Source organism: Ovis aries, chromosome X, assembly GCF_016772045.2.
Source record: "Ovis aries strain OAR_USU_Benz2616 breed Rambouillet chromosome X, ARS-UI_Ramb_v3.0, whole genome shotgun sequence".
Classification (NCBI taxonomy): Eukaryota; Metazoa; Chordata; class Mammalia; order Artiodactyla; family Bovidae; genus Ovis; species Ovis aries.
Window position 1 is genome coordinate 72210551 of NC_056080.1, and position 121896 is coordinate 72332446.

Below are 121896 nucleotides of genomic sequence, written 5' to 3' on the forward strand. Positions count from 1 at the left end.
TCATCAATATCTTATAGTTTTCTGAGTACAGGTCTTTTGTCTCCTTGAAAGTGAAAGTGAGTATAGGTCTCTTGTCTCCTTAGGTAGGTTTATTCCTAGCTATTTTATTGTTATTGTTGCGATGGTAAATGGGATTGTGTTTTTAATTACCCTCTCTGATTTTTTATTGTTAGTGTAGAGGAATGCAGGAGATTTCTGTGTACTAATATTGTATCCTAAAACTTTACCAAATTCATTGATAACCTTTAGTAGTTTTCTGGTGACTTCTACAATTTTCTATGTATACAGTGTCATCTGTGAACAGTGAGAGTTTTGCTTCTTATTTTCCAATTTAAGTTCCTTTCATTTCTTTTTCTTCTTGGTCATGCCTAGGATTTCCTAAAATCATGCTGAATAATAGTAGCAAGAGTTCATATCTTTATTTTGTTCCTTATTTTAAGGGAAATATTTTCAGTTTTGCACCACTGAGAATGATTGCTGTACACTTCTTGTATATGGCCTTTATTATGTTAAGGTAGGTTCCATCTATGCCTACCTTTTGGAGTTTTTGTCATAAATGTGTGCTGAATTTTGTCAAAAGATTTCTGTATCTATTGAGATGATCGTATGATTTTTTTTTTCAATTTTTTTTTTTAGTTTTTTATTTTTTAAATTTTAAAATCTTTAATTCTTACATGCATTCCCAAACATGAACCCCCCTCCCACCTCCCTCCCCATAACATCTTTCTGGGTCATCCCCATGCACCAGCCCCAAGCATGCTGCATCCTGCGTCAGACATAGACTGGCGATTCAATTCACATGATAGTATACATGTTAGAATGTCATTCTCCCAAATCATCCCACCCTCTCCCTCTCCCTCTGAGTCCAAAAGTCCGTTATACACATCTGTGTCTCTTTCCCTGTCGTATGATTTTTATTCTTCAATTTGTCAATGTGGTGTACCACATTGATTGATTTGTATATATTGAAGAATCCTTGCATCATTGGGATAAAACTCACTTGATCATGGTGTATGATGGTTTTAATGTGCTGTTGGATTCTGTTTGCCAGTATTTTGTTGAGGATTTTTGCATCTATGTTCATCAGTGATATTGTCCTGTATTTTTCTTTTTTTTTTTTTTTTATGATGTCACTGTCTGGTTTTGGTAACAAGGAGATGATGATAGAATGCATTAAGTTTTCCTTCATCTAAAATGTTTGCAATAGCTTCAGGGTGATAGGTGTTAGCTCTCTCTAAATGTTTTTCAGAATTCACATGTTTTTCTTCTTTCTCTAAATGCTTTTAGTTGTAATGTTAGGTTGTGTTTTTGAGAGTTTTCTTCTTTCTTGAAGTAGGATTGTATTACTACAAACTTCCCTCTTAGAACTGCTTATGCCATATCTCATGCATTTTGCATCGTCTTGTTTTTGTTGTCATTTTTTACTAGGTATTTTTTACTTCCTCTTTGATTTCTTCAGTCATCCATTGGTTATTTAGTAGGATATTTTTTAACCTCCATGTGTTTGTGATTTTTACAGCTTTTTTTTTTCCTGTGATTGATTTCTAATCTCATTGAAATTGTTGTCTTTGGAAAAGGTGCTTGATATAATTTCAATTTTCTAAATTTATTGAAGCTTGATTTGTGACTCAAATGTTATCTGTCTTGAAGAATGTTCCATGTGCACTTGAAAGAGCATATTCAGTTGCTTTCAAAAGGAATGCTTTATATCAATTGCCTATCTTATCTAATGTGTCATTTAAAGCTGATGCTTTCTTATTAATTTTCCATCTGGACGATGCATCCATTGATGAATGTGGGGTGTTAAAGTTCCCCATTGTCGTTGCATTACTATTGATTTCTACATTTATGGTTGTTAATATTTGCTTTACATATTGAGGTGCTCCTATGTTTTCTAAATTTTTATTAATTATTTTTATTGTGTAAAAATGATTTTGTATTTCTAAAAGTATGAATAAAAATGAAATATAAAAATTTTGTATTTGTAAAAATAGTTGTGTATTTTTTATTAGCAATTGTTAATATAACTTCTTGGATTGAAACTTTGATCATTATGTAATGTCCTTCCTAGTCTCTCATGAAAGTGTTTGTTTTAATGTCTATTTTGTTTAATATGAGTATTGCTATTCCAACTTTCTTTTTATTTCCATTTGTGTGGTCTCTTTTTCTTCCCCTTTCTTTTTGTCTGTATGTATCCCTAGGTCAGAAGTGGTTCTATTGTAGACAGCATATATATGGGTCTTGGTTTTGTATCCATTCAAGCAGTCTGTGTTTTTCCATTGGAGCATTTAGTCCATTCACATTTAAGGTAATTACTGATATGTACATTCCTATTGTCATTTTCTTAATTTGTTTTTATAGGTGTTTTTTCTTCCCTTCCTCTTATTTTTTCCTCTACTGTTTATCACCTAGAAAAGTTCCTCTAGCAATTGTCTTATGTGAGTTTGAGATGAAAGTTTATTCTGCTGTTGTTAGGTGTAACAGTCTATCAGTTCAGTTCAATCACCCAGTCATGTCCGACTCTTTGTGACCCCAAGAATCGCAGCACGCCAGGCCTCCCTGTCCATCACCATACTCCTGGAGTTCACTCAGACTCATGTCCATCGAGTCAGTGATGCCATCCAGCCATCTCATCCACGGTCGTCCCCTTCTCCTCCTGACCCCAATCCCTCCCAGCATCAGAGTCTTTTCCAATGAGTCAACTCTTCGCATGAGGTGGCCAAAGTACTGGAGTTTCAGCTTTAGCATCATTCCTTCCAAAGAAATCCCAGGACTGATCTCCTTCAGAATGGACTTGTTGGATCTCCTTGAAGTCCAAGGGACTCTCAAGAGTCTTCTCCAACACCACAGTTCAAAAGCATCAATTCTTCAGTGCTCAGCCTTCTTCACAGTCCAACTCTCACAGCCATACATGACCACAGGAAAAACAATGGCCTCGACTAGACAGACCTTAGTCAGCAAAGTAATGTCTCTGCTTTTGAATATACTATCTAGGTTGGTCATAACTTTTCTTCCAAGAAGTAAGCGTCTTTTAATTTCATGGCTGCAGTCTCCATCTGCAGTGATTTTAGAGGCTAAAAAAATAAAGTCTGGCACTGTTTCTACTGTTTTCCATCTATTTCCATTGAAGTGATGGGACCGGATGCCGTGATCTTCGTTTTCTGAATGTTGAGCTTTAAGCCAACTTTTTCACTCTCCTCTTTCACTTTCATCAAGAGACTTTTTAGTTCCTCTTCACTTTCTGCCATAAGGGTGGTGTTATCTGCATATCTGAGGTTATTGATATTTCTCCCAGCAATCTTGATTCCAGCTTGTGTTTCTTCCAGTCCAGCATTTCTCATGATGTACTCTGCATATAAGTTAAATAAGCAGGGTGACAATATACAGCCTTGACATACTCCTTTTCCTATTTGGAACCAGTCTGTAGTTCCATGTCCAGTTCTAACTGTTGCTTCCTGACCTGCATACAGATTTCTCAAGAGGCAGGTCATGTGGTCTGGTATTCCCATCTCTTTCAGAATTTTCCACAGTTTATTGTGATCCACACAGTCAAAGGCTTTGGTTGTACTTTTTGATAGTCAATAAAGCAGAAATAGATGTTTATCTGGAATTCTTTTGCTTTTTCCATGATACAGTGGATGTTGGCAATTTGATCTCTGGTTCCTCTGCCTTTTCTAAAACCAGTCTATAGATGATAATTATATTCAGTTGATTGATGCTACTGTGGAAATCAACTATGTTCCTACTGAGTTTCAGCTTTCTGGAGCAGTTCGTATCTGTTAGAGGACCGTTGAAATCTTTAACTACAACAGTGAATTTTTCTACTTCTCCTTGCAGTTTTATCAGCTTTTTTTTCTGCATATTTTGATGCTTTGTTTTTAGATGCATATATCTGTAGATGCATATATCTGGGTCTTCTTTGTAGCCCACTCTCACAGTCTGTTTTTTAATTAGTGTGTTAGACCCTTAACATTAAAATGATTATTGACATATCTTTATCAATATTTACCATGTTTAATATTATTTTCTGTTTGTTCCCTTTGTTCTTTATTTTTATTTTTCATGCTTTCTCTGCTTTGTGTGTTTTAATTGAAAATTTTGTGTAATTCTATTTACTTTCTTTTATAACATATCAGTTGTACTTTTTTTTTTCACTTAAAAAATTCCTTAATCTGTCCCCATTTTCTGCAACATTGTTATTATTCATTTATTTATATGTAAACGTATATAAATATATAAATACACATAAACATAGAAAACTGAATATGTTTTCATTGCTATTATTTTGCACAAGCTATTATCCATTAGACCGAGTAAGAATAAGAAAAAAGATTTTCCTCTATTCCTTCTCCAGTTTCCTTTCTTTCTTTATATAAATCCAAGTTTCTGACATATATCATTTTATTCTCTCTGAAGTATTTAGCCTCCAATTAAAATAAATGCATTTATATTATAAAAAAAGAAAAAGATTTCTTGCAAAAAATGTGTACAAACAATAGATTCTCTCAATTTTTACTTGTGCAAGAAATTATTTCTTCTTCACTTTTCAAGAATAATGTTGCAAAATACAGAATTTTTGGTTCACGTATGTGTTTCCTCTCAACACTTTAGATATTTTTCTCTACACTTTAAAGAAAAAAATTTGCTGCTATATAGGTAAGATGTTTTATTCCTCTGGTTTCTTTCTAGATTTTTCTTTATATTTGATTTTCTGAAGTTTTAATAGTCTATGCCTGGTTGTAGGTTTTTTAGCATGAATCCTCCTTAGTATTCTCTGGGCTTCATGGATTTTTGAATTAATGTGTGACATTGATGCTCATTCACTATTCTTGTTTATTCATTCTTCATTATTGTTTTAAAAACCTGTTATTTTCTATATTATTCTTCTTTTATTCCTGTTGTATATGTGGTATACTTTTTGTGTTTGTATTACATTTCCTGGACAATCTATTCCATTTTTTTTTTCAGTCTTTGTGCCTGTGCTTTTTAGTTTTGGAAGTTTCTGCTGCAAAAATGTCTGCCAAATTCAGAGATTTTTTTTTTCCCCTCAACTATGCCCATTATTAATTAGCCCACTAAAGGCATATTTCATTTCTATTTTTTGTCTCTATAGTTTTGACTGTTTCTTTGAATTTTGATCCTTCTGCTTACACTGTTTATCTGTATTTGCATTGTTGTCTACTGTTTTTCTTTAGTCTCCTTGTCAAAATAATGGTAATAGTTTTCAGTCTGATAATTCCAACATCCCTGCCACATCTGAGCTTGGTTCTGATGCCTGTTCTCTCTTTTCAAACTGTGTTTGTGGCCTTTTAGTATGTGTTTTAGTTTGTTGAAAGCCAGATATGATATACTAGGGTTAAGACATTGTGGCAAATGGGTTTTTGGTGGTAGAGTGGTAAGGTATAGGGCGGGGGAAGCAGTCTTTAAGTCTATTATTAGGTCTTTCAGTGAGCCTGTGTCTCAGGGCTATGCATCTCACAAATACTTCCCAGTTTCTCACCTTCTTAGGTGGGACAGGATAACTAGCATGGACAGAAGTTGAAGACTTTGTGTGTGTTTGTGTGTGTGTGAGTATGTGTGTAAGGCTAGGGAGAACCTGAGCTCCTCTGAGGTCAGCTGGGCTCCTAATAGCTTAGGCTTTGGTAGAATAGTTTATCCTGAGGGCAGGTTTTGTTTAAAAGAACAGAATGCTCTGGTGTATTTCAAAATGATTGTTGTTCCCTTCCCCACTGTAAAAAGCACAAAAGGAATTTCACTCTTCTTCTATATTCACTGTGAGAACCTGGTATACCTTCTAGAATTAAAGCATGGGAACCCTTTGTAACTTCCCTTCCAGAGTTTTAAAATTTTAGACATGTTCACACTGATCCTCTAGGAATTTGTCAATTGAAGTTTAAGTTTTCATACCCTGGAACTTGCCCCAGGAAAGTTTTCTGCTTGTGAATTTTTGCTCCAGAAGCTTGTGATAATCTATATTCCAAGTTTAGAAAAGAGAACATAATTAATGAAGAGTAGAATATAGTGTATATTGAAGGTGATAGTAGAGTGTAAATCTGGAGAAGGGAGTCATTTAACTATTTACTTCAATAAATATTGATAAAAATTGCTATTTTCCAGCCACAATGCTAAGGATAAAGGAATTCCCCTGAAGGGGGCTCACAATATAATGTGAAGACTGTAAAGACCAAAAATAATTTCAATATAGCAAATAAAATACAGTGATAGAGGCACGGTGCGATATGGGACATTGAGGCAGGCTTCTTAGTACAATTTAATATCCTGGAGAAAATAACATCTGAATTGCAACTTGAAGGATGAGTAAAAATTATCTAGAGAAGAAATGTAGGTATGACTTTCTGGAGACAACTAGAACTATAATCATAGCACAGAGATGAGGAATAGCATGTTTTATGAAAGCAATCACAAATATTTTGGTGCTATTAAAGCATGAAAGTAGAGGAAGAAAGTGGACAAGAGAGTAGATAGGTACATATGATTGAAGCAGAGATCAGCATTTTTCATGTTTGAATTTTATTCTCTTTGTAGTTGAGAGTCAATGTGTTTTATATAGGGATTGACATTATCTAGTTGATATTTCAGAAAGATAACTTTAGCAAGCACTATGTTGAATGGTTTGGATGATGATGAGAACAGATATAGGAAGAACTGTTAGGAGGCGATTACACTGGTTCCAGGGAGAGATGCTGAGGCCACAAACTGATACAGTGAAAACAGAAGAGAAACATATGAGAAAAGGATAGGAAATGAAATTATTTGAATTTGGTAATATGTTAGATATACAATGTAAGGGAGAAATGTCAGGAATAACTCCCAGGTTTCTAGCATGTGTGAAATGGTGGTACTGTTAGAAAATCAGGATTAGAGTAAGAAAATAAGAGTAATACATACAATTCTGTACAAGTTGAGTAGAAGAATGGAGTTTATAAACATTGTATATGTTTTCAGGAATGAATATATTTTTAATGATATAGCTCTCTGGCTATAAATGTTTCCATTTTAGTCTTGATACTTTTAAGGGGAACATTTGAGTGCATTTAGATCCTGGTGGCTCAGAAGGTAAATAATCCACCTGCAATGCAGGAGACCTGGGTTCGATATTTGGGTTGGGAAGACCCCTGGGGGTGGTATGGCAACCCACTCCAGTATTCTTGCCTGGAGAATCTCCATGGATAGAGGAGCCTGGCAGGCTATAGTCCATGGCGTTGCAAAGAGTTGGACACAATTGAGCGACTAAGCACAGCACAACACAGGCTTCTTTTTGGTCCACATGGAAGATTGGGACAGTGTGTGTGTGTGTGTACAAAAGTATGTTCACATGCTTGCAGAACCAGCATATATTAAAAAAGCCTAAGCCCTGCATTAATCTAGGAGTGGCATATAGTGAAATTGCAAATACAGTCTTGGACATGCCATAAATATCATATTACTTACTTTAAAAAATCAAATTAATGTTAATTTTGAGGCCCCATAGTAATCAACTGGCATTTCAATCTCAGTCACTGTATGCTGCATGAATACATCTGTGTGTGTGTGTGTGTGTGTGTGTGTGTGTGTGTGTGTTCCCCCTTTTTAAAATCTCATAGAAATCTGGAGGTTATACATGGTTTCTAGAAATCTTGTCTTTGCTGCAACATCAATGTTATTGACTTGTTCATTGTCTGAATCTACATGATACCTTAAAGACCAATTGCACTTGTGTCAAGGTTTGGAATGATATTTGGCAAGTTTGGAAGCTGTCCTGTCTCTGGTCCAGCTTCCCTGGATGGCTACATCACAATCACACTCTCAGAAGATCATGGCATGTTTCTAAGGCATCCAATTTAGGGCATAGGTCCTCTGCTGTTTGTGGAACTCCAAGCCATAATCCTTTTCTGGTCCCGGGAATTTTATTCTCTTTCATTGCTTATGCTTCTCTCTCCTGAAATTTATACATTTTATTCCTTGTTTCCAAGCCTATTGACCTCAGGTTACTTAGACTCCTGGAAAACAAAAAGTAGGAATATTACATTTTCTGAAAACAAATTCAGCATTAAACACCGAAGGCAGTTTCAATCCTCCCCTGAGATAATAAACACAAAGGAAGGGAAAAGTAGAGCAAGAGTGAAATACATATATCTTCTCCTGGATTATCTTCAAAGCTGAGACTGATTCAAAAGCTTTTTTATGCAGTTAGTTTATGTGGGAATTGATCTTAGACAATGGGGATGAGGAACCAGAGAGAGTAAAACAGGGAAGGAAAAAAATCCAATTATGTGTTGTTAAGTTGGCTACTGCTGTAGATAGTTGATATCACTCTAGATAGACCATTCTGAGGAAATATATAGTGTGTGCCTCAAAATGACCACTGATTTAACAGGTGTTGTCTTTCCATTGACTCCTGGCCCTAATTTAGTTGAGGATTATTTTATTGAGAGGAGGTACTGTCAGCCTGAAGTGGGATTAAAGCTTGCAGACCACTTTTTGTCATTGTATGGCTGAAATAAAATCTGAGGGTGAGATGCTGTAAGGTAGTATTCAAGATGTGTCTTATAAAGCCCACCCTTTGCATTCACTGTTCCTCATTTTCTCCATTAAGTATTTTCCCATTAAGCTGAGATCAACTGCTTTCTCTAAAAATGACAATACATGGGGGAGATCAATGGCACATGTTACTCACTGTTCCTACCATTTCAACTGGTCCCAAGTCTGAATTGATATTTACTGTCTCACACCTCCACCTGCAGTTTACTTTTCCCTCGTTGCTGCTGCTGCTGCTGCTAAGTTGCTTCAGTCGTGTCCGACTCTGTGCGACCCCATAGACAGCAGCCCACCAGGCTCCCCTGTCCCTGGGATTCTCCAGCCAAGAACACTGGAGTAGGTTGCCACTTTCTTCTCCTATGCATGAAAGGGAAAAGTGAAAGTGAAGTCACTCAGTCATGTCTGACTCTTAGCGACCCCATGGACTGCAGCCCACCAGGCTCCTCCATCCATGGGATTTTCCAGGCAAGAGTACTGGAGTGGGTTGCCGTTGCCTTCTCCATTTTCCTTGCTAATGACCAGTATATTAGTTGGTATAGATTGTTTTTCTGGTGGGATTATCTAAACTTTCAACCTTAAGAGGTCTGAGTCCTTAGTTGACTTGCCCTTGCCTGGGCACAGTAATTGTAATAACCTATCGATCATCATTATGAGGTGTGGAAACCCAAAGAGATATTCTAGTAAAATTCCATGAGTTCTAGAAATTTCTCCTTATTTCAATTATATAAGAGTAAACTTAAGCTTTCATAGTAATGAGAGAGTCATTTCTTAGGCAGGTTAATAAGAAGTCTAGGGGTCCCCAAGGAGAGAGGAGTCTGGAATTCTCAAGGAGGGAGAAAGGACAAACCTTTTTTCCCCCTCTACATTCCTTAGGATTATATAACAATAATGTATCCTGCTTGGGGACAGTCTCTGAGAAAAACCTTCTGGCTAATCCTGTTATCTTAAAATGTAAATTATGGGAGTAGGTCTAGTGAGGTCTTTACAACCTCCAGACATTCTTTTGATTCATTGTAATAACTAATTAGAGAGTATATAACTCCATTGCTAACACTAGCAAGGGGGTGCTCTTTCTGCCTCTTTCTGATGCCTATGTCAGAAGCTTTCTCTATCTCCTTTATACTTTAATAAAACTTTATTACATGAAGCTCTGAGCAATCAAGCCTCGTCTCTGGCCCCGGATTGAATTATTCTCTTCTGGAGGCCAAGAATTTTGGGTCTTTTCATGTGTCAGCAACAACCTTTCAGTAATAAGGTCAATTCATACCGTAAAATCAACTTTTTTCTTTGTTTGCTAGTCTACTTTTGTGAGAATTCAGTACTGACCAGATAAGAGTTGTTCCATGTTCAATGGCACCCTATACTCCCCTTTTTTTAGAAGCATTGTCCCCCAACAAAAACCAGGGCTTTGAACCTGGAAGAGCCTAAGAATTTAGGAATAGAAAGTCATAGCCCACAAGTGTTGGAGAGAGGAGCCAACCCTAATGTTCACTGGACCAATTCATTCTAAGTATTGAGGATAAGACCATATATTAGCTATATTTGAAGAAAGTAGGGAAAACCACTAGACCATTCATGTATGACCTAAATTAAATCCCTTATGATAATACAGTGGAAGTGACAAATAGATTCAAGTGATTAGAACTGATAGACAGAGTGCCTGAAGAACTATGAGTGGAGGTTCATGACATTGTACAGGAGGCAGTGATCAAGACCATCCCCAAGAAAAAGAAACACAAAAAAGGCAGAATGGTTCTCTGAGGAGGCCCTACAAAGAGCTGAGAAAAGAAAAGACACAAAGGGCAAAGGAGAGAAGGAAAGATATACCAATTTGAATGCAGAGTTCCAAAGAATAGCAAGGAGAGATAAGAAAGCCTTCCTCAGTGATCAATGCAAAGAAATAGAGGAAAATAACAGAATGGAAAAGACTAGAGATCTTTTGAAGAAAATTAGAGATATCAAGGGAATATTTCAAGCAAAGATGGGTACAATAAAGGACAGAAATGGTATGGATCTAACAGAAGCATAAGATATTAAGAACAGGTGACAAGAATACACAGAAGAACTATACAAAAAAAGATCTTCATGACCCAGATAATCACGACAGTATGATCACTGACCTAGAGCCAGACATCCCAGAATGGGAAGGCAAGTGGCCCTTAGTAAGCACCACTACGAACAAAGCTATTGGAGGTGATGGAACTTCAGTTGAGCTCTTACAAATCCTGAAAGATGATGCTGTCAAAGTGCTGCACTCAATATGCCAGCAAATTTGGAAAACTCAGCAGTGGCCACAGGACTGGAAAAGGTCAGTGTTCATTCCAACCCGAAACAAAGGCAATGCCAAAGGATGCTCAAACTACCACACAATTGCACTCGTCTCACCGGCTAGTAAAGTAATGCTCAAAATCTTCCAAGCCAGGCTTGAACAGTCTGTGAACTGTGAACTTCCAGATGTTCAAGTTGGTTTTAGAAAAGGCAGAGGAAAGAGAGATCAAATTGTCAACATTCATTGGATCATCGAAAAAGCAAGAGTGCTCCAGAAAAGCATCTATCTCTGCTTTATTGACTATGCTAAAGCCTTTGATTGTGTGGATCACAACAAACGTGGAAAATTTTTAAAGTGATGGGAATAGTAGACCACCTTACCTCCCTCCTGAGAAATCTGTATGCAGGTCAAGAAACAACAATTAGAACTGAACATGGAATGACAGACTGGTTTCAAATCAGGAAAGCAGTACATCAAGGCTGTATATTGTCACTCTGCTTATTTACTTACATGCAGAGTACGTCATGAAAAATACTGGGCTAGATGAAGCACAAGCTGGAATCAAGATTTCTGGGAGAACTATCAATAACCTCAGATATACAGATGACACCACACTTATGGCAAAAAGTGAAGAACAAAGTCTCTTGAGGAAAGTGAAAGAGGAAAGTTGGCTTAAAACTCAACATTCAGAAAACTAAGATCATGGCATCCAGTCCGATCACTTCATGGCAAATAGATGGGGAAACAATGGCAACAGTGATAGACTATCTTTTGGGCACCAATATCACTACAGATGGTGACTGCATCTATGATTTTAAAAGATCCTTGCTTCTCTGAAGAAAAGTTATGACCAACCTAGACAGCATGTTAAAAAGCAGAGACATTACTTTGGCAACAAACCTCCATCTAGTCAAGGCTATGGTTTTTCCAGTAGTCATGTATGGATGTGAGAGTTGGACTATAAAAAAAGCTGAGTGCTGAAGAATTGATGCTTTTGAACTGTGATGTTGGAGAAGACTCATGAGAGTCCCTTGGACTGCAAGGAGGTCCAACCAGACCATCCAAAAGAAATCAGTCCTGAATATTCATTGGAAGGACTGATGCGGAAGCTGAAACTCTAATATTTTGGCCACCTGATGCAAAGAACTGACTCATCTGAAAAGACCCTGATGCTGGTAAAGATTGAAGGCAGGAGAAGAAAGGAACAACAGAGGATGAGATGGTTGGATGGCATCACCGACTCTATGAACATGAGTTTGAGTAAGCTCCGGGAGTTGGTGATGGACAGGGAAGCCTGTCATGATGCAGTCCATGGAGTTGCAAAGAGTCGGACATGACTTTGCAACTAAACTGAACTGCTCAGCCATATGTGCAATGAACGTGCTTTATAGAAAGGTATAGAAAGATTATGCCTCAACCCTGTAGGGGGTAGTCGCAAATGGAACATTCATTCAACATCTACTAGGCTATTTAATTTGACTGAGCTCAGATGATGTGATATATAGTAGAACTAGTGGATCTCAGATGAAAGAGAATTGCCATTAACTAGCCACAATAGCTGATCGTTTTGTTTGAAGGATCATACTATATCGAGACCTCAATACCACTCTCTGCTGCTGGTAGATTGGGCATTTAGCAGTAAAGTAGTTATATCAGCCTAGGTTAGAGAAACCCTTTGTCTAGCTCTCAGTGCTGTCATCATAGCCACTTTATTCATAGTTCCATTAAAAAAGCACTGGGATAGCCTAGGAAAGATGTTGACTGAATCTATAGAGTGAATTGCCCTACTCACTTAAATGTTGAGAGCTTCCTGAATATTAATGTGTGTTACAAACTTTGTCGTGTTTTACCCATTCCTATGTGTCATTTATATGACTCTACCTTAGACTTCTTTGTATCCAGTATTTTAATATTTTTATTGCCAGGCCTCTTATCAGCCAGCCAAGCCATTTATCATTGCCCAAAAGTCCATGGATATACATACTTCCAGCCATTTCTCCTACATTTTATCAGTTAGCTATTGCTACATAATAAATCACTCCAAAATTCAGCTGTTTAAAACAGTAAATACATATTTTTACTCATGAGATTTTGATCAGCTAAATGACTCTGTTTTTCTAGACTATGCTTGGTTGATCTCAGTTGGTCTTATTCATGCATCTGTAGCCAACTAGTGCATCAGCTGAGAGACAGGTTGGTCTAGGGGGACTTTTCTCACATGTATGGTAATTTGTTGCCTATTGCCTAGGATAAATTAGAGCAAGGCTACATGCATCTCACCATCCAGCAAACTATCCTGGACTTATTCATATGATCATCTCATGGTTCTGAGAGAGAGGAAAAACATAGAAAACCTCTTGAGCACTGGGCCATAAACTGCTTAATGCTACATCCAATGGGCCAAACAAATCATAATGCCAGCTCAAGGATTAAAGGGGTGGAGAAATAGACTCTACCTCTTAATGGGAGGAGTTGAAAAATTAGAAAGAACAAGTTAAGGAATTGTGGTCATTTTTCTAATTAACTTATTATATACAGCAAATTGATAACCAGGTGCAATATGTAAAACTGCCAAGTGGGAAGATTTTCACTTATTTCTGTCCTTTAGGCACATCTATATATATGGCTGGTAGAAACATTTACAACAGCATATTGAACCTACTATATGTGAACAGGGACCTATCTCTTTTTACAGTTGATCATATGGTACACTAGGAGAAGGAGAGGCATCAATGCAACAGAGGTAAGTGACATGATATCTAGGCCTTCTGTTTGTGTAACTTACTTGAGACTTTAGGACCAGTCTATTGTATGATGGATTGCTATTGACATGGTGGACCTGATAATAACCAGCTCATGATGGTCAGCTCTCGCAGTAGTCACTGATGTCCCTTAATCATGTGTTTAGTCTCTACTGGGGTCTAGTGTTAGTTGCTCAGTCATGTACAACTCTTTGCAACAGCAGGGGCTGTAGCACACCAGGCTCCCCCGCCAATGGGATTCTTAAGGCAAAAATACTGGTGTGGGTATCCATTTCCTTCTCCAGGGGATCTTACTGGCTCAAGGATTGAACTCAGGTCTCCCACATCACAGGCAGATTATTTACCATTTGAGCCATGGGGAAGTCCCCTGCTAGGGTCTAGTAGCACATATAGGTCTTCTTTTCAAGTATCTGTGTTATAACTCTCTAATTGGGGTCATAAAATCCACACAACATTCCCATCCACTATACCTTTGACACCATCAAATCTGCCTTGTCATATGACCTAAAAACAGGCAGTTTTCACCTTCATCTTTTCCAGAACATCTGTGATAGGTCTAAAATTAAGGCCCAATATTATATGCTCTCTTGATATCTGAAACCAGAAATGCCCCAAGTGGCTTAAAGCAAAGTTCCCCTTTGTGGATAATGTCTCCTAGTCAGACCTCTGTATCAAGGGTGCCAGGCACAGTTCCTGCTTATCCCTGGATAGTGGGTTTCAGTTCTCTGTCAGCTATAATTAATTATTTATTTATTTAATATAAATTTATTTATTTTAATTGGAGGCTAATTACTTTACAATATTGTAGTGGTTTTGCCATACATTGACATGAATCTGCCAAGGGTGTATATGTGTTCCCCATCCTGAACCCCCCTCCCACACCCCTCCCCATCCTATCTCTCTGGGTCATCCCAGTGCACAAGCATCGAGCACCCTATCTCATGGATCGAACCTGGACTGTCTGCCAGCCATAATTATCCAAACAAGCCAATTTCATGTTCTGACAAAAACTAGGCACCACCCTACTCTCTTGACACTATAAAGCCTGCCTTCTGCAGCCTTTTCTTGTTAACTCTATTTCAGGTTGCAACACACAGGTAGTATTATGTGACATATGGTGTCCTCCTTCCTTAGGCTGTGAGTATATATGACTCTTAAACTGCTGTTAATTTTATCTGTCCAGTGTTGGTTGTTGTGTGTTTGACCAATGCCATAATTCTAGGGTGTTCCTCACCAATGGGGATGAATGGGAAGCAATTAAAATAACCTTTCTTACTGCTCATAGCCTTACTCAAAATTGAGCCTTTTAAATGTCTTGATAAATGGGTAAGAATAGTATTTCCAAGTGTAATATACTACTACATCCAAAATTCAGTGATGACTGCCTATCACTGTGTTGCTTTTACATTGGAAGGGGATCCAATATAAGATTTCTGCCAGATGTTGAATACTCCAACCCAGTTATTACCCATGGACTGCAGAAATAACGATGACATGGGTCCATAGAATCTTTGACTCCACTGTCAGATTGATTTAGGCCAGAATTCCATGTATCATTCTGGCTTCCTTAAGCTCCCATCTTATCGAATATGTCAGGTCCTTTAAGATCAATGTCATCTCTAACTTTATATCAAAGGGTTTTTTCCTTGAATTTCTTTTGTCAGATATTAATATTACTACATTCCTTTTCAGTTTTTAAATTTTTATTTTTTTCTTTGCATTTTCAGAACTTGCTTTTATATCTGTGCACACAGTGGTCTCGGTCAATGACTCACCCATATTTTCTGCATCTACATGAAGTACTTTCCCTAAAGTTCTTAAAAATGCCTTTGTGGTCCTATGTCACACAGAATGGTGATGATCAGGAAATCCATTCACTCAATTATCATTCTATACAATGCACTCCTTGGTGCAAACGATGGAGAGGGGAATTTAAAAAAGTGAAAGAAGTCTCTCACTTCTTAAACTGGACACAGGAGTTCTCAAATTAAAACCAGAAATCATAAAAAGAGGGAGCAGGTGCTTACTGGCACCATGAATACTAGACACCAGACTGGACAGTGAACTGTATTTCCTTGCAAAGTTTTCAAAACACCCAACCAAGCACTGCCTTAAGTCCAGCAAGTACAATGCTCTGGAAGTTTCCACCAAAATGCAGTGGCTGGCATTTATGGATGAAGATGCAGGCTGAGCATCCCTGCCACAAACACCCCAGTCCCCTGGTTTTAGCTGAAGGTGATGACCTCCAGCTGCTGCTTGGCCTCTATGGCTATGGCACACTGCATGGCACTGGGGGTGACCTTCTTCCGCTTACTGGGCACATTGTTCTCCTGCTGCTTCAGATCAAATGCCTTGGTGAAAGCCTTGGTGCAGGAGCCACACATGAAGGGTTTCTTGTCATTGTGCCTCTGCTCGTGGTCCTTGAGGTGGGACTTGTTCTTGAAGGCTTTATTGTATATGTAACAGAGGACGCACCTCTCCTTGCTGTGAGCCCTCACATGCTTCTTTAAGTCTGGAGCATGGATGAACAATTTGCTGCACACCTTGCAGCTATAGGGCTTGTAGGCTGCATGGGTCTTCAGGTGCTTCTTCCTTTTTTTTTTTTTTTTACAATACTGTATTGGTTTTGCCATATATCAACATGAATCTGCCACGGGTGTACACGTGTTCTCAATCCTGAACCCCCCTCCTACTTCCGTCCCCATACCATCTCTCTGGGTCATCCCAGGGCACCAGCCCCAAGCATCCTGTAACCTGCATTGAACCTAGACTGGCGATTCGTTTCTTATACGATACTATATCCTTCATGTGTGCCTGGGTGATGAGGCCTGTAGTGCACATCTTGTAGATGAAGGGCCGGTCTGCCATGTGCAAATTTTTGTACTTCCTCAGCCAGCCCTCATCTGAAAGCGTCTTCCCACAGGCCTGGCAGGTGATCTGTTCCTGGTGATGGTCATCCAATAGGTACCCGAACTTCATGTTGCTGGCAGCTGTGGTCCAGCCTGGAGTCTGTTCATCCTTCACTTTTCCCATCTCATTGCTCAATGTTAAGGCATTGAGGGGTCTGGTATCTCAGATCCTTGGACTTGGAGGTCTCCATGGATTTGAATTTCTGGTGGTAGCTGTTAACTTGCCCTATTCCTCGCTCCCCAGCTTTTTCAAGATTGCTTCCTGGACTCTGAACATTGTCTTGGGCGATTTACTGTCCTTCTGACTTGCAGGGGCAGGGGGAGAAATGCCTTCTACTGTGTCATTGGAGGGACTATTGTCCTGGTCTCCGAGTTCCTCCATGTCTTCATCCTGAGTGTCAGCAGCATCTCCAGTGTGGTAATTGATCTTGAGGTAGTACTTGCTTTTGGATTGGTCATTATTTTTGCCTGGACTGGACACGTCCAACTTCTGAGAACAGTTTATCCAAAAATCGGATACCAAGAATCTGACCCGATGACATCATTAAATTAACATTTTTTTTCCCCACAGAAGCCTTTAACCATTTACATATAATTGAATACCTCTTCAAATATATCAGAATGGCAAAAAAAAAATCTGCTTCTATTACTGAAGAGATATCAACATCAAGCTTATTGAAAAGCTTTCTAAATTAGGTACCATAGGGGGCAATGGTATATCTGTGTGTGCTCTGAACTTTACATCATCAGCCACAATTGCGACATTGAAAAATTCTCCTTCCAGGTTTTGCTCATTTAGTGTCTTCAGAGACAGAGTTTTATGATCTTTGTCATATTTAATGGATGGTTCCAAACATGATTGAAAACTCCATGAATGCCCAAGATGGTGGAGGGATAGTACAGGGAGACCACATTCTTCCCCACAAATTCATCAAAAGATAATTTGAATGCTGAGCAACTTTCACAAAACAACTTCTGAATGCTGGTAGAGGATACCAGACACCCAGCAAGGCAGCCCATTTTCTTCAAAATGAGATAGGACAAAATATAAAACATTTTTAAAAAAGAGAGAGAGACAAAAGAATTAGGGACAGAGATCCATCCTAGGGAGGGAGTCATGAAGAAGTTTCCAAACAGTAGGAAACCCTCTCACAGAAAGGTCTGGTGGTAGTTTTGTAATCTTAGAGGGCAACATAACTGGGAGGGAAAAGCACTACAAAATATATGACTAACTGCAACTCCCAGAGGAGAAGTAGCCCAGATGCTCGCCTCTGCCACCAGCTAGAGGGGGCTGGACAGGGAGGCACGGACTGCATCATTGGTGCTTAGGGTAAGGACCAGGTCTGAATGCCCTGAAGACGACCTGAGGGAGCTAATGTGAGATAGCAACCCAAATTGTGGCATTGCCAGAGGTGGGGGAGGGGAAGGAGAACTTTCCCTTGAAAGGTGCTAACAAGCAGCCAGGCTGCTCAAAGAAGAAAGGATTGAGTGAATACCAAAGGAGAGCTAGCTGGCTGCTAATAGGGCCCTTTCCCTTGCTGAAGGCAGAGAGTCAGGTGTAGGACAGCCAGAGCCAAAAGGCAAGGGGCAATCTCGGCCCGTCATCCTTCACCACATTCTGAGTAGGCTCCCAGTTGCTAACCACATCTTCCTGGGATCCTGGAAGTTTAGCATCTGTTAGCAGTGTCACGGCCTGAGGTCAGCGTCCCAGAGGAGACACACGGCATAACTGAGACAGTGCTCTCATGGCACACGGGGAAACCTAGCAGCTGGGACAGGGGAGGTGATTAAGATGCACGACCCACCCGGGACAGTGTGCTTACCAAGCACCTGAGCTGCTCGGACCTGGGAAGGGCACAAAACAAATGCCCAACTGAGTCTGTACCCTTGTGGAGTACCCAAAAACCTGAACCTGAGCAGCCTAGACCTGGGAAATGCACTAAATGCAAGGCCCACTTTGGAGAGTGGCCATGCAGAGTACCCTGGAGCTTGAGCAGGGTAGAGCTGGAAAGCACATGCCACGAACTGGGGCAAACCCAGTGTGGTCCATACACTGAGAACACTCCCCACACACATCAGCAATATTTTTTGCAATGTCCCTCCCTCCCTACAACACAGCAGAACAAGTGAGCCTAAATAAGTGACCACCTTTGGCCTCTTGTGTCAGGGAGGAAATTAGACACCGAAGAGACTTGCGAACAGAGGAAGTTAAACAAAGAAGAGGGAACTGCCCTGGAAATGACAGGTGCAACTGATTAAAACCCTGTAGTTAACATTGACTAAATATTGGAGGGGGACTATAGACTTCCTCTGAAAACAAGGACAAGCTGGAAAAAGGAACTATCTGAAACTGTATTGAGGCCACACTGCCCAAAACATCTCCAGAAAAATTCCAAGATATATTTTTACTGTAATCACTTTTTAATATTTTTTTAAATTCAAGTTCTTTATTAGTCTCTTAGTCTAAACCTACTATAACCTTGCAAAAAGAGACCTTTTTTACAGTAGACTATATATATATATATATATATATATATATATATATATATATAAATATATATATATATATAATTGGGGGGATGAATTCTGGTTTGTATTTTTAATATAGTATCTTTGAGAATCTACCTCTACTTGAGATTTTTAATCTTTGCTTTTTGGTATTTGTTATCAATTTTTTACCTTTAAGAATCTAATCTTCAGTATCCATTTTCACTTAGGGGTGTGATTAACGGCTTGATTGCTCTCTTCACTTTTGACTCTCCCTTTTCTCCCTCAGGTCACCTCTATCTTCTCCTTCCCTGTGCTTTCCTCTACTTAACTCTGTGAATCTCTATGGGTGTTCCAGACTGTGGAGAGCATATAGGGAAATGATTACTGACTAGATTAGTCTCTCCCCTTTTGACTCCCCCTCTTCTCCTCCTGGTCACCTCTATCTCCCTCTTCCCTCTTCTCTTCTCCATGTAACTCTGTGACACTCTCTGAGCGTCCCTTGCTGTGGAGAATTATTTCACCATTAAACTAGATGTTTTATCATCTGTGCTGTATGGATGGAGAAGTATTCAGCCTACTGTTAGAATAAAACTGAAAGCCAGAGGAAGGAAATTTAAATCCAAAACTTGAAATCATCAGAGAACTCCTGCCTCCCAAGAAATTCAATCAACAACAGCTCATCTAAAAGCCTCCATACTTACACAGAAACCAAGCTCCACCCAAGAGCCAACAAGTTCCAGAGCAAGAAATACCATGCTAATTCGCCAGCAATGCAAAAACAGAGACCTGAGCATTAAAATATAGGCTTCCTGAAGTCACACCAAACCCATAGCAAACCAACACTCACTACTGGCCACTAAATTCCAGGGAGAAGAGCTCCAGCTTCATCCACCAGAAAACATGCAAGCTTCCCTAACCAGGAAACCTTGACAAGCCACTAGTCCAACCCCACCCACAGGGAGGAACCACCACAATAAAGAGGAAACACAAACTTTCAGCCTACAGAAAGGCCACCCCAAACCCAACAATCTAAACAAAATGAAAAGTCAGAGAAATATTCAGCAGGTAAAGGATCATGATAAATGCCCACTAAACCAAACAAAAGAGATAGGGAGTCTACCTGAAAAATAATTCAGAATAATGATAGTAAAACTGATCAAAAATCTTAAAAATAAAATGGAGTGACAGATAAATAGACTAGAAACAAGGATTGAGAAGATACAAGAAATGTTTAACAAGGATTTAGAAGAAATAAAAATGTCAATCAATGATGAGTAATGCAATAACTGAGATCAAAAGCACTCTGCAGGTAACCAAGAGTAGAATAACTGAGGCAGAAGATAGGGTATGTGAGGTGGAAGATAGAATGGTAGAAATAAATCAAGCAGAGAAGAAAAAAGAAAAAAAAAGAATTAAAGGAAATTAAGACAACCTCAGAGACCTCTGGGACAATGTTAAACGCACCAATATTTGAATTAGGAGTCACAGAAGAAGAAAAAAGGAAGGGCATGGGAAAATACTTGAGGGTATAATAGTTGAAAACCTCACTAAAATGGGGAAGGAAATAGTCACCCTAGTCCAAGAAACCCGGAGAGTCCCAAATAGGATAAACCCAAGGCAAAACACCCCAAGACACATATTAATCAAATTCACTAAGATAAAATACTAAGAGCAAATATTAAAAGTAGCAAGGGAAAAGCAACAAATAATACACAAGGGGATTCCCATAAGGATAACAGCTGATCTTTCAATAGCAGCTCTTCAGGCCATAAGGGAATGGCAGGCCATACCTAAAGTGATGAAAGAGAAAATACATATTAAAAATGAATATTAATCTGCTGTTAAAAAGAGCACATTTTAATCAGTTCTATTGAGATGGATAAACTGGAGCCTATTACACAGTAAAGTAAGTCAGAAAGAGATACACCAACAGAGTATATTAATGCATATATATAGGGAATTTAGTAAGATGCTAATTCACTTCAGTTCAGTTCAGTCGCTCAGTCGTGTCCGATTCTTTGCAACCTCATGAATTCCAGCACACCAGGCCTCCCTGTCCATCACCATCTCCCAGAGTTCACTCAGACTCACATCCATCGAGTTAGTGATGCCATCCAGCCATCTCATCCACGGTCGTCCCCTTTTCCTCCTGCCCCCAATCCCTCCTAGCATCAGAGTCTTTTCCAATGAGTCAACTCTTCACATGAGGTGGCCAAAGTACTAGAGTTTCAGCTTTAGCATCATTCCTTCCAAAGTAATCCCAGGGTTGATCTCCTTCAGAATGGACTGCTTGGATCTCCTTGCAGTCCAAGAGACTCTCAAGAGTCTTCTCCAACAACACAGTTCAAAACATCAATTCTTCGGTGGTCAGCCTTCTTCACAGTCCAACTCTCACATCCATACATGACCACAGGAAAAACCATAGCCTTGACTAGCCGGGCCTTAGTAGGCAAAGTAAAGTCTCTGTTTTTGAATAAGCTATCTAGGTCGGTCATAACTTTTCTTCCAAGGAGTAAGCGTCTTTTAATTTCATGGATGCAGTCACCATCTGCACTGATTTTGGAGCCCCCAAAAATAAAGTCTGACACTGTTTCTACTGTTTCCCATCTATTTCCCATGAAGTAATGGGACCAGATGCCATGATCTTCGTTTTCTGAATGTTGAGCTTTAAGCCAGCTTTTTCACTCTCCTCTTTCACTTTCATCAAGAGGCTTTTTATTTTTAGCTCCTTTTCAGTTTCTGCCATAAGGGTGGTGTCATCTGCATATCTGAGGTTATTGACATTTCTCTCGGCAATCTTGATTCCAGTTTGTGTTTCTTCCAGTCCAGCATTTCTCATGATGTACTCTGCATAGAAGTTAAATAATCAGGGTGACAATATACAGCCTTGACGTACTCCTTTTCCTATTTGGAACCAATCTGTTGTTCCATGTCCAGTTCTAACTGTTGCTTCCTGACCTGCATACAGATTTCTCAAGAGGGAGGTCAGGTGGTCTGGTATTCCCATCTCTTTCAGAATTTTCCAATTTATTGTCATCCACACAGTCAAAGGCTTTGGCATAGTCAATAAAGCAGAAATAGATTTTTTTTCCTGGAACTCTCTTGCTTTTTCCATGATCCAGTGGATGTTGGCAATTTAATCTCTGGTTCTCTGCCTTTTCTAAAAGCAGCTTGAACATTTGGAAGTTCACAGTTCACGTATTGCTGAAGCCTGGCTTGGAGAATTTTGAGCATTACTTTACTAGCATGTGAGATGACTGCAATTGTGTGAAACTTTGAGCATTCTTTTTCATTGCTTTTCTTTGGGATTGTAATGAAAACTGACATTTTTCAGTCCTGTGGCCACTGCTGAGTATTCCAAATTTGCTGGCATATTGAGTGAAGCACTTTCACAGCATTATCTTTCAGGGTTTGAAACAGCTCAACTGAAGGTCCATCACCTCCACTAGCTTTGTTCATAGTGATGCTTTCCAAGGCCCACTTGACTTCACATTCCAGGATGTCTGGCTCTAGATTAGTGATCACATCATTGTGATTATCTGGGTTGTGAAGATCTTTTTTGTACAGTTCTTCTGTGTATTCTTGCCACCTCTTTTTAATATCTTCTGCTTCTGTTAGGTCCATACCATTTCTGTCCTTTATCGAGCCCATCTTTGCATGAAATGTTCCCTTCGTATCTCTAATTTTCTTGAAGAGATCTCTAGTCTTTCCCATTCTGTTGTTTCCTTCTATTTCTTTGTATTGATCGCTGAAGAAGGTTTTCTTATCTCTTCTTGCTATTCTTTGGAACTCTGCATTCAGATGCTTATATCTTTCCTTTTCTCCTTTGCTTTTTGCCTCTCTTCTTTTCACAGCTATTTGTAAGGCCTCCTTAGAAAGCCATTTTGCTTTTTTGCATTTCTTTTCCATGGGGATGGTCTTGATCCCTGTCTCCTGTACAGTGTCATGAACCTCATTCCATACTTCATCAGGCACTCTGTCTATCAGATCTAGGCCCTTAAATCTATTTGTCACTTCCAAAGTATAATCATAAGGGATTTGATTTAGATCATACCTGAATGGTCTAGCGGTTTTCCCTACTTTCTTCAATTTGAGTCTGAATTTGGTAATAAGGTAATGATCTGAGCCACAGTCAGCTCCTGGTCTTGTTTTTATTGACTGTATAGAGCTTCTCCATCTTTGGCTGCAAAGAATATAATCAGTCTGATTTCGGTGTTGACCATCTGGTGATGTCCACGTGTAGAGTCTTCTCTTGTGTTGTTGGAATAGGGTGTTTGCTATGACCAGTGCATTTTCTAATGATGCTAAGATGCTAATAATGACCATATATGCGAAACAGCAAAAGAGACATTATTGGTGGTCTAGTCTAGTATTGATGTTGTTTGTGGTTTACTCTGTTCCACTGACTTCAACTTCATTCTGACGCAAACACCTTCTTGTTCTGATGACAGTGGCTTTACTCTGGGTACCTCTCCGTGATCTACTGCAGCCCCCACATGCACACTTAGATATCATGCAGGAGGAATTTAGCAGCTCAGCCATAAGAAGCTGGTGAGATGCTGGGGCTCAGTGTTGGGACCAGGGAAGCCCTAGTGAATAACTGAGCTGAGGTGGCAGAAGCATGAGGCCCTGGTCACTTCTTCTCAGTGTGGGATGCCATCAATAGTGGCAGTTTTGATCTATCCGGAACTCTCCACTGACTTGGGCTGGGACTTTTCACATGCACATCCCTTTTCATTTTTAAATCTGTTTGCTTGTATATTTTTTCTATGTAATTTTTGCAACTTTCATTTGAGTTTTACCTCTTGTTAACAAAATATAGCTGGATTTAGCAATCCCAATCTGAGAGCATCTGCCATTTAATAATGAATTTACATCATTTACATTGCCTATTATTATGATTATATTTAGACCTATTTCTTAATCTTATTTGGTGTCTTTCTTTTTGCCAGTTTCTAGAGTTTTTTTCCCATTTTTAAAAAATCTTTGTTGACAATCCTTGTTAGATTGACTGAGGTTTCTTTTTTACTGTATTTTTCTTCTATTTTATGCTCACTATTACTAAGAAGTAATGAAACCCTAAACCTAACCCTAACCTGAGCTTTTACCTGAGCTCTGTAGAACATTCATATTGTACTTATGGCTTATATCTTGGGCATATCTCACTGTTTTTGTGGTCACTTTCAGGGATAAACCGTCTAATTCTAAGTATACAAACAGAAATCTAGTCTATTACTGCATTTTTGACCTCTCACTCTGCTTATAGTTCAATCTGACTCATGGTTGGAAGCCTGAAGTGAGAAGTGATCATAGAGAGGAGGTTATGTGTGGATGGCTTCTTTCCTATTTCTTTAACATCCTTTTTATGCCTTTCTTCCCTGTGTTGACTAAAAAAATTGTACAACTTGCCACAAGTTTTATTTGGGGCAAAATGAAGACTGCAGCCCAGCATCTCAGATAGCTCTGAGAAACTGTTCCTGTTATAACCACATGTTCTGGAAAACAAACTCATTCAGAAGGACAATGCAGATAGTGAAGTGCAGTTTATTACACCAGTGGACCCAAGGCAGAGTCTCCTCTTAGCCAAGGACCCCAACCAGCATTTGTGAAAATCTTTTATACCCCATGTGTACGTGTCTGAACCCACCACCCCAATTTCCTTGCTGCTACTGCTGCTAAGTTGCTTCAGTCGTGTCTGACTCTGTGCGATCCCTTAGATGGCAGTCCACCAGGCTCCTCTGTCCCCGGGATTCTCCAGGCAAGAATACTGGAGTGGGTTGCCATTTCCTTCTCCAGTGCATGAAAGTGAAAAGTGAAAGTGAAGTCCCTCAGTCGTGTCCGACTCTTGGCGACCCCATGGACTGTAGGTAGGCTCCTCAGTCCATGGGATTTCCCAGGCAAGCGTACTGGAGTGGGGTGCAATTTCCTTGAGACTTACATAAAACAAAGGAAGGGTAAATACAATCACAGTAACCCCATCATTCATGTGTTAGGTGTTCAAACAGTTAATAATCAATAAGCCTGCAGTTACATCCCAGTAGATACAGAAATAATTTATGACCTGTCCGGAGGCAGGGGTGATTAGAGTGTGTTTTCTCTTAGGCGATGAGTAACCTGGATGTGATCTTCAAGATTTCCCTGTCTAGATGGGGTCTTATCCTTTTATTGTAGTTTCCATAGGCACTCAGCACAGAGTTCAGCATCCATTGGAGAGGTGGCCGAGCATGATAAGCATGAACAGGCCAAAGACGGAGTTCAGCTCTGTTTCCTCCTTCATGCTCCCCTCTTGATGCTCTTAACTCATATTATGAGCATCATTCATAGGGATATATTGCACCCTGGCTCTCCGGCTGCCAGTTTGGGAGAATGACATCAACCTTTGGGTTACAAAGTTCATAACACATTGTAAAATTCAGGGTCCAAAAAGCAGAACTATCAAGGTAACTATAACAGTGGTAAATATAGTTTTCCACCAATTGCCCTTCATCCAAGATAGGACTGAAGTCCAGAAAGGAATGTTTTCATTTGACATTGTTTTTACCTGGTTTTTCATGTCATCTAAAGCAGTCAATACATTGCCAGATAAGTCAGGATTGTATACACAACATTCAACCTTAATTATAGAACAAATCCCTCCTTGAGCAGCTGTGAGTATGTCCAAAGCCATGCTATTATGAATTACCACTTTTCTCATTTGGATTTGCTCTTCATTTAAGGCTTGGATGGCTTTTGTTCTATCTAGGAGGGCATGTTTTGCGAAATTAGTTAAGGCCTCTACTTTAATCATGATATCGCTTGTCCCTATAGAGGGTACGAATAAGGCAGCAATATACTCACACCATTGTAACCTGGATCTTGTCCACCTAGCATGTAAATAAGGTAGATTTACCAGGGCTTGTTGTAGGTTAAGCTTTTGTTACACTGGCATTTATATCAAATGTAACCCCATGACTCGAATATATTGACTGTAGGTTTTACACCAAGAAAGCAAGGAGAGGTTATGATAAACAAGAGAGAGGAAAGTCTCTTTTTGCCATCCCAGAAAAGAACAGAGTGGTTTAAAATCTCCTTGGTAGAGCAGTGACACCCACCAAGAAAGTCCATCCATCACTGACAGAGGCATAGCCCTACATACCCAGCAGTTGGAAGTGTTATGGAAGTCTGTATAGGAATATGCCCATGAGATGAAAACATTGTCCTGAGTTGAAATGGAAGTTAAATTCAAAATCACGTTGATGAGGCCAAGCAGCAGGAGTTGATTGTGCAGCTTTATCCTGAAGGGGTTCTTCCAGGATCTTTTCTTCCTTCTTCTCAAGGATGGTCTTAGTCTCTCGAGGGTCGGTGGGGTCCCTCTGTGCAGTCCACTCAGCGTTTTATGGGTCTGCGTGGTATGTTCTCTTCACCCTCGTATGATGGATCCAAGGGACAATACCTGCAACTTTAACTGCAGTAGGGGTAGTTAGAATAACATAAGGGTCCTTTGACCAAGAGGCTAGCAAATCATGTTTCCAATCTTTGATGCATACTTGGTCACCAAGCGTAAACTTATGAATCTGTTCCCCAAGGGGGAATGACACTCTTTCTTGTACAAACTTAGTTACCGGGTTTATTACCTTACCCAGTTCTATCTGCTGTGAAATCCTATTCCCCCTTACCTGACACCTATTTTATTATGGGAGGGAGCTTCCCATACACAATTTCGTATGGAGAATAGCCTTGGGACTGTGGGGTCATCCTGAGTCTGAGCAGAGCCATTGGAAGCAAGTCATCCCAGGAGCAGTCAGTCTCTATGATCCACTTGGAGAGTCTCTTTAATGTCCGGTTGGTTCATCCCACCATCTCAGAATTCTGGGCCTATATGCAGTTTGCAGTTTCCATTTGATGTTTAAAGTTTTGCTTGCTTGTTGTACTAAATCAGCTACAAAAACTGGGTCATTGTCTGAACTAATACTGGTAGGAAGTCCAAATCTGGGACTATTTCCCTAAGCAGGCACCAGGCTACTTCTGATGCTCTTTCAGTCCAGGTAGGAAAAGCTTCTACCCATCCTGAGAATGTATATACCATGACCAGCAGGTAATAGTAGTATCAGTGAAGTTTCATTTCAGTGAAGTCCACTCCCAGGTGTTCAAAGGGTAGCATGCCTTTCAGCTAAATACCTGGAGGTTTTTGTCTGAATACCCGAGAGGCAGCATTAACCTGTGAGCAGGCAGCATGCCCTAGGTGGGTCGCTTCGTGTGTTTGGCTTACCAGATTGTGTGACAGCTCCTCCAGTACCAATAATTTGCCACTTGGCAATTCCCACCATTCCTTTTCAGTTTCGATGGACCCTTCCACATTGGCTAACCTGACAGCCATTATCCTTCTTTTGTAAGGCTAGTACCATCAGTATATAAGACCCAACTAGGGTCTGGAACCTTGTGTCCTTCTTTAAAACAAACCCCAGATACCTTACCTCTTCCTTGCAGATCTGTGCCTTCTTCTTCAACACCCAGTAGGTAACCTGCTTTCATCAGCACCTGGAGCAATGCTTTTGTCCCTTTCCAGCATTTTTCCTTGGTCTCAGCAGCCAGCAGCAGGTCATCCCCATACTGTAGGAGCCAACATCCATACTCTTCCAGATAGAATGAGTTCAGGTCAGAAGCCAAGGCTTCTCCAAAGATGGCTGGGGAGTTCTTAAACCCTTGTGAGGGAGTCCAGATGAGCTGTTGTTTGGTGACCCCGACTAGATCTTCCCATTCAAAGGCAAAGATGGGCTATGACGCTGGGGTGAGGCATACGTAGAAGAAGACATCATTGAGGTCTAGGTGAGTATAAACTTTAGTCCTTGGCCGGAGGAGGTTAAGTAAGGTATAGGGGTTTGAAACAGTGGGGTGTAAAGTCATAGTAGCTTGGTTGACTAGCCTGAGATCCTATACAGGCCTATAGTCCTGTCCTCCTTCCTTTTTGACTGGCAGGATCAGCGTATTCCAAGCCAACCGGCACTCTACTAGAATGCTGTCTTGTTTCAATCTATTGATGTGGGGCAGTATGCCGGCCCAGGCCTCTGTCAGTAGTGGGTATTGGTGCTTTCTAACCGGGACGGTGCCTGGTTTGAGTTCTGTTATCACTGGGGCTTGATGTTTAGCCAGCCTGGGGGGAGGGGGTTTGTCTTCTGCCCAGACCTCATGGAATAATTGAGTTAGCTCTCTCTCAGGCCCTTCTGGCCCACCAGGTTCTTCCTTTGGAGGCTCATGAAACCTCCACTCATCTTGGGGTGGTATTGAGAGAGAGAGCAAATAAATCATAGTGTCCATCTGGAAGGTGAGCCTCTCCTCAGGGGAGAAAGTCACTTGTGCTCCTAATTTGGAGAGCAAGTCTCTTCCCAATAAGGGTACTGGGTACTCAGGAATGTAAAGGAATTCATGAATCACTTGGTGTACCCCCATCTGACATTTTCTGGGCTGGCAAAATGATTTAATCATTTCTTCTTCCTATACCCCAGTTACAGTGGTAGTCTTTTTGGAGAGTGGTGCCACAGGTTTTGTTACTACCGATAGTTCTGCTCCTGTATCCACCATGAAGTCAATGTTTTGGTCCCCCACTTTTAATGTTACCATGGGCTCTCGGGACCTGATATCTCTGAGCCCTGGCAGCCCTATTCTATTTCCAAGTCAGCAAGCCCCACAACTGTGGGAGCTTCCTCTTCCTTCCTTGCCTTAGGACATTCATTCTTCCAATCGCCAAAAGCTTGGCACCAGGCACACTCGTTTGGCTGTAACGGGGCCTGGGGACTCCTTTGGGACCAGTTGAAAGACTGTCCTGTCCCTGGGGCAGATAAGGTTTTTTGGAGGGCCCAAGATAGACTTTTCCAGAGCAGCAGCTAGCATTGCAAATGTCTTGTCTGTTCTCTTTTTTTCCCTCTGGCTCTCTGGCAGAGTGCAGTCTCTGCTTACTTCCAACATCTCCCTCCCTTTCTTGTCAGTACTCATCCGGAGAGGCAGGTATAGCTTGGGCCACAGCTGCATCCTGGAAGTGTTGGCCAGAGGCTTCTGTCACTGGGATTGGAGCCTGCCGAGGTGGTGGCTCTAAGACCTCCAGGAGAGCTGGTGGAGGAGCAGCCGCTGCTGCAGGTCTTCACCTGTCCCTGGATTGGGCATTAAGGTGGCTTCCTGTTCTCACTTCCTTCCATCTTTCTTACTTTCTCAGACCTTCTTCTACTTTTCCTTTTTTGTTCTGTCTATGAAGTTCTCAGTACCCTATGTACTTCTGATACTTCCACTCAATGACACTTAAATTCCCATTCTGCCTCCTTCTTAATTGGGGTGAGAAGAGCCTTACCTGCCAGATCCCAGAGGGAGAAGGGGGATCAGTGGGCTTTCACCTGCCGGTCAGCACAGCTGAACCAGAACACCCGGTGGTTCAAGACTGTTTCTCCCTTAAAGTCCGTTCTGCCTTGGTGGGCTTGATCAGGTGTGGATGAAAACACAGATGGGTTAAATATCCCACGTCCAAGGCTATCTCTGGAAAAGCCAATTCCTACTCACTTATGTATCTCCCTCCTTCTTGCCTAACAAATCCGAGGGGGTCAAGAATTTCTCAGCACACGGGACACTTCCTGTGGGAGGGCAGAATATGAGCATACAAGGACCAGTTTCCTATCCCCCAAATCCCCTGGTGATCACTGGTAATAATTTTCCCTGGGACAGCATGGACACACCTCCTAAATGACCTTCACAAATTTCCTTCCTAATCCCTAGAACACTTGTCGACCTGTGTACCAAACAATCGCTGCTGCCTGCCTATTCCAGGCCCCTGTGGCTCCATGCTCCTTCTAGTCCCTCCCAGGGGCATGATCAGGCCCCCTCTTCCATCCTGCAGGGTGGGTTCCTCCTCACCTGAGCGCTCAGTTCCCTTGCTGCAGTTTACTACCTGCCAAAGTGAAGAAACCAGGTGTTGAAAGGCTGAATTCTTCCAGTGGGGTGAGAAGCCTTCCCCCCTCTAGGAGATTCAAGCCACAAAGCCTCGGGGTGGCCTCAAATGAGACCTGTCTCCTCAAAGTGAGGAGTTTCCCAGCCCATGCACCAAATGTTATAGCCACATGTTCTGGGAAACAAACTCACTCAGAAGGACAATGCAGATAATGAAGTGCAGTTTATTATACCAGTGGGCTCAAGGCAGAGTCTCCTCTTAGCCAAGGACCCTGACCAGCATTTGTGAAAATCTTTTATACCCCATGTGTACATGTCTGAACCCACCACCCCAATTTCCTTGAGACTTACATAAAACAAAGGAACGGTAAATACAATCACAGTAACCCCATCATTCATGTGTTAGGTGTTCAAACAGTTAATAATCAATAAGCCTGTGGTACATCCCAGTAGATACAGAAATAATTTATGACCTGTCCGGAGGCAGGGGTGATTAGAGTGTGTTTTCTCTTAGGCGATGAGTAACCTGGATGTGATCTTCAAGATTCCCCTGTCTAGATGGGGTCTTATCCTTTTATTGCAGTTTCCATAGGCACTAAGCACAGAGTTCAGCATCCATTGGAGAGGTGGCCGAGCATGATCAGCATGAATAGGCCTAAGATGGATTCCAGCTCTGTCTGTTTCCTCCTTCACTCCAAAGCAGCCTTGGGGGAAAGTTAATATATAAGGTTTTGGTGAAGGGGAAGTTCAATACTATGAAGCATTCATTTTACAAAATGGTTTTTGTTAGTCATGAGGATCTGATGTCACCATAAAGGGATTTATTGCTTCTCTATATATGAGGAGATGCAAGGGTTGAGATCATAAAATCTGTTCCTAAAAACATCCAACTATCTAAAGACCTGTCCCACCATATTCCCTGGAGTACAGAGTGCCTCATTCCACCCTGAACTCCCTCAGGGATTGTTGAAGGTAAACAGCTAGAGTGGCATGTGGTTCAATCTCCGTAGAGGCAGATGGCAAATTCCTTTGTTGTTCAATCATTGGTAATTCTCTTAAAATGAAGTCGCTCAGTCGTGTCCGACTCTTTGCAACCTCATGGACTGTAGCTTATCAGGCTCTTTCATCCATGGGATTTTTCAGGCAACAGTACTGGAGTGGGCTGCCATTTCCTTCTCCAGAGGATCTTCCTGACCCAGGTATAGAACCCAGATCTCCCACATTGTAGGCAGACGCTTTACCATCTGAGCCACCAGGGCAATGCTCTTAGTAAGTGCCAATTTGTAGTTGACACCTGCTTGCTTGGCTGCCTCTAGCTCATGCAAGATGATTGGTGTTTAAAGGGAAGGAGAGAAGAAGAAAATATATCTTACCAGCCTGATCTATTGTATTAGTCATGATGTGTCATGTGCCCAAATTCAAATATACTCTCCATGGTTATTCCTCTTTCTGAATTCTTGAGAAAACCTATTGCCTTAGGAATATTCCAGTACCTGTCCGTTCCAACGTCTTGGAAATGCCCTTATAGTTGACTGCTTAGCAATTTCCTCTCCTTTTCTATCTCTGGAAGTAATGAATTGTTCCATCCTAATTTTTTTAGAGAGAGTAATTTCTCCATGCAGGACTATCTCTTGGTATAACAAAAGGATTCTGAAAAGTACAGGCAGGGATTTTCTGATACTGATCACTTTGATAAGATGGATGCTACAGGTGTTGCAAGAGGGCATCAGAGAGCAGACACACTGAAACATACTCAAAGAAAACTAGTCAATCTAATCACACTAGACAACAGCCTTATCTAACTCAATGAAACCAAGCCATGCTCACAGGGCAACCCAAGTCGGGTAGGTCATGGTGGAGAGGTCTGACAGAATGTGGTCCACTGGAGAAGGGAATGGCAAACCACTTCAGTATTTTTGCCTTGAAGCACCATGAACAGTATGAAAAGGCAAAGTGATAGGATACTGAAAGAGGAACTCCCCAGGTTAGTAGGTGCCCAATATGCTACTGGAGATCAGTGGAGAAATAACTCCAGAAAGAATGAAGGGATGGAGCCAAAGCAAAAACAATACCCAGTTGTGGATGTGACTAGTGATAGAAGCAAGGTTTGATGCTGTAAAGAGCAATATTGCATAGGAATCTGAAATGTCAGGTCCATGAATCAAGGCAAATTGGAAGTGGTCAAACAAGAAATGACAAGAGTGAATGTGAACATTCTAGGAATCAGAGAACTAAAATGGACTGGAATGGGTGAATTTAACTCAGATGACCATTATATCTATTATTGCAGGCAGGAATCCCTCAGAAGAAATGGAGTAGCCATCATGGTCAACAAAAGAGTCTGAAATGCAGTACTTGGATGCAATCTCAAAAACGACAGAATGATCTCTGTTTGTCTCCAAGGCAAACCATTCAATATCACAGTTATCCAAGTCGATGCCACTACCAATAACACGGAAGAAGCTGAAGCTGAAAGGTTCTATGAAGACCTATAAGACCTTTTAGAACTAACATCCCAAAAAAGATGTCCTTTTCATTATAGGGGATTGGAATGCAAAAGTAGGAAGTCAAGAAACACCTGGAGTAACAGGCAAATTTGGCCTCGGAATGTGGAATGAAGCAGGGCAAAGACTAATAGAGTTTTGCCAAGAAAATGCACTGGTCATAGCAAACACCCTCTTCCAACAACACAAGAGAAGACTTTACACATGGACATCACCAGATGGTCAACACCAAAATCAGATTGACTATATTCTATGCAGCCAAAGATGGAGAAGCTCTATACAGTCACCGAAAACAAAACCAGCAGCTAAGTGTGGCTCAGATTATGAACTCCTTATTACCAAGTTCAGATTCAAATTGAAGAAAGTAGGGAAAACAGCTAGATCATTCAGGTATGACCTAAATCAAATCCCTTATGATTATACAGTGGAAGTGAGAAATAGATTTAAGGGCCCAGATCTGATAGATAGAGTGCCTGATGAACTATGGAATGAGGTTCATGACATTGTACAGGAGACAGGGATCAAGACCATCCCCATGGAAAAGAAATGCAAAAAAAAAAGCAAATTGGCTGTCTGGGGAGGCCTTACAAATAAATGTGAAAAAAAGAGAGGTAAAAAGGAGAAAAGGAAAGATATAAGCATGTGAATGCAGAGTTCCAAAGAATAGCAAGAAGAGATAAGAAAGCCTTCTTCAGTGATCAATGCAAAGAAATGGAGGAAGACAACAGAATGGGAAAGACTAGAGTTCTCTTCAAGGAAATTAGAGATACCAAGGTAATATTTCATGCAAAGATGGGCTCTATAAAGGACAGAAATGGTATGGACCTAATATAAGCAGAAGATATTAAGAAGAGGTGACAGGAATACACAGAAAAACTGTACAAAAAAGATCTTCATGACCCAGATAATCACGATGGTGTGATCACTAATCTAGAGCCAGACATCCTGGAATGTGAAGTCAAGTGGGCCTTGGGAAAGCATCACTATGAACAAAGCTAGTGGAGGTGATGGACCTTCAGTTGAGCTGTTTCAAACCCTGAAAGATGATGCTGTGAAAGTGCTGCACTCAATATGTCAGTAAATTTGGAATACTCAGCAGTGGCCACAGGACTAGAAAAGGTCAGTTTTCATTCCAATTCCCAAGAAAGGCAATGCCAAAGAATGCTCAAAGTATTGCATAATTGCACTCATCTCATATACTAGTAAAGTAATGCTCAAAGTTCTCAGGCTTCAGCAATATGTGAACTGTGAACTTCCTGATGTTCAAGCTGGTTTTAGAAAAATCAGAGCAACCAGAGATCAAATTGCCAACATCCACTGGATCATGGAAAAAGCAAGAGAGTTCCAGAAAAACATCTTTTTCTGCTTTATTGACTATGCCAAAGCCTTTTACTGTGTGGATCACAATAAACTGTGGAAAATTCTGAAAAAGATGTGAATTCCTGACCACCTGACCTGCCTCTTGAGAAATCTGTATGCAGGTCAGGAAGCAGCAGTTAGAACTGGACATGGAACAACAGACTGGTTCCAAATAGGAAAAGGAGTACGTCAAGGCTGTATATTGTCACCCTGCTTATTTAACTTATATGCAGAGTACATCATAAGAAATGCTGGACTGGAAAAAACACAAGCTGGAATTAATATTGCAGGAGGAAGTATCAATCACCTCAGATATGCAGATGACACCATCCTTAAGGCAGAAAGTGAAGAGGAGCTAAAAAGCCTCTTGGTGAAAGTGAAAGTGGAGAGTGAAAAACTTGGCCTAGAGCTCAACATTCAGAAAACGAAGATCATGGCATCCGGTCCTATCACTTTTTGGGAAATAGATGGGGGAACAGTGGAAACAGTGCCAGACTTTACTTTTCTGGGTTCCAAAATCACTGCAGATGATGACTGCAGCCATGAAATTAAAAGATGCTTACTCCTTGGAAGAAAAGTTATGACCAACCTAGATAGCTTATTCAAAAGCAGAGACATTGCTTTGCCAACTAAGGTCCGTCTAGTCAAGGCAATGGTTTTTCCTGTGGTCATGTATGGGTGTGAGAGTTGTACTGTGAGAAAGGCTGAGCACCGAAGAATTGATGCGTTTGAACTGTGGTGTTGGAGAAGACTCTTGAGATTCCCTTGAACTGCAAGGAGATCCAACCAGTCCATTCTGAAGGAGATCAGCCCTGGGATTTCATTGGAAGGAATGATGCTAAAGCTGAAACTCCAGTCCTTTGGCCACCTCATGCGAAGTGTTGACTCATTGGAAAAATCTGTGATGATGGCAGGAATTGGGGGCAGGAGGAGAAGGAGACGACAGATGATGAGATGCCTGGATGGCATCACAGACTTGATGGACGTGAATCTGATTGAACTCCTGGAGTTGGTGATGGGCAGGGATGCCTGGCGTGCTGCGATTCATGGGGTCGCAAAGAGTCGGACACGACTGAGTGATTGAACTGAACTGATCAATTAAAAAAAAAATCTGTAGTGATTCTGAGTGTGGAGGTGTGTGGAGGTGTGTGTGTAAGAACATGTGTCAAAGCTGGGGAAGCACTTCAAACTGTTACCGAGTTCAGGCTTGCTCTGCTCATTGCATGACAGGCCAATGAATCTGAGAGATGAGGTGTTGAGGCAAGGAATACTACTTTATTTTGATAATCAGCTGACCGAGAAGATCCCAGGCTAGTGCCTCAAAGTAACCATCTTGTTGGGGTCTGGATGCCACGTTCTTTTGTAGAGTCAGAGTAAAAGAAGCAGTGAGGAACTAAAGTCAAAAGGCAGAATACAGAGGGAGACGCAGTGAGGAAGTAAAGTGAAAGTGTCTTCAGTCTTGCAAAACATCTCCAAAGGTATGGCCATTCTTTGGAATGAATATGTTAATCTCTTCACAGGTGGGTAGCATGATATTATCTCTCTGTGAGCTGAACAAAGGTACTGTAATTCAGTCAGGCAGAGGGGCAGGGTTCCTTTGAAGCACAACATTATGTATAATTATAATAACAAAAGCAACAAAAAACAAGTCAGAAAAACAGTTTCCAACATGGAGTCAGAATTGGCTTCTTCTCTGCAGCACGGTCAGAACTGGTTTCTTCCCTGCAACAATTCCCCACTGTCAAAGTCCATTTCACAGTCTTGTGGATCAAAGGGTGAAGACGGTTCTGCTTAGTCAGATGGCTCTTTCTGGGAGTTTCCACCATCACTGCCAGTTTCTCAAATGTTGAGATTTGTCTTCATTTTGTTCCTCTTTTGGTGTCTATTTTACACCTGTAGACTTAGAAATATTGAACTTCAAATCCATGAGTCAGCATCTCAAGTTAAGAAATTTAGCACTTTTCTATGTATGGGAAGATACAAGAGTCAGGGCTCATTAAAATTATTTCCTTGATGTGTACCTCAGCCATCTGAGGCCTGTAATGCTGTATTCTTAGTGTTTCCTCAGGGTTCACCATAGGGAGTGGCTGCAGTCCAATGACTGCCAGGTGGCAGGCATTCCCCTTCCTCAGGGTTCACTGGCTCATGATGAAGGGCTGCAATTGCTGATTCCATTCCTCAGGTCTTCCCCTCTTGGTCATGCAATTTGATCAATATTTGGGACGCATTTCCCAAATATGATCAACTTTTGTCCCATAGCACTGGGAGCCTCATCCTCATTCAAGCAAACATTCTTGATAGCTCACTCCAGGTGTTAAGGTTTAGAACAGGCCCCATCAATAATTAAAAAATTCTCTGGATTCTAACTACAATTCAGGAGACATTTTCCTTGTTGCTTTTTCTCATATCTAGAATCACACTACTGCAATTATTTTATGTTACAAATATTATTTCCTTAAAGTGTTTATCTTAGAAGTTTTGTTGGAGGCCTAATTACATATTAGCTACTTCAAGAGACAACAATCTTATAAATTAAACAAGATATAAGTAATGCATAGTTCAGCAAGGAGATACAGAGCACAATTTGAAAACAAAGAAGAAATTTAAACAATGACTAGTATAACTAGTTGTAATCCAGTTGCAGTAAATGTATGACCAAAGGAGCCAAAGCTGACTTAATTAGCTATCTGCAGTTTTGTTGTACTGCTATGCATGCTTATGCATGGCTTAATCTTTGAGGCAAGCATATGTTGCTGGCAGGATCAACCAGGTAGAGAAAAAATATATAAATGTTCCAAAATGTACAATCTACAAAACCATTGAAAGTCATATTTAATTGAAGGAGAAGGTCTTTCTTAGAGCTGGAAAATACAGATTTAAACCAGTAATCCTTTTAGATAGAAACCATAAAAGTTACAAGCATATTTACCAGTTTACTCAGTTCTCTGTAACTAATCCTTTTTGTTAACAGTGTTATGAAGTCATCAGTTTTCTCATTAGGATTCTTCAATTTTTTGCTCAGTTCAATATTATGTTCTAAAAGTCAGAAACTTGTATACATCTGAAAGTACTTTTTTATAAATCTTGAAGAGGAGATATTTGTATTTACATACAAATTGTGAAATTATTTCTTCTAGTTCTGTGAAAAATACTATTGGTACTGGATAGGGATTACATTGAATCTATAGATTGCTTTGGGTAGCATACTCATGTTTACTGTATTGATTCGTCCAATCAATAAACATGGTATATTTCTCCATCTATTGTGTCATCTTTAATTTCTTTCATCAGTGTTTTATGGTTTTATATATATAGATCTTTTGTTTATTTAGGTAGATTTGTTCCTAAGTATTTTATTTTTTTCATTGCAGTGGTGAATGGAATGGCTCCTTAATTACTCTTTCTCTTTACTCATTATTAATGTATAGGAATGCAAGGGATTTCTGTGTATTAATGTTATAACCTACAACTTTACTATAATCATTAATTAGCTCTAATAATTTTCTGGTGGTGTCTTTAGGGTTTTCTATATAGAGAATCATGACATCTGTAAACAGTGAGTTTTACTTCTTTTTTCCCATCTGGATTGCTTTCACTTCTTTTTCTTCTCTGATTGCTGTGGCTTAAATTTTCAAAACTATGTTGAATACTAGTGGTGAGAGTGGGCACCTTTGTTTTGATCCTGACTTTAGGGAAAATGGTTTCAATTTTTCACCATTGAAGATAATATTTGCTGTGCATTTATCATGTGTGGCTTTTATTATGTTTAGGTATGTTCCTTCTATTCCTACTTTCTGGAGGGTTTTTATCAAAAATGAGTATTGAATTTTGTCAAGGCTTTCTCTGCATCTATTGAGATAATCACATGTTTTTTATCTTTCAATTTGTTAATGTGGTTTATCACATTGATTGATTTGTGAATACTGAAAAATCCTTGCAACCCTGGGATAAAGCCCACTTGGTCATGATGTATGATCTTTTTAATACGTTTTCAGATTCTGTTTGCTAGAATTTTTTGAGGAGTTTTGAATTTATCTTCATCAGTGATGTGGGCCTATAGTTTTCTTTATATATATATATATATATATATATATATATATATATATAAATTTTGTGGCATCTTTTGGTGATGGTGGCCTCATAGAATGAGTTTGTCAGTTTACCTTCCACTGCAATTTTCTGAAAGAATCTGGGCACCATAGGTGTTAGCTCTTCTCTAAATTTTTGGTAGAATTCACCTGTGAAGACATCTGGCCCTGGTTTTTGTTTGTTGGATGATTTTTTTGTTACAGTTTATATTTCCGTGCTTGTGATGGGTCTGTTAAGATTTTCTATTTCTTCCTGGTTCAGTTTTGGAAGGTTATACTTTTCTAATAATTCATCAATTTCTTCCCAGTTATCTATTTTATTGTCATATAATTTCTGATGATAGTCTCTTATAAACCTATTTCTGTGTTGTCTGATGTGATTTCTCCATTTTCATCTCTAATTGTGTTGATTTGATTCTTCTCCCTTTTGTTCTTCATGAGTCTGGCTAATGTTTGTCTCTTTTATTTATCTGCTCAAAGAATCAGATTTTAGTATTGTTGATTTATGCTATAATCTCCTTTGTTTCTTTTTCATTTACTTCTGCTCTAATTTTTATGATTTCTTTCCTTCTACTAACCTTGAGGCTCTTCCTTTCTTCTTGTTCTATTTGCTTTAGGTGTAAAGTTTGGTTATTAATTTTACTCTTGTTTCTAGATGTAAGCTTATATTGCTACGAACCTTGCCCTTAAAACTGCTTTTACTGAATCACATAGATTTTGTCTTGTTTTGCTATCATTTTTATTTGTTTCTATGCATATTTTCATTTCTTTTTTTATTTCTTCCATGATTTGTTGATTATTCAGAAGCTTGTTGTTTAGCCTCCATATATTTGTATTTTAATAGTTTTTTTTTTCTGTAATTGACATCTAATTTTACCATACTGTGATCAGAAAAGATGCTTGAAATGATTTCAGTTTCTTTGAATTTACCAAATTTAGATTTATGGCCCAGGATATGATCTATCCTGGAGAATGTTCTCTGTGCACTTTAGGAGAAGGTGAAATTCATTGTTTTGGGGTGAAATGTTCTACAGAAATCAATTATGTCTGATTGGCCCATTGTATCTTTTAAAGTTTGTGTTTCCTTGCTAATTTTCTGTTTGGTTGACCTATCCATAGGTGTGAGTGGGGTATTAAAGTCTCCCACTATTGTTGTGTTACTGTTAATTCCCCTTTCATACATGTTATCATTCCCTTACATTTTGTGGTGCTCCTATGTTGGGTACATATATATTTATAATTATTATATCTTCTTGGATTTAGCCTTTGATCATTATGTAGTGTCCTTCTTTGTCTCTTTTCATGGCCTTTATTTCAAAGTCTATTTTCTCTGATATGAGTATTTCTACTCTTGCTTTCTTTTCGTCTCCTTTTTCATGAAATACCTTTTCCAGCTTTTCACCTTCAGTCTGTATGTGTTCCTTGGTTTGAGGTGGGTATCTTGTAGACAGCGTATATAGAGGTTTTGTTTTTGTATCCATTCAGCCAAGCTTTGTCTTTTGGTTGGGGCATTCAAACCATTTACATTTAAGGTAATTACTGATAAGTATGATCTTCTTTCCATTTACTTTGTTGTTTGGGGTTCGAATTTATAAACCTTTTCTATGTTTCCTGTCTAGAGAAGATCCTTTAGCATTTGTTGAAGAGCTGGTTTGGTGACACTGAATTCTCTCAGCTTTTGCTTGTATGTAAAGGTTTTCATTTCTCCTTCATATTTGAATGAGATCCTTGCTGGGTATAGTAATCTGGGTTGTAGGTTTTTTTTTTTTTGTTTGTTTGTTTGTTTTGTTTTGTTTTTAATTTCATCACTTTACGTATGGCCTGCCATTCCCTTTTAGCCTGAAGAGCTTCTATTAAAAGATCAGCTGTTATCCTTATTGGAATCCCCTTGTTTGTTATTTGTTGCTTTTCTCTTTTTGCTTTTAATATTTTCTCTTTGTGTTTGATCTTAGTGAATTTGATTATTATGTGTCTTGGGGTGTTTTGCCTTGGGTTTATCCTGTTTGGGACTCTGCATTTCTTGAACTTGGGTGGGTATTTCCTTGCCCATTTTAGGGAATTTTCCAACTATTATCTCCTCAAGTATTTTCCCATGCCCTTTCTTTTTCCTTCTTCTTCTGGGACTCTCCTATGTTGGGGTGTTTAACAATGTCCTAGAGGTCTCTGAGGTTGTCCTAATTTCTTTTAATTATTTTCCTTTTTTCCTCTCTGCTTCATTTATTTCCACAATTCATCTTCCTCCTAATGTATCCTAACTTCTGCCTCAGTTATTCTACCCCTGGTTACCTGCAGAATGCTTTTGATCACAGTTATTACATTATTTATTATTGATTGACTCTTTTTTATTTCTTCTAGGTCCTTGTGAGGAGAAGGCAATGGCACCCCACTCCAGTACTCTTGCCTGGAAAATCCCATGGATGGAAGAGCCTGGTAGGCTGCAGTCCATGGGGTCACGAAGAGTCAGACACGACTGAGCGACTTCACTTTCACTTTTCACTTTCATGCATTGGAGAAGGAAATGGCAACCCACTCCAGTGTTCTTGCCTGGAGAATCCCAGGGACGGGGGAGCCTGGTGGGCTGCCATCTATGGGGTTGCACAGAGTCGGATATGACTGAAACAACTTAGCAGCAGCAGCAGCAGCAGCAGCAGCAGCAGCAGGTCCTTGTGAAATATTTCTTGCATCTTCTCAATCCTTGTCTTTAGTCTATTTATCTGTTACTTCATTTTGTTTTCAAGATATTTGATCATCTTTACTATCATTATTCTGAATTGTTTCCAGGTAGACTCCTTATCTCCTACTCTTTGTTTGGTTTGGAGGGCATTTATCATGTTCTTTTCAGTTCAGTTCAGTTCAGCTGCTCATTTTTGTCCGATTCTTTGTGACCTCATGTCCCACAGCATGCCAGGGCTTCCTGTCCAACTCCAACTCCAAGAGTTACCCATTGAGCCAGTGATGCCATCCAACCATTTCATTTTCTGTCATTCCCTTCTCTGTTGTCTTCAATATTTATCAGCATCAAGGTCTTTTCAAAAGAGTCAATGCTTCGCATCAGGTGGCCAAAGTATTGGAGTTTCAGTTTCAATGTCAGTCCTTCCAATGAACACTCAGGACTGATCTCCTTTAGGATCTGCTGGTTGGACCTCTTTGCTGTCCAAGGAACTCTCAAGAGTCTTCTCCATCATCAGAGTGCAAAAGCATCAATTTTTTGGCACTCAGCTTTCCTTATAGTCCAAATAGCATATCCATACCTGACTACTGGAAAAACTATAGCCTTGACTAGATGGATCCTTGTTGACAAAGTAATGTCTCTGCTTTTTAATATGCTATCTAGGTTGGCCATAACTTTCATTCCAAGGGGTAAGTGTTTTTTGATTTCACGGCTGCAATCACTGTCTGCATTGATTTTGGTGCCCCCCAAAATAAAGTCAGACACTGTTCCCACTATTTCCCCATCAATTTGCCATGAAGTGATGGGACTGGATCTTAGTTTTCTGAATGTTGAATTAAACCAATATATTCACTCTTCTCTTTCGCTTTCATCAAGAGGCTCTTTCGTTCTTTTTCACTTTCTGCCATAAGGTTTTTGTTATCTGCATATCTGAGATTATTGATATTTCTTCCAGCAATCTTGATTATAGCTTGTGCTTCATCCAATCCAGCATTTCTCATGATATATTCTGCATATAAGTTGAATAAGCAGGGTGACAAGATACAGCCTTGACATACTCCTTTTCCTATTTGGAACCAGTTTATTGTTCCATTTCCAAGTTCTAACTACTGCTTCCTGACCTGCATACAGATTTCTCACGAGGCAGGTTAGGTGTGCTGGTATTCCCATTTCTTAAATAATTTTACACAATTTATTGTGATCCACACAGTCAAAGTTTCATTGAGTTAGACAAGGCTATTGTACTTTGATTTGACTGACTAGTTTTCAGCCTTCCCTTACTCAATGAATCTAAGCCATGCCCTGTGCAGCCACCTAAGATGGGTGGGTCATGGTAGAGAGGTCTGATAGAATGTGGTCCACTGGAGAAGGGAATGGCAAACCACTTCAGTATTCTTGACTTGAAACACCATGAACCGTATGAAAAAGCCAAGTGATAAGATACTGAAAGAGGAACTCCCCAGGTTAGTAGGTGCCCAATATGCTACTGGAGATCAGTGGAGAAATAACTCCAGAAAGAATGAAGGGATGGAGCCAAAGCAAAAACAATACCCAGTTGTGGATGTGACTGGTGATAGAAGCAAAGTCTGATGCTGTAAAGAACAATGTTGCATCGGAACCTTGAATGTTAGGTCCATGATTCAAGGCAAATCGGAAGTGGTCAAACAGGAGATGGCAAGAGTGAACATCGACATTCTAGGAATCAGTGAACAAAAATGGACAGGAATGGGTGAATTTAACTCAGATGACCATTATATCTACTACTATGGGCAGGAATCCCTTAGAAGAAATGAAGTAGCCATCATGGTCAACAAAAGAATCCAAAATGCAGTACTTGGATGCAATCTCAAAATGACAGAATGATCTCCATTCGTTTCCAAGGCAAACCGTTCAATATCACAGTAATCCAAGTCTATGCCCCAACCAGTAATGCTGAAGAAGCTGACGTTGAATGGTTCTATGAAGACCTACAAGACCTTTTAGAACTGACACCCCAAAAAGATGTCCTTTTCATTATAGGCGCCTGAAATGCAAAAGTAAGAGGTCAAGAAACACCGGGAGTAACAGGCAAATTTGGCCTTGGAATACAGAATGAAGCAGGGCAAAGGCTAATAGATTTTTGCCAAGAGAACGCACTGGTCATAGCAAACACCTACTTCCAGGAACACAGGAGAACACTGTACACATGGACATCACCAGATGGTCAACCCTGAAATCGGACTAATTATACTCTTTGCAGCCAAAGATGTAGAAGCTCTAAACAGTCAGCAAAAACAAGACCAGTAGCTGACTGTGGCTCAGATCATGAGCTCTTTATTGCCAAATTCAGACTGAAATTGAAGAAAGTAGGGAAAACCGCTAGATCATTCAGGTATGACCTAAATCAAATCCATTTTGATTATACAGTGGAAGTGAAAAATAGATTTAAGGACCTCGATCTGATAGATAGAGTGCCTGATGAACTATGGACTGAGGTTCAAGACATTGTACCAGAGATAAGGCTCGAGAATATTCCCATGGAAAAGAAATGCAAAAAGGCAAAATGGCTGTCTGGGGAAGCCTTACAAATAGCTGTGAAAAGAAGAGAAGCAAAAAGAAAAGAAGGAGAGGAAAGATATAAGCATCTGAATGCAGAGTTCCAAAGAATAGCAAGAAGAGATAAGAAAGCGTTCCTCAGTGATCTATGCAAAAACATAGAGGAAAACAACAGAATGGGAAAGACTAGAGATCTCTTCAAGAAAATTAGAGATACTAAGGGAACATTTCATGCAATGATGGGCTCGATAATGGGCAGATGATATGGATCTAACAAAAGCAGAAAATATTAAGAAGAGGTGGTAGGAATACACAGAAGAGCTGTACAAAAAGATCTTCACGACCAAGATAATCACGACGATATGATTAGCCTCCTAGAGCCAGACTGCCTGGAATGTAACGTAAGTGGTCTTAGAAAGCAGTACTAGAAACAAAGCTAGTGAAGGTGATCGAATTCCAGTTGAGCTATTTCAAGTCCTGAAAGATGATGCTGTGAAAGTGCTACACTCAATATGCCAGCAAATTTGGAAAACTCAGCAGTGGCCACAGGACTGGAAAATGTCAGTTTCCATTCCAATCCCAAAGAAAGGCAATGCCAAAGAATGCTCAAACTACCACACTATTGCCCTCATCTCACATGCTAGTAAAGTAATGCTCAAAATTCTCCAAACCAGGCTTCAGCAATACGTGGATCATGAACTTCCAGATGTTCAAGTTGGTTTTAGAAAAGGCAGAGGAACCAGAGATCAAATTGCCACCATCTGCTGGATCATCAAAACAGCAAAAGAGTTCTAAAACACACACACACACACACACACACACACACACACACACACATGAATTTCTGCTTTATTGACTATGCCAAAGGCTTTGACTGTGTGGATCATGATAAATTGTGGAAAATTTTGAAAGAGATGGGAATACAGACCACCTGACCTGCCTCTTGAGAAACCTATATGCAGGTCAGGAAGCAACAGTTAGAACTGGACATGGAACAACAGACTGGCTCCAAATAGGAAAAGGAGTAGGTCAAGGCTGTATATTGTCATCCTGCTTATTTAATTGATATGCAGAGTACATTATGAGATAAGCGGGACTGGAAGAAACACAAACTGGAATCAAGATTGCTGGGAGAAGTGTGAATAACCTCAGATATGCAGATGACACCACACTTACGGCAGAAACTGAAGAAGAACTAAAAAGCCTCTTGATGAAAGGGAAAGAGGAGAGCGAAAAAGTTGGCTTAAAGCTCAACATTCAGAAAACAAAGATCATGGCATCTGGTCCCATCACCTCATGGGAAATAGATGGGGAAACAGTGTCAGACTTTTTTGGGAGGGCTCCAAAATCACTGCAGATCATGACTGCAGTCATGGAATTAAAAGATGCTTACTCCTTGGAAGAAAAGTTATGACCAACCTAGATAGCTTATTGAGAAGCAGAGACATTACTTTGCCGACTAAGGTCCGCCTAGTGAAGGCTATGGTTTTTCCTGTGGTCATGTATGGATGTGAGAGTTGGACTATGAAGAAGGCTGAGCACCGAAGAATTGATGTTTTTGAACTTTGGTGTTGGAGAAGACTCTTGATATTCCCTTGGATTGCAAGGAGATCCAACCAGTCCCTTCTGAAGGAGATCAGCCCTGGGATTTCTTTGGAAGGAATGATGCTAAAGCTGAGACTCCAGTCCTTTGGCCACCTCATGCGAAGAGCTGACTCATTGGAAAAGACTCTGATGCTGGGAGGGATTGGGGGCAGGAGGAGAAGGGGACAACAGAGGATGAGATGGCTGCATGGCATCACGGACTCGATGGACGTGAGTCTGTGTGAACTCCGGGAGATGGTGATGGACAGGGTGGTCTGGCGTGGTTCGATTCATGGGGTTGCAAAGAGTCAGACATGACTGAGCGACTGAACTGAACTGAACTGAAAACAGTCAGGCTTTGGCATAGTCAATAAAGCAGAAATTTATGTTTTTCTGGAAGTCTCTTGCTTTTTCAATGATCCAGGAGATGTTGGCAATTTGATGTCTGGTTCCTCTGCCTTTTATAAAACCAGCTTGAACACCTGGAAGTTCACGGTTCACATATTGCTGAAGCCTGTCTTGGAGAATTTTGAGCATTATTTTATTAGCGTGTGAGGTGAGCGCAGTTGTGCGGTGGTTTGAGCATTCTTTGGTATTGACTTTCATTGGGATTGGAATGAAAGTGACCTTTTCCAGTCCTGTGGCACTGCTGAGTGTTCCAAATGTTCTGGCATATTGAGTGTAGCACTTTCACAGCATCATCTTTCAGGATTTGAAATAGCTCAACTGGAATTCCATCATCTCCATTAGCTTTGTTTACAGTGATGTTTCCTAAGGCCCACTTGACTTCCCATTCCATGCTGTCTCTCTCTAGGTGAGTGATCTCACCATCATGATAATCTGGATCGTGAAGATCTTTTTTCTACAGTTCTTCAGTGTATTCTCACCACGTCTTCTTAATATCTTTTTCTTCTGTTAGCTCCATACAATTTTTGTCCTTTATTGGACCCATTTTTTCATGAAATGTTCCCTTGGTGTCTATAATTTTCTTGAAGCAATCTCTAGTCTTTCCCATTCTTTTATTTTCCTCTATTTCTTTGCACTGATCATTGAGGAAGGATTTCTTATCTCTCCTTGCTATTCTTTGGAATTCTGCATTCAGATGTTTATATCTTTCCTTTCCTCCTTTGCTTTTCACCTCTCTTCTTTTCATGCTCCTTTACCAGCTATTTCTCTGCCTTTTTATTTTGCTTATATTGCTCTGTTTGGGGTGGCCTTTCTGTAGACTGGAAGTTTGTGGTTCCTCTTTATTTTAGAGGTTGCTCCCTGTGAGTGAGTTTGGAGTAGTGGCTTGTCAAGATTTCTTGGTTAGGGAAGCTTGCATTGGTGTTGTGGTGTGTGAAGCTGAATGTCTTCTCTCTGGAGTGCAATGAAGTGTCCAGTGCAAGTATTGGTTTGCTATGGGATTGGTGTGACTTTGGGAAGCCTTTATTTTAATGCTCAGGGCTCTGTTCCTGCATTGTTGGAAAATTAGAGTCATATGTCTTGCTCTGGAACTTGTTGGCTCTCGGCTGGAGCTTGGTTTCAGTGTTGGCTTGCAAGCTTTTGAATGAGCTCTTGTTAGTTAATGTTCTCAGGATTCAGGAGTTTTCTGGTGTTCCTAAGTTTTGGATTAACTTTCTTGCCTCTGGCTTTCAGTCTTATTCTTACATTAGCCTCAAGACTTCTCCATCCATACAGTGCAGTTGATAAAAAATCTAGGTTAATGGTGAAAAGCTTCTCCACAGCAAGGGACACACAGAGAGGTTCATAGATTTGCATGGAGAAGAGAACAAGGAGAAGGGAAATGGTGGTCATCAAGAGGAGAACAGAGGGATTGAAAAGCAGAGAGAGCAATGTAGCCAGTGATCAATTCTCTATGTGCTCACCAGTCTCAAACACACAGTTAGGTTCATGGAGTTACTTAGAGAAGAGCAAAGGAAGGAGCGAAATAGAAGTGGCCAGGAAGAGAAGAGGGGGAGTCAATAGGGGAGAGACAAATCTAGCCAGTAATCAATTCCCTAAGTGTTCTCCACAGCCTGGAACACACAGAGAGATTCATAGATTTAAGTAGAAAGGGAAGGGTAAAGGAGGAGATAGAGGTGACAGGGTGGAGCAAAGGGAGAGTCAAAAAGGGAGAGAGCGATCAAGCCAGTAATCACACCCATAAGTAAAAATGGTGGAGAAGGCAATGGCACCCCACTCCAGTACTCTTGCCTGGAAAATCCCATGGACGGAGGAGCCTGGAAGGCTGCAGTCCATGGGGTCGCTGAGAGTTGGTCACGACTGAGCTACTTCACTTTCAGTTTTCACTTTCATGCCTTGAAGAAAATGGCAACCCACTCCACTGTTCTTGCCTAGGGAATCCCAGGGACGGTGGAGCCTGGTGGGATGCCGTCTGTGGGGTCGCACAGAATCGGACACGAGTGAAGTGACTTAGTATAGCATAGCATAAGTAAAAATGGATACTGAAGATTACATTCTTAAAGGTACAAAAATGATAACAAACACCAAAAAAAAAAAAAAAAAAGATTTAAAATCTAGAGCTTAAACTTTCAGTTCAGTTCAGTTCAGTCACTCAGTCGTGTCCGTCTCTTTGTAACCCCATGAATCGCAACACACCAAGCCTCCCTGTCCATCATCATCTCCGGGAGTTCACTCAGACTCACGTCCATCGAGTCCGTGATGCCATCCAGCCATCTCATCCTCGGTCGTCCCCTTCTCCTCCTGCCCCCAATTCCTCCCAGCATCAGAGTCTTTTCCAATGAGTCAACTCTTCGCATCAGGTGGCCAAAGGACTGGAGTTTCAGTTTTAGCATCATTCCTTCCAAAGTAATTCCGGGGTTGATCTCCTTCAGAATGGACTGGTTGGATCTCCTTGCAGTCCAAGGGACTCTCAAGAGTCTTCTCCAACACCAAAGTTCAAAAGCATCAATTCTTCGGTGCTCAGCCTTCTTCACAGTCCAACTCTCACATCCATACATGACCATAGGAAAAACCATAGCCTTGACTAGCCGGGCCTTATTCAGCAAAGTAATATCTCTGCTTTTGAATATACTATCTAGGTTGGTCATAACTTTTCTTCCAGGAGTAAGTGTCTTTTAATTTCATGGCTGCAGTCACCATCTGCAGTGAATATCATATATATATTTTTAATATTTTTGTGATTGATTTTGTTTGTATTTTTAATATTGTATTTTTAAACTCTTTAAATACAATATTAAAAATACAAACAAAATCAATCACAAAAATATTAAATATATATATATATATGTGTGTGTTAAAAATAGGGTGTCTTTTTTGCAAGGTAATAATAGGTTATTAAAATGAAAATTAAAGGAGTAATAACTTAAAATTTAAAAAATGGAAAATGATCATAGTAAAAATATATCTAAGTATTTTTCTGGAGCTGTTGTGGGCAGTGTGGGGTCAGTTCAGTTTCAGGAAATTCCTTGTTCCAGCTTATACTTCTTCTCAAGGTCTATAGGTCTCTTCCAATACTTAGTCAATGTAAACTGCAGGGTTTTAATCTGTTGCACCTTTCAATTCCAGAGCGGTTCTTTCTTCTTTGTTTATTTTGGCTTTCTGTGTTTTCGAGTCTCTTCAGTGTCTAATTTCCATCCTGACAGAAGGGGATGAAGGTGGTCACTTATTTAGGCTCACTTGTTCAGTTGTGTTGAGGGGAGGGAGGAACATTGTAAACAAATATCACTGGTGAGTGTGGGGAGTGCTCACAGTGTATTGAGCACACTGGGTTTGCCCCAGCTCACGGTGGCATGTGCTTTACCAGTCTACACTGCTCAGGCTCCAGGTTGCTCAGGAGGGGTACAGTCCAATTGTTCAAATCACGCCCTGCATTTAGTGCACTTCCCAGGTCTAAGTTGCTCAGGTTCAGGTTCTCAGTTATTTCACAAAAGCACAGACTCAGTTGGGCTTGCGTTTTGTGCCCTTCCCAGGTCCAAGCAGCTCAGGCCATGAGGGGCTTGGCGAGTGCACTGTCCCAGGTGTGCTGTGCCTCTTAATTACCTCCCCAGTCCAGTCGCTCGGTTTCCCAGGTGTACCATGAGAGCACCATCTCAGGTGTGTCTCCTTCAGGGAGATGATCTCAGGCTGTGATCCTCCTGGAAGATGTCCACCATCCAGGATCCTAGGAAGACTTGGTTAGCAACTGGGAACTTGCTCCCAGTTTGGTGGAAGATGCCCTCTCTGAGGCTGAGATTTCCCTTTGCCTTCTGGCTGTGGCTGTTGCATGCCTGCCTCTCTGCCACTGGCAGGGAGAGTGGCCAGTATGGAGCTGGCTAGCTCTCCTTTGGTATTCGCTCAATCTTTTGTTCTGTGAGAGGGTCAGGCTGTGCCTTAGGTTAGAGCTTTCTGTGGGAAAGTTTTCTCTCTCTCTCTCTCTCTCTCTCTCTCTCTCTCTCTCTGTTTTTTTCCCCCTCTGGTTATCCCACAGTTTGGGTTGCTATGTCATGTTAGCTCCCTCAGGTTGTTCTCAGGGCATTCGGGTCTGGTCCTTACCCTAAGCATGCAACCTGCACATCCCTATTTGGCCCCCCTTGCTGGTGGTGGCCACAAGTGTCTGGGCTACTTTTCCACTGGAAGTTGCAGTTAGGCGTGTGTTTTTTTTGTGTGTGTGTGTGTTCCTGGTTATAAAAGCCCTTTGAGATTCCAAAATTTCCCACAGACCTCGCTGGTAAGAGGGTTTCCTGGTGTTTGGAAACTTCTCCTCCTTCACGACTCCCTCCCCAGGATGGGTCTCCATCCCTAACTCTTTGTCTCTCTTTTTGTCTTTTATATTTTGTCCTACCTCCTTTGAAGAGAATGGGCTGCATTTCTGGGTGCCTGGTGTCCTCCACCAGTGTTCAGAAGTTGTTTTGTGGAAGTTGCTCAGCATTCAAATGATCTTTTGATGAATTTTTGGGAGAGAAATTTATCTCCCCATCCTCTTCCTCCACCATCTTAGGAACGCCCCCTTGCTTTTATGATTTTAACATCTCTAGTATGTGCCCCAAAGTTCTTTCCTCTGGATAGATGAAATATTCACCATTATAAGTTTGATAACACCAAAACACAAAAGAAAAGACATAGGGAAATTCTGACACAGGCAGCACAAATTCCAGCATAAATGGACAGACAAATCAATTCTCAAATCAGGTAAATAAATTTACCTTACCAAACAAATGAAATAATTCCAACTAGACTATCCACCCCCATAAGAACTAGCTTCCCAATAAACCGGTTCCAACTGAATCAGCTCCCAAATCAGATAAATGAATTTACCTTACAAATGAGCTAATTCTGATGAAGGTGGGCTTGCCCCACAAGAACTAGTTCCCCAATGAACTAGTTCATGGGAGGGTTCAGCAACACTTCCCCTCTTCAACAGGGTACCCTAATCAAATTGGCTTTTCTCTTAAAAGAAAAGCCCAAATTGGGGGTGGGGGTGGATGTTCCCGATGTGCTCAATGGAGTGACTTACCCTCCAAAACTGAACCTGTCAGCTCATAACACCAAAGGTCTCATAAAACAAGTGGATATTTTGCTTCCATGTGGCAAAACCAATACAATATTGTAAAGTAAAAATAAATAAATAAAATAATAATAATAATAATAATAATAATAATAATAAAACAAGTGAATAGTCTGGACTGGCTATCGAATTGGGTAGACTTACCTTACAAATGAAATTGAGGCTGTCAACTCATAGAAGTGTTCCTTGTCTCAACTGCTGAGCCCTGGGTCAGCCAGTGCTGCTTCAGTTAATTTTGAAGGAAAGAACCTCAGGACAAATTGTCCTGGCAGCTGCTAGGGTTGTGCCCCAATATTCCTTGATTAGGGCTGGCGAGCCACAAGCAGCAAGGATCCTGGCTGGCTAAGCCAAACTATTACTGTAACCTCAAAATAACCATTTGTTGGGGTCTGGATGCCATTTTCTTTTGTAGAGCCAGAGTGAAAGAAACAAAGAGTGAAAGAAAGAGTCTATCAAAAGGCAGAATAGAGACAGAGAGGCAGTGGGGAAGTAAAGTGAAAGGGTCTTCAGTCTTGCAAAACATTGCCAAAGGAATGGCCAGTCTTTGGAATGAGTGCGTTAATCTCTTCTATTCACAGGTGGGTAGGGTCAGATTATCTATGAGCTGAACAAAGGCAGTTTAGTTTATAGTCAGGCAGAGGGGCAGGGTCCTTTGAAGCATGCCATTTTGTATGATTATAATAACAAAAACAATTAAAAACAAATCAAAGGAACAATTTCCAACAGCCAGTCATAACTTGCTTCTTCTCTGCCCAAAACTACACATAACCTCTGAAATACCTAATTATGTCCATATCCATTCCCTTGTTTGCAAATCACTGCTGTGCTGAGCCACACATTTTGGTGGGATGTGTCATATTCTTAACTAACTGTATGCATAAATAAATATTTCAGTCTTTGTGTGGGTGTTCAGGCTTCCCAGGCGGTACTAGTGGTAAAGAACCCATCACCCAGACTTAAAAAATACAGATTTGATCCCTGGGTCAGGAAGATCCCCCAGAGGAGGAAATGGCAACCCACTCCAGTATTCTTGTCTGGACAGTCCCATGGACAGAAGAGCCTGGTTGGTTATGGTCTATAGGATCGCAAAGAACTGGACATGACTGAAGCGACTTAGCACGTGGGTATACTCAGGCGTCTCTCATTCAAAGAAGTGAAGATATTGAAAGCTTTTACTACTTACTTGTGTGTTCACTCTTTTTTGCATGTTTTCTCTTCCTGTTTCTCCTTTTTTTTCTTTTCTCTCATGCATCTGGGATAGTATTAGTAGATGGTAGTTAGAACTGGTTCCAAATTGGGAAAGGAATACATCAAGGCTGTATATTGTCACTGTGCTTATTTAACTTATAGAGAACATCATGTAAAATGCTGGGCTGGATGAAGCACAAGGTGGAATCAAGATTGCCAAGACAAATATCAATAACTTCAGATATGCAGATGAAAACCACCCTATGGCAAAAAGTGAAGAGGAACCTCTTGATGAAAGTGAAAGAGGAGAGTGAAAAAGCTGGCTTAAAACTCAACTTCAAAAATTAAGATCATAACATCCAGTCCCATCACTTCATAAAAAATAGATGGGGAAACAGTGGAAACAGTAACTAACTTTATTTTCTTGGGTTCCAAATCACTGCAGATGGTGACTGCAGCCATGAAATTAAAAGACACTTGCTCCTTGGAAGAAAAGCTACGACCAAACTAGACAACATATTAAAAAGCAGAGACATTACTTTGCCAACAAACATCCATCTAGTCAAAGCTATGGTTTTTCCAGTGGTCTTGTATGGATGTGACAGTTGGACTATAAAGAAAGCTGAGTGCCAAAGAATTGATGCTTTTGAAGTGTGGTTTTGGAGACGACTCTTGAGAGTCCATTAGACTGCAAAGAGATCAAACCAGTTTATCATAAAGGAAATCAGTCCTGAATATTCATTGGAAGGACTGATGCTGAAGCTGAGACTCCAATATTTTGGCCACTTGATATGGCCAAAGTCAGTATTGAACTGACTCACTGGAAAAGGCCCTGATGCTGGGAGGGATTGGAGGCAGGAGGAGAAGGGGGTGACAGAGGACGAGATGGTTGGATTGTATCACTGACTCAATGGACGTGAGTTTGAGCAAGCTCTGGGTGTTGGTGGTAGACAGGGAAGCCTGGCTTGCTGAAGTCCATCAGGTAGCCAAGAGTGGAACATGATTGAGCAACTGAATTGAGTTAGAACTGTATGTCATGCTGTATCCAAGTGGGAAGATGCCTCTAGATTGTGTTTCTGAGACTTCTGTGTGTGCAGGCTTCTTGGTGGACTCATACAAATTGTAGGTTCTGATGGGTGTTTGAAGAGAGAGAAAAGAAGGTCCAGAGTATTCCTCTCTCTTTACTTTCCTTGGGGAAGTCTCTGATAGCAGCTGTTCATGACTCTAGCTTTTAGTGTGAAGAGGAAAAGTTAAAATTTTACATAACCTCCTGTTCCTTCTGCCTCTGTAAGTCAGATTGCTCCTTGTAAAGTCTGGATCACGTAGGTCATGTAGTCTCGGAAAGAGGGGACTCACAATACTAGGAACAGGAGCTTATCTCACTCACCGTTGTCCTGCTCTTTGCAATCATCCAGACCCTGCAAACCCACTTAATCATGACTGTTCATGTATAAAAACTCTGTAACCCCTGTGTTTGGGGCTCAGAGCTTGGAGTGTTAACTTCTCTGGGCTCTCTGGTGTAAAAAACCTGAATTCTCCAATTCTCCGAGTGTGGTACTTGGTTTCTCGAGTACTGGTTTCTGCAACAAGTGAACATGACTGCTAATGTTTTAGCTTCTGCCAGATCATTCTGGCCACAGTGGTAAGTTTCCACCTTCTCTCTTTGTCTCTTCAGCCTCAGGGTAGTAGTAGCTTCTTATTGTTGTTAATCTTTCTAATCTGTCAACTTTATGTTTTCATTGTCATGTCTATTTCAGGTTGTTGCCGTTTCTCAGTAGGTCTCAATGTGCTGTGCTAAGTCGCTTCAGTCATGTCCAACCTAAGAGAACCCATGGCACACCAGGCTCTTCTGTCCATGGAATTTTCCAGGCAAGAATACTTGACTGGGTTGGCATGCCCTTCTCCAGTTTTTATTCATACTGTCGACTAAAAAATTATAGTCACAACCTGAAAGTAGAGAGTTATTTTATTTGGTGGCAATGTTTAGGACTCTGAGGCTGAAGACAGCATCTCAGTAGCTCTGAGGAAACTGCTCCAAGGAGGCAGGGAGGAAGTCAGACTATATACAAGTTTTCAACAAAAGGAGTAGGTAGTCTGAGCATCAAAGATCAGGTATCAAGTTAAGGAATTTAGCATGCTATGAATGGGAAAAAGCAAGTCTCTGGGCTCATCAAATTCATTCCTTTCATATGCACTTCAGCTACCTGGGGCCTGTCCTTTTTCCTTGTTCCTCTCTTTCCTTTCCCCAGCTCCTCAGCAATCACTGTCAGGAGGTGGCAGCATCACCTGGATAGCAGTTTGGGGAACCTCATTCACATTTGGAGGCTGGAAATTGCTGATGGCTGTGACATTTCTTATTTATGAAAATGGCAGGAGATATTTTCATTCCACAGTACCTCTTATTTAAGATGCATTCACCATTTTTTTTTTCAATTCTTGGAATTTGCCATGATATTTCTCTGGTTGCCTATGTCTCTATTTTGGTTTGCCAGTGAATCTTATCCATTTTTTTTTTTTTAAGCTATATCCAACTTTTCCTCCTTTGAGTCTCAGTTAAGATTTTTTCCCCAGGACATTGTCTCAGTCTTCTTTCTTCTTTTAGTCTGGATTAAGACCCTTGATTCTGTGCTCTCATGTGTTTTGTAGTCCCCCAGTATCTAACTGAATTGCATTAGGATTGTAGTTTTAATTTGTATCTCTCATTAGTCTGTAGCACAAAGGCCAAACCTATATTGAAAGCATTTAGCATCATATGCCCAGTACCTAGCAGCAAATACATAATGAACACTCAATAAACAACTATTGGTTGTATATGTATTGTTGAATGAACCTCACTTATTTTATTCTAATGACCTTAGTTGTTTATGTACCTATTTCCCCCTTTAAATAAGTTTCTTGATTGCAAGGAATTAGTGTTATCCCTCATGTCTACAGCATGAAGTTCTATACCCACATAGTATAAAAAGTACATACAAGACACAAATGATTTTGAACACTAAGCATTATTTTTGAAAAGGAGTAAATAGAAGTTCACAAAGGTTAAGTAAACTGACTAAGGTCATCAAACTAGGATCTAATGGTGAGAATAGACTTCAGTCTCCTAATTCATATTTGTTGATCTTTTATATTTATCAAATCTTCTGAGTTCAATAATTTGTCCTATACCATTAATTTAACAATTACCTTCTTTATAGATTTATACTATGTAAGTCTTAATAACAATGGACTACAGAGTTAAATATTTGTCTTTTATTTTTTAAAAGGAAGGAAATATCTATCAATTACATGCATAGATAATTATCCCTTCAAAATGAAAAAAAAATGCATCAACCAAAACTTGTTCAACAATACTCATAGCAGCCTTTTCCACAATAACCAAAACTAGTAAAAACCCAAATGTCCACCCAGATGTGATATATTTTACAGTGAAACACCACTTGACATTAAAAAGTACTAAACTACTGATGTGTATAACAACATGGCTAATTACCATGCTGATTGAAAGAAGCCAGACATAAGACAGTACATACTGTATGATTTAATTCATATAAAGTTCAAGGATAGATAAAAAGTAATCTATATTGAGAAAAGAATGGTGCTTGTCTGTGTGTTAAGGTGAGGATAAGCTGAGAAGTAGTATGAGACAAAGGTTCAATATCTTCCTTGAGGGGTAGTTATAAAGGTGTATATAAATTGCCAAAACATGAAGCTGAATATTTAAGAACTGTGCATTTTATTAAATATAAATTGTACTTCAATGAAAACAGAAAATAATAGAGAGGTGCTTTTCTGGAAATAATATTCCATTGATCCTAAAATCACATTATATATTGCTTCTATAAAAGGCTAGACTTGATAATGAGGGACACCAATATTGAGTTGTTGTTGTTCAGTCGCTCAGTCGTGTCCAACTCTTTACAACCCCATGGACTCCAGCACAACAGACTTCTCTGTCCTTTACCATCTCCTGGAGCTTGCTCAAACTCATGTCCATAAGATTACTCTAGAACTTGGTCTAGCGGAAACCTGGAAAATAATTACTAAGAATAGTGTGTGAGTGTGTGCTCAGTCATATCTGACTCTTTGTGATCCCATGGACTATATATAGTCTGCCAGACTCCTCTGTCCATGGAATTCTCCAGGAAAGAATACTGCAGCACATTGCAATTCCTTACTCCAGGAGATCTTCCTCACTCAGGGATCAAACCCATGTTTCCTGTGTCTCTTGCATTAACAGGTGGATTCTTTACCACTGAGACACCTGTAATGGTTAGTGTCAAATTTGCTATCTTTGATCTGAAAATAAAGTAAATAGCTAAATCCTGTGTATAGGATGATAATAAATAAAATTGCAGACGGAAAAATTTACAAGAAAATTAAATTTTAACTTTTCAAGATCTTTAATTTATGCCCTGCTTAAAAAAAAATTATTTTCAAGAAGACAGCTCATTGACATACTAAAAACATATGTATTGGTGAGATTGTGTCTTCAAATTATTCCTTTTTTGTTGAAAAATGGGTCATTGATTTATCATTAGTTGTTAGGTTAGATGGTGTTAGGCAAATAAGGAAAAATGGGTCATTGATTTATCTAATAGCCTTGGGCTCCCATACTTTAATTACCTGTGTTCTCCGTGAATAGTTAGCTATGGTAGCAGTACCACATTCTGTTTTGTGAAATATTTACTTACTTATATCAGCCTTCATTTCTTCTTTCCTCCTTCCCTTCTTTCCTCCCTCTTTTTCAATGTATGCATATTTATATGTAGTTTTTGCTTTCTATCAGACAGGCAAGTGTGACGATTATTAAAACAAGAATTTACCATGAAAACATTTTCCCACTTTTACTGTATAATTTTGCTGTATTGTGTTCACACACACAAAAAAGGAAAAATACTTTTCTTTGGTATCAAAAATATCTGTATTTGCCATAATGCTCAAAATGTACATCACTTTAAAATAGATCCATCAACATCCCCCATGAATTTTTTAAATTACATACCTTTAGTCCAGAAAAAACACCTATTTCTGCGTTATTGACTATGCTAAAGCCTTTGACTGTGTGGATCACAATAAACTGTGGAAAATTCTGAAAGAGATGGGAATACCAGACAACCTGACCTTCTTCTTGAGGAACCTGTATGCAGGTCAGGAAGCAACAGTTAGAACTGGACATGGAATAACAGACTGGTTCCAAATAGGAAAAGGAGTACACCAAGGCTGGATATTGTCACCCTGCTTATTTAACTTATATGCAGATTATATCATGAGAAACGCTGGGCTGGAAGAAGCACAAACTGGAATCAAGATTGCCAGGAGAAATCTCAGTAACCTCAGATATGCAGATGACACCAACCTTATGGCAGAAAGTGAAGAACTAAAGAGCCTGTTGATGAAAGTGAAAGAGGAGAGTAAAAAATTGGCTTAAAGCTCAGCATTTAGAAAACTAAGATCATGGCATCTGGTCCCATCACTTCATGGGAAATAGATGGGGAAACAGTGGCTGACTTTATTTTTCTGGGCTGCAAAATCACTGCAGATGGTGATTGCAACCATGAAATTAAAAGACTCTTAATCCTTGGAAGGAAACTTATGATCAACCTAGACAGCATATTCAAAAGCAGAGCCATTACTTTGCCAACTAAGGTCCATCTAGTCAAGGTTATAGTTTTTCCAGTTGTCATGTATGGTTGTGATATTTGGACTATAAAGAAAGCTGAGTGCCGAAGATTTAATGCTTTTGAACTGTGGTGTTGGAGAAGACTCTTGCAAGTCCCTTTTACTACAAGGAGATCCAACCAGTCCATTCTAAAGGAGATCAGTCCTGGTTGTTCATTGGAGGGACTGATGTTGAAGCTGAAATTCCAATACTTTGGCCACCTGAAGCGAAGAGCTGACTCATTTGAAAAGACCCTGATGCTGGGAAAGATTAAGGGCAGGAGGAGAAGGGGACATCAGAGGATGAGATGTTTGGATGGCATCACTGACTGGATGGACATGGGTTTGGGTGGACTCTGGGAGTTGGTGATGGACAGGGACGTCTGGTGTGCTGCGGTTTATGGGGTCCCAAAGAATCGGACACGATTGACCGACTGAATTGAACTGAACTGTTCTATTCAATTTTAGAGGCTGAAAATACAAAACATTTATAGGAAAATAATAATGCTTACAAAGAATTTTATAATATTATGGGACAAATACAAAGATGTAGTTCAGAAATACGATAGTAATCAGAGAAAATTCATAATTTTTGTCAACATGCCACGGGATTCATATGTATATTATTAATAGCAACTGTTAACTATATGGACAGTGTGATGTGGATGCTTAGCACTGAAAACTCAGGGAAATAACTCAAACAGATATTGCATAAACCTTTTCCTTCTTTTGTTCATGCGTACATGCTTAGTTGCTTCAGTAGTGTCTGACTCTTCGTGACCTTATGGACTGTAGCCCACCAGGCTCCTCTGTTTGTAGGATTCTCCAGGCAAGAATGCTGGAGTGGGTTGCCACGCCCTCCTCCAGGGAATCTTTCCCACCCAGGGATCGAACCCGCGTCTTCTGTGGCTCCTGAATTGCAGCCAGATTCTTTACCACTGAGCCACTGGAGAAGCCCTTTCCTTTTTTAAGATTGGCTCTATTCTTTCTCTGAAACTAATAACACAAACATTTGTTGATGAAAATAATCAACAAGCAATGCATAAGAGAAATAGAAAAGAGTTTTATTTGTGCCAAACTGAGAACTGTAGCCCAGAAGATATCCTCTCAGATAACTCTGGGGAAATTCTCTGGAGAAGCATGATTTTCAGTACAATTTTATATCTCTTCAGAACAAATAACATTAAAAGTATCAGGAATACATTCCTTCAAAGTTTGAAAAAAACACAGATCAGCACATACACAGTGAGTCACTATGGCTGTGGCACCTAGGAAGTGAATCTTATCATCAAAGAAATACCAGCATTGATATCCAGGAACAGGAGGCATTTAATCTTTACTTTTAACATGACCATTATTTACTTCTGGTCAATCCGCATGTTTCTTTATTATTTATTTACTTATTTAGTTTTAGCATGTTGTTAAAAGACATTCAAGAAACAATACAAAGCATGGATAGCAAAATACACAGCCTCATTATAGGAATAAATTCTGTTAGAAGCACAAACAATTGAACAAATGTAGGATGGGTGGGGTGAGCAACAGGAGGATTGAAGAGATGTCAAGCCCAGGTTAGAGTGTTAACCCCTTCCACACTTAGTGCCTCAGAAGTGGGGAGGAGAGGCCCTGCTTGCTGCATTTGAAGGGATCTCCCAGTCCAGAACCCTCATTTCTATCTACTGGAGCTGGGGGAGTAGCTAGACTGAATACTTCGGGGTCAGAATTCAACAGTCAGGAAGATCCAGTTCCTGAGTAAAGGGAAAATCAGGAAGGGTTCTGAATGTTAGGAAGAAGGCTATGCTTTGTATTCAATGGCCATGTGTTCAATAGTTAACAAACAAGCTGTTCAGTTAGCATAAAAATCATGTTTACCTATGTAAGACAGAAAATGACTCTCTCATACTTCAATAAGGGAAAACTTACATCACATTCCACTTTTAATTGCATATTTTCCAAGTTGCCACAGGCAAACATGTAGTAAGTATTAAATTTGTGATGCCATTTCATTTGGTAATCTATATACCACATCTATGGAAAGAGTTTGACAAAGGAAAACAACAGAAAAGAAGACATCAGATTTAAAATCATGCTTAATTTGAGGATAATAAATGTGAAAAAGGTACAATGATACAAAAATAAATGTAACTATTTGGTATGTCAGTCTCTCTGGTGAAATCTCACTGAGTTTATAAGGAACCAGTACATATTTTTCAGACTCTTTTGTTAACCATGATGGCTACTCCATTTCTTCTAAGGGATTCCTGCCCACAGTAGTAGACATAATGGTCATCTGAGTTAAATTCACCCATTCCTGTCCATTTTAGTTCGCCGATTCACAGAATGTCGACGTTCACTGTTGCCATCTCCTGTTTGACCACTTCCAATTTGCCTTGAATCATGGACCTAACATTCCAGATTCCTATACAATATTACTCTTTACAGCATCGGACCTTGCTTCTATCACCAGTCATATCCCAAACTGGGTGTTGTTTTTGCTTTGGCTCCATCCCTTCATTCTTTCTGGAGTTATTTATCTAATGATGTCCAGTAGCATATTGGGTACCTACCGATCTGGGGAGTTCCTCTTTTAGTATCCTATCATTTTGCCTTTTCATACTGTTAATGGGGTTCTTAAGGCAAGCATACTGAAATGGTTTGCCATTCCTTTCTCCAGTGGACCACATTCTGTCAGACCTCTCCACCATGACCTGCCCGCCTTGGGTGGCCCCACATGGCATGGCTTAATTTCATTGAGTTAGACAAGGCTGTGGTCCATGTGATCAGACTGACTAGTTTTTTGTGATTATGGTTTCAGTGTGTCTGCCTTCTGATGCCCTTTTGCAACACCTAATATCTTACTTGCATTTCTCTTACCTTGGACGTGGCGTATATCTTCATGGCTGCTGCAGCAAAGCACAGCTGCTTCTACTTAACTTGGACGAGGGTTATCCCCTCACAGCTGCCCATCCTGACCTTGGACATGGGGTTGCTCTTCTCGGCCGCCAGCCCTGACCTTGAGAGTGGGGTAGCTCCCCTTGGCCACCCCTCCTGACCTTGAACATAGAGTAGCTCCTCTCGGTCCAATGGAGTAGCCATCATGGTCAACAAAAGAGTCTGAAATGCAGTACTTGGATGCAATTTCTGAAATGACAGAATGATTTCTGTTCGTTTTCAAGGCAAACCACTCAGTAAGACAGTAATCCAAGCCTATGCCCCAACCAGTAACGCTGAAGAAACTGAAGTTGAACAGTTCTATGAAGACCTACAAGACCTTTTAGAACTAACACCCAAAAAAGATGTCCTTTTCATTACAGGGGATTGGAATGCAAAAGTAGGAAGTCAAGAAACATCTGGAGTAACAGGCAAATTTGGCCTTGGAATACAGAATGAAGCAGGGCAAAGTCTAATAGAGTTTTGCCATGAAAATGCCCTGGTCATAGCAAACACCCTCTTCCAACAACACAAGACAAGACTCTACACATGGACATCACCAGATGGTCAACACCAACATCAGATTGATTATATTCTTTGCAGCCAAAGATGGAGAAGCTCTATACAGTCAGCAAAAACAAGACTGGGATTGACTGTGGCTCGGATCATGAACTTCTTATTGTCAAATTCAGAATTAAATTGAAGAAAGTAGGGAAAACCACTAGACCATTCAGGTATGACCTAAATCAAATCCCTTATGATTATACAGTGGAAGTGAGAAATAGATTTAAGGGACTAGATCTGACAGATAGAGTGCCTGATGATCTATGGAATAAGGTTCATGACATTGTACTGGAGACAGGGATCAAGACCATTCCCATGGAAAAGAACTGTAAAAAAGAAAAATGGCTGTCTGGGAAGCCCTTACAAATAGCTGTGAAAAGAAGAGAAGCAAAAAGCAAATGAGAAAAGGAAAGATATAAGCATCTGAATACAGAATTCCAAAGAATAGCAAGGAGAGATAATAAAGCCTTTCTCAGTGATCAATGCAAAGAAATAGAGGAAACTGTTCTATACAACTGTGTCTCTTTTGCTGTCTCACATACAAGGTTATTGTTACCATCTTTTGAAATCCCATATATATGCATTAGTATACTGTATTTGTGTTTTTCGTTCTGGATTACTTCACTTTGTATAATAGGCTCTAGTTTCATCCACCTCATTAGAACTGATTTAAATGTATTATTTTTAATGGCAGAGTAATACTCCATTGTGTATATATACCACAGCTTTCTTATCCATTCATTTGCTGATGCTCCAATTAAATAAATACATTTATATTGAAAAAGGAAAAAAAAAATAAATAGAGGAAAACAACAGAATGGGAAAGACTAGAGGTATATTCAAAACAATTACAGATACCAAGAGAATATTTCATGAAAAGATGGGCTTGATAAAGGACAGAAATGGTACGGACCTAACAGAAGCAGAAGATATTAAGAAGAGGTGGCAAGAATACACAGAAGAACTGTACAAAAAGATCTTCACAACCAAGATAATCACAATGTTGTGTTCACTCACCTAGAGCCTGACATCCTGGAATGTGAAGTCAAGTGGGCCTTAGAAAGCATCACTACGAACAAAACTAGTGGAGGGGATGTAATCCCAGTTGAGATATTTCAAATCCTGGAAGACGATGCTGTGAAAGTGCTGCACTTAATATGCCAGCAAATCTGGAAAACTCAGCAGTGGCCACAGGACTGGAAAAGGTCAGTTTTCATTCCAATCCCAAAGAAAGGCAGTACCAAAGAATGCTCAACCTACCGCACAATTGCACTCATCTCACACGCAAGTAAAGTAATGCTCAAAATTCTCCAAGCCAGGCTTCAACAGTACCTGAACCGTGAACTTCCAGATGTTCAAGATGATTTTAGAAAAGGCAGAGGAACCAGAGATCAAATTGCCAACATCCACTGGATCATGGAAAATGGAAGAGAGTTCCAGAAAAACATCAATTTCTGCTTTATTGACTATGCCAAAGTCTTTGACTGTGTGGATCACAATAAACTGTGGAAAATTCTGAAAGAGATGGGAATAAGAGACCACCTGACCTGCCTCTTGGGAAACCTATAGCCAGGTCAGGAAGCAACAGTTAGAGCTGGACATGGAACAACAGACTGGTTCCAAATAGGAAAAGGAGTACGTCAAGGCTATATATTGTCACCCTGCTTATTTAACTTACATGCAGATTATATCATGAGAAACACTGGGCTGGAAGAAGCACAATCTGGAAACAGGATTGCCAGGAGAAATCTCAGTAACCTCAGATATGCAGATGACACCACCATTATGGCAGAAACTGAAGAGGAACTAAAAAGCCTCTTGATGAAAGTGAAAAGGAGAGTGAAAATGTTGACTTAAAGCTCAACATTCAGAAAACTAAGATCATGGCATCTGGTCCCATCACTGCATGGGAAATAGATAGGGAAACAGTGGAAACAGTGTCAGATTTTATTTTGGGGGGGCTCCAAAATCCCTGTAGATGGTGATTGCAGCCACGAAATTAAAAGACCCTTACTCCTTGGAAGGAAAGTTATGACCAATCTAGATAGTATATTGAAAAGCAGAGACATTATTTTGCCAACAAAGGTCCATCTAGTCAAGGCTGTGGTTTTACCAGTGCACGAGTGTGAAGGAAGCTTAGCACCAAAGTATTGATGCTTTTGAACTGTGGTGTTGGAGAAGACTCTTGCGAATCCCTTGTACTGCAAGGAGATCCAACCAGTCCATTCTAAAGATCAGTCCTGGTTGTTCTTTGGAAGGACTGATGCTAAAGCTGAAACTCCAATACTTTGGACACCTCATGCGAAGAGTTGACTCATTGGAAAAGACTCTGATAGTGGGAGGGATTGGGGGAAGGCGGAGAAGGGGACGACAGAGGATGAGATGGCTGGATGCCATCACCGACTCAATGGACATGAGTTTGGGTGAACTCCAAGAGTTGGTGATGGACAGGGAGGCCTGGCATGCTGTGATTCATGGGGTTGCAAAGAGTTGGACACTACTGAGTGACTGAAATGAAATGAACTGACCTATCCTGCTCTTAAGTACTAGGGCCCTTATTCACACTAATTTTTTTTTTTTCTCCTGGAATTTTTAGGAGTAGGTGATTTAATTTTTTCTATGCCTTCACCTCTCTCTGTGGAAACAAGGAGCTCTAATGTTAAGAGTTTTGCCTAAGAGGCAGCTGAAATTTGGCATCCTAGTTCGGGTTCTCATTTACACAGTCCTTGATAATCTTTGCAGATTTGATAATTCGTCTTGAATACTTTTCCATATCCTTTATGAATTGGATTTATTTTATAGTAAGAAAATAGATTCCTAAGTGGCCAGAATCCAGATCCAGTAGTTTTCTTCCCCTGGCAGTTAGAACTGGGGGTAAGATCCTTTTCTATGTCAATCAATGAATTTGTTCCATTTTACTCCGTTTGCTAGCTCAGGTTCTAATTTCATTCCAGGGAATCACAGCCCATCATTTCTCTTCTGGAACTCCAGGGAGCTGCTGAAATTTTCACTAATCATTAAATACTAGCCAGAAAGACTAAGGGTCAAGGACAGCAAACCACATTTGCGAGCAGCTGCAGCTGGAAAGGAGATTAAATACTTAAGCAAGCACAGCTGGCAGAGCTGGTGATGGTTCACAGGCTGGGGCTCCTGTTGCCTCTGCTGCTGGGTCAGCTCTGCTCCCAGCTTCTGGGAACCTCTGGGAATAGCATGCTGCACTACTGGAACCTGAGGGCAGAAAATGACAGCTGGGGATCCAAAAGAATTCAGGATAATGACTCGGTGGCATCTGCTCACACACTTCTCTTCTCCCTGGATTACCAGCATGTGCAGACTCCTTTTGAGATCACACTATGGATTATGTTAGCCTCTCTGGCAAAGATAGGTAAGTGAGGAATTTCCCAAGGCTTTCCCAGGGAGTTGCCTAATAGGGAGAGTGGGGCACGGAGTGAGTGGGGGATCTCAGGGCTTTTCCAGATGTTAAGAAAGGCACCTTTTTCTTAATAGAACAGAGAAAGGCAAACTGGAATATCTGCCTCCTTAGCTGTTCCAAAATTATCTTTATCTTCATAGCTCAAACCTTCTTGCAGTGATAATGTTCAAATGTTGGTGGTCTCCCAGTGGGAGGAGGCAGAAATAGGCCCAGCAAAGGGACTTAGACTGCAAAGGGTCCCAGTTGTTCAAGGGTTGAGCAGACAAGACATAATTTTTAAAGGGAGAGCAGAGAAATCTAAATAGAATGATCCTAACTGATCTGAGTCTTTAGACAGCCTTTTGTCCTCACAGGATGCTTGCTATAGTTGCCAGGTAGTAACAAAATGGGACAAGTCCGTTTTGTATTTTTTAAAAGATAAGCCTTTATGCCATTACTCAGAATTTAAGATAAAACACAAACTAAGACCAGATCCAGAAAGAGAAGAACTGTTATGTTTTAACTATTTCAACTTTATGAACACCCTGAATTTCTAGCTTTATGATTCTCCTAAGGGGATTTATTCTGTTTTCCTTTGTATGTTCTTTAATAATTTATCAGACCTTTGCCTTGATGATGTTAAAGTATTTATGATAAAGTTATCATTTTTCTAGGTTCAGAACAAAAGCAATGTCAGGAAAACTTCAAAGTCTATAGAATTTTGTTATTTTAAAATTAATTTTTTTTCTAAAATAAATCCTGTTCAGCATTTCAAAGTTTTATTTTAGTGACTATATATACTAAAGCTTTACCATTCATGACATATATTATTTAATGATGACACAAAAAATCCATAGATTCATAGCATGATAAGTTGTCAGAGCTGGAAAAACCCTGAGAAATCATTCTCATCCAACTCCTTCATTTTGTAGATAGGAAATCTGAGGCCCAGGAAGAGAAGATGCTTTGTGAAATTCAACAAAATGGAACTAAAAAGCTCATTTTATGCCTCCTTGATTAGAAGTATATACTGTCTTGGGTGATAATAAAGAACATTTGTGTATTCTTTTAAATTGTTAGGGTTAATAATTAAGATTATTAGGGTTCAGGTTCTTTTAAATTATTTTTATATTATTAGATATGTTGATTATATTAAATAGCCTAATTAAATGTTAATTTCAGAATGATAGGGCAAAGGGACTTCCCAGTAGTCTTCCATTCCCATTTGTTAAAGTAGGAATTTATTGAACCATCACTGACAGATAATTTTTTTCTGTGACCTTGTAAGAGAATGTAAATTTAAAAAGCTAACCAAATTAATTAATTAATTAATTTAAAAAGCCTTCCTTGTTAGCAATCATTCAACACATATTTTTTTAATACATTTTATGTGTGAAGAATTATATTGGGGCCAGGGGCTAAAGTGATGAATAAGGCCCCATCCTTCCCATGGGAAGTTTTCAAATTATTTCATTGCCTAGAGAAAATAAGTGATTCTGTAGAGGATAAAGAAGGGCACATCATGGTTTAGTGGAAAGATAAGATTACTATGAGCTGTTTAAAATTTTCTCAAATTAGGAGCCAGTGCCTGGCACATAGGCACTCAATAAGTATGTGTTAGATAAGTAAAGTACTTCTTTCTCTCATATATATCATTTTTAATATGAGAATAACAGTATTTACATTGCTATTTTGGTATGATGGACTTCCTGGTAGCTCAGATGATAAAGAGTCTGCCTGCAATGCAGGAGATCTGGGTTACATCCCTGGGTCAGGAAGATCCCCTGGAGAAGGGAATGTCAATCCACTCCAGTATTCTTGCCTGGAGGATTCCATGGACAGAGAAGCCTGGTGGGCTACAGACCATGAGGTCTAAAAGAGCTGGACACAAGTGAATGACTAACACTTTGCTGTTGGTTTGATGAGAGAATCAAATAGAAGCATATACGTGAGAGCACTTTTGAAAATATTTCGAAATAAACTCTAGCATAGGAACCAACTGGCATTCTTTTCTAAAATGTGTTCATTATTTATTTGATAAGTATCTGTTGAGCTATTTCTATGTGCTAGCAATGTGCTAAGGGATTATTGTAAAAACTATCCTCAATCCTTGAGAAAATTGTAGTCAAATTAACTAACATATATTAGAAAAGGATCTCAGCAGTGTATTGGTGAGGACTGGCTTAGACAGGAAGGAATGGATTATCTTAGATGGTCATTAAGGTCCTTTCTATAATAGAGAGGATTGATGATAATTAGAGTAATTTTCTGCAGGCTTCATGTAAGTTAGAGCATGATGATGTGGAATATAAGGTGGGCAGAGGAAAAAGAATACAGCATAAAACAGAGAACTGCTGCCATGTAGGTTGCTAGAGATGGCTGTATTTCCCTCATGGGAAGAAAGGAACACATCATTCTATGAAAAACAAACTTTATAATTGGGATTGTATTTTGATAATTCAGTAGTATGCATTTATGTAAGCCCGTATCTGTCAATCAGACTAAGTGACAGTTTTGGGTAATTATATGAACATTGAGCTAAAAGTCAAGATACCTGTCTAGGTTATCATCCCAACTCCACCACATACTTACTGTTCAGCCATGAAAAGTAGCTTCACTTCTTTGGTCTCAGTTTCCTTATAAAAATTATGATTCCTTATGAGTGAAGAATCAGTTATGATTACTAAAGCCCTTTTCAACTCTTATTATTCAAAGCAGACATTTGAATTATGGTTGTCATTTCTATACTTTTAAGTTTCTGATGTCTTTAACTATGATCATGAGAAAAGCAGAAGAACATTGCAAGCTGATAAGTGTGTTTCTATTTTAGAATACATACTCATATTTGAAAATGATTCAGTGGGCAAATGAATAAACTTGCTGTTAGTTATGAATATTTTAATTCTATTAGTAAATATTTCCCATCATAAAGTAAAGTGTCTTCACTCATGCCTCTGCATCTTTATTAAGTCATTATTAAAATGTAAAATGACTGAGAAGCTATTTTTCTGAAATCATAAGACTTGACAAGAAGGCTGACATATAAGGATAATAAAGATGTTTATTAGTCTATTTTTTTCTCTTTTCTAGGATTTCATCTCTATAATAAGATACCCGCAGTTGTACCTGAAAGCTGCCTTTTGATATTTGTAGGTCTCATCATGGGAGGACTAATTTACAGTTTAAATGACAAATCCCCACCAGTCATGAACAGTGATATATTTTTCTTGTATTTACTTCCACCAATAGTCCTTGATGCAGGATATTTTATGCCCAGTCGGCCATTTTTTGAAAACATAGGAACCATTCTGTTGTATGCTGTAGTTGGAACAATGTGGAATGCATTTGGAATAGGCCTTTCCCTCTATGGCATATGTCAGGTGAAGCTCTTCAACCTTGAAGATGTGTCATTGCTCCATAACCTTTGGTTTGGTAGTTTGATTGCTGCAGTAGATCCTGTGGCTGTACTCTCTGTATTTGAAGAAATTCATGTGAATGAAAAGCTTCACATTTTGGTGTTTGGAGAATCCCTCCTTAATGATGCTGTTACTGTTGTAAGTATCCTAGACATGAGTTTTCATGGTAATTAATCAGGTTCCCTTATGCTCACCCTTGAAATTTAAATAATAATTTAATTCTAGTTTAGATCATGATTGAACAATTTAGTCCTAGGAATAAGGTTATGAATTTAGATAATATGATTTACTCACAATTAATATGTTTTCAAAAATAAAAATGCTTCTTTGATACTATAATAACCTTTATCAGTTTATTAAGAGAAAATTAGGGTATGCCTTCTGGGGTCACAGTCTTCCTAGTCATGTTACAAGAATATTTTAGCCATAAAGGATATATTCATAGCCCATCAGACTATTTTAAAGCAGAATCATGCATAATTTAATACTGATCTGTAGAAATATCTTTTGATATAAGGAAGCTTTCTAGGAACTCATATTGGGAAGGAAATGGGGAGTTGAAGAACTTCAAAGTTGAGAAACCTCAAATTAGAAGGGCATAAATTGAGACCTTCCTAATTGGTAAATTCACTCTAATCTTTTTTATTTTATTTTTATTTTTTATGCAGGTGCTCTATAAGCTGTTCAAATCTTTCTCTGAAATGCCATCTATCAAACCATTGGACATTTTGGCTGGGATAGGAAAGTTTTTTTTGGTTGGAATAGGAGGCATTTTCATTGGGCTCTTGTTTGGCATGATTGCTGCCTTTACCACACGCTTTACCAAGACCATCCGGGTCATCGAACCTCTCTTTGTCTTCTTATACAGTTATCTCTCCTACCTGACAGCTGAAATGTTCCATCTCTCAGGTATTGTGGCGTAAGTATCTGGACAAGTCTTTGATCTATTGAATTTCTTTTAGGAATTGATTCTTATTTTCCACTAGAAATCTAGGAAATTGCATTTCCTAAATATGGAAGGTGACCCTCCATTCATGTTCTTCAAGGATTTCCTGTTACCTCTAATAGTCACTTAATCATAGGACTGCAAGTGTTACTGTTGTCAAGCTCATGGACTCCCTGTAGAGATTAAATGTCTACATCTCAACTATCTTGCCTGTGTTGGGATTGGGGGTCAGTAGGACTCTCACTGCATAACAAAAATGCTGAGAATTTGGCATGGGGCTACCTTGAGCACTCCTCTCTTTGCAGGGGAGAATTACTCTCCTAATGGATTAGTGTATCTGAACCCAGTAATATTCCAGTGGTAAGTAATTAGATAGCACACTATATCAATAAACTTGGCATTAGCTCTTATATAGATAGATTTTCTGCCATAAAAAATAACTTTATGACTTGTTTTGTAAACCATGACATATGCCATATTTTTCTCTTCTCTATCACTGGCATTTAACCAATGATGATAGTACCTCATATCTAGCTTATAAGGCTAAATGCCCATATGGTAAGTATTAACACCTAAATGCTTTTGCGCTAGGGTTTAGATAGATCACTACTTTCTGTGTTTTTAAAAGAAATGGAATGCATTATCTTTTTCAAATGACACATGTTTTCTGAAAGCTCAAAGAGAAAAAGAAAAAAAGAAAAGATTAATATTTTAAAAAGCAAATTATTTATTTATTTTAATTGGAGGCTAACTACAATATTGTGATGGTTTTTGCCAAAATTAAGTTCTTTAGAACTAATGCCATTTGACTTTAGGTTACTCTTAGTCCTCAAAGGACTTACTGTACATGAGAAATGTCATAAAATCGTGATTGAAGTTAGTCTGTTTTAAATAAAACGTTCTAGGTTGAAAGCAACCTATCTAGCATCTGGGTGATTGCATTTTAATTGGTTGAGAGATGTAGTTTGTGTTTTAAATTGTCTTTGATTTTTATTGTTTGTATTACTATTAATGAAAGACATGTAGAAAAAAGCCAAAAAAGGAATTGGATGGGGCAATTTACATTCTTTTAATCTAGGACATTTTCCAAAGTTTTAATATAGTATCATTTAAGTGGTTTCCTTCTTTTGAGCACCCTGCACTTTTAAAGAACTTGACAATGTGGTGAGTCCTGAAATAAAGAAACAGGGAAAACAATGTTGTCAGAATTACTTGTTTCCTCTGAAACTCTCTTGATTCTTAACTTTCTTATAACTCTAATATATTTTATTTTGGATTAAGAATATGAGAATCTTTCAGAGTTATATCTGACAATCTTTTTCCTTTTGACTGCTAAAGATATTGGAAAAAAGACCTTCCTTTATTTTTATGGAGGTAGTTTAACAAAATAATTAAATGATTAATTCAGACCATCTTAGGCTAACACTTTAAATGCGTTTTTGTTATTTTAAAAGGTACTTGTGTAAATATCCTTTAAATATATATATCTTTATAAACATCGTGTTATATGCAAAACTTTGTCTTACTTAAAGTGAAATTGTTTTGGATGTAGTTGGAAAAGAAGAGCACAAGTATGATTTAAAGTATTTGGGAAAATCTTTTCCTAAGATATTGTATTAATTGGAAAATTAATTAGGCTGAAAACACTAGATTAAGTAATGGTTTGGGAATGCATGTAAGAATTAAAGATTTTAAAATGTAAAAAATAAAAAACTAAAAATAAAAAAAAAGGAAAATAAAAATAAAAACTTGAAAAAAAAATAAAATAAATAAAAAAATAAAACTTGTAATAAAATGAACAGAATGATAACTGTCAAATCATAGATTTTAAATATTAAATACATTTGAAAATTAATTTATTTTTTTGTGATGGAAATAGAAAACCTCCTTCAAAACTTTCTGAGTTTCAGTTTCTCTGTTAAAAATAGATGATAATATCTACATTACAGAATGATTGTAATAAAATGAAATAGTGTATTAGCTGAATTTTTCATTTAAATATATAAACAGCAAATTTTAGACATTATGTAGTTATTTATTGATCGAATCACTGTGTTAAGCATGAAACAAAAGTATAATCATAGTCACAATGTCACTTTGGGAAGATTTTCCCTTCCTTTCAATTTGTTGCATTATCCAATATGAAAATGTAGCACAAAACACTTACACTCATTCAATTATTAGTCATTTTTTTTCATAAATGAGCTGTGTATAAATCAAGTTCTGCCTGAAGGATTACTGATTCTTAGAATGGTCAATATTATAGATTTTTTTTTGTTGTTGTTGAAATGGAAATGAGGACACAGTTTTACTGTGAGGAAAGTAATTAAAATCTATTAGAATTATGAGGTTGAAGACTATTTTTAGCCTAAAAGCATAAGGCATCAGTCTTAATGATGGGTGCTTGTAACAGTGGTATATTGCATCCATTATAAGAAACATTTTTGTTCCTTTTCAATAATTCATTGTTTCTCAAGTCAATAAGTACACATTTACTGATATCTTAAAATAGGTTTATAATATATAATATTATAGGTTTATAATATTATAGGTATATAATACTATATAGTATAATAGGTTATATTATGTGGCCTCCTACTTTAGAAATTTTTTCATAAAAGAAAATCTGATCATCAGAAGTACCAGTTGCTATATAAATTTATTTTCTAAATTACCAAATGTATTTATTTATTTATAAAAGTTCCAATTTATTTATAAAATATTAAACTTTATTATATCTGTATATATACATTTATAGAAAATTAAATATAATTTTAATTTTATTAAATATAGAAAATTAAATATATGTATATATCTTTGTATTATAAGTTAATAGTTGTTAGTGATTCTTTGAGATGAATAGTCAAGTCTAGCTTTCTATTAGACACTTGATAATTTGTTTTTTATCACCATTGTATTTTGTTACATTTTTTAAAAAACGTGACAAATGTGAGTTTGCTTCTCTGAGTTTCAAATTGTTCTGTATTTCATTCAAAAAATTATTTGCTATTGTTGCCTAACAGCATAAGTGGAGAACAATATTTTTTAATTCACTTTGGTTGGGTCAGACAGCTATGACTGTCTAATATTGCTTTTGAGAATCTCAGAAAATAGTAGGCATTGCTATTTTTATTTATTTTTTCCATTCTCATCTTTTTTTAAAATATAAATTTATCTATTTTATTTGGAGGTTAATTACTTTACAATATTGTACTAGTTTTGCCATACATCAACATGTATCCACAGGTATACACGTGTTCCCCATCCTGAACCCCACTCCCTCCTCCTTCCCCGTACCATCCCTCTGGGTGGTCCCAGTGCACCAGCTCCAAGCATCCAGTATCATGCATCAAACCTGGACTGGTGATTCATTTCATATATGTTATTTTAAAATTAATCTCCAAAATATATTGGCATTGTTTTAGATGTCAGATTGACATCACTGTTTGGCATAGGAGACAAATAATTTCTATATACAGTTAACAAAGTGAACCATTTGTTGGCCCTGTAGATAGTATTGCTTTCCTGGTGGTTCAGACGGTAAAGAATCCACCTGCAATGAGGGAGACCTAGGTTCAATCCCTGGGTTAGAAAGATCCCCTGGAGAAAGGAATGGCTACCCACTCCAGTGTTCTGGCCTGGATAATTCTATGGATTTTATAGTCCATGGGGTCACAAATAGTAGATAATATTATAACAAGGTTATAGTGTAGAAAACAGCAGACCAATTAATTTCTCATCTTTCACCCTCATATTGTAGAGCTTCCTTAGTAGTCCAGATGATAAAGCATATTTAAATGCAAGATTATGTTCTCTACACAAAATTATTTGTGCAATTAACTTGTTTGTGATTTCTATTCAAGAGCTTGTACAAAATTGTTTTGCATTCTAATAAAAATGAATAATTATAGCTAAAATACTCAAAGGATGTTCTTTTAATATACTATTTTATTCACCCTGTCATGAAAAAAAAAACCTCTCTAAATTTTGTAAAAAGAGACACTATAGAACATGTAGATTTAGAAATGTTTTTACATAATGACAAATACTATTTTTGTGAGATCAGAAATACATTAAAGTTATTTTCATGCATTTGATATGAACTATAAAGCTAAGGTGTTAGAATTTAGGAATGTTCTGGCTTAAGGATCCAGTTCTATAATGGGTTTGATCTGTACCAGTTGGTAATTCCATAACTTATTATTTTCACAATATAATAATACTCTATCAAAGAAAGTGTCATCAATCAGCACAAAAATGCTTTATATAATGAAGTTTATATATTGTATTATAACTTTCCTTCACTTTCAAAACTGTTCAAATCTAATAAAAATTCCTTTTTGTTTGCTGAAAAGCTAAAACTCTATGCCTGTGGAGCATAGTTCTCTTTCACTTTTTTTTCTTATTTTTTCTTTAATTTTACTTTATTTTAATTTACAATGCTGTAATGGTTTTGCCATACATCAACATGAATCCGAAACGAGTGTACATGTGTTCTCAATCCTGAAGCCCCCTCCCATCTCCCTCCTCATACCATCTCTCTGGGTCATCCCAGTGCACCAGCCACAAGCATCCCATATCCTGCATCAAACCGAGACTGGCGATTCATTCCTTATATCATATTATACATGTTTCAATGCCATTCTCCCAAATCACCCACCCTCGCCCTCTCCCACAGAGTCCAAAAGACTGTTCTATACATCTGTGTCTCTTTTGCTATCTCGCATACAGGGTTATCGTTACCATCTTTCTAAATTCCATATATATGTGTTAGTATACTGTATTGGTGATTTTTTTTTTTCCTGGCTTACTTCACTCTGTATAATTGGCTCCAGTTTCATCCACCTCATTAGAACTGATTCAAATGTATTCTTTTTAATGGCTGAGGAATACTCCATTGTGTATATGTATCACAGCTTTCCTATCCATTCGTCTGCTGATGGACATCTAGGTTGTCTCCATGTCCTGGCTATTACAAACAGTGCTGCGATGAACATTGGGGTACACATGTTTCTTTCAATTCTGTTCTCCAGAGTGGCTGTACTAGTTTGCATTCCCACCAACAGTGTAAGAGGGTTCCCTTTTCTTCACACCCTCTCCAGCATTTACGGCTTGTAAACTTTTGGATTGCAGCCATTCTGACTGGTGTGGAATGGTACCTCATTGCGGTCTTGATTTGCATTTCTCTGATAATGAGTGATGTTGAGCATTTTTTCATGTGTTTGTTAGCCATCTGTATGTCTTCTTTGGAGAAATGTCTATTTAGTTCTTTGGCCCATTTTTTGGTTGGGTCTTTTATTTTTCTGGATTGAGCTGCAGAAGTTGCTTGTATATTTTTGAGATTAGTTGTTTGTCAGTTGCTTCATTTGCTATTATTTTCTCCCGTTCCGAAGGCTGTCTTTTCACCTTGCTTATAGTTTCCTTTCTTGTGCAGAGGCTTTTAATTTTAATTAGGTCCCATTTGTTTATTTTTGCTTTTATTTCCAATATTCTGGGAGGTGGGTCATAGAGGATCCTGCTGTGATGTATGTCAGAGAGTGTTTTGCCTATGTTCTCCTCTAGGAGTTTTATAGTTTCTGGTCTTATGTTTATATCTTTAATCCATTTTGAGTTTATTTTTGTGTATGGTGTTAGAAAGTGTTCTAGTTTCATTCTTTTACAAGTGGTTGACCAGTTTTCCCAGCACCACTTGTTAAAGAGATTATCTTTAATCCATTGTATAATCTTGCCTCCTTTGTCGAAGATAAGGTGTCCATAGATGCATGGATTTATCTCTGGGCTTTCCATTTTGTTCCATTGATCTATATTTCTGTCTTTGTGCCAGTACCATACTGTCTTGATGAATGTGGCTTTGTAGTAGAGCCTGAAGTCAGGCAAGTTGATTCCTCCAGTTCCATTCTTCTTTCTCAAGGTTGCTTTGGCTATTCGAGGATTTTTGTATTTCCATACAAATTGTGAAATCATTTGTTCTAGCTCTGTGAAAAATACCGCTGGTAGCTTGATAGCGATTGCATTGAATTTGTAGATTGCTTTGCGTAGTATCCTCATTTTCACTATATTAATTCTTCCAATCCATGAACATGGTATATTTCTCCATCTATTAGTATCCTCTTTGATTTATTTCACCAGTGTTTTATAGTTTTCTATATATAGGTCTTTAGTTTCTTTAGGTAGATATTAAGTTTTTTATTCTTTTCATTGCAATGCTAAATGGATTTTTTTTCTTAATTTCTCTATTTTCTAATTATTAGTGCATAGGAATGCAAGGGATTTCTGTGTGTTGATTTCATATCCTGAAACTTTACTCTATTCATTGATTAGCTCTAGTCATTTTCTGGTGGAGTCTTTAGGGTTTTCTATGTAGAGGAACATGTCATCTGCAATCAGTGAGAGTTTTACTTCTTCTTTTCTGATTTTATTTCTTTTTCTGCTCTGATTGCTATGGCCAAAACTTCCAATACTATGTTGAATAGTAGTGGTGAAAGTGGGCACACTTGTCTTGTTCCTGACTTTAGGGGAAATGCTTTCAATTTTTCATCATTAAAGATAATGTTTGCTGTGAGTTTGTCATATATAGCTTTTATTATGTTGAGGTATGTTCCTTCTATTCCTGCTTTCTGGAGAGTTTTTTTTTTTTTATCATGAATGGATGTTGAATTTTATCACAGGCTTTCTCTGCATCTATTGAGATAATCATATGGCTTCTATTTTTCAATTTGTTAATGTGGTGCATTACATTGGTTGATTTACGGTTATTGAAGAATCCTTGCATCCCTGGGATAAGGCCCTCTTGTTCATGGTGTATGATCTTTTTAATGTGTTGTTGGATTCTGATTGCTAGAATTTTGTTAAGGATTTTTGCATCTATGTTCATCAGTGATATTGGCCTGTAGTTTTCTTTTTTTGTGGCATCTTTGTCGGGTTTTGGTGTTAGGGTGATGGTGGCCTCATAGAATGAGTTTGGAAGTTTACCTTCCTCTGCAATTTTCTGGAAGCATTTGAGTAGGATAGGTGTTAGCTCTTCTCTAAATTTTTGGTAGAATTCAGCTGTGAAGACGTCTGGACCTGGGCTTTTGTTTGCTGGAAGATTTCTGAGTACAATTTCAATTTCGGTGATTGTGATGGGTCTGTTAAGATTTTCTATTTCTTCCTGGTTTAGTTTTGGAAAGTTGTAATTTTCTAATAATTTGTCCATTTCTTCCACATTGTCTATTTTATTGGCATATAATTGCTAATAGTAGTCTCTTATGATCCTTTGTATTTCTGTGTTGTCTGTTGTGATCTCTCCATTTTCATTTCTTTTTTTTTTTTTTTAATTTGTTTTTTCTCCCTTTGTTTCTTCATGAGTCTGGTTAATGGTTTGTCAGTTTTATTTATCCTTTCAAAGAACCAGGTTTTAGCTTTGTTGATTTTTGCTATGGTCTCATTTGTTTCCTGTGCATTTATTTCTGCCTTAATTTTTAAGGTTTCTTTCCTTCTACTAACCCTGGGGTTCTCCATTTCTTCCTTTTCTAGTTGCTTTAGGTGTAGAGTTATTTATTTGACTTTTTTCTTGTTTTTTGAGGTATGCCTGTATTGCTATGAACTTTCCCCTTCGCACTGCTTTTACAGTGTCCCACAGGATTTGGGTTGTTGTGTTTTCATTTTCATTCATTTCTGTGTGTATTTTGATTTCTTTTTGATTGCTTCTGTGATTTGTTGGTTATTCAGAAGCTTGTTGTTCAGCCTCTATATTTTGGAGTTTTTCATAGTTTTTCTCCTGTAATTGAGATCTAATCTTACTGCATTGTGGTCAGAAAAGATGCTTGGAATGATTTCAATGTTTTTGAATTTACCAAGGCTAGATTTATGGCCTATGATGTGATCTGTCCTGGAGAAGGTTCCATGTGCACTTGACAAAAAGGTGAAACATTGTTTTGGGGTGAAATGTCCTATAGATATCAATTAGGTCTAACTGGTCTTTTGTATCATTTAGAGTTTGTGTTTCCTTGTTAATTTCTGTTTAGATGATCTATCCATAGGTGTGTGGGGTATTAAAGTCTCCCACTATTATTGTGTCATTGTTCATTTCCCCTTTCATACTTGTTAGCATTTGTCTTACATGTTGTGGTGCTCCTATGTTGGATGCATATATATTTATAATTGTTATATCTTCTTCTTGGATTAATCCTTTGATCATTATGTAGTGTCCTTCTTTGTCTCTTTTCACAGCCTTTGTTTTAAAGTCTAATTTATCTGATATGAGTATTGCTATTCCTGCTTTCTTTTGGTGTCTATTTGCATGGAAAATCTTTTTCCAGCCCTTCACTTTCAGTCTGTATGTGTCCCCTATTTTGAGGTGGGTCTCTTGTAGACAACTTATATAGGGGTCTTCTTTTTGTATCCATTCAGCCAGTCTTTGTCTTTTGGTTGGAGCATTCAACCCATTTCTGTTTAAGGTAATTATTGATAAGTATGATCACATTGCCATTTACTTTATTTTTGGGGGTTCAAGTTTATACACCCTTTTTGTGTTTCCTGTCTAGAGAATATCCTTTAGCATTTGTTGGAGAGCTGGTTTGGTGGTGCTGAATTCTCTCTGCTTTTGCTTGTCTGTAAAGCTTTTGATTTCTCCTTCATATTTGAATGAGATCCTTGCTGGGTACAGTAATCTGGGCTGTAGGTTACTTTCCTTCATCACTTTAAGTATGTCTTGCCATTCCCTCCTGGCCTGAAGAATTTCTATAGAAAGATCAGCTGTTATCCTTATGGGAATCCCCTTGTGTGTTATTTGTTGTTTTTCCCTTGCTGTTTTTAATATTTGTTCTTTGTGTTTGATCTTTGTTAATTTGATTAATATATGTCTTGTGTGTTTCACCTTGGGTTTATCCTGTTTGGGACTATCTGGGTTTCTTGGACTTGGGTGATTATTTCCTTCCCCATTTTAGGGAAGTTTTCAACTATTATCTCCTCAAGGATTTTCTCATGGTCTTTCTTTTTGTCTTCTTCTTCTGGGACTCCTATGATTCAAATGTTGGGTGTTTAACAGTGTCCTGGAGGTCTCTGAGATTGTCCTCATTTCTTTTAATTAGTTTTTCTTTTTTCCTTTCTGATTCATTTATTTCTACCAATCTATCTTCTATTTCACTAATCCTATCTTCTGCTTCTGTTAGTCTACTATTTGTTGCCTCCAGAGTGTTTTTTATCTCATTTATTGCATTCTTCATTATATATTGACTCTTTTTTGTTTCTTCTAGATCCTTGTTAAACCTTTCTTACATCTTCTCAATCCTTGACTCTGGGCTATTGATCTGTGATTCCATTTTGATTTCAAGATTTTGGATCATTTTCATTTTCATTATTCGGAATTCTTTATCAGGTAGATTCCCTATCTTTTCCTCTTTTATTTGGTTTGGTTGGTATTTATCCTGTTCCTTTACCTGCTTGGTATTCCTCTGTCACTTCATCTTGTTTATATTGCTGGATTTGGGGTGTCCTTTCTGTATTCTGTGAGTGGGGTTATATCAGTGGCTTGTCAAGGTTTCATGATTAGGGAAACTTGTGTCAGTGTTCTGGTGGATGGAGCTGGATTTCTTCTCTCTGGAGTGCAATGAAGTGTCCAGAAATGAATTATGAGATGTCAATGGTGTTGGAGTAACTTTGGGCAGCCTATATATTGGAGCACAGGGCTGTGTTCTTGTATTGCTGGAGAATTTCCATTGTATGTCTTCCTCTGGAACTTGTTGGCCCTTGGGTGGTGCTTGGTTTCAGTGTACGAATGGAAGCTTGTGATGATCTCCTGTCAAGTAATGTTCCCTGGAGTCAGGAACTCTCTCGTGTTCTCAGGGTTTGGACTTAAGCCTCCTGCTTCTGGTTTTCAGTCTTATGTTCACAGTAGTCTCAAGACTTTTCCTTCAATAAAGCACCGTTGATAAAACCCCAACCACAGTGAGGAAGCTCCACAATAAAGAGAACTCTCTTTCACTTTTGGAAAAAGGTTTTTTTTTTTTTTTTCCCCCCTAACCAACTGACTCGCAGATGGCTTTAGTTTTCATCTGTGATCTTCGTTATCTGTAGATTCCAGTTAAGTACCTTCTAATTGCTTTATAGCCTAGTTGGACACTTTAAATACTAAACCTAAATTTAAGGTGAAGTCCTAGCTCAAAATATGTACATAAATAAAATAAATTATTATAACTACAGTCCATGTTATATTTTTATGGTTGATACTATTAACCTGGAAATATTCCTTAAAGATATCAAATGTTAATAGAATCATAGAGTTTCTTTAAAATGTAATTTTCTTTCTATTTCTTTTGAAATGTATCAAGCCTATATACCTTTTTCATTTGGAGTAACAGACAGGATACTTGTACATTTAACTACTGATATTAGAGCAAACAATTGAATTGGGAATCATGAAAATGTTTCTGCTTACCAGTTCCACTGTTTTAATTCAAAATTTCCAAGACTGAAATAGAATAGGTTCTGTTAGCTGTCTTTAGCAAAACTTCTCTGGCCTACCCAGGTTACTCAGTTTTGAAATTTCAGTGCCAAAAATGTTCTCAGGAAAGAACCAGTGCCTTTGTGCTGAGAATGATATAAGAAATAAGATCTGTAGAGAGACTTGCACACAGTAGGGACTCAATTGTTTCATTTTGAATGAATGCACACATGAATGCATAAATGACTAGGGAAATTTTGGATGAGACATCATGAAACCACTTCTGTAAAAGAAAGTACTTGTATTGATCATTAAAGAATTATAACCCTGCATAGCAATCCAGAAAGCCAGAGCAATTAAAAAGAATTATTTTGAAAAATCAAACTTTTTTATTCTCTGTGACATTTCAGAAATAAACCTCTAAAAAACTAAAGTGGTAACCACCTAAGTCAAGAGAAATGAAAGTTGCAAAATTACAAATTCTTTTTGAGTGACGCTTTTTATGGAAAATAATTTTTCAGAAAATAAGTACTCATAAACTAATGAGTTCTTCTAGAGAAACATAACCAAAAAATGTTTTGTACAATCAAATAAATGTTCCTACTCAATGTATTCCCCCCAACAAATCTCAAGTTACCCAAATTATACTAATTCCTCAAAGACGTGAATCACTTCTTCATGAAGACTGTATCACTCATAGAAATTTATTTGCAACTTTGTCTTAACCCTAGTCACATCTGCCTTGTGTCATGACTACTCATTTAGATGTTTCTCCCTCACAAATATTAGCTAATATTCATTGAGCACATCCAGTATGTCAGACATTATGCTTATCGCTTTACATACCATTTCTTGTTTAATTCTCATGGCAGTTGAGGCATTTATTTTGCCCATTTTACAGACCAGAAAACTCAAGTTTAGAAGGATTAACTAATTTGCCTAAGCTTATGCCCCTTGGCAGCTCTAAGAGCAGGGATTCACTCATATATCTGTCTGACTGCAGACCCCAGTGCCTTAAAAATGAAAGTATTAGTTACTCATTGGTGTCTGACACTTCGACCTCATGGACTGTAGCCTCAAAATGGATTAAAGATCTAAATGTAAGACCAGAAACTATAAAACTCCCAGAGGAAAACATAGGCAAAACACTCTCTGACATAAATCACAGCAAGATCTTCTTTGACTCACCTGCCAGATAATGGAAATAAAAGCAAAAATAAAGAAATGGACATAATTAAACTTAGAAGCTTTTGCACAGTGAATGAAACTGTAAACGAGGTGAAAAGATAGCCTTCAGAATGAGAGAAAATAATAGCAAATGAAGCTACTGACAAGGAATTAATCTCAAAAATATACAAGCAGCTCATGCAGCTCAATACCAGAAAAATAAATAACCCAATAAAAAATGGGCCAAAGAACTAAATAGACATTTCTCCAAAGAAGACATACAGATGGCTAACAAACATGAAATGCTGCTCAACATCACTCATTATCAGCGAAATGCAAATCAAAACCACAATGAGGTACCATTTCACACCAGTCAGAATGGCTGCTATCCAAAAGTCTACAAATAATAAATGCTGGAGAGGGTGTGGAGAAAAGAGAACCTTCTTGCACTGTTGGTGGGAATGCAAACTTATATAACCACTATGGAGAACAGTGTGGAAATACCTTAAAAAACTTGGGATAGAACTCCCGTATGACCCAGCAATCCCACTGCTGGGCATACATACTGAGGAAACAAGAATCGAAAGAGACACGAGTACCCCAATGTTCATCACATCACTGTTTATAATAGCCAGGACATGGAAGCAACCTAGATGTTCATTGGCAGATAAATGGATAAGAAAGCTGTGGCACATATACACAATGGAATATTAACTCAGCTATTAAAAAAAAAACACACACACACACACATTTGAATCAGTTCTAATGAGATAGATGAAACTGAAGCCTATTATACAAAGTGAAGTAAATCAGAAAGAAAAACATCAATACAATATATTAACATATATATATGGAAAAACATCAATACAATATATTAACACATATATATGGAGTTTAGAAAGATGGTAATGATGACCCTATATAGGAGACAGGAAAAGAGACATATAAAGAACAGACTTTCTTTTAATCTTTTTTTAAAAAATTATTTTATTATTATTACTTTTTTTTACTTTACTCTGTGGTAAAAGGCAAGAGTGGAATGATTTGAGAGAATAGCATTGAAACATGTATATTACCGTATGTGAAATAGATGACCAGTCCAAGTTCAATGCATGAAACAGGGCACTCAAATCCAGTGCACTGGGATAACCCAGAGAGATGGGATGGGGAGGGAGGTGGGAGGGGTTTCAGGATAGGGGACACATGCACACCCATGGCTGATTCATGTCGATGTATGGCAAAAGCCAGTACAATATATAATTAGCCTGCAATTAAAACAAATAAATTAATAACTTAAAAAATTGTTCCATCCAATAAAACCAAAGGAAAAACTTCCATCCCCAGCACTACAGGACCTCCAGCTCACAGGATGTATAAGTCAGTTTGCTACCACTTACTAATAGCTATATTCTGGATTAAATAGATTTTGTGTGATGGTCTGTGAATACAATTTTAATTCATAACATTGATGCTTTAAAATTCTAAATATAGACTTTTGAGATGCATTTCATTCATAAATGAATGTTTGTAGATAGTTTGTATCCTTCTCATGTCTAGTCCCTTGAAAATGCAAAGTACAATAGAAACCTGTGCATGGTTTTGTGTTACAGGCAATCATTATTTACTAGCTGTGTTTCTATTCTTTTAGTTTGTGTGTATTTATTTATTTATTTATTATTCTTGAGATCCAGTCCCAGAAACAGCAACTATTATTTGATAGATAAATTCTGGAGATTTTGGAATTAAGTGGTTCCAGAATATATTTCAATAAATGAAATAGTCATTGTAGAACTAACGTATTCATGTTTTTGTGTTTGAAAATATAGCTCACTATTCATTATAATTAAATTGTTTTTAGTATGATGAGGGTCATTTGTTTCTTAAACTGAGGTAAAGATGGAGGACAGTAGGTAGCATAGGATAGTGATTAAGACCATAGTGTTTGAAATTAAACAGATCTGGGTGAAGTCTCAGGTCTACTGTTAATACTTAATAGCTCTGCGATTGTGTTGTATTAAAAATTAGGTGTAAAGGGCTTAACACAGTACCTGGCCCATGACAAGAGCTTAAATGGTATATCATATTGTTGTATTCTCTTTTCTCTTCATCCTTGAGAATATGTGAGCCTTATACTCTATTAACTGTAATGAGAATAAATCGTACTTATTTCTGCCTACCAGATTTTCTCTTTAGGCCAGGCACACACGGAACTGGTAACTTATAGTGCTGCTAGCTGTGTATGAGTTACACTACGTAACTTTGGAAAGTGGTTTAATTTTTTTCTTATAAATTATTCTTATTCATTGCAAAATATTTACAAAATTGACAATTTTTTAAATTCTAACCAAATATGCAAAGATATCTATAAACAATATTCTGGTGGACATTCTTCTAGGTTTTTTTTTTTTCTATGTATTATGGCATTTAAAAAGCATGATAAGAAATCCACTATAAAGAAGGGAAAAGGTTAGTTTTAATGATAGAACAGGCTGGTTCTATTTCTTTCAGGACAATGGGGCCAGGACTGTATTCATGTTGAGTACAACATAATAGATGTCTTTCACCAGTATAGAGTGGCTTCTCTCTGCAAAGATGTATAAAGGTCATTTCTTTCTTTCTTTTTTTTTTTTTTAATTTTTATTTAATTTTTTTTTATTTTTTAAATTTTAAAATCTTTAATTCTTACATGCATTCCCAAACATGAACCCCCCTCCCACCTCCCTCCCCATAACATCTTTCTGGGTCATCCCCATGCACCAGCCCCAAGCATGCTGCATCCTGCGTCAGACATGGACTGGGGATTCAATTCACATGATAGTATACATGTTAGAATGTCATTCTCCCAAATCATCCCACCCTCTCCCTCTCCCTCTGAGTCCAAAAGTCCATTATACACATCTGTGTCTCTTTCCCTGTCTTGCATACAGGGTCGTCATTGCCATCTTCCTAAATTCCGTATATATGTGTTAGTATACTGTATTGGTGTTTTTCTTTCTGGCTTACTTCACTCTGTATAATCGGCTCCAGATTCATCCATCTCATCAGAACTGATTCAAATGAATTCTTTTTAACGGCTGAGTAATACTCCATTGTGTATATGTACCACAGCTTTCTTATCCATTCATCTGCTGATGGACATCTAGGTTGTTTCCATGTCCTGGCTATTATAAACAGTGCTATAAAACTCCTAGAGGAGAACATAGGCAAAACACTCTCCGACATAAATCACAGCAGGATCCTCTATGATCCACCTCCCAGAATTCTGGAAATAAAAGCAAAAATAAACAAATGGGATCTAATTAAAATTAAAAGCTTCTGCACAACAAAGGAAAATATAAGCAAGGTGAAAAGACAGCCTTCTGAATGGGAGAAAATAATAGCAAATGAAGCAACTGACAAACAACTCATCTCAAAAATATACAAGCAACTTATGCAGCTCAACTGCAGAAAAATAAACGACCCAATCAAAAAATGGGCCAAAGAACTAAATAGACATTTCTCCAAAGAAGACATACAGATGGCTAACAAACACATGAAAAGATGCTCAACATCACTCATTATTAGAGAAATGCAAATCAAAACCACAATGAGGTCATTTCTTTCTAAGCCATGGCAGCTTTCTTTTCTCCATACACTGAAAAACATTGGACTTATTATAACTTGTTACACTAGGCAAATTTTATACTTCACTAGTACACTGTTTTTTTAAATTTTACTTAAATTGAATTATTTGTGAATTATCTAAGAATTACAACCCAGTGCAATTGCTGACATTTTCAGGGGGTGCAGTGGAGCAATGGACTTAAACCTGTTGTTATGATATGTTTTCTCTTCTTAAGTTAAGATGTAAAAGCAACCTGATTAAAATTAGATTTGAACAGGACAAAATAATGTACGTTTTATATTGATCCAAAGCCTAAATCCATTCAAATATTAAAACTTCACTCATATAAAAGCACAAAAATTCTCATTTCCTCACTCTTTTCAAACTTAATGAAATGATTTACACATAAAGCATTAATTGCAACATTTATTGCTTTAATGTATCAGTGTAGCAACCATACATTCAGAGGTTTATCTGATTTTAGTTATCTACTGATAATACTTGATGCTTGTTCTGTCCACTTTTCAGAGTGAAATGCACTTCCTATTTATTCTTCTTCAAAATTAAAAAAAAAGAAAGTATAAAATTAAAACAAGCTTTACAACTATAAGGAAACTTAAAGATAATTTAATATAAACCCCTCATTTTTCAGCTGAGGAAACTGATGTCCAGAAAGACCAACAGATGTATGTATGATTACATATTTGAATTTTTCACACAGGAGTATAACTAAGTTATCTCAACAAATCAGAGTCTCATCTACTTTTAAAGAGTTCCTAGAGAAAATAATTTCTACACAAAGTTCAGCCAATTTAAAAAGGTTAATTGTGGCAAAAATTACATAATATATAATTTACCATCTTAACTATTTTTAGTGTACAGTTCAGCAATATTAAATATATTCACATTCAGCCAAATTTTTTTTTGCTTCAACATAATTTATAATCACTTTCTTGAGACCAAAAGCCATACTATTATATTAAAAGGTTCAGTTGTTATTTTTGTGCTCCTGGAGTGACAACTCTACAATGTGAAACAATAAATAGTGGATGAAGGCTGGTAATTTTGTAACTGTTACCTAAATATCAAATCATGTCAAATACGGTATGAAATTCCAGTTAAAAGGCAAAAGAGAGATTGTTGTAGAAATAATAGCCAGATCATTAAAGATCATTGTTTCTTTTGCTTTTTATATACTGGGATGAGACTAAAGAGAAACATTATTTTCACAAGCCATTTGAATTATTTTGTTTTGTGATAAAATACAATTTTTGTATTTCATTCTTTCAAAGGAGGATTTAGTTTCTAGATATTTTATAAATTTTAGCATTATTATGAAACTATCAAGAAGATATTTCCCTGTTTTATTATAGAAGATTATGGAAACAAAGAATTATTGGTTTTGATTTGTTCTTGATACATAGAGATACTTTTAGATATAGTTGAATCAATTAGTATCTCAAATACTTTTCATAAAAGCATACTATGATTTTCTCACTTGGCTTCATTACTGACTACTGCATTGGGACTGGAGTGTAAACAGTCACATCGAGTGAGGGCTCTCTCCGATTAAAATGAATTCCAGTCAAACTGTTTTCATTGTCCCCGAGAAACACTTTATTTATTTATTTATTTTTAACATTTCTGCATGTCTTATTTTTTAATTTTTTTAAATATAAATTTATTTGTTTTAGTTGGAGGTTAATTACTGTACAATATTGTATTGGTTTTGCTATACATCAATCAACATGAATCTGCCTCAGGTATACACGTGTTCCCCATCCTGAACCCCTCTCCCTCCTCCTTCCCTGTACCATCCCTCTGGATTGTCTCAGTGGAGCCTATTATTCAGAGTGAAGTAAGCCAGAAAATAAAAAAAATAAAAAAAAAACACCAATACAGTATACTAACGCATATATATGAAATTTAGAAAGATGGTAATGATAAAGCTTTATGCGAGACAGCAAAAGAGACACAGATGTATAGAACAGTCTTTTGGACTCTGTGGGAGAGGGCGAGGGTGGGATGATTTGGGAGAATGGCATTGAAACATGTATAATATCATATATGAAACAAATAGCCAGTCCAGGTTTGATGCATGATACTGGATGCATGGGGCTGGTGCACTGAGATACACTTTAATTAAAAAAAAAAAGAAAAAGCAGACGAGTATTTATGAGCTCCTATATTCTCAGTGCTGGAGGTTAGAAAAGGTAGAAGAGGAGGCTGGCTTCATGACTCTCTCAGCACTGAAGACCTAAAGCCTGTAGCATTCCCTGAGTGCTTCCTTGTTTTGCTCCATAATAATTTCTTTTAATCTTTAATGCCATTTGATATTGCAGCTTCTTTTTTAAAACTTTGTATTGTGGTGTAGCCAATTAACAATGTTGTGAGTTTTAGGTGAACAGCGAAGGGACCTAGCCATGCATCCACATGTATACCTTCTCCCCCAAACTCCCCTCACATCCAAGCTGCCACATAACACTGAGCAGAGTTCCATGTAAATATTGCATAGTTTCTGGTTCGTATTAACTACTTAAATAGTGAAGACAGTTTTCAACCAGCTACTCATTAAATCTTTTGTTACCAAACTCAGGTTCAGCTGCTTGCATCTTGAAAGCCAGTACTGGAGACACAAGCGTTGGTTGGAAAAGGAAAGTTCACTCTATTCAAGAGGCTGGCAACCTGGGGAGAAGGTGGACTTGTGTCCCAGAACCCATTCCAAAGATTTTGCTTTAGTCATGAAAGTTTTTAAAGGAAAAGCTAATCACAGTTAATCATTTCAGGATGGGATGAGAACCTTCATCATCTATCACTGTGTGCAGACTTGCTGACTCTGTGTGATCTTTCTTTAGATTCTATCTCATTCATACAGTAAATGGGGAAAAAATCTACTAATCAGTTAATTCTTCATTTTATTTTTTCAGTCTAAGAAAAGAATCAACAAATAAGGCATTATGTGATCGAAAGATTTGGGAGATATCCTTGGGCCAGAGATTAATGAAGTAGGGGGGCACCTGGTATAAAAGCTGAGTTAAAATATAGCTACTAAAGTGATGAAACAAAGGGACTCTTGCAAAGAGCTACTCCCTACAAAAATCTGTGCTTATTTATTTATTTATTTATTTATTTTGCAAAGAGCTGCTTACAATTTGACAGGTAAATTAAGTGCCTAGCAACCTGAGTTACAAAATTTGTGTACAGAGATAAAACTCCCTTTTAATTATTAGAGCTTGCTGATACTTCAATACTGTATATAGTAAGGGTGAAAACAGATAAGTGATTGGAATTAATTGTCTAATAAGTGATCTTAAAAAACCCTGTTATTTCTTTAAAATCTTTGTCATAGTATTTTTTTAAGAAAAACTATTGTTAGAACTTTATTACTAAGTGGCTTTACTTTAAAAAATAATATTCCTCTCTCTTTTAAAAATATTTTGCTGAAAGAAAACTTTGGAGTTTTACAGTGAAAATAGAAAGAAATAAAGAGTAAAAAGGTGTGACCAAAAGTCTGTTGGGTGACAGCTGATAGTGAAGGGAAAAGAAATCAAAGAAATAGGGATAGGAAACTTTATAAAGTAGATGCAAATTATTACTAAATTAGCTTTTGTGGAGTACCAAACTACAAGAACACAAATATAGTTTATGTAGGCAGGCTTCATTTGTTTTGCATGGAGAACTACAGGAACCATATTTGATTATTACCGGTAAAGATTTGACACGGTTCTTTTCTGATACAAGTTTTAGATTGTAGATTCTAGTCCTAGCCACTACATACAGAGGTGAATAGTTATAACAATTTTATAGCAATTTACTATTGCCCCATATAGAGCTTGTCATGTAAAGGGAAATCATAAGGTATGCAGAATGTAGGAAATAAAGCATACCTGAAATTGTTTAAGTCTAGTGAAGGTATATCTCATTTTATTGTGCTTCACTGTACTGCACTTTGCAGTTATTGCATAATTTACAAACTGAAGGTTTGTGACAATCCTGCATTGGGCAAGTCTATCAGCACCGTTGATCTAATAGCATTTGCTCACTTCATGTCTCTATGTCACATTTTGGTGATTCTTACAATATTTTGAACTCTCCACTAACAAAAAGATTACAACTCACTGAAGGCTCAGTTGATGGCTAGCATTTTTAGCAATAACAGCTTTTAAAAGTAAGGTATGTACAGTTGATTTTCAGAAATAATACTGTTGCATATGTAATAGGTTACAGTACAAAGTAAACATTACTTTTTTGTACACTGGGAAACTACAGTCTGTGGGATTGCAAGAGTCAGACATGACTGAGCAACTAACATGACTATATGGACGTTTGTAGGCAAAGTAATGTCTCTGTTTTTTTAATATACTGTCTGTGAAGTGAAGTTGCTCAGTCGTGTCCGACTCTTTGTGATCCCATGGACTGTAGCCTACCAGGCTCCTCTATCCATGGGATTTTCCAGGCAATAGTCCTGGAGTGGACTGCCATTTCCTTCTCCAGGTGAACTTCCCAACCCAGGGATCAAACCGGGTCTCCTGCATTGTAGACAGACACTTTACCGTCTGAGCCAAATGCAAAGTACAAGTAACTAGACAGTAATATACTGTCTAGGTGTGCATAGTTGTGTGTGTGTGTGTGTGTGTGTGTGTGTGTGTGTTTTTCCCAAGGAATAAGTGTCTTTTAATTTCATGGCTTCAATCACTGTCCACAGTGATTTTGGAGCCCAAGAAAATAAAGTCTGCCACTGTTTCCATTGTTTCCTCATCTATTTGTTATGAAGTAATGGGACTGGATACCATGATCTTTATTTTTTGAATGTTGAATTTTAAGTCAGCTTTTTCACTCTTCTCTTTAATATTCTTCAAGAGGCTCTTTGATTCCTCTTCATTTTCTGCCATAAAGATGGTGTCATCTGCATATCTGAGGTTATTGATATTTCTCCTGTAAATCTTGATTTCAACTTGTGCTTCATTCAGCTCAGCATTTCTCATGATGTACTCTGCATATAAGTTACACAAGCAGGGTAATAATATACAGCCTTGGTGTACTCTTTTCACAATTTGGAACCAGTCTGACATTTGATGTCTGATTCTCACTGTTGCTTCTTGACCTGCATACTGGTTTTGAAGGAGGCAGGTAATGTGGTCTGGTATTCCAATCTCTTTAAGAATATTCCACAGTTTGTTGTGATACACACAATCAAAGGCTTAAGTGTACTCAATGAAGCAGAAGTAGATGTTTTTCTGGAATTATCTTGCTTTTTCTATGATCCAACGAATGTTGCAATTTGATCTCTGGTTCCGCTGTCTTTTCTAAATCCAGCTTGTATATATGTAAGTTCTTTGTCCACGTACTATTGAAGCTTAGCTTGAAGTATTTTGAGCATGGCCATGATAGCATGTGAAATGAGAGCAATTGTGTGGTAGTTTGAATATTCTTTGGCATTGGTCTTCTTTGGGATTGGAATTTCAATTGCCCATTCCCAGTCCTGTGGCCACTGCTGAGTTTTCCAAATTTTTTGGCATATTGAGTGAAGCACTTTCACAGCATCATCTTTTATGATTTGAAATAGCCCAGCTTAAAATCTATCATTTTTCACTAGTTTTGCTCATAGTGATGCTTCCTAAGGCCCACTTGACTTCATGCTCCAAGGTGTCTGATGCTAAGTGAGTGATCACACCATTAGGTTTTCTGAGTCATTAAGATAATTTTGAAGAATTTTTCTGTGTATTCTTGTCCACTCTTCTTAATATCTTCTGCTTCTGTTATGTCTTTACTGTTTCTGTCCTTTATTGTTCCCACTTTTGCATGAAATGTTCCCTTGGTATCTCCAATTTCCTTGAAGAGATCTCTATTGTTTTCCTCTATTTATTTTCATTGTTCACTTAAAAAGGCTTTCTTGTCTCTCTTTGTTATTCTTTGGAAATCTGCATTCAGATGGGTATATCTTTCCTTTTCTTCTTTGCCTTTCACTTGTCTTCTTCACTCAGCTCTTTGTAAGGCCTCCTCAGACAACTATTTTGCCTTTTTGCATTTATTGTTTTGGGGGCATGGTCTTGATCACCACATCTTGTACAATGTCACGAACCTCTGTCCATAGTTCTTTAGGCATTCTGTCTACTGATCTAATCCCTTGAATCTGTTTGTCACTTCCACTGTATACTCAGAAGGAATTTGATTTAGTTCATACCTGAATGGCCTAGTCATTTTCCATACTTTCTTCAATTTAAGTCGGAATTTTGCAATAAGGAGTTCATGATCTGAGCTGTAGTCAGCTCCCTGTCTTGTTTTGGCTGACAATGTAGAGATTCTCCATTTTCAGCTGCAAAGAATATAAACAATCTGATTTCAGTATTGACTTTCTGCTGATGTCCATGCGTAGAGTCTTCTCTTGTGTTGTTAGAAGAGAGTGTTTGCTATGACCAGTTCATTCTCTTGGCAAAATTCTGTTAGCCTTTGCCCTGCTTCATTTTGTACTCCAAGGCCAAACTTGCCTGCTACTCCAGGTACCACTTGACTTCCTCCTGTTACGTTCCAGTCCCCTATGAAGAAAAGGACATCTTTTGTTGTTGTTAGCTCTAGAAAGTCTCGTAGATTTTCATAGAACCATTCAACTTCAGCTTCTTTGGCTTTAGTGGTTAGGGCATAAACTTGGATTACTGTGATACTGAATGGTTTGCCTTTGAAACGAACAATTATCATTCTGTCATTTTTGAGATTAGACCCAAGTACTGCATTTCAGACTCTTTTGTTGATGATGAGGGCTACTCCATTTCTTCTACGGGATTCCTGCCCACAGTAATAGATATAATGTCATTAGATAAATTCACCCATTCCGGTTAATTTTAATTCACTGAATCCTAAAATGTTGATGTTCACTTTTGCCATCTCCTGTTTGACCACTTCCAATTTACCATACTTCATGGACCTAAGATCCCAGGTTCCTACGCAATATTGTTCTTTACAAAATTTGGCTTTATTTCTATCACCAGTCACATCCACAACTGGGTGTGATTTTTGCTTTGCCTCCATCCCTTCATTCTTTCTATAGTTATTTCTCCACTTTTCTCTAGTGACATATTGGGCACTTACCGACCTAGGGAGTTTATCTTTCAGTGTCATATCTTTTTGCCTTTTCATCTTGTTCATGGGGTCCTCAAGGCAAGAATACTGAAGTGGTTTATCATTCCCTTCTCCAGTGGACCATGTTTTGTCAGAACTCTCCACCATGACCCGTCCATCTTAGGTGGCCCTGCACGGCATGGCTCATAGTTTCATTGCATTAGACAAGGATATAATCAAAGCAATCAGTTTAGTTAGTTTTCTTTAATTGTTCCTATTTGGTCTGTCTTCTGATGGATAAAGATAAGAGGCTTCTGGAAGCTTCCTGATGGCAGGGACTGGCTGTGGATGAATCTGTGTCTGGCTTTGATGGGCAGGGCCATGATTAGTAAATCTTTAATCCAATTTTCTGTTGATGGGTGGGGCTGTGTTCCCTCCTTGTAGTTTTGCCTGAGGCAAAACTATGGTAGGGGCAATGGCAGTAATAGTGACCTCCTTCAAGAGGTATTATGCCAGGACTGTTGTATTCACTGCCCCTAACCCCACGACAGTCCTCTGTCAACCCATGCCACTGCTGGAGACTCCTCGACACTCATAGACAAGCCAAGCTCAGTCTCTTGTGGGGTCACTGCTCCTTTATCCTGGGTCCTTGTGTGCACAAGGTTTTGTTTGTGCCCTCAAAGAGTCTGTTTCCCCAGTCCTCTGGAAGTTCTGTAATCAAATCCCACTGGCCTTCAAAGTCAAATTCCCTGGGACTTCTCAGTCCCTTTGCCAGATCCCCAGGTTGGGAAATCTATTGTGGACCCTAGAAATTTCACAACAGAACTTAAGTGGTATAATTGTTCTCCAGTTTGTGGGTTGTCTGCTCAGGGGCTCTATGGTGGGGCTCTATGGTGGGGCTCACACACCATGCCTTCCAGATCTGCTGCAGCCAGGGCCCCGGTCACTGTAGCAGGCCACTGCTGACCCATGCCTCTGAAAGAGACACTTAAACACTCAAGGGCATGTCTGGATCAGTCTCTTGTGGGGTCCTTGCTTCCTCGTGTCCATAAGGTTTTGTTTGAGCCCTCTGAGCATCACTGATGGATATGGAGTTTGATTCCAAATTCTGTGTCACCCCTCCTACCATCTTGTTGGGCCTTCTTCTTTGCCCTTGGACGTGGGATGTCTTTTTTTTTTTTTTTTTGGTGCGACCCAACATTTTGTAAATGGCTATTCAGCAGTGAGCTGTAATTTTGGAGTCCTCAATGGAGAAGATTGGCACACATCCTTCTACTCTGCCATCGTGTTTAGCAAAGGTCCATATAGTCAAAGCTATGACTTTTCCAGTAGAGAGTTGGAACATAAGGAAGGCTGAGCACCAAAGAATTGATGCTTTTGAACTGTGGTGTTGAAGAAAACTCTTGAGAGTCCCTTGGACAGCAAGGGGATCAAATCAATCAATCCCAAAGAAAATGAACCCTGAGTATTCATTGGAGGTACTGATGCTAAACCTCCATGACTTTAGCCACCTGATGCAAATAACTGACTCACTGGAAAAGACCCTGATGCTGGGAGAGATTAAAGGAAGGATGAGAGGGGGCAACAGAGGTCGAGATGGTTGAATGGCATCACTAACTCAATGGACATGAGTTTGAGCAAGCTACAGGAGATGATGAAAGACAAGGAAGGCTGTTGTGCTGCAGCCCATGGGGTCGCAAGGAGTCAGACATGACTGAGTGACTGAACAACAACATGGTAGAAAACAGACAAGAAAGAAAAATACAATTTATCTTTGAAAATAATTTATATGCAAATTATATTTCTAATTTAATATATGTACTGGCAGAGTGACATTTTTTTTTTCTTAAGATCATAAAGTGATTTAGAGTAAGGACTTGTTTGAAGGGAAAATCACACGATGCAGCATACCTCTCAGTAAATATTAAGCAGTTTATCAACTGTAAATTGCTTTAGATGTGGTCATAGTGCATGTAAGTTGTCAATAATATATTCTAGATAATATTTTAATTGGTTACCAACCCTAAGATACTCAAAGATGCAAGTGAAGAACTGTCTTGTGCTGAAAGACACCAGACAGTATGTAGTATTACAGGGATTTCAGTTCATTCTCTATGTAAATCTTACTGCCTGAGGTTTTCATTATTCCATTTCTCTCAAAGAATCACAAATTGACCCACAAGAATGGACATTTGTGGCTACTGAGCTGCTTTCTTTTCTTTCTTTCTTTCTTTTCTTTTTTTAACAGAATAAGATATGAGAATAAAACCTGCATGTAACAGGTTGGAAAACAAGACATTTATGATACTTACCAAGTAACCAAATGCTATTTTTAGGAAAAATTATTAAACATAGTGAAAGTATTAAAGGAATACATTCTCTTGAGATTAATTAGCACTTGACAGTTCACTTAAGGCTTTTGATTATCAATTAGTTTAGATATTTTAAACATTATCCAGGAATTGTTTTAAAATATAAAAAAAAAATAAATTTTCACTAGCCAAATAAAGCTGGTCATTCATGAGACACCTACACTTATACAGGAACTCAGTTTTTGCCTTCAAAATTTGCACAAAGAACTATAACTGAAAGCAAAATTCTACAAAAGATTGAGAGCAGATAGTTGTCTATTACATTTTAAAAGGCTGGTAATTTACTAATTGACCAAGCCTATCTACCTAAAGCAGTTGAGAATAAAATGAAAATAGAGCAATTAAAAACATTAAAAAACTGTTGGCCTAGAATACTGAACTTCATCAAAGAACTCTTCCAGTTTCCGGAAAAAATCCAAAATTGTTTAGAGAAGAAGGAAGCAACATTAGATAACAATGACAGGAAAGACAGCTCTTTAGAACTAAATTGACTAGAGAGAAAAATGCAACTTGACAGAGAAAACCAACATATATGTTGGTAACAATACTTGATTTTAAGTATAATAAATAATTTGAAATTATATCTTCAAAAATTGAAATTATCAACTGAAAAAGTCTTTATGTAAGCTGTTGTGAGGCGAAAAGAAATGAAAAGTCAGACAAACTTCTATTTCTTTCAATATGAAACAGTTAATAGTGTTTCTTAAAAAAAAAGGGGGGGGAAGGTTTATATTGGGCTGATGCTGAATGTCAGTATTTCAATACCCAATTAATGACAGAAAAATTAAAAGCAAGTCAGTAAGAAAGGTAACCAACTTCCAAAACAAATGGAAAAGTAAAACATCATGTTGATTAAACATGTCACATTTAAAAAACATTGAACATCATTCACACAACTGAAATATATTGTGTATATGTAAAATATATAACAAGGTGGTCAAGGACATGGGTTCTAGAGACTGAGTAGATTGAATCCCAGAGCTGCTACTTTCAAGCCAAGTGATCTTGAGAAAGTTATTTAATTTCTCCTGGCCTCATTCACCTGTGACATTCTCAATAGTAACAATGTCTATCTCATAAATATCATTGTGAAAATTAACTGAGATAAAATAAATAAAATACCTATAATATACAATTGCCACAAAATAAGCACATACATATGTTAGCTACACTTACTGGCATTTTAAATCATTAACTGTCTTAAATCAGTGCCTCTAACTGAATTTCCTGGATTTAATCTGACTGAAGCAATCCAAGAGGGCTTGTGGTAACTATAAGTAGAAATGTTACTGATATTAAGGGAGCTGAAGGTGAATCAGTCTTTTCAACTCTCCTTTGTGAGTGCAGGTTTAACCAAAGCTGAAATGTTTAAAAACTTTATTGGAGTATAGTAGATTCACAGTACTGTGTTAGTTTCAAGTGTACAGCAAAGTGATTCAGTTATATATATATATAATAGAAAAATAATGTATATCTATACATCTAGATCCTTGCTCAACACTGTTTTACCTACTACTTTGTGTTTTTTGTATGGTAATCCTTTGGCCATTTTCAGTGTAGATTGGTTTAGACTAAGGATTAGCAGCTGATGGTTTTTATGCTTTGAGTATCACAAGATTTATTATTGTTTGTTTAGTCTGGGCTAGTCATGAGCAAAAATGTGGACTTACAAAGCTGAATCATATCTTCCTCTGTCTGCATCTCAGATTCCTAGTTTGGCATTCTTACCCTTAAGGCTTTTAATGTGAGCCATTTTCTGGGAGTTTTGCATTTTTGAAAGGTTGTATTAGAGGTAGTAGAACATGTTTCTTTCTAAAATTCATACAACTGTGTCCATATCTATCACTCCTCCCCACATCTTCAGCAGAGAGTAATTTAAAAATAATTTAGCATGGGGTGGCAATAGGTTATTGCTCATCTCATATACAATGTTTTCCCCCCTTCCCTGCTCCCCAGTTGTTAAGAAAATATCTAAATATCTGACCCTTAAATGAGTAAGAGTGGGAAGGCAGTCTTGCAGGCAATAAATCATTTTGATGGATTGAAAGGTGCAACAAAATACACTAGAGTAAGGCTTGGAAAAGATTATTCAACAGGAATATAACTACATAATCTTGAAAGCATAATGAAGAGAATAAAACAGTAAAACACTCCCTGATTATCAAAAATTGCTTTATTTATAACAGTAGTGCTTTAGAGGCTACAAGTATGTATTATTTCTCATATTAGCCCTTGCCTCTTAGCGTATTTGATGCTAACTAATTATTAGAACCTGTCAGTGCAACACTATTTAAAGAAGACTGATTAGGCAATGGGCTTCCCTGGTGGCTCAGACTGCAAAGAATTTGCCTGTAATGAGGGAAATCTGGGTCTGAGCCCTGGGTCAGGAAGATCCCCTGCGGAAGGGAATGGCTATCCATTCCGGTATTCTTGCCTGTAGAATCCCTTGGACAGAGGAGCCCAGCAGGCTAGGGTCCATGGCATTGCAAAGAGTCAGACAAAACTGAGTGACTAAACACTGAATGACTGACTGATGTTAATAACGACTGACAATGTTAAATATAATAAAGCAGACACATTATTCTCAGCACACAAAAGGACACAGAAGCTGTCATTTATTTTGAAAATTAAGCATTTGATTGTCTTAGAAATGTTATTGTATAAATTCTGAGGAAATGGCATGTTTTTTAAGTTCTGGAATGGAGTAAGGCATCTAGAGTAACAGAGATCCTAATTTAGTCTTCAACAACATTTGTGTGACTACTTTCCCTTACAGTTAAATGCAAATATTTACTCTTACAGATTTTTTCCTCTTCTTTAGAGTTATTGCCTGTGCTATGAGCATGAAACGCTATGTGGAAGCTAACATTTCTCAGAAATCCCATACCACTATCAAGTACTTCATGAAGATGTGGAGCAGTGTTAGTGACACTCTTATCTTCATCTTCCTTGGTGTTTCTACCATTGGAAATAACCACGAATGGAACTGGCCTTACATTTGTTTCACTGTCATTTTCTGTCTTATTTGGAGAGCATTAGGTATGGTGAATATTGCTTTTTTATGTAAAATGTGTCAGCTTGTTTTGAGATTGCATTAGAAACAAGAAATTTAAAATTCCAATATGCTTTATTTGCTTTACTTTTCATAAGTAGACTGTTTTCTATTCTTCACTTATGCAGGGACTCCATAATAGCAAGGTTAAGAAACTGGCTCTAAAATCAGACTGAGTTCAAATTCTAGCTTCACTACATAGCCTTTTGACTTCGAAAAAAATCATATAATCATGCTAGAAGTAACAGTCCTTAACTGTAAAATGAGAATATTTGACACTATAAACTTTTGCCAACTATTGTGAGAATTTTATGATATAATGTAATCAAAGAGTTTAGCATACAGCCTGGTACATCATAAATTCTCAGTAAATGTTATTCTTTAGTACTATTATTATTGGGCTTTCCAGGTGGCACCAGTGGTAAAGGATCTGCCCCCAATGCAGGAGATGCAAAAGACCTGAATTTGATCCATAGGTAGGGAAGATCCCTGGAGTAGGAAATGGCAACCCACTCCAGTGTTCTTGTCTGGAAAATTCCATAGATGGAGAAGCCTGGCTGGCTGCAGTCCATGGGGTCACAAGGAGTTGGAAGTGACTGAGCACCCACGCAGGCATGCAAACCCTCTTCTAATCCAGTGTTTACATTAAAAAATATATACTCCACTGGTACTGAAGTGAAATACACATGTAAGCATATTTTTCATCCTAAAAACATCACAGCTTCATTGTTACTTAAATTAAGCTGTCTCTTTAATCTTACATGTTATAGTGTGTATAGAAACACAATTTATAGTTTATCATATTTTTTTGACATTTCTATCTCTATTTTCCACATCCTCAACACATGAACAGAATCATTGTAGACTTTTCTTTGGAGACTATGAAAATTACCCCAGCAACACTAAAGGGCACATTTGCTTGTAATTTTAAGAATGAATAATAATACTGGCCAGAGTATGCTTTATTATCTATTGAAATGTATTTAGGTTGGCACTAACAGTGAAACTATAAGCTAAATGTCATGCAAGTTCACAGAAGGCAATTTCTAATTTATTCTGAGCCCACTGGAAAATCTCACTAGAGTTATAAAATATTATTTTTAATCTAAATGTCTTTTTAAATAAAATTGAACAAAAAGTCTACTTTGTGCTCATGTGCTATAAAAAATAGCTGATGGAAACAAAAATGCCAAGAATAACTGAAAATATTTTCCTATAAAAGTTTAAGACCTATAGTCTCCCAAAGCAATAGAAATAAAAGCAGAAATAAATGAATGGAACTGAATCAAATTTAGAAACTTTTGCACAGCAAAAGAAACCATAAACAAAACAAAACAAAACAATCTATGGAATGGGAGAAAATATTTGCACATGGTGTGACTGACAAGGGATTAATTTCCAAAATATACAAACAGCTTGTACAACTCAATGACAAAAAACAACTCAATCAAAAAAACGGGCAGAAGACCTAAATAGACATTTCTCCAAAGAAGACATACATTTGGACAATAGACACATGAAAATATGATCAATATTGCTAATTATTGTTGTTGTTCAGTCGCTGAGTCATGTCCAATTCTTTGCCACCCCATGGACTGCAGCACACCAGGCTCCTCTGTTCTCCACTGTCTCCCTGAGTTTGCTCAAATTCATGTCCGTTGAGTCAGTGGATGCTGATTATTAGAGAAATACAAATCAAAACTACAATGAGATAGCATTTCACATTGGTCAAAATGACCATCATTAAAGATCTACAGATAACAAATACTGGAGAAGGGATTGAGAAAAGGGAACTCTCAATCACTTTTGCTGGGAATGTAAATTGGTACAACTACTATGGAGAATGATATGGAGTTTCCTCAGAAATCTAAAAACAGAGCTATCATATGATCCAGCAATCCCACTCCTGGGCCTATATCTGGAGCAATCCATAATTCAAAAATGTACATGCACCTCAATGTTCATTGCAGCACTATTTATAATAGCCAAGACATAGAAGCAACATAAATGTCTATTGATGGATGGATAAAGAAGATTTGGTACATGTATACAATGGAATACTGCTCAGCCAGAAAAGAGAATGAATACTATTTGCAGTAACATGGATGGACTTAGAAGTTATCATACTAAGTTTAGTATGTTTATATCATACTTAATTTATATCATATGATATCAGTTAAATGTAGAATTTAAAATGTGATACAAATGAACTTATTTATGAAACAGACTCACAGACATAGAAAGAGATCTATGATTACCAAAGGGGAAAAGAAGGGGAAGAGGAACAAATCAGGAGTTTGGGATTAGCAGATACAAACTACTATGTATAAAATAGATAAACAACAGCATCCTACTGTATAGTACAGATAATTATATTCTATATCCTATAATAAACCATAATGGGAAAAAGATATGAAAAATAATATATATATATATGTGTATAAGTGAATCACTTAGTTGTGCAATAGAAAATAACACAACACTATAAATCAACTATATTTCAATTGAAAAAAAAAAAGAGTAGTAAAATTTTAAGGCCTAGTAAGAGCAAACATTAAAGATGAACACCAGGATTTCTATAGATTTGTAAATTTAGCTTTTCTAAATTTATTAATTTTTTATTGAAGGATAATTGCTTTACAGAATTTTGCTGTTTTCTGTAAAACCTCAACATGAATCAGCAATAGGTATACATATATCCCCTCCTTTTTGAAACTTTGTGTGAAAATTCATGAGATGAAACAAATCCTCTGTCCAATACCATTTTATATCTAAATTAAAATATGTAGATAATTGCTATATTTGGTATGACAAGAGAAAAGCAAAAGATCTTTATGATAAATCAATGAAGTATCTGTACTTCCTTTAAGCCTGACATCACGATTTAGGTTAATTTTATGCCTAAATAGACAGAGGAAAGATGAGCTGAGTACAGGCCATAGGAGGCCATGTTCCCCCCCCCCCCTTTGGATTTTAGCTATATTAAATGATGTATATTTTTTGTAAGTCTGTTAAATTAGAAGGTTTCAGTAGAATATTTTCATTCCTTTGGTTTGGGAATCCACATAGAATAAATAATAAAATTATAAAGTTAGCATTCTGACAATGTCAATGCAATTCATCTCACTTGTCCAAAATGCAATTTGACTCAAAATATGATGGATGAATTTCTGTTTAATCAAAATGATAACTTGGTCTCAAATATAATGTCAGTAGCCTTGAATTCTGGTAACTATACAGAAAAAGATTGATTAGAAATTTTATTACATATATTTAGGCATCATTGGAACATCTTAAATGTTCAAGTGTAGATAAAGCAGTTATTATTAGAAAAATAATGATATAAACAGTCATGTGTGGCTTTGGAAACAGACTCAAAGTGTTAGGAATTCTTCTCTCTGGATGGGTGGGAATATAGGTGCTATATGCTTCCTTTGCATATTTATGTTTTTCTCTAAAAGCTACCTTTACTTTTGTAGTAATATGAAAGAAAATTAAAAGAGCTAAGAGATAGTTTTTAAAAGATAATTAAAATATCTTAAACTTTCAGTGGATTTAGTTCTCATTTATTTTAATTTAACTATGACTGCTGTAATAGTTTGACTATGCTTTCATTTTCTGGCACTATTTAAAATATATCTATTAAATTAAAATGTTTTTAAAAACAGAAAAATGAACCAAGATTCTCAGTCATATACAGAGGCTGCAAGACTCCTCCCATGGCTCTCCAAATTGCCAATACCATACTACAATGAAAGGATATGATATTTTTTCCAAACAAATCAATTTTGGCTAAATTGTCTGCTGACCAACATATTTCAGCTCAAATTTTGTGTAAGAGTACCCACTTCCAGCCCACTTGGCAAGGAATTTTGCCTTTCTTGTCTTGAAGTAAATTATCTGCTAAACTCATTCACAATAAGATTCTCAAAACATAATCACTGGGAGTAAGATCTGTGGGACAAAGGTTTAACTGGCACCCTTCAAATAGTACTGGTACATGAGAAAATACTTCTCTTGTGCTTAAGGCTACTTTTTGACACTACCAACAAATGTGAGAAGTAAAAATCTTTGGCTGAGACTTGAGTCTCAGAACTTCAGATTCTGGGTAACAGGGGAAAAAATATCTTGTTTTTGAAGCCTTGAGGAATATGGAATCCTGGCTCATTAAAGATTAAAACCAACACAGGTCACAGTACTTGACATTTAGTTCACTAGTTGGGTCTACTCACTAGCATTTATGAAGAGAAATGTTATTTTCTGTTTGTAGAGACTATTTTGCAGAATGCCCCAGATTAGTCCACATAGCCCTAAAGAAGAGAAATGCACTGCTTTCATTCTAAAAAAAAAACAAAACGAATAAAAGGTAAAACCAAAATACAAACAAAATAAAATGTAGCTGTTTAAAGAAAGCTCTCTGAGGAAATCTTTTAATAGTTTACCTCGTTTAGGCTTTTAAATCATTCATCACAAATCCTTAGAATTTCAATCTAGTTTAACACTATTATATTTGTAGCATTTCCTTCTGTTGATTAATTACTCAAGTATTCTTCTTATTCAAAAATTTAGGCGTTCTTGTGCTGACTTTCTTCGTGAACAAATGTCATGTGAATACAGTCACCAGAAAGGACCAATTTATTATAGCCTATGGAGGACTGAGGGGAGCAATCTGTTTCTCCCTTGTTTTTCTGCTCCCAGAGTTTTCCAGAAAGAAGCTCTTCATTGCAGCAACCACAGTTGTTATCCTCTTTACTGTTATTGTTCAGGTAAACAAAACAAAATAGTACAATTTGAAATCTTCCACTTAGATGGATATGAATAGTCCAACATTCTCTTTCTAGGTCTTGAACTGAGTTATATTTAGGAGAGACAATTATAGCGTGTGAAACAGTCTCTACAATAATTTAAACAGAATATTTGCCAAAGCTGAGATATTTCTTTTTAAAGTAATAGGGAAATGGATGAAGGTACCATTTATTTAAGTAGCTGACACCAACAGTTTTACAAGTAAAACTTGCATTTTAGCTACTTAAAAAGGTAAGGTTGGGGTTGAGTGCAGAGGAGGAAATGAATGAAATACTTTAAGAATTTAATTCTAAAGAAGATTTTCTCTTGAATTTTTTCTTTATCCTGTCCATATGATCATTTCTTTTTAATCCCCAATTTACTGCAGTTTGATTTTATACAGTTGGCCAAAAGAATATTGGAAAAAATATCTTAAAACATATTCAGCAACTTAATGAGATAGTATTTCAAATTTTGGCTAGAAAGTTTTAACTAGAATGATGATGGTGAATATGTGTATGTGTTTGTGTAGTGGGAGAAGACAAGTCAGAAGATGAGAATTTGGCAGGCTTCTCTTTAAAATACTTATTTCTGTAGAATGGGTGAGATAATTGTTTAGGTTTTGAATGTTTTATTTTGTTTGTAAACAACTGACTAAGATTGAGTGCTTATAAATATAATTTAAAACTTAATGAATTTTATTAAACCTGTCCCAAATCAAATTGTGCTTTTATCTGGTTAACTGATTTTCACTTTAATATGTATCATGTAGCACAATACTACTTCAAAATATGAAGTCATTTTAAAGAAAAAACTTACAATTCCTATATGTTTTAGAGTTCTTACTTAATATCTCTGATACTATATCAATAATAGTCATGAAATGAAATGAAATGAAATGTTAGTCACTCTGTCATGCTTGACTCTTTGCAACCGCATGGGCTGAGGCTAACTCGGCTCCTCTGTCCATGGAATTCTCCAGGCAAGAATATTGGAGTGGGTTGCCATTCCCTTCTCCAGGAGATCTTCCTGACCCAGGGTTTGAACCCAGGTCTCCTGCATTGTAGGCACACTCTTGACTGTCTGAGTCACCAGAGAAGCTCTCTAATAGTCTCCTTTGATTTTACATTTCCTCCAAATATTCAAATGCATCTTACTCCTAGAGACGTCATCATTGACATTTACATTTTCCCACTGATCAGTTCAGTTCAGTTGCTCAGTCGTGTCCAACTCTTTATGACCCCATGAATCGCAGCATACCAGACCTCCCTCTCCATCACCAACTCCTGGAGTTCACTCAGATTCACAGTCATTGAGTCCGTGATGCCATCCAGCCATCTCATCTTCTGTCATCCCCTTCTCCTCCTGCCCCCAATCCCTCTCAACATCAGAGTCTTTTCCAAAGAGTCAACTCTTTGCATCAGGTGGCCAAAGGACTGGAGTTTCAGCTTTAGCATCATTCCTTCCAAAGAAATCCCAGGGCTAATCTCCTTCAGAATGGACTGGTTGGATCTCCTTGCAGTCCAAGGGACTTTCAAGACTCTTCTCCAACACCACAGTTCAAAAGCATCAATCCTTCAGCGCTCAGCCTTCTTCACAGTCCAACTCTCACATCCATACATGACTACTGGAAAAACCATAGCACTGACAAGGCAGAACTTAGTCGGCAAAGTAATGTCTCTGCTTTTAAATATGCTATCTATGTTGGTCATAACTTTTCTTCCAAGGAGTAAGCGTTTTTTAATTTCATGGCTGCACTCACCATCTGCAGTGATTTTGAAGCCCCCCAAAAATAAAGTCTTACACTGTTTCCATGGTTCCCCCATCTATTTCCCATGAAGTGATGGGACCGGATGCCATGATCTTCGTTTTGCGAATGCTGAGCTTTAAGCCAACTTTTTCGCTCTCCTCTTTCACTTCCATCAAGAGGCTTTTTAGTTCCTCTTCACTTTCTGCCATAAGGGTGGTGTCATCTGCATATCTGAGGTTATTGATATTTCTCCCAGCAATCTTGATTCCAGCTTGTGTTTCTTCCAGTCCAGTGTTTCTTATGATGTGCTCTACATAGAAGTTAAATAAGCAGGGTGACAATATACAGCCTTGATGTACTCCTTTTCCTATTTGGAACCAGTCTGTTGTTCCATGTCCAGTTCTATCTCTTGCTTCCTGACCTGCATACAGATTTCTCAAGAGGCAGGTCAGGTGGTCTGTATTCCCATCTCTCTCAGAGTTTTCCACAGTTTATTGTGATCCACACAGTCAAAGGCTTTGCATAATCAATAAAGCAGAAATAGATGTTTTTCTGGAACTCTCTTGCTTTTTCCATGATCCAGCGGATGTTGGCAATTTGATCTCTGGTTTCTCTGCCTTTTCTAAAACCAGCTTGAACATCAGGAATTTAAGGTTCACATATTGCTGAAGCCTGGCTTGGAGAATTTTGAGCATTACTTTACTAGCATGTGAGATGAGTGCAATTGTCCAGTAGTTTGAATATTCTTTGGCATTGCCTTTCTTTGGGATTGGAGTTTAAATTGACCTTTTCCAGTCTTCTGGCCACTACTGAGTTTTCCAAATATGATGGCATATTAAGTGCAGCACTTTCACAGCATCATCTTCCAGGATTTAAAATAGCTAAACTGGAATTCCATCACCTACACTAGCTTTGTTTGTAGTAATGGTTTCTAAGGCCCACTTGACTTCACATTCCAGGATGTCTGGCTCTAGATTAGTGATCACACCACCGTGATTATCTGGGTCGTGAAGATCTTTTTTGTACAGTTCTTCTGTGTATTCTTGCCACCTCATTGCAATATCTTCTGCTTCTGTTAGGTCCATACCATTTCTTTCCTTTATCCAGCCCATCTTTGCATGAAATGTTCCCTTGATATCTCTAATTTTCTTGAAGAGATATCTAGTCTTTCCCATTCTGTTCTTTCCCTCTATTTCTTTGCACTGGTCGCTGAAGAAGGCTCTCTTATTTCTTCTTGCTATTCTTTGAAACTCTGTATTCAGATGCTTATATCTTTCCTTTTCTCCTTTGCTTTTCACTTCTCTTCTTTTCACAGCAATTTATAAGGCTTCCCCAGACAGCCAATTTGCTTTTTTGCATTTCATTTTCATGGGGATGGTCTTGATCCCTGTCTCCTGTACAATGTCACGAACCTCATTCCATAGTTCATCAGACACTCTATCTATCAGATCTAGGCCTTTAAATCTGTTTCTCACTTCCACTGTATAATCATAAGGGATTTGATTTAGATCATACCTGAATGGTGTAGCGGTTTTCCCTACTTTCTTCAATTTGAATCTGAATTTGGTAAAAAGGAGTTCATGATCTGAGCCACAGTCAGCTCCTGATCGTGTTTTTGTTGACTGTATAGAGCTTCTCCATCTTGGCTGCAAAGAATGTAATCAATCTGATTTCGGTGTTGACCATCTAGTGATGTCCATGTGTGGAGTATTCTTTTGTGTTGTTGGAAGAGGGTGTTTGCTCTGAGCAGTGCATTTACTTGGCAAAACTCTATTAGTCTTTGCCCTTCTTCTTTCCGCATTCCGAGGCCAAATTTGCCTGTTACTCCAGATGTTTCTTGACTTCCTACTTTTGCATTCCAGTCCCCTATAATGAAAAGCACATCTTTTTGGGGTGTTAGTTCTAAAAGGTCTTGTAGGTCTTCATAGAACAGTTCAACTTCAGCTCCTTCAGCGTTACTGGTTGGGGCATAGACTTGGATTACAGTGATATTGAATGGTTTCCCTTGGAGACGAACAGAGATCATTCTGTCGTTTTTGAGATTGCATCCAAGTACTGCATTTTAGACTCTTTTGTTGACCATGATGGTTACTCCATTTCTTCTGAGGGATTCCTGTCTGCAGTAGTAGATATAATGGTCATCTGAGCTAAATTCACCCATTCCAGTCCATTTTAGTTCGCTGATTCCTAGAATGTCAACATTCACTCTTGACATCTCTTGTTTGAACATTGATTAATACTATAATCCATTTAAGACCCTAATTGAAGAGTTTAGGTGTTTTGGAGGGATATTGTTGGATGATTGCAGTTGTAGACAAATTGTACATTGGAGAACTTCTCATGTTATTCTAGTACCATCTAGTGGTGAAAATATTTGCAGAAATTTAAATTTTGTTTAAGAATCAAGTCCCACTGGGGAGAAAAGAGCAAAAGTACACTATATACATACATACCTACATATATATTTTTTTTCCTTAGATATTGATAAAATTGCCATGATATGCTTCAGGTAAATGAGTGCCTGGCCCATGATCAGTAGAACATGTTGTTGTTGTTTTTCTTCTGTGATATACTGGAGATATTCTGATTTGGTCATTTTTACCCCATTATTCTTCTTGAGGGGAAAGGAGTACTAAAGTTGAAATCAGAAGACCTAGTTGCTAATCACAACTTCAATCCAGATGAGCTTTCTAATCTCAGACATTTAAATGATTACTCAGTATTCTTTTTTTTTTTTTTTCTTAGAAAAAGGATACAGGACTTATCTTTCAGGGCTGTTTTGTTATAAAGATTAAATAATAATATAAATTTAAAAGACATTGTATTTATAAGATGATATTGTTATTATCACTATGACTGAGCACACTTAAGTTATCTTCACACGTTGTGTCAGTTTATCAGTTCTGCTTACCTACATTTTGGATTCTGCCCTCACTGTTCCACCAAAAATTATTCTTGGCAAAATGTCTCTTCTGGCTTCCAGAAGGGCTTCCCTGGTAGTTCATATAGTAAAGAATCTTCCTGCAATGCAGGAGACCATCAAAATCCCAAGTTATGATAATTCTTTTTCCTAACATTATAAAACTTGTCAGCAAAGTTTTATACAGTTTAAAACTTCTTTCTTGAAATGCTTTCTTTTTTTTTTACTTTTCTTAACATCATACCCTCCTAGTGTTTCTGTCTTTCTGGGAATTTGCTGGATGATCCTTTTCTGTTGGGTCTCTAAATATGAGAGTTCTTCAGTATTAGGTCTTGGACATTCAATTCTCACTATACTTTTTCATTAGATGTTTATATTTATTTTCATGGCTTCAAGTACAATATAAATTCTGATGACTTCTAAATGTTTGTCTCCAGCTCAGCTATCTACTCTGAGGTCTAGATATTTGCATTCAACTATTATGTGATACTTATACTTGGATGTCTCATAAGAACATCACAGCTGTGAACTGGGGAAAATAAAAAAAAAACTAAAAATTGTGAGTTTTGTTTTATTTAGTGAGCTTACTGAGGACTATAGCCTGGGAAAAAGCCTCTCAGATACCTCTGAGAAAGTGTTAAAAAGTGGTAAGAAAGGAGCCAGGATATATAGGAGCTTTTGCTGGGGTGGGGGGGGGAAACATGTTGTCCAACATAAAAACATTGCTAATTACAAAAACCAAACATCTCAAGTTAATAATTTCAGTGCTTTTCTATATATGGGAAGATGTAAGAGACTGAGTGCATTGAAATTATTCCTTAGATATGAATCTTAACTTTCCAGGGGCAGTGTCCTGTTTTGTTTTGTTTTTGTTTGTTTGTTGTTGTTGTTGTTTTTTCCCATTCTGAATTCCCCTAAGGGCATAACTTTGAGGATGACTGCAAAGGCTGGTGGCAGGAAACATTCATTGTTTATTGGAAGGGCAGGTAGTATTTATTTTTTTGTCCACATAGCCAATATGTCTACAAAGGATAAATCTGATCCTAATCTGTTTTTCTTCTATCTTAGTAAATGACACTGTCATCTACCCATTTACAAAGACTTTCTACAGAAATGTAGACTACATATTTGATCATTTCTTTTTACTTATCCCTCACATCAAGCCCTGTGGTTTTTATTTTTTATTTTTATTTTTTTAGATATCTATTTTTTTATGTTTTTGGGGGATTTTTCTTTTATATCTTCAATATATGTACTTGATTAAAAAATTTAGATATATGAAATTGTATTAATGATATATTTTGATTCACAACACCAACACCAATTTGAATCATTGACCCAGTGAAAGAAAGAGAAAGTGTTAGTTACTCAGTCATATCCAACTCTTCGTGACCCCATGGACTGTAGCCTGCCAGACTCCTATGTTCATGGAATTATTCAGGCAAGAATAATTGAGTGGGTTGCCATTTCCTTCTCTGGTCTCCTGCATTACAAGCAGATTCTTTATAGTCTGAGCCACCTGGAGAGCGTGCTGAAAGAAAGTGAAAGTGTTAGTCACTCAATTGTTTCCAACTCTTGACATTCATTTATTCATTCATTCATTCACTCAATACTTCTAACAGCTGTGAGCCCAGCACTAAACCCAAGAAAGTTAATAATAATCTATGCCATGCACTATCCTATTTTCTTTTATCTCTCTCTCTCTCTTTACAGGTGACTGATATCCTGAGTAAATCATTTATTATTCTCTTGTCTATTAAAAAATGCTTTTTGAAATCACATATTATACACATAGACACACACATAAATAATATATTGATCAGTTTAAATTATTTTTTAACTATATAAAAAGTGTCTATTGGGGGTGTGTATATGTACGTTTTACATGTTCAGTTCAGTTCAGCTCAGTCATGTCCGCCTCTTTGTAACCCCACGGACTGTGGCATGCCAGGCTTCCCTGTCCATCACCAGCTCGTGGAGCCTACTCAAACTCATGTCCATCATGTTGGTGATGCCATCCAACCATCTCATCCTCTCTCCATCTCATCCAACCATTTTTTGCATATAGCCTTCGGGAATTTTTTGGCCTATTAACATTAACATTTTGTTAATAATATTTATTTATATAGTTGTGAGTAGCTGTAGCTTATTAATTGTCAGTGCTCTACCATACTACATTTTATGATTATATACCAATTTATTTATTAATTGTCCTTTCAGTTGATAAAGCTTTTCTTTTTAATTTTTAAAATGGTATTTTCATGAGTATTCTCATATCTATCTTCTTGTGGAATCTTTGTGCTATTCTCTATGACCATTGTCATCATCTTAGTCCAAGTTGCCATCACGTTTCCTAAACTGCCTTAAAATTTTCGATTTTCCTTTCCTCTTTTAATCTATTATTCCCACAAAATCAAAAGCAATATTTTTTTTTTAGTTTTTTATTTTTTAAATTTTAAAATCTTTAATTCTTACATGCATTCCCAAACATGAACCCCCCTCCCACCTCCCTCCCCATAACATCTTTCTGGGTCATCCCCATGCACCAGCCCCAAGCATGCTGCATCCTGCATCAGACATAGACTGGCGATTCAATTCACATGATAGTATACATGTTAGAATGTCATTCTCCCAAATCATCCCACCCTCTCCCTCCCCCTCTGAGTCCAAAAGTCCGTTATACACATCTGTGTCTCTTTTCCTGTCTTGCATACAGGGTCGTCATTGCCATCTTCCACTTCACAAAAGCAATATTTTTAAAACACAAATTGTATTACATACCTTCCAAAATTCCTTTATTGGCTCTTTTTTGACTTTTAATAAATTCCAAAACACTTAGCATGACTATAAGCTATCTCTAACAAGTATGGCTCATGTCTACCTTTGAAACGCCATGTTTTGTGGCCATTCTCCACCTTGTTCACTGTGTTTTAAGCCTCTTGAACTGCATCAACCTTGACAAACTTTTTCTTCTTCCAACATGTCATTCTCTTTCCCCAAAACACTATCTCCTAAGTTCCTTGCATGTCCATCTTCTTTTCATGCTTCAATCCTCAGCTATGTACAGCCTCCTCAGAGAATAATTCTCAGACCACTCTATGTAAGTATGTTTGATTCCATTTCTGGGAGAGCAGAAACTGTAATTAAGTTAAGCCTTGGTTTGATGGTGTGGGGCTTAGTATAAACATCTCCGTTTTGGGCTTACTGTTTTGAACATTTTCATAGAATGTATCACTATATCTATCATCTATCTGTTTTTCTTTTTTCTTTTTTTGGGTGGGGTTGCTAATTTGTGTCCAACTCTTTTGCCACTCCATGGACTGTAGCTTGTCAGGCTCCTCTGTCCATGGGATTTCCCAGGCAAGAATACTGGAGTGGGTTGCCATTTCCTTCTCCAAGGGGCTCAGTGGTAAAGAATCCATCTGCCATTGAAGGAGATGTGAGTTTGATTTCTGGGTTGGGAAGATCCTCTGGGGAAGGGAATGGCAACCCATTCAGCATTCTTGCCTGGGAAATCCAATGGGCAGAGGAACTTGGTTTGCTACCGACTATGGGGTCATGAAAGAGTTGGATACAACTTAGCAACTAAAGCATAGCAACAATAATCTATCTTTTAACCATTCTCTTCTCCACTTGGGTGATGTCTGTCTCCTTGCTAAACTGAATTTAATGAATGCAGGAAATAAATATAAATTATTCCACTATATACTCAGTCTACTAGTGTGGCTCCAATGAAATGTGCAATAAATTTCTGAAGCAAGGAAATAAATGAATAAATAATAAATAAAAGTTAATATGGAGTATGAATATAAATTATGAACATTTGTAGTAGAGGTTTGAAATCAATACTATTTTTTTAAACCATGATTTTTATTGATTTACTCAAGCTTCACTTAACCATATATATGATTTACTACAGAGATTCAAACATAAAGAATAAAATTTTGTCTCTCAACTATTCTACATCTTTAAAAGACCAGAGTATAATAGTACAAAATATGTAAAATGAGTTATAAGAGGAGATGTCACTGAGTCAGGTTGGTTTGACACCTTTATTTTAAAAGCATTAATTTTCTATACATCTGTGTCTCTTTTGCTGTCTTGCATACAGGGTTATCATTACCATCTTTCTAAATTCCATATATATGTGTTAGCATACTGTGTTGGTGTATTCTCTTTCTGGCTTACGTCACTCTGTATAATCAGCTCCAGTTTCATACACCTCATTGACTCTGTGGGAGAGGGAGAGGGTGGGATGATTTGGGAGAATGGCACTGAAACATGTATACTATCATGTAAGGAACGAATCGCCAGTCTATGTTCTATACAGGATACAGGATGCTTGGGGCTGGTGCACTGGGATGACCCAGAGAGATGATATGGGGAAGGAGGTGGGAGAGGGGTTCAAGATTGGGAACTCATGTACACCCATGGCGGATTCATGTCAATGTATGGCAAAACCAATACAGTATTGTAAAGTAAAATAAAGTAAAAATAAAAATTAAAAAAAAAAAACAAAGATAAAGTTGTAATCAAGTACTATAATGATTTTGGACACTATGTACATGTTAATAAATTTAAATAAAGAACAAAGAAAAAATGCAAAAAAAAGCATTAATTTTGGTCTATCCATGGTAGACTGAATAGAATGAATTAAGTTAAATGAAGATGGAGAGTCATGTAAAAGTGTTTAAAAATGCAAACGTGGAGTCAGCCTTTCAAAGACAGGTCATTGGACAGATCTGCTCATGGTGGGAAGCTTTTTATCTGTGATAAACACTGTTAAAGGATACAGTTATATCCCATGAAAGCATTGTATGGTGATTTTTTTAAATGCCAGAATGAATTTAGTGGAATTGCATAACTGAAATATCATCTAAAAAGCAGGAATTACGTGAAATTATTTATGAAAACCGTGTGAATAAGATGATCACCTGACTTTGAGCAATTCATACGCATTTACAAAATATTGCATAGCTCCAAACTGGAGAAGAAGCTTTTGGGGTGGCATGCTTATTTGGTGTGTTAAAGCAATCAGGCCCACGTAAGGCATTTTTGTCATTCAGAAGTGCTGAAGAGTTGATGAAGAACTAGGACACCCCTGAGATTCTTTTAAGTTGCAACCTTAACATTAATGAAAATTATTACCTGCTTCTTTCCATATTTTTGAAATAAGGTAAAAATAGAACCCTCATGGGAATGCTTTTACAAAATATTTTTAAATTGACTAAGTAGTGTGGAAGTTCATTTGAAAACAGTAGATTTTGTTTATTTGCAGCCAGGTTTTTCTATATTCCACTTTATATTTCTTACTTCAGTTCATAACACTTTATTAAAGTCCTTGTTTCCAAATGTAGATCCCAGGGCAAATCTCATCTTCTCTTATTTTGCATTCAACCATACTTTGGTTTAAAAAGACAAAACAAAGCTAAAGAAAGAGAACTCTGCAAAGAGCAACTTGGCTTACAGTAGTCATCCACGGAAGAGCCTTTAACTTCCCAACATAACTGTATCTGTTCCTAACCTCTTCTTTCTGTTTCTTGTAATAGAGCTGGGGGTTTCTATCTCAAGTTATCCTCTGTAATCTATTCCTTTTTTGTCTTGTGTTTTCAATCATTTATTTTCTCTCATGTATATTTACACTCTTCTCAGCTAGATTCTTCCCATCAACTTTAAACAGGCTCAAGCAACTCCTACTTAAAACACACTACAACTACACTAAAATAATGTTCTCTCTTGACCACATAAAACTTTGCTGCTCCCATCTCTTTTAGTAAGGTTACTAATGGTTATTTGCCATTCTCATTTCACTTGAGCTTTCCCAGGGATTACACAAGTCAAACTCCCACATTCTTGAAATATTCTTTTTGTGTTTTGTGACAACTGACTTCCTGATTCTCCTCTTACTTCTCTGGTTTCTCTTTCTCTGTTTCTTCTACAAGCTTATTCTCATTGTGTGTTTATTCATTCAGTTATGTCTGACTCTTTGTGACTCCATGGACTCCCACCGGGCTCCTTTGTCCATGGGGATTCTCCAGGCAACAATTCTGGAGTGGGTTGCCATTCTCTTATCCAGGGATCACGAATAATTAAGACAAAGTTATATACCAGAGGTATTTGGCAATAATTGAAATGAAAATCTCTTGCAGCATTTTGGCTCTGTGATTTAAGCACTTTCTGATTTTGAAATATAGTGGTAGATTTTTTTCAGGTTTTTAAAAAATGGCCCACATTTTTGTCAACAATATATACTCCTGATTGATCCTTATAAGGGAAAATCACAGCACATCCCTCTAGTGTTAGACCAATGATCCTTCTGAATTTTAAGAAAATGTTTTAAATTTTTGTCATGGCCAGTTTAAGACACCTGTGAATATGTGTCTTAAACCACACATAGACACACACAGAGACACACCAGGGAAATATTCAAGCACTGATTTCTTATTTTTAAATTTAAATTTATTTATTTTAATTGGAGTCTAATTACTTTACACTATTGTATAATAGTGACATAAGCATGAATCCACCAATGGCGTACACGTGTTCCCCATCCTGAACCCCCCTCCCACCTCCCTCCCCGTATCATCCCTCCGGGTCATCCCAGTGCACCAGCCCCAAGGATCCTATATTGAACCTGGACTGGCGATTCGTTTCTTATATGATATTATACATGTTTCCATGTCATTCCCAAAGCATCCCACCCTCACCCTCTCCCACAGAGTCCAAAAGACTGTTCCAGACATCTGTGTCTCTTTTGCTGTCTCACATACAGGGTTATCATTACCATCTTTCTAAATTCCATATATATGCATTAGTCTACTGTATTGGTGTTTTTCTTTCTAGCTTCAAGCACTAATTTCATACAAAAGAAATTCAGCTTTTTGTTTTTCATTTTGTAGGGAATGACTATTCGTCCTCTTGTTGACTTATTAGATGTGACAAAAAGAGGAGAGACCTCTCCAACTGTGAGTGAACAAATTCTCATTCGGGTAAGATATCTATATATCATGTATGTCATCCTGTTGACTGGAACTAACCCTTGTATATTAGGTCTTTACATGTTAGGTCTTTTTATACTTGAATTTCTCTAATAAAAGGAGATGTGATTTTCTGAATAGGTATTTATTATATTGGGCTTCCTAGGTGGATCAGTGGGTAAAAATCTGCCTGCAATGCAGGAGATGCAGAAAATATGTATTCAATTCCTGGGTTGGGAAATTCCCCTGGAGGAGGGCATGACAACCCACTCCAGTATTCTTGCCTGGAGAATTCCATGGACTGAGAAACTTGGTGGGCTGAAGTTCATAGGGTTTCAAGGAGTCGGACATGACTGAGGCAACTGAGCACACATGCATGCACACATTTGTTATATTGTAACGATCTGTAATTTGAAAATCAGTCAATCAGTTCTTTTGATAAGTGATAAGAACAATGAAAGTCTGAATGTTAGCATTTGCTCGTGAGAGAGTAACAGAAAAGAAAGCTGTAGACTCCCAAGTGGCAGGAGGAAATAAACTGCAAGTGCAAGTGAAAGTCACTCAGTCATGTCCAACTCTTTGCGATCCCATAGACTATACAGTTCATGGATTCTCCAGGCCTGAATACTGGAGTGGGTAGCCTATTCCCTTCTCCAGGAGATCTTCCCAACCCAGAGATCGAACCAAGGTCTCCCACATTGCAGGGGGATTCTTTGCCAGCTGTGCCACCAGGGAAGCCCAGTGGCAGACATTTCCTCCTTCTCTATACAAAATTAAAAGAGGCTTCTTTTAATTCTGTGTTGAAGACACCTTGTTCTGCCTTGAGCTAACCAATGTATTTTTCTTATGGAAATGTTTTTCTTAAACTATGTTAATGAAACTATGCATTCGCTTTGGAATCTGCCTTTCTTCAAAATGGTTCCGCCTAAGACCTTTCCTTTTCTCAAACTTTGGGATGAGAATGGCTCAACAAACCAGTATTCATGGCAATTCTTTTATGGTCAAGGGATGACATGGTACCTCCTCTCTCAAAAATGCATATTGTGGGAGGGGGGCCTGGTGAAAATCCCTCAACCTTGAAGCGTCTTTCTTATCTGGTTAATAGCTTTCTATGACCTAAATCAAATCCCTTATGATTATACAATGGAAGTGAGAAATAGATTTAAGGGACTAGATCTGATAGATAGAGTGCCTGATGAACTATGGGCAGAGGTTCATGACATTGTATAGGAGACAAGGATCAAGACCATCCTCATGGAAAATAAATGCAAAAAAGCAAAATGGCTGTCTGGGGAGGCCTTGCAAATAGCTGTGAAAGAGAAGTGAAAAGCAAAGGAGAAAAGGAAAGATACAAGCATATGAATGCAGAGTTCCAAAGAATAGCAAGGAGAGATAAGAAAGCCTTCCTCAGTGATCAATGCAAAGAAATAGAGGAAAACAACAGAATAAGACAGACTAGAGATCTCTTCAAGAAAATTAGAGATACCAAGGGAACATTTCATGCAAAGATGGACTCGATAAAGGACAGAAATGGTATGAACCTAACAGAAGCAGAAGATATTAAGAAGAGGTGGCAGGAATACACAGAACTGTACACAAAAGATCTTCATGATCCAGATAACCATGATGGTGTAATCACTCACATTCACCTAGAGCCAGACATCCTGGAATGTGAAGTCAAGTGAGCCTTAGAAATCATCATTATGAAAAAAAAACTAGTGGAGGTGATGGAAATCCAATTGAGCTATTTGAAATCCTGAAAGAAGATGCTGTGAAATATGCCAGCAAATTTGGAAAACTCAGCAGTGGTCACAGGACTGGAAAAGATCAGTTTTCATTCCAATCCCAAAGAAAGACAATGCCAAAGAATGCTCAAACTACCTCACAATTGCACTTATTTCACATGCTAGTAAAGTAATGCTCACAATTCTACAAGCCAGACTTCAGCAGTGTGTGAATCATGAACTTTCAAATGTTCAAGCTGGTTTTAGAAAAGGCAGAGGAACCAGAGATCAAATTGCCAACATCTGCTGGATCATGGAAAAAGCAAAAGAGTTACAGAAAAACATCTATTTCTGCTTTATTGACTATGCCAAAGCCTTTGACTGTGTGGATCACAATATACTGTGGAAAATTCTGAAAGAGATGGGAATACAGACCACCTGACCTGCCTCTTGAGAAATCTGTATGCAGGTCAGGAAGCAAGAGTTAGAACTGGACATGGAACAACAGACTGGTTCCAAATAGGAAAAGGAGTATGTCAAGGCTGTATACTGTCACCCTGCTTATTTAACTGTTATGCAGAGTACATCATAAGAAACGCTGGGCTGGAAGAAGCACAAGCTGGAATCAAGATTGCCTGGAGAAATATCAATAACCTCAGATATGCAGATAACACCACCCTTACGACAGAAAGTGAAGTGGAACTGGTACATCATAAGAAACGCTGGGCTGGAAGAAGCACAAGCTGTGGTCAAGATTGCCGGTAGAAATATCAATAAACTCAGATATGCAGATAACACCACCCTTACGACAGAAAGTGAAGTGGAACTGAAGAACCTCTTGATGAAAGTGAAAGAGGAGAATGAAAAAGTTGGCTTAAAGCTCAACATTCAGAAAATGAAGATCATGGCATCTGGTCCCATCACTTCATGGGAAATAGAAGGGGAAACAGTGGAAACAGTGTCAGACTTTATTTTTTTGGGCTCCAAAATCACTGCAGATGGTGACTGCAGCCATGAAATTAAAAGACGCTTACTCCTTGGAAGGAAAGTTATGACCAACCTAGATAGCATATTGAAAAGCAGAGACATTACTTGATAACAAAGGTCCATCTAGTCAAGGCTGTAGTTTTTTTCAGTAGTCATATATGGATGTGAGAGTTGGACTGTGACGAAGGCTGAGCACCGCAGAATTGATGCTTCTGAGCTGTGGTTTTGGAGAAGAGTCTTGAGAGTCCCTTGGACTGCGAGGAGATCCAACCAGTCCATTCTGAAGATCAACCCTGGGATTTCTTTGCAAGGAATGATGCTAAAGCTAAAACTCCAATACTTTGGCCACCTTATGTGAAGAGTTGATTCATTGGAAAAGACTCTAATGCTGGGAGGGATTGAGGGCAGGAGGAGAAGGGGACGGCAGAGGATGAGATGGCTGGATGGCACCACTGACTCGATGGACGTGAGTCTGAGTGAACTCCGGGAGTTGGTGATGGAGAGGGAGGCCTGGCGTGCTGCAGTTGATGGGGTCGCAAAGAGTCAGACACGACTGAGTGACTGAACTGAACTGAACAGCCATAAAACACCTTGCTAAAAACTAGCAATGGGGCATTCTTTCTGTTCCTTTCTGATCTCTATGTCAGAAGCTTTCCCTACCTCTGTTATGCTTTAATAAAAAAAATAGCTCCAAGTAGTCAAGCCTCATCTTTGACCCCCAATAGAAATCCTCTCCTCTGGAGGTCACAATTCCTGATGTAACACAAAGCTTGCAGCAGCAACCTTTCACTCTGTTACTGTGCAGCTTCCCACATTCTCTTAGGAAAGTTTTTAACTTTTTTGTGCACTTGGTTTCCTAATCAGTAAATTTGAATGGCTATTTACATTATCTCTGAAGGCCTATCCAGGTTGAATAACCTGTGATTTATGAATGTTTTTAACTGTAAATTATAAGTGTTTTGGGTTTGTTTAACATATTAATTCTAATTCTAGACTAAATTATCCAGGAGCTGAGTTGATTTTTTGTTTGTTAATCCTTATGTAGTTGGAAAATTTTTCTTGGGATATTTTAGCCTTTGGTGGAGTTTTTAATATACCACCAAAGATTGAGAAAGTTAAAAATTTCTATATTCAAATTGCAAAATATACTCTTTGACATAGAGTTTCAAAATTACCTAGAGTTTAGACATAAATGCCTAATTTCTTCATTAGAAGTAAGGAGAATATCAGAGAAATGTAAAGATGTGAACTCTATCACTTGCTTTTGTCTTATTATAGAAATAGACTTTTTTTTTTTTTTTGCTTATCTTGGATGGGCTTTTATATAATGTAGCAATAGGAATATTGAAATATAGAGAACGTTAAGAATCCTATCAAGATATTCTTATTTTTATTAATATGGAAAAATTGGGGGAATTTTTGTCAAAGGGAAAGGCTAGTTTGTCTACCTTACCTTTAACTTCAATATGGCACAGACTGTAATTTTCTGGGATACATTTTCGGCACATATGATGGCTTTTAATATGTAAAATACTTGTTTTATTAATAATTATCTGCCTAAGAGGGCTTCCCAGTGGCCCTAGTGGTAAAGAACCCACCTGCCAATGCAGGAGACATAAGAGACATGGGTTCAATCCCCGGGGTGCAAAGATCCCCTAGAGAAGGGAGTGACAAGCCACTGCAGTATTCTTGCCTGGAGAATCCAATGGACAGAGGAGCCTGATGGACTATGGTCCATAGAGCTGCAAAGAGTTGGACACGACTGAAGCCACTTAGCACACATGCATGTGCCTAAGAACATATACAGATAAGCATGATTAGCTCAACTGATTACATTCTTCTTTCAAATTTTAATAGCTAATTGCCCAAGTCGTAAAATAAGCATTTATTGATAATTTTATTATAATTGAAAGATGTTTTAGGTTATTTTTAGGGAAAATCATATTTTTCCTGTGTTATTCCTAACATATGGATGAGTTTTAATGACTGTGAAATATATGTTATATTGATAAAACATAATATAGCCAATTTATAGTACCAAGTCAAATTTTATTTTCTTATTCAACTTCTAATTTTAAAGATGTCAAGTGTACAGATTTCAAACCCAGTTCAATGAATATGTATATACCATTTACCTTGACTCTCTGTTGCATTTGCCACATTTGTTTTACCACTCTCTATCTACGTTGGTACGTATTATTACTGTCATTTGCTGAATGATTTGAAATTAGATTGCAGACGTCCTGATTATTCACTTCTAAATGTTTTAGCATGTATTAATATTTTTAAGTAAAAGGACATTCTAGTACATACCACAATTGTTTATCAAATTCAGAAAGTTTAACAGTAGTGTTATCTAATTTAATTCCATATTCACAATTTTTCCAAATTTTCCAATACTTTATAGTATTTTTCTCCTCATCTAGGATCATGCATTGCATTTATTTGTCATATCCTTTCAGTTACCTTTAATCTAATACTGTTTTTCAACTTTTTGTTACTTTTTGTGACACTGGCATTTTTGGAAAGTTCATGAAGATATTTTGTATTAATAGAATATCACTCAAGTTGGGTTTATTATTTCTTCATAAATATATTCAGTTTATTTATTGTGATGTTATGTCAAATTAAACTTTTAATCTTAGCACTAAAATTCCTTTTTTAACTGCTTTCTTTCCCCACTCTTGATCTACATCTAGCCAACCTTCTTTTTTCGTAAATCTCTTATAAAGTTCTTTATTTTCTCCTATACATGTTACTCATGATGTTCCCATTACAAAGAATGATTTATTTTTTCCATACATAACCTCATTTCTTCTAGGGCAAGCTCACACTGCACATTTTCATATAAGCCTTCTCTAAACTCATATTTTTCTATTTATTTCCTAAATATTCCTTTTTTTGCCGCATTTATACATATACACATGCCAAGTTTAAACTGAATTATCATGTATGTGCTTTTAACTTGCCTCTCCAGTTTGGTTCTGTATCCTTCAGAAACAAGAATTTTGCCTTTTACATCTTTTATTTCTTTCACTTTACCAGACCTAGACTTTGGTAGTTGAATGAATTTATCATATGATACTGATTAATATGTGCATTTTCAATTTTAAATGGAGTGTCTCTAATGCTTATGCTAGAATTATTACAAACATTCTTATTTATAAATACAGATTCTCTTTTTTATGCTTACCCTGAAAAGAGTTTAGGATTAAAAAAAAACAAGCAGCTCAGATGAAATCAACAATTTTAAGATGATTTTAAGAGATCCTTTTATTTAGTATTAATTAACCAAGTTCCTCATGTATACTATATATTTAGACATATATTTTGTTTTATTTCAGTTCTTTGATCATTTGCTGGCTGGCATAGAAGATATATCAGGACACTGGGGACAATATTACTGGAAAGACAAGTGAGGATTTGCCAAAAGTATGCTTGTGTACATGCACAAAAAAAATGGAAATCAGCCTGTATATCTTTCTGTATGTTTCTGTTGGGAATAGTTAAGATTTACTCATTCACATGTTTAAAAAATGATGACAGCTAAAGAAACAAAGATCTTTCTTTTTCTTATCCTGAAGGATTGACCAACCCTAAGTCCAGACCTTAAAACTAAATAGTGTGCCATAAAATTCTTAGACCGTTCTGGGGTGGGAGGTATTATGCACAGTTCCAGAGAAAGTGATTTTACATCAAATCATGTCACTATCCTAAATAAAGTCTCTAATATCTTGTCACTTAAAACTTAACCAAAATTTTAAACCTCAGTTTATAATTCTAACTACTGTTAGCTTCCTTCCACATCTCATTCTATTCTTTCTGCCATATACCATACTGTAGTCATGTCTTTACTAACACATTAAGTTCAGCATATTGTTACCTTAAAGCCTTTGTGTAATGTTCCTGTTGCCTGAAATTCTCTTCTACTTGATCTTTGCATGCCTAGTAACTTCATGTCATTTAAGCCTTGGCTAAAATTTCATTTCCTCAAAGAGTTATTCCCTTAATATTAATTCTTTATTATATCAGAATTATCTGATATTTTAATGTTTTTCTTTATTAAATGATATTTTATTTTAATCTTAAAAATACAATTCATATAAAATAAATCATTCTTGTAAGTTTCTCTCAAACTAATATATAAGTGGCAAAAGGACAGAGACCTTGTTTGCATTGTTAAGTTCTGTAACTGTAGCACTTAGAAAAGTTCCTTCTACATAATAGGTGTGCATGTGTGTATGCTAAGTTGCTTCAGTCCTGTCCAACTCTTTGCAAGCATATGGACTGTAGCCCTCCAGGCTCCTCTATCCATGGGATTCTTCAGGAAAGAATACTGGTGTGGGCTGCTGTGCCCTCCTCCAGGATATCTTCCTGACCCACGGGGTTGAACCCATGTCTCTTAGGTCTCCTACACTGGCAGGCAGGTTCTTTACTTCTAGTGCCACCTGGGAAACCCTACATAATAGGCACCAGATAAATATTTTAAAATAAAGAAGTGAATGAGTGAATTATAAAAGGGATGCTTTTAATGCTGATACTAAATCTAATATGAGATTTTTAATCCAAATATTTAAACTATTCTAAATTAAGACCTATTCGTAAGTACCCTGGTAGCAACACATATTAAAATTTGCTGCTTCAGCTTAGATTCCTTGCAGGAGCTGTGTAAAAAACCAAATACAGTTTTAGCAGCAAACACTTGGCACAAGCGGTAGGGTCGATACTTTGTCGATATCCATTTATGCCACATTACAGGAGAGATGGCTTCTATTGTGAAGTTAAGATCGGAGAACCAAGAGAAATTTTACTAGTGTTCATCCTCAAAGAAAGTTAATTTTAAACTCTGAAAAGGAAAAATTCATTTACCCTTCTTATAAATGCAAAGGATCTAAAAAAATCATTTTTTCCATGTTTTATTTGGATGCATGTTTTTGATCATAGAGAAAGTATGTAAACCATGATAAACCATGATTGGGACTTGTTTGTGTGTGTTAGTCCCTCAGTCGTGTCTGACTCCTTGCGACCCCATGGACTGTAGCCCACCAGGCTCCTCTGTTCATGGGAATTCTCCAGGCAAGAATACTGAAGTGGATTGCCATTCCCTTTTCCAGGGGATCTTCCTGACCCAGGGATCAAATCTGGATCTCCCGCACTGGAGGTAGATTCTTTACCATATGAGCCACCAGGGAAGACCCTACACTTACTGTCTTGCCCTTTCTAATAATTCAAACAGCCTAGAACTTTTTTCTTTTTTTTTTAATAAACAGTTTGAGCTAATTACCTAGTTCTCTGTTTAAGTATGTTCCATGTGGTTTTATGCAGTGACTTTTGTTGGCAGAAGAGCTACACACACACTTCGAAGACTTTATACTTAGGGTCATCTCCTTTCCTTCTCCCTTTGCTTTCACCTATTGTACACAAATATCCTCCTCCTCTAAAGTAGAATCTCTACCATGTCCCATAAATTTATGGGTCCAATTTTTTCATTGGCAAAAATTGCTATTTAACATTCTAAAGTTTTTTTTGTGTGTGTGTGTGTGTGTGTGTGTGTGTGTGTGTGTGTGTGTGTTTTGATATTGCCATCTACTGTCTTCCTGAGCAAATTTCATGTTGACGGCTTGAGCCTAGAGTCAAGGTGGCTTTAAACTCCTGGAGCATCAGAAAGTGACTTTAAAGTATGTAAACATTTAAAAAAGTAGACCTCAGGAAAGTATTCAAGATTGCAGTGATTTTGAAAAAAAAATATGAACTTATTGCCTATAAATCTATATTTAGCTGGTATTTTCACTGAAGTGTTGTGAAACCGTAGTTTAACATGGTTTATTTTTCATTTTGTGAGTTTAAATTCAGGTTCCTTAAGCAAATATTTAATTCTGGTGTTCCATTCCTTTCCCCATTCATTGAAATAAACTATATTTCAGCGGCCTTCTATGAAATATAGACCCTATGTGGCTAATACTTCTGTCTTTGGTGTAAATAGTTTTTCTTCATAAGTCTATACTTCCCTTGGCTTGATTGACGATAGTGGGATAAATCTAAAGCTTCAATTTCCTAATAAAGACATTTGAAATTAGAATTTCTTATGTTTTTTTTTTTCTTCTCTTTACACCAAAGAATGACTTTTCCATTTAAACAAGTTACATGTGAAATAGGCAGTGGGTGAAACAGTTCTGGGACCTTCAAACTATAGTATAAAAATTCCTGAAAAAAAAAGGCACTAATTTCCTGGAATTTTTATTTTATTTACTTCTTGAACAGATTGGAGTATTTGAACAGCAAGTATCTGCAGAAGATTTTGCTCAGAGAATATGATCAGTCCAGATCAAGCATTGTGCTTCTTTACGAAAAGCTTGAAAGAAAACATGCCATAGAGCTAGCAGAAGCAGGCCAGTTAATACACACACCATCTAGTACATCTTTGCTGTAAGTGTGTGCATGTGTGCAGTGCATGCATGCATTTATGCATGTGTGTGTCTGTGTTTTCATTGGTTTAGTGAAATATCGAACAAAAATTACAGAATTATTTAAAGTTCTATCCCTTTAAAGTACAATCATCTTTCCTTGCAGCATGTCCTGGGAAATATGAAGCAGAACTCAGATAAAACTAAGGATGTTTGAGTAGCACAGGCTGCATTGTTTAGCAAATAATGGTGAACAAAGCTTAATGAAATAAATTGTCTATGAAACTTCAGCTTATAAGAGTTTTGAAATGTTCTCTATCTTTAAGAAATACATGTCTGCATTTTTATTTCATTTAAAGACTCATATTGGGTAAAATAATTTACTATTATCTTTTATTGATTAAGGACTGAACTGAGTGTTAAAAGGTATTTAA

The 121896-nt window shown here is 37.8% G+C and overlaps 1 protein-coding gene and 2 pseudogenes across 1 annotated transcript; 1 reads left to right on the plus strand and 2 right to left on the minus strand.

Moving 5' to 3' along the window:
- Positions 1–15794: 15794 nt before the first annotated feature.
- Positions 15795–19723, minus strand: LOC101109075 (zinc finger and BTB domain-containing protein 14-like; annotated as a pseudogene).
- Positions 19724–25263: 5540 nt separating this feature from the next.
- LOC105601886 (endogenous retrovirus group PABLB member 1 Env polyprotein-like) lies at positions 25264–27324 on the minus strand (annotated as a pseudogene).
- A 36272-nt stretch (positions 27325–63596) lies between these two features.
- LOC101109338 (sodium/hydrogen exchanger 2-like) lies at positions 63597–121488 on the plus strand. Its single transcript, XM_027963443.1, has 8 exons — positions 63597–63852; positions 66970–67433; positions 67964–68214; positions 95685–95902; positions 100485–100681; positions 112270–112359; positions 118403–118473; positions 121320–121488. The coding sequence occupies exons 1-8, from the start codon at positions 63597–63599 to the stop codon at positions 121486–121488; spliced, it is 1716 nt and encodes a 571-aa protein (XP_027819244.1).
- The last annotated feature ends 408 nt before the right edge of the window (positions 121489–121896 follow it).

Bases quoted from the DNA above. Each gene is read 5' to 3' on its own strand.
- LOC101109338 (XM_027963443.1), top strand. From the start codon at position 63,597: ATGGTTCACAGGCTGGGGCTCCTGTTGCCTCTGCTGCTGGGTCAGCTC. The intron at 68,215-95,684 runs GTAAGTATCTGG...CCTCTTCTTTAG, and splicing joins CATCTCTCAGGTATTGTGGC to AGTTATTGCCTGTGCTATGA. The intron at 100,682-112,269 runs GTAAACAAAACA...TTCATTTTGTAG, and splicing joins TCTTTACTGTTATTGTTCAG to GGAATGACTATTCGTCCTCT.